Source organism: Heptranchias perlo, unplaced genomic scaffold, assembly GCF_035084215.1.
Source record: "Heptranchias perlo isolate sHepPer1 unplaced genomic scaffold, sHepPer1.hap1 HAP1_SCAFFOLD_64, whole genome shotgun sequence".
Taxonomy (NCBI): domain Eukaryota; kingdom Metazoa; phylum Chordata; class Chondrichthyes; order Hexanchiformes; family Hexanchidae; genus Heptranchias; species Heptranchias perlo.
The window spans coordinates 311,071-455,249 of record NW_027139666.1 but is presented as its reverse complement, the minus strand read 5'-3'; the positions used below and the strand labels follow the sequence as shown (position 1 = coordinate 455,249).

At 44.8% G+C, this 144,179-nt stretch overlaps 1 protein-coding gene and 2 long non-coding RNA genes across 3 annotated transcripts; all 3 read left to right on the top strand.

Annotated features, from left to right (window-relative positions):
* Window positions 1-33,419: 33,419 nt before the first annotated feature.
* LOC137317908 (zinc finger protein 850-like) lies at window positions 33,420-101,019 on the top strand. Its single transcript, XM_067980908.1, has 4 exons — window positions 33,420-33,505; window positions 36,516-37,965; window positions 98,831-98,837; window positions 100,091-101,019. The coding sequence occupies exons 2-4, from the start codon at window positions 36,875-36,877 to the stop codon at window positions 100,841-100,843; spliced, it is 1,851 nt and encodes a 616-aa protein (XP_067837009.1). The 5' UTR covers window positions 33,420-33,505; window positions 36,516-36,874; the 3' UTR covers window positions 100,844-101,019.
* Window positions 44,880-56,126, top strand: LOC137317910 (uncharacterized). Its single transcript, XR_010961776.1, has 3 exons — window positions 44,880-45,372; window positions 45,736-45,826; window positions 53,573-56,126. It is a non-coding gene; the product is annotated as an uncharacterized lncRNA (long non-coding RNA).
* On the top strand, window positions 66,213-80,067 carry LOC137317911 (uncharacterized). Its single transcript, XR_010961777.1, has 4 exons — window positions 66,213-66,396; window positions 67,091-67,177; window positions 71,733-71,818; window positions 77,269-80,067. It is a non-coding gene; the product is annotated as an uncharacterized lncRNA (long non-coding RNA).
* Window positions 101,020-144,179: the final 43,160 nt, after the last annotated feature.

Below are 144,179 nucleotides of genomic sequence, written 5' to 3'. Positions count from 1 at the left end.
TCAGGTACTGTGTTTGAGTTTGGGATTTATTTTGTATCTCTCAGTCTCTAGTGCTTTATGAGAGTGTGGGATGGTTTTGCTATCTGTCAGTCCTTGGTACTGTATGTCAGTGTGTGATACATTCTGTATCTGACATCTCTAGCACCATACTTGAGTGTTGGATTCACTCTGTGTCTGGCAAACTCTAGTACTGTATGTGAGTGTGGGATTCATTCTGTGTTTGTGTGTCTCTGTACTGTATCTGAGTGTGAGATTCATTCTGTATCTGTATATAATTATTCTCTCAGGTTACATTATGGTGTTCAATACTGTAGCTTTACTATCTTAATGTTTAAACAGTTTTTCCCAGTATTTAATTGGTAAACATGGATACACTTTAGGATTTGATGCTGGAGGTTTTAATCAGAAGATTTGTGTTTTTTGGACTAGTATCATATCAGTATCTCTGTGAGTACTATTGTGAATGATAATATTTCTTTCAAACTGATATGGTGACATTTTTGAATTGGTATATAATGTGTCGAACAGCCTGCAGTAAAGGAATTGATACTGTATCTTTAAATCTCATGCTATGAGTATATTATAAACTGGTATCTAATTTGTTTCTCAGGTTACACTCTCACAGCATTTCTCAATCTGATATTGTACATGATTTTTGGACTTGCAATTTGTATTCGAATGGTACACTATTCGAATGGATACTGCATGTATTAAACTCCCGTGTGGGTGTGAGGGTTCTGGGCTAGTATTCAATTGGAATCTCGGGGTATCTGGTTTTTAATTCATGGCGAATGCTGCACTTCTTGGAAATTGACAATCTGATAGTGTGATCTTGGACTGGGATTTTTGTATCTTCCTGTCAGCGGGACTGAGTTCGGGTGCAATGGAACAACGTCTGCCTCACCTGCTCTGTTTGACTGTTGGATTGAAAATGTGTCTCTGGAACTTGGGATCAGTGTGGAACTGACTACTTCTGCTGTCTGAGAATGTGGAACTGATGACCTGTCTGTGTCTCTGTGCTCTGAGAGTGATAATATACCTACTGTGTGAGAGAAGGAGTTGGCTGCACTGTTCCTTTGTCTCGGGGGGAGGAAACTTCACATTCATTCTGGATCATTCTCGGATTTGCCTGTAGAAAGAAAATTATCTCTTGTTACTCAATAACAGGTGAGGTGGAAAATACAAAAGTGATCAGTTTAATAGCTCTGTTAATAATTATTTTGTGCTTCGACAAATGAAAACCAGTGATACAGTGTCAGTGTCTGACTCGACTGCAGTACTGCAGCACTCAGCTTCAGCATACCAGGTGTGTTAGGCTGTTTTAGAACAATTTAGTGACATCCAGACAAAATGCAACCCCTGCACTGATCCATGAATGGGACTACCCTATGGGGCAGGGCCCTTTGTACAGGTCGGGTTTCTAATCCCCTCTCCCATGGGACTAACCGTTCAACAGAAAGCAAAGAGCCGCTGTTTGAAATGTGTCCTTCACACTTCTCACCTGGTGCTTTCAATAGATGCTGTTTGCATAACTCCCCACATCCTTACTGTCCGGCTCTGTTTCCACTCTTCACTGTCCAATAACAATAAACAGGGTGAGACTGGAACTAAACCAGGAACATTCACTACTGGTTTGGGGAGAGAAAGCAGCAATGATTTTAAATAGCACGTTCTTCCCATTCTCTCTCCCTTCCCCTGGACACACCCTGTACACACACAGCCCGAGAATGACCTCTCCCTTCCCCCGCTCACTCCATGTTCCGGGACCAGTTCCTGATCCACTCCGCCTCTTACAAACAGACCCCTGACTCCCCGGCCCTTACCCTGGACTCAATGCCGATCTCTGAGCCCATGTTCGGACACGGTCTCGAAGCGATGAGCTGCTGTAACGAGGCTGCTCTTTGCTCCCTTCCCCCGGGGGCCGTGATCTCTCCATTCCCGGCTGTTTCAAACCAACTTCTTCTCTCACTGAGGGAATGGCGCCCACAGGCCGATCTGGGGGAGGGGAGCGCGCATGCGCTCTTCTGCTCACCAACAATCTGCGTTGGGGGCGGGGCTGATTCACGCATGCGCAGATATCTGGTTTAATTCCCAATACAAAAATCGATGGAAACTTTCCCCAATTCGAATTTTTCAGAGTCTGAGCAAATCCGAGAAGGATCCAGAATGAATGTGAAGTTTCCTCCCCCCGAGACAAAGGAACAGTGCAGCCAACTCCTTCTCACACACAGTATGAATATTATCACTCTCAGAAAGGTCAGAGGGAATGGGGTCCACAGGCAGTGCAGGAACAGGCACCAGAATGGAAACAGATGGGATTCCACCAGTGCCTAACGCTGGAATCCAGACTGACTTTACAATCTCTCACTATTAAACTCGATGTTTCCATCCCTGCTGTTTCTCTCGGTATCTTTTGATGGTAAAAGGCCTTTTATAGATAAAATGGGCGGCTGTGAAATGAGCCAATGGGTTCTGTTCATTCTTGGCTCCCTGACTGATAAAGCAACGCGTGGCTCCGAAACTGGAGGGAGGATTTCTCAAACCAATCCTGGAGAAACAGCGGAGGAAAGTGGGAGTCCGTATGTTTGCTGCGACCGTGTGGGATTAACATCTGACAGCAACAGTCCCAGATTATTTCAATCGGAATGAAACTCTCGGTCACTGAGAGAAATACTGAATGGGCCTGAGCTGCAAGATTACAAAGGGTGAAACATGCAAGAGATGGTTAAATGTGTGACACTGTCCCTGAGAATGGAATTAATAATGTGTCTGTCTCTGAAATAATTTTAGTGAGAGATGAGACTGCATCTTCTGTCACTCCACCTTGGAATAGCAATTGGAATGGAATATTTTTTCCAATTTGTTACTGGGTGAAAACTGGACATTCCAGGTCAGTTTCTCTCTCTCTCTTTTGCACAGCATATGAATGTGGGATCCTGTTATTGAGTGTGAAACGGACATACTGATAGGAAGTGTGAGACTGATGCATTGTCTGTGTGTGTGTCTCTGTCTGTCTGTTTATCTGTCGGTCTGTCTTTCTCTCTCTCCAGCGCTGTAAATGAAAGCGAAATACTGTTACTGAGCTTAATATCGACACCCTGGTGGAAGGTAAAGACTGATTCAGTGTTTGTGAACAGACCTCCGGTGCTGTTGGTGAGACGGTCACTGTCCCTTCTATTATGTATGAGCCGGATTGACGGTGCATTTATCAGTCTCCAGTCCAATAAGGAAAGGTGGGGAGAAACAGCCTGGAACGGCCTGACACTGGACTGCCTGTTAGTGTTGAATTTATTCTGTAACTAGCCGTCTCTGGGTGTTGAGAATGGGACGGATAGGACACCAGTTACTATTGTCTGTCAGGCAGTTTAGGAGGAGAGAGAAACACAGAGAGACTGGAAGAGCCCAGAGCGGAAAATTTGTATTATCGTCTTAACCAAACATATTTCTGTGTACGAAAGTATAATATTTTAAAACCAGATGTGAATTATCACACCAACAGCTGTGATTGGCTCCTGCCCCTGAATCTGGGGACCAGACACTGTGAGGAGCGCCTGCCTCAGAGTGTTTAACAGTTACTGAGCTGGGAAACGACAACTAACCCCCGAGAATCTGCTGCACAGGCCGAGCGGGGAGGAAAGCCTGTCCCGGGAATTGTCAATCTGGCGACCAGTTTGACCTGTGAATGTGAAGATGTGAACATTGTGTCATGATGTGGAGATGCCGGTGATGGACTGGGGTTGACAATTGTAAACAATTTTACAACACCAAGTTATAGTCCAGCAATTTTATTTTAAATTCACAAGCTTTCGGAGGCTTTACCTGACGAAGGAGGAAGCCTCCGAAAGCTTGTGAATTAAAAATAAAATTGCTGGACTATAACTTGGTGTTGTAAAATTGTTTATAAACATTGTGTCAGAGAGAGTGTGTTAAAGGTGCGGGCGGGTTAGATTAATGTCACTGTGTTTGTGTGGCCGGTCACATCGCCGTATTTCCGGGTCGCTTTTCAGTAAAATTTTTAAAAATCCCTTTCAAAGGATCGCCCTTTCAAAGGATCGCCCACCTCCCCTGCCGAGCTCCGAAGTGAAAAATTAAGGTAAGGTTTGAGTTCAATTCAAGATTTCAGACGAAAAACGGAGATCGTGTCAGCGATCGGGTGAGAGAGCGCGATCAGTGCAGCAATGAAACGGGTTTAAATCGAAACTGGTGCTTTCAATTCCGGTGAAAGTTTTTCGACAGCAAACATTCCGGTGTTAGATATAGGAAGGGGCGAGTCTGGGAATAGCCCCTTCCCATATCCTTGAATATGAAGCCCGAGTCTGTAAGGGTTTGTGCGGAGCGCTGTGTTTCGGTTCAGTTATCGATAAACGGTTTGAAATTGGCGGGTGGAGAAAGCTGGAGGTGGAGTTGGAAGATCAGAGGCCGCTCTCTGCTCTGTCCGTTACTCTGACTCTCTCCTCCCCTCTCTGTTTAATATCTCACTCTGTCTCCTCCCCTCTCTGTTTAATGTCTCACTTTGTCTCCTCCCCTCCCTCTATCATCCTGTGAATGTTTCAGTCAGGTCGGGACAGGCTGCATAAAAAGGGAACCAGCATAAGTTCGCTGTTCATTCAGCAGCGATCTGAGTGAAGAATCATCATGTCTGGCAGAGGTAAAGGAGGCAAAGGACTGGGCAAAGGAGGAGCCAAGCGGCACCGGAAAGTGCTTCGTGATAACATCCAGGGGATCACCAAACCAGCCATCCGCCGCCTGGCTCGCCGTGGCGGTGTCAAGCGGATCTCGGGTCTGATCTACGAGGAAACCCGCGGGGTGCTGAAGGTTTTCCTGGAGAATGTGATCAGGGACGCGGTCACCTACACTGAACACGCCAAGCGCAAGACGGTCACTGCCATGGATGTGGTGTACGCTCTGAAACGGCAGGGCCGCACTCTCTATGGATTCGGCGGCTGAACAACTGGACCCTTTCTAACCGAACACAAAACAAAGGCTCTTCTAAGAGCCACCCACCGCCTCACAGAGAGAGCACTGACCTGGGAACGGGGAGAGGAAAGATTTAGGAGTGGGGAAGCAGTTTCCGATATTTAATTACGATGGGGAGATTCCCCAACATTCAGTCAAGGGAGATCAGCCATCCCGAGAGAAAGCGGAATTCCCGGTTTCACGGTATAAATGAACAGGTGGTGATACAGAGTCTTTCCGCAGACATTACATTCTCCGTTCAGAGTAAAATCCCGCCTCACAACCTCTCCCGCTGTGTCCTCTCTGCTCGGTGTTTCATTCAATTATCAGGTCGATGTGAAGTTTCTGTTTGAGGAGCGGTTCACCGGGCTGGAACGAGCGGGATTTTTGAAATTGATGCTGGAATTTGTCCCGTTCAGGAAAACAATGACCGGGGCTTAATTCCCGCCCGTTTACAGACAGATCAGAGAATGAACCGGAATGTGAAACAGCTTGAGATTTGAGCTGAGGAGTTGGAAATAATGGAGATTATACAGAGAGGGATTCTTAAATTGCTTGAGGGAAATGAGATTTTCTTGAAACTGTTATTTGATGACCTGAAATTGGCGGGCATTTTGAAATTCATGTTTAGTTTCAGCTCAGCCAATTGGGCACAATACCTCCCGCCGTTTCGGTCTGACAGAGCTCGGTTCAAATCTACCAATCACAGTCCCGGGGCGGTCCCTCCCTGACAGGGTGTGGGACTTCAGCCAATCATATGCCAGGGGCGGATCAAATTAGACCCTTTAAAAGGCGGCCCCAGTGCGCACTTTGTATTAAGAGTCTGTGTGTTTCGGGTTGTGTTGCGATCTGTTCAGAAAATGGCCAGGACCAAGCAGACAGCGCGCAAATCGACTGGCGGGAAAGCCCCTCGCAAACAGTTGGCGACCAAAGCGGCCAGGAAGAGCGCTCCAGCCACGGGCGGAGTGAAGAAGCCTCATCGCTACAGACCCGGCACTGTGGCTCTGAGGGAGATCCGCCGCTACCAGAAATCCACCGAGCTGCTGATCCGCAAACTGCCCTTCCAGCGCCTGGTGCGAGAGATCGCTCAGGATTTCAAGACAGACCTGCGCTTCCAGAGCTCCGCCGTCATGGCCCTGCAGGAGGCCAGCGAGGCTTACCTGGTGGGGCTGTTTGAGGACACCAACCTGTGCGCCATCCACGCCAAGCGAGTCACCATCATGCCCAAAGACATCCAGCTGGCCCGCCGCATCCGCGGGGAGCGCGCCTAAACCCGACCCGGCTTCAGCACCAAGTGCAACAAAGGCTCTTTTCAGAGCCACCAAATCGGCGATGGAAAGAGCTGTGATCTCCTGGGTTGAAATGGCAGGGTCGTGAGAAACTTGTTTGAATGGGAAATGCATAAAAGGGAGGGAGCAGATGTGGGACGGACAGGGACAGAATAATTCCCTCACTCACATCCAAAAAGAAATTGCACTCACATTCTTAATTCAGCAATCCCTGACACAATAATCAGCATATCAGTCAGCATCTGTTCAAATCTGGGCAAAATAACTCAGACTGAGCCAGTGTTGTCCGAGAATGAGACAGAAAATAATCATACGCGTCCCTGGTATTTCTGTATCCCACCCGCCCAATTGACAATTCTGACGATTTTGTTATTTTTTGTCTCATTCACCATCCAATCTGCAATGATCAATCTATGGGAGATTGGCGACATCTGCTGTCCGGAAGCGAGTACTGCAACAGACCGATCTGGATCATATGTATTGAACAAGTTATTGTTAGTTTCTGGGATCGGAATCAAGTCCCCATTAAATTGATTCCTGACTCGCTTCGACAGTGACCAGCCCTTTCACCGATACAGTGGGTGGCTTTGAAAAGAGCCTTTGGGTTATCAGATCAAATCGTGGCCGCTTCACTTGCTCTTGGCGCTCACATTGCTGGTTTTCTTCGGCAGCAGCACGGCCTGGATATTAGGCAGCACCCCACCCTGGGCGATGGTCACCCCTCCCAGCAGCTTGTTGAGCTCCTCGTCGTTGCGGATGGCCAGCTGCAGGTGTCTGGGGATGATGCGGGTCTTCTTGTTGTCGCGGGCGGCGTTGCCGGCCAGCTCGAGGATTTCAGCCGTCAGATACTCGAGCACAGCAGCCAGATGGACCGGGGCTCCGGCACCCACACGTTCAGCATAGTTCCCCTTCCGCAGGTGCCTGTGAACACGGCCCACAGGGAACTGCAGTCCGGCCCGGGATGAGCGAGACTTGGCCTTGGCCCGAGCTTTCCCGCCGGTTTTTCCTCTTCCAGACATTTCCACAATCTCACAAACACTTTCACAAAGAATGAAGAAATCCTCCCGCACTCGCCCTTCTTATACCTTCTGGAGGACTGCAGTGGGGGCACTTGTGATTGGTCCATGTGTTCTCACCCTAATTGAGCTGTTCGTTAAACCAATGAGAGGGGGTTGTTTTATTCACCACTCAATAGCCGGCAATGAGAAAAGGGCGGAAAATACCGACCAGAACCGTTTTTTTGAAATTTGAAAAGCCCGCCAATATATTTGTAACACAAGAAGCGGATTTAGTAAATAATGTCGCGTAAAAACAAATATTTAAACATCTCATCTTTTACTCTGTTATTCCATATTTCTCGTCACAACTTCCAGAATCTGTTGCAACCCGCTTCATTCTCCGTTCCCTTTCAATCGGGCGGGAATAAAGCCTCGTTTTGTCCCGAATAATTAACAAACAAACGTGAGAAGGAGAAAGAAATGACCGAACTCGAATCGACCGTCTTTTAACGGCTCTAAAGGGTCAGACGCGGGGGAAGGGGCGGAAAATGAACTGAAATGAGAGTTTCAGGGACACGTTTTTGTTTATTGGCTGTAAATTGAACATCGACACACAGATTATACCCGGCAGTTATTATGAGAATCTTCCCGATATCAAGAGAAATCACAAGAGGACAAGTTATAGAGAGACAGTTAGTGTCAAACTACCGACCGTAAAATGATTCCATGCAGAGGTGTGGGTACAGCGTCTTCAGAGAGACTGTGGGTGGCTCTTAAAATAGCCTTTGTGTTTATTTTTTTCAGTACATTGTGGAGTTTTACTTGGAGCTGGTGTATTTGGTCACCGCCTTTGTCCCTTCCGACACGGCGTGCTTGGCCAGTTCCCCGGGCAGCAGCAGGCGCACGGCGGTCTGGATCTCCCGAGAGCTGATGGTGCGGCGTTTATTATAATGGGCCAGGCGGGAAGCCTCACCCGCGATGCGCTCGAAAATATCATTCACAAAGGAGTTCATGATGCTCATGGCCTTGGAGGAGATGCCTGTGTCGGGGTGAACCTGCTTCATGACTTTGTAGACGTAGATGGAGTAACTCTCCTTCCTCGCCTTTCTCCGCTTCTTGCCGCCCTTGGCTGGTGCTTTACTCAAGGTTTTCTTGGCGCCCTTCTTGGGAGCTGCTTTCTTGTCCTCAGGCATTTTGAAAATCAATTTCAGACTCAGAAATGAACCAAATCGTCTCCGAGCTCAGATTAAATAGGCAGCCCCACAGCCCTATGCTAATGAGGGATGAGGGAAGGCAATGATTCTGATTGGGACTGGTATCACAATATTTTGCCTTTATCGATATGATTGGATAACTGAAGAAACCAATCAGATTTAATACTTGCCACCAATCACAAACACGCTCAGACTGCATATTGTCCGGTTTCAGCAATTTGTTCCGAACTGTTGCAGTTCTGCTTCCGGCCAGTAGATGTCCCCAATACCCGGGTCAATGAAGTTTGCAGATGAGAGAGGGACAGAAGATAAACGGGGAATGGAAATCATTTTATTGGACAAAGCAGTAGTTGTAATGCTGTATTAAATGTTTGTAATTAATTTCGGGGGTGCAGCTTATACTGAGGAAAAATACAAAAAATTAAAAAAGAGTTTAATAAGCTTGCTGAAATGCCGTGTCAATGGGCATTGAATTTCCATATTGAAAGGTGTGAGGTGGTGCGTTTTGCTCGGGGGAATAAGGAGGCCACATACTGCTTGGAAAATAACAGTCTAAATGGGGTGGAAGAGCAACGGGATTTAGGGGTACAGATTGACAAATCATTAAAAGTAGCAACACAGGTTGATAAGGCCATAGAAAGCAAACACAGCACATTCAAGAGGAATAATTGAAAAGTAGATAAGTTATGTTGTACTGTAATTTAAACTGTCAAACCTTCTGCCAAACGATTAAACCTTTCCTTTCTGAAATCCGTGCTGACTCTTCTTTATGATATTTTTGGTTTCTCGATGTTTTTCTATTGCATCATTGAGTAAAAGATTCCATGATCATTCCTACCACCGACCTTTAGTTAACTGGTCTTTAGTTGCCTGGATTTGATCTACCTCCTGTCTTAAAATATAAGAATCACATTAACTGTCATCCAGTCCTCTGGCACTATTTCTTTCTGTAATGATTTTTCCGATATATGTAACAGTGCCTCTGCTATCTCTTCCCTTGTTTCATTTAATATGTGCGGATGCAATCCATCTGGACCAGGAGTTCTACCACCCTTTCTAACTTAAATGCCTTGATATCTTTATTGACCTCTTTCTCTAATATCATATTCACCCTGTTAATTTCCCGGGTAAATGCTGAGGGAAAGTAATAATTCAATATTTGTGGCATTTCGCTGACGTTACCTGTGAGTTTATCTTGTGAATCCCTTAGTGGCCCTCAAGATATTCTGATTTTCCTTTTGTTATTTTTGTGTCTGTCGAATAATTTACTGTTACTTTTTATATTCCTTGATAATTTGATTTCGTGGTTCCTGTTTTCTTCCCTAATTGTTTTTGTGACTTCTTCCTAACCTCTTCCTATTCGCTTTTGCCATCCCCTTATTTAATATCTATGAATGAGAAATTCCACCAGCTTGTTGGGTCTGTTCAGGGGCTGATGTTTTGGAACGATTTATTGTCTGTGATTAAAGTACCAGAAACCCAAAGGGAGCAATTCAGTACGAAATTCCACAGAAACAATCTATTTCTCTCTCCTAGTGAAATAAGGCACTATAATGGTGAGTATAGCTGCCTTCCAAACAGTTAATTCCAACAGGTTTGAATCCCAGCACGCTGAATTCAGAAACACCAAGACTGGAACCGAATTTGATGATGTTCAGAGCGATAATGTTTCAAAACGCTTCTAATTTATATAAAAAATACTTTTAAAATTCATTTCTTCCGCCATAACGTTGAATTTATCTCTGTTCCTTTGTATTATTATTTCCCCTGATCTGTACGGTGCATACACGACACAATTGCCCGGATTCATTGAAATTAATTGATTTTCTGAAGTTTTTCCCTCTGCTGATTCCCGTTCCTTATTTAAATTATGTCGGATTAACCTTTCTGATCTATCGAAGGGTCATTGTCCTGAACCGTTAACCCGAGCTTCCCTTCTCCACAGATGCTGCCGGACCTGCTGGGTCTTTCCAGCATTTTCGGTTTTATTTTTTTCTATATTTTATCCCTTTCACTTTTGACGGTCGCCATTGAAACGTCCAGATTTGTGCTCAGTTTGTATTTGTGTTTCAGTTCGGTTTATTTGAATTAATATAATGGGGTAATTTTCGAATGAGCAAAACAAAAACTTTATTATGAATCAATTGTCTAACTTTTCACTGAAAAAATATGAAAAAATACGTGAGTAGAAGTTACAGGGAGAAACTATTGCCTCACATTGCACATTGTCCTGAATCTGGAACGACGACGATAATGTGAATTTGTTCCACTCTGTTACAGTTCTCACTTATGTCCAGTAGATCTCACACTGTATGAGTGTATGGGATTAATTCTATGTCTTTCAGTCAGCATGTGAGTGTGATATTCATTCTGTATCCGTCAGTCTCCAGTACAGTCTGTGAATGTGGGATTCATTCTGTATCTGTCAATCTCTGGCACTATCTGTGAGTGTGGGATTCATACTGTATCTGTCAGTCTCTGGTACTGTGTGTGAGTGTGGGATTCATTCTGTATCTGTCAGTCTCTGGTGCTGTGTGTGAGTGTGGGATTCATTCTGTATCTGTCAGTCTCTGGTACTGTATGTGAGTGTGAGATTCATTCTGTATCTGTCAGTCTCTGGTATTTTACCTCAGCGTGGGATTAATTCTGTTATTCAGTCTCTGGGCAAAGTGCAAGTTCTGTAGTCTTATTTTGTTCTGTATTCCTATTTCAGATTAAAGTATAGTGCTTGAAACTGTATCTTTAATTCATTAATATATGCAAATCTTTCGTCGAGCATTAATTTGTAATTATGGATACACTTTGGGATTTTGTTTCAATCTAACAGCGTGTGTGAGTTTTGTTGTAGGATTACATCTTAATCTCTGAAGATAATGTACATTTCAATCTTCTACTGTGAAATTATTGGACTCGTATTTATTGCGTAGCTCAGTCTGGGCTGATGGAATTGCTATTGTATCTTTCAGTCTGACACTGTATGAGATTTTTAGACTGGTATGTATTCTGTGGTTCTGTCTGTACTAATGGAATTGGCACTCTAACTTTCAGTCAGACACTGCGAGAGATTTTTGGACCGGTTTGTAACGTGTAGCTTAGTCGACACTAATAGGATTCATACTGTATCTTTCAGTTTGACACTGAATGTGACTTTTGGACTGCTATCTAATGTATACCTCAGTCTGCACTAATGGGTTTGATACTGTATCTTCCAGTCTGATACTGTGTGAGATTTGTGTACTGGTATGTAGTGTGTAGATCAGTCTGAACTAATCAAATCGATGCTATATATTGCAGTATGACACTGTACGTGATTTTTGGACAGGTATCTAATGTGAACCTCTGCCTGCAGGAAAGGAATTGATACTCTGCCTTTCAGGTAGACACAGTGTGATTTTTGGACAGATAACTAATGTGTACCTCAGTCTGCACTAATGGGATTGATATTGTATATTCCAGTACGATACTTAATCCGAATTCTGGACTGGTATATAATGTGTAGCTCAATCTGCACTAATGGAATTGATCCTGTATCTTTCAACCTGACACTGAGATTTTTGGACTGGTATGTGATGTGTTACTCAGTCTGCACGAATGCAATTGATATTGTATCTTTCAGTCTCTTACTGTCTGAGAATTTTGGACTGGTATCTAATGTGTACCTCAGTCTGCAGTAAAGGAATTGAAACTGTACATTTCATTCTGACACTATGAGTCAAATATGGGTAACATCTGAACTGGTATCTAATTTGTATCTCATTGTACAATATTGACATGAATACTGCATCTTTAAGCTCATAATGTGTGAGAGTTGTGGGCTGGTATTTAATTGAAATCTCGGGGAACACTATTGTGATTGATTCTGTACCTATGAATCAGGACCATGAGTCAGTTCTATCTGGGATTTAATTCCTTGCTAAGGCTGAAATAATATGAGATTGACACAGTGCCTTTCAATCTGATACTGGGTGTGATTTTGGACTGGGAATTATTTATCTGCCAGTCAGCGGTACTGAGTCATTGTGAAATGGAAATTCCGTCTGTCTCTCCTGCTCTGTTTGACTGTTGGATTGGGATCAGTATGGGACTGACTATTTCTGCTGTCTGAGATTGTGGGACTGGTGACCTGTCTGTGTCTCTGTGCTCTGTGAGTGTTAATGTACCTAATTGTGTGTGAGAAGCAGCTGACTGCACTGACTGCTCCATGTGCCTCGGGTGAAGTAAACATCACATTGATTCTGGGTCCTTCAAGAATTTGACTGCAGGAAGAAAAAGTATCTGTTGTAACAACAACAGGTGAAGTTGAAAATTCAAAAGTGAACAATTGAATCTCTCTGTTAATAATCATTGTAATAACCACAAATGAAAACCAGCGATACAAACAGTGTCAGTGTCTGACTCCACTGCAATACTGCAGCACTCAGCTTCTGCACACCAGGTGTGTTGGGCTGTTTTACAAGAATTTAGTGACATCCAGACACAACCCAACCCCTGCACTGATCCATGAATGGGTCTACCCGATGGGGTGGGGACTTTGCACATATCAGATTTCTAATCCCCTCTCCCATGGGACTAACCATTCAACCGAAACAAAACAGCCACTGTTTAAAATGTGTCCTTCAAACTTCTCACCTGATGCCTTCAATAGATGCTCTTTGTATAAATCCCCACATCCTTACTGTCCGGCTCTATTTACTGTTCAATAACAAACACTAAAGGTTAATGGTCAGGTTTACAAAGTCAGATTTATTACCTGCCACCAATCACAAACACGCTCACAGTGCACATTGTCCGTTTTCAGCAAATTGTTCCGAACTGTTGCAGTTCTGCTTCCGGCCAGTAGATGTCCCCAAACCCCGGGTCATTGAAGTTTGCAGATGAGAGAGGGACAGAAGATAAACTCATTCTTCACATTATATTGCACGAGTGGCATTTAGAGGAACTGGGAATGGAGACGAGCTGCAAGTACATTTTGTTAGACCAAACACTACGTGTAATGCTGTATTAAATTCGTGTAATCGATTTACGGGGTATTCTCTATATTGAGGATGACTGGAACAAAATAAACTTGCAGAACGGCCGTGCAAATGGCCATTGAATTTCAATATAGAAAAGTGTGAGGTGGTGCATTTCGCTAAGGGGAATAAGGAGGCCACATACTGCATGGAAAATAAGAGTCTAAATGGGGTAGAGGAGTAATGTAAATCATCCTGAGAAATCAGACAGAAACACTGCGCAATGTACAGTGAAATATAATGGGGCAAATTCACAACTATCGAATGAGTGAAACAAAAACTTGATTGTGATTTAATTGTCTTAATTTTTCACCGCCAAAAAGTGCAAAAATACGAGAGTAAAAGTTACAGACAGAAACTTCCCTCACATTGCACATTATCCTTTTTCTGTAACCATTACAGATAATGTGAATTTGTTCCCTCATTATAGTTGTCGCTTACCGCAGACGTCAGTCTGTGGTACTGTACATGAGACTGGGATTTATTCTGTTTCTGTATGTCTGGTACTCTGTACGAGAGTGGGGTTTATTCTGTATCTGTCAGTCTCTGGTACGGTGTGTGAGCATGGGGTATATTCTGCATCTGTCAGTCTCAGATACTATATATAAGTGATGCATTCATTCTGTAGCTGTCAGTCTCTGGCACTGTATGTGAGAGTGGGATACATTCTGTATCTGCCATTCTCTGCTACTTTATCTCAGTGTGGGATTCATTCTATAATTCAATCTCTGTGACAATGTGCAAGTCTGGATTCATTCTGTATTCTTATTTCAGTTCAGAGTATCGTATTTGAAACTATCTTTAGCACTTTAAAGTATTTACAGTTCTTCATCGATTATTTAATTTGTTAATGTGGATACATTTTCGATTTTCTTTACTCAAACGACGTGTGTGAGTTTTGGAGTAGTGTTACATCTTAATCTCTGAACTCTATTGTGAACGATAATATACCTTTCAATCTGTTCACAGTGAAATTATTGGATTGGCATGTAATGTGTAGCTCAGTCTTCAATAATGGAATTAATTCTGTATCTGAGCCTAACACTGTATGAGATTTTTGGACTGGTATGTAATATGTAGCTTATGCTGGAATTCATAATGTATCTATCAGTCTGATACTGTATCAAATTGATGGACTGGAATGCAATGTACAGCTCAGTCTGAACGAATGGAATTGATACTGAATCTTTCAATGTGATACTGTATGAGATTTTTGGACTGGTGAGTAACATACAGATCAGTCTGTGCTAATGGAATTGATATTGTATCTTTGAGTCTGATAAGGTATGAGATTCTTGGACTGCTATATAATGTGTGGCTCAGTCTGAACTAATAGAATCAATTCTGTATCTTTCAGTCTAATATATAATGAGATTGTTGGACTGATATATAATGTTGAGCTCAGGCGGTGCTAATAGAATTTAAATTATATCTTCCAGTCTGATTGTTTGTGATTTTTGGACTCATATGTAATGTATAGCTCAGTCTGTACCAATGGTATTGACAATGTTTATTTCAGTATAACACGAGTATTTACCAATATATCTAATATGTAGCTCAGTCTGCAGCAATAGAATTTAAACTGTATCTTTCAATCTGCCACTATGAGATCTTTGGACTGGTCTGTAAATTGTCACTCAGTCTTCAGTAATGTGACTGTGACATTCATTCTATATCTGTAGTCTCCAGTACAGTCTGTGAGTGTGGGATTCAATCTGCATCTGTCAGTCTCTGGTACTGTGTGTGAGTGTGGGATTCATTCTGTATCTGCAGGTCTCTGGTACTGTGTGTGAGTGTGGGATTCATCCTGTATCTGTCAGTCTCTGGTACTATATGTGAGTATGGAAATTCATTCTGTCTCTGCCATTCTCTGCTACATTATCTCAGTGTGGGATTCATTCTGTAATTCAGTCTCTGAGACAATGTACAAGTCTGGATTAATTCTGTATTCTTATTTCAGTTTACAGTATCGTGTTTGAAATTGTATCTTTAATACTTTAAATTATAGACATTTCGTCGTCGAGTGTTTAATTTGTAAATATGGATTACTTTCGGATTTTCTTTAATCAAACAATGTGTGAGAGTTTTAGAGTGGTATTACATCTTAACCTCTGAATTCTATTGTGAATGATAATGTACCTTTCAATCTGTTCACAGTGAAATTATTGGATTGGTATGTAATGTGTAGCTCAGTCTGCAATAATGGGATTAATTCTGTATCTCAATCTAATATTGTATGAGATTTTTGGACTGGTGTGTAATATGTAGCTCAGCCTGCAGTAAAGGAATTGATACTGTCTCTATCAGTCTGATACTGTATGAGCTTTGTGATGTGTAGCTCAGTCTTCATTAATCGAAGTGATACTGAATCTTTCAATCTGATACTTCATGAGATTTTTGGACTGGTGAGTAACATGTAGCTCAGTACGTGTGATGGAATTGATATTTTATCATTGAGTCTGATAAGGTATGGGATTCTTGCACTGCTATATAATGTGTGGCTCAGTATTCACTAATGGAATTGATACTGTATCTTTCAGTCTAATATTGTATGTGATTTTCAAACTGGTATGTAATGTACAGGTCAGGCATTGCTAATTGAATTGAAACTGTATCTTTCAGTCTGATCATTTATGATGTTTTTGGACTAGTATTTAATGTGTAGCTCAGTCTGTACCAATGGTATTGATGCTGTTTATTTCAGTATAATACTCTATGAGTATTTACTAATTTATCTAGTATGTAGCTCAGTCTGCACTAATGGAATTTATACTGTATCTTTCAATCTGACACGATGATATCTTTGAACTGGCATGTAAAATGTAACTCAGTCTGCAGTAGTGTGACTGTGAGATTCATTCTGTATCTGCCAGCCCCTGGTACTGTGTGTTCCATATCTGACAGTCTCTGATATTGAGTGTGTGTGCGATTCGTTCTGTTCCTGTCAGTCTCTCGTGCTGTATGTGAGTGAGACATTCATTCTGTATCTATCAATTTCTGACGCTGTATGTGAGTGATATAAATTCTGTATCTGTCAGTCGGTGCTACAGTGTGTGAGTGCAGGATTCATTCTTTATCTGTCAGTCTCTGGTACATTGTATGAGTTTGGGATTCATTCTATATGTCAGTCTCTGGCACTCTATCGGAGTGAGAGTTTCATTCTTTATCTGTATCTAATTTGTATCTTCGTTTACAGGATGGCGTTCAAATCTGTATCTTTAATACATTAATGGATGAATATTTTTTCCCAGTCCTTAATTATTAGATAATGATATATTTTAAAATGTAATAAGATAATGTGGGCATCTATTTTTGGACTTCTATTAAATCAATATCGATGGGAACAAAATTGTGAATTTGTGCATCTTCCAACTGATATGGTGATATTGTTGAACTTGTATATAATGGGGAGCTCAATCTGCATGAATAGAATACTGTATATTTCAGTCTGAATCTCTATCAGTTTTTTTGTAGTGGTTTCTAATGTATAGCTCAGTCTGCACTAATGGAATTGATACTGTATCTTTCAAACTGACACTATGAGATTTTTGGACTGGCACGTAATGTGTAAACTAAGCCAGCATTGATGGAATCGATACTGTATCTTTCAATCTGCGACTGTGATATTTTTGCTCTGGTATGTAATGTGCAACTCAGCCTGCACTAATGTAGGTGACTGTGAGATTCACTTTGTATCTGTCAGTGTCTGCTACTCTATTTCTCTGTGGGATTCATTCTGTATATACATTCTCTAATACTGTGTGTGGGTGTTGAATTATTTCCATATATGCAGTTTCTCATAATGTATGTTTGTGTGGCATTCAATCTGTATCTGTCAGTCTCGAGTACTGTGTGTGAGTGTGGGATTCATTCTGTATCTGTCAGTCTCTGCTACTGTGTGTGAGTGTGGGATTAATTCTGTATCTGTCAGTCTCTGGTACTGTGTGTGAATGTGGGATTCACTCTGTGTCTGACAACCTCTCGTACTGTATGTGAGTTTGGGATTCCTTCTGCATGTCAGTCTCTGCACTGTATCTGAGTGTGAGATTCATTCTGTGTCTATAATTAGTCTCTCAGATTACATTATGGTGTTCAATATTGTAGCTTTAATAACTTAATATTTAAATAGTTTTTCTCATTATTTAATATGGATACACTTTAGGATTTGATGCTGGAGATTTTAATCAGATAATGTGTGTGCTTTTGGACTACTATTAAATCTGTATCTCTGTGAGTAATATTGTGAATGATAATGTATCTTTCAAACTGATATGGTAACATTTTTGAATTGGTACATAATGTGTAGATCAGTCTGCACTAAATGAATTTATATTGCATCTTAAATTTGTATTTTGTAAGATTTTTGGACTTGTGTGTAATGTGTATCTCAGTCTGTGATACTGTATCCTTAAATCTCTTAATATGAGTATATTATAAACTGGTATCTAATGTGTTTCTCAGGTTATAGTGTCACAGCATTTCTCAATCTGATATTGTACATGAGTTTCGGACTTGCAATTTGTATTCGAATGATGCACTATTCGAATGAATACTGCAGATATTGAACTCACGTGTGTGTGAGAGTTCTGGGCGAGTATTAAATTTGAATCTCGGGGTATCTGGTATTTAATTCACGGCTAATATTGCCCTTTTGTGAAATTGACAATCTGAAAGCGAGACTTTGGACTGGGATTTTTGTATCTACCTGTCAGCGGGACTGAGTTCGGGAGAAATGGAACAGTGTCTGCCTCACCTGCTCTGCTTTACTGTTGGATTGAAAATGTGTCTCTAGAACTTGGGATCAGTGTGGGACTGACTACTTCTGCTGTCTGAGACTGTGGAACTGATGACCTGTCTGTGTCTCTGTGCTCTGAGAGTGATAATATACCTACTGTGTGTGAGAAGGCGCTGGCTGCACTGTTCCTTTGCCTCGGTTGGAGGAAACGTCACATTCACTCTGCCTCCTTCAAGGGTTTGCCTGTAGAAAGAAACGTATCTCTTGTAACTCAAGAACAGGTGAGGTAGAAAATACAAAAATGATCAGTTTAATAACTGTTAACCCATCATCACATCCAATGCCACATTTGGACAGGGAAATTACTGGCAAACAGGTACAGATTGGTCTGATTCCGATCCTACACTTTCACGTGAGGCATCTACACCCCCAGTGTCAATGTAACTCGGACATCTATACAGGGAGAGGCTCGGGCACGCGTGCAAAGTACAAGAGATGCAAGTTTTAATTTCCGATATAGTATCAGCTTGGCTCTGTTGGAAATATTTTCATCTCTAATGAACCAGACTCGGATCAAATAAAGTTTGTCTATTTTCCCTCTCCAGTTATTGTGACAGAGGCTGTTTCACTGCAACTCGCACTAATAGAACCAAAGTGTTTTCTCTCAGCTCTGGAATCAGAAGCAGTGTAAAACTTAGTGTCACATTCACTGCGGTACTCGTCACTGATACAGGAACAGACTGACAGGGACAGAATAAATCCCTCACTCAGCCAATAACAGACAAATTTCATTCACTGATTCAGCAATCGCTGACACAATAATCAACACATCCGTCACCTTCTGGCGGACAAATCTGGATATTGGAAGTCAGACCGAGTAAGTGTTCTGGGAGGATGAGACTGTAAATAACACTTACAATGGCCGGAACACAATAGAGTGCCTCTTGTTGCCGATGATCAAACTCACCTGTTATTTCTGTATTCCACCCTCCCAGTTTAATGAACTGATTATTTTGCATCTCATTTCCTGCACAATCCACAAATTTCAACCTATTGGAGGTTGGCGACATCTACTGTCCAGAAGCGAGTATTGAACAGATCATTTGTATTCAACAACATATCGTTAGTTTCTAACTAAGCGATTTATTATTAAATTAAGCTCTGACTCGCTTCAGCCCTTTCATAGATACAGTGGGTGGCTCTGAAAAGAGCCTTTGGGTTATCAGATTAAATCTTGACCGGTTTACTTGCTCTTGGTGCTCACACTGCTGGATTTCTTCGGCAGCAGCACGGCCTGGATATTAGGCAGCACCCCGCCCTGAGCGATGGTCACCCGTCCCAGCAGCTTGTTGAGCTCCTCGTCGTTGCGGATCGCCAGCTGGAGGTGTCTGGGGATGATGCGGGTCTTCTTGTTGTCGCGGGCCGCGTTGCCGGCCAGCTCGAGGATTTCAGCCGTCAGATACTCGAGCACAGCAGCCAGATAGACCGGGGCTCCGGCACCCACACGTTCAGCATAGTTCCCCTTTCGCAGGTGCCTGTGAACACGGCCCACAGGGAACTGCAGTCCGGCCCGGGATGAGCGAGTCTTGGCCTTGGCCCGAGCTTTACCGCCGGTTTTTCCTCTTCCAGACATTTCCACAATCTCACAAACACGTTCACAAAGAATGAAGAATGACGGCTGTATTAACCCCTCTTATAGACTGAAAGGTCATCTGATTGGTTTGCATTATTACACCTCATTTGCCTATTTCAATAACCAATCAGATAGCTGGAAATTAGAAGACGGCGGCATATAACGGCCTCAAGGGTCAGACCAGGAATTTTATGAATTTCAAAAAGCCCGCCAATTTCAGTGTAGTAAAGGACAGGATTTAGATCAATGTCGCCCTGAGCACAAAATTTTAAACCCATTCTTTTTATCTTATTTTATTCAGTGCTACCCGTCACCAATCGCTGGCGCTGTTTTAAAATCTGCCTTAAATTATGGCTCATTATATCATCGCTTTCAAACTGTACCGGACGGGACTAAAGCCCCATTCACAGCATTCCGTGAAGGGACACGTTTCAATTCAGTCTTTATGAAAGTGACACGTTATAGATTGGTCCTTTCTCACAGAGCCGGGAGTGCTTCCATGAAACGAGGAACCCGGACGGCGCTCTCATTCTGCCCCTATTCCGCTGTGTTACTGCAAGGGGTGGGGTTGCTTTTAATATGGGGATTTTCATCTCAGACAGTAAACATTTCTGAGATTGAATTCATAGAGATAATGGTATTGCTCCGGGGGTCATTCAGGGCGTGTTCGTGGGCGGAATAGTAACGCTTTAAGAACAAAGCGAATGGGAAGGAGCGGATCAGCCACTCGCGATCAGATTATGGGTCAGAAATTTCAACGGTGCAGTTACAGTATCAGTTTTGCATTGGAATAATATCGCGGTATTAAAAAGATACTAAGCAAATATATAGGAAATGCAGCTCTTTCAGAGAGGTTGTGGGTGGCTCTTAAAAGAGCAGTTGTTTTTCTTTCAGTTCATTGTGGAGTTTAACTTGGAACTGGTGTACTTGGTCACCGCCTTTGTCCTTTCCGACACGGCGTGTTTGGCCAGTTCCGCGTGCAGCAGCTGGCGCACGGCGGTCTGGATCTCCCGGGAGCTGATGGTGTGCCGTTTATTATAATGGACCAGGCGGGAAGCCTCACCCGCGATGCGCTCGAAAATATCGTTCACAAAGGAGTTCATGATGCTCATGGCCTTGGAGGAGATGCCGGTGTCGGGGTGAACCTGCTTCATCACTTTGTAAACGTAGATGGAATAACTCTCCTTCCTCGACTTTCTCCGCTTCTTGCCGCCCTTGGCCGCTGCTTTCCTCAAGGTTTTCTTGGCGCCCTTCTTGGAAGCTACTTTCTTGTTCTCAGGCATTTTCAAACTCAATCTCAGACACAGAAATGACCCAAATTTGCTCTGAGCTCGGATTAAATAGGCAGCCCCACAGCCTTATGCTAATGAAGGATGGGGGAAGGCAATGATTATGATTGGGTCACTGGGAGGAGTGTCACAATAATTATTCACTGTAACTCTCTGATTGGATACCTGAAGAAACCAATCAGATTTAGCACCTGCCACCAATCACAAACTCGCTCACGCTGCACATTGTCCGGTTTCAGCAATTTGTTCCGAACTGTTGCAGTTTTGCTTCCAGCCTGTAGATGTCCCCAAACCCCGGGACATTGAAGTTTGCAGATGAGAGAGGGACAGCAGATAAACTCATTCTTCACATTATATTGCAAGAGTGGGATTAAGAAAAACTGGGAATGGAGACGAGATGCAAATACATTTTGTTATACCACACATTCGTTTTAATGCTGTGTTAAATTCTTGTAATTGATTTTGGGATTATAGACAATACTTGCAGAACGGCCGTGTAAATGTGTATTGAATTTCAATATAGAAAGATGTGAGCTGGTGCAATTTGTTAGGGGAATAAGGAGGCCACATACTGCCTGGAAAATATGAGCTTCAATGGGGTAGAGGAACAATGTAAATCGTGTCCTGAGAAATCAGAGAGAAATACTGTGCAATGTCAGTGAAAAATAACGGGGTAAATTCACAACTATCGAATGATTGAAACAAAAACTTTATTTTGAATCAATTGCCTTCATTTTCCAATCACAAAACGTGCAAAATTACTAGAGTAGAAGTGACAGACAGAAACTTTCCTCACATTGCACATTGTCCTGTGTCTGTCACCACGACAGATGATGTGAATTTGTTCCGCTCTTTTACAGTTCTCACCTACGTCCAGTAGAGGTCAGTCTCTAGTACTGTGTATGAGAGCGGGGTTCAATGTGCATCTGTCAATCTCTGATCCTGTGTGTGTTTGGGATTCATTCTGCATCTGTCATTCTCTGGTACTGAGTGTGAGCATAGTGTTTATTCTGTATCTCTCAGTCTCTGGCACGACATATGAGTTTGGGATCATTCTGTATCTGCCAGTCTCTTTCACTGTACATGAGAGTGGGATTAATTCTGTTTCTGCCAGTCTCAGGTACTGTGTATAAGTGTGGAATTAACTCTGTTACTGTCAGTCTCTGGTGCTATCTGTGAGTGTGGGATTCATTCTGCATCTGCCATTATCTGCTACTTTATCTAAGTGTGGCATTCATTCTGTCATTCAGTCCCTGAGACAAAGTGCAAATCTGAATTAATTCTGTATTCTTATTTCAGTTCCCAGTATTTAACTTGAAACTGTATCTTTAATACTTTAAAGTATATGCAGTTTTTTGTCAAGTGTTTAATTTGTAAATATGGATATATTTTTCGATTTTCTTTGATCAAACCATGTGTGTGGGTTTTGGAGTAGCATTACATCTTAATCTCTGAACTCATATGTGAATGATAATGTACCTTTCAATCTGTTCATGGTGAAATTATTGGACTGGTATGTAATGTGTAGCTCAGATCTGCAATAATGTCTGTGAGTACTGTCTGTGAGTGTGGGATTCATTGTGTTCCTGTTAATTTCTGTTACTGTGTGTGAGTGAGCTTAATTTTGTATCTGTCAGTCTCTGGTGCTGTATGTGGGGTGGGATTCATTCTGTGTTTGTCAGTCTCTCGATCTGTATGTGAGTGTGGGATTCATTCTGTATCTGTCAGTCTCTGGTACAGTCTGTGAGTGTGGGATTCATTCAATATCTGTTAGTCCCTGGTATTGTGTGTGAATGAGGGTTTCATTCTGTTCCCCTCAGTGTCAGACGCTATATGTGAGGGAGTCATTCATTCTGCATCTATCAATTTCTAGTACTGTTTGTGAGTGATTTAACTGTTGTCTCTGTCAGTCTGTGCTACAGTGTGAGAGTGTAGGATTCATTCTGTATCTGTCAGTCACTGGTATATTGTGCGAGTGTGGGTTTCATTCTATTTGTCAGTCTCTGGTAATGTGGGAGTGTGTGATTCATTCTATGTCTGTCAGTCCCTTGTACTGTGTGTGAGTGCAGGATTCATTCGGTATCTGTCAGTCACTGTTACATTGTGTGAGTGCTGGTTTCAATCTGCATGTCAGTATCTGGCCCTCTATCTGAGTTTGAAATTCATTCTTTATCTGTATGTAATTTGCATCTCCGTTTACACTATGGTGTTCAAAACTATCTTTAACACCTCAATGTATCAATATTTTTCCCAGTGTTTAATTGGTAGATAATGATACATTTTAAAATGTAATGTTTTAGGTTATAATCAGAGAATGTGGGCACTTTTTGGACTTCTATTAAATCTGTATCGATGGGAAAACAATTGTGAATTAGTTTATCTTCCAAAATGATATGGTGACATTTTTGAACTTGTATATAATATATAGGTCAGTCTGCATGAATGGAATACTGCATATTTCAGTCTGAATCTTTATCAGTTTTTTGTAGTGGTTTATAATGTGGAGATCAGTCTGCACTAATGGAATTGATACTGTATCTTTCAATCTGACACTATGAGATTTTTGGACTGATAAGTACTGTGTAACTCAGACTGCATTAATGTGTGTGACTGTGAGATTCATTCTGTATCTGTCAGTCCCTATTACTGTCTGTGAGTGTGGGATTCATTCTGTATCTGTCAGTCCCTAGTACTGTCTGTGAATGTGTGATTCATTCTGTATCTGTCAGGCTCTGGTACTGTCTGTGAATGTGTGATTCATTCTGTATCTGTCAGTCTCTGGTACTGTGGGAGTGTGTGATTCATTCTATATCTGTCAGTCCCTTGTACTCTGTGTGACTGTAGGATTCATTCAGTATCTGTCAGTCACTGTTACAATGTGTGAGTGCTGCTTTCATTCTGTTTGTCAGTCTCTGGCCCTCTATCTGAGTTTGAGATTCATTCCTTATCTCTGTGTAATTTGTATCTCCATTTACAGTATGGTGTTCAAAACTGTATCTTTAATACCTCAATGTATGCATATATTTTCCCAGTGTTTAATTGGCTGATAATGAAATTCTGCAGAATATAGTCAGAGAATGTGGGCACTTTTCAGACTACTATTAAATCTGTATCGATGTGAACACAATTGTGCATTAGTTTATCTTCTAAACTGATATGGTGACATTTTTGAACTTGAACATGATGTGTAGCTCACTCTGCATGAATGGAAAACTGTATATTTCAGAGTGAATTTGCATCAGTTTTTTGTCGTGGTTTATAATGTGTAGATCTGTCTGCACTAATGGAAATGATATTGTGTCTTTCAATCTGATACTTCTTGGACTGGTAAGTAATGTGTTACTCAGCCTGCACTAATGTGTGATTCATTTTGTATCTCCCAGTCTCTGGAACAGTGTTTGAGTGTGAGATTCATTCTGTATCTTGTCAGTCGTGTGTGTGAGTTTGTGATTTATTCTATATATGCAGTCTCTGATACTGTGAGTGTGGGATTTATTCTGTGTCTTTCAGTCTCCAGTCTTGTATGTGGGTGTTGAATTCATTCTAAATATGCAGCCTCTCAGACTGCGTGTTGGTGTGGGATGCATTCACTATCTGTCAGTCTCTGGTACTGTGTGAATGTGGGTGTCATTATTTATCTGTCAGCCTCTAGTATTTTATGAGAGTGAGTAATTAACCAGATATCTATCAGTCCTTGGTACTGTATGCCAGTGTGGGATTCATTCAGTATCTGTCATCTCTGGTACCATATGTGAGTGTAGGATTCGCTCTGTGTCTGTCAGTCTCTAGCATTGTATGTGATTTTAGGTTTCCTTCTGCATCTTTCAGTCTCTGGTACTGTATCTGAGTGTGAGATTCATTCTGTATTTGTATGTAATTATTCTCTCAGATTGCATTATTGCGTTCAAAATGGTAGCTTTAATATCTTCATGTTTAGGTCATATCTCTCATTATTTAACTGGTAAATATGGGTACACTTTAGGATTTGACGCTGTAGGTTTTAATTAGATAATTTGTCTGCTTTTTGAACTACTATTAAATCTGTATCTCTGTAAGTACAAATGTGAATGATAATGTATATTTCAAATTGATATGGTGACACTTTTCAAATGGTATATAATGTGTAGCTCAGTCTGTACTAATAGAATTGATACTGTATCTTTAAATCTCAGACTATGAGTGTATTATAAACTGATATCTAATTTGTTTCTCAGGTTACACTGTCACAGCATTTCTCAATCTGATACTGTACATGAGTTTTGGACTGGTATGGAATTTGTATCACATGATACATGCAATATCCATTCGGATAGTGTATTAAACTCACATGTGTGTGTGAGTTCTGAGCCAGTATTCAATTGGAATCTCAGGGTACATTATTGGGATAGATTATGTACCTTCCAATCGGTTGCCATGTGTGATTTCGATCTGTGATTTAATTCGTACCTAATGTTGCCCTATTGTGAGATTGACACAGTCCCTTTCAATCTGATAGTGTGAACTTGGACTGGGATTTTTGTATCTGCCTGTCAGCGGGACTCAGCTCGGGGGAAATGGATCAGCGTCTGCCTCACCTGCTCTGTTTGAATGTTGGATTGAAAATGTGCCTGTGAAACTTGGGATCAGTGTGGGACTGACGACTTCTACTGTCTGAGACTGTGGAACTGATGACCTGTCTGTGTCTCTGTGCGCTGTGTGTGATAATATACTTACTGTGTGGGAGAAGGAGTTGGCTGCACTGTTCCTTGTGCCTCAAGTGGAGGAAACATAACACTGATTCTGGGTCCTTCAAGGATTTGCCTGTAGGAAGAAATTTATCTCTTGTAACTCAAGAACCAGTGAGGCAGAAAATACAAAAGTATTCGAATTAATATCCATATCAATGATTATTTTGAATATCCACAAATGAGAACCAGTGATACAAACAGTGTCAGTGTCTGACTCCACTGCAGTACTGCAGCACTCAGCTTCTGCACACCAGGTGTGTTGGGCAATTTTACAACGATTTAGTGACATCCAGACACAACACAACCCCTGCACTGATCCATGAATGGGACAACCCGATGGGGCAGGGACCTTTGTACAGGTCAGTTTTCTAATCCCCTCTCCCATGGGACTAACCGTTCAACTGAAAGCAAACAGCCGTTGTTTAAAATGTGTCCTTCACACTTCTCACCTGATCCCTGCAATAGATGCTCTTTGTATAACTCCCCACATCCTTACTGTCCGGCTCTGGTTCCACTCTTCACTGTCCAATAACAATAAACAGGGTGAGACTGGAACGAAACCAGGAACATTCACTACTGGTTTGGGGAGAGAAAGCAGCAATGATTCTAAATAGCAGGTTCTTCCCATTCTGTCTCCCTTACCCTGGACACATCCTGTACACACACAGCCCGAGAATGACCTCTCCCTTCCCCCGCGCACTCCATGTTCCGGGACCAGTTCCTGATCCACTCCGCCTCTTACAAACAGCCCCTTGACATCCCCTGCCCTTCCTCCGGACTCAATGCCGATCTCTGAGCCCATCTGCGGACACGGTCCCGAAGCGATGAGCTGCTGTAACGAGGCTGCTCTTTGCTCCCTTCCCCCGGGGGCCGTGATCTCTCCATTCCCGGCTGTTTTAAACCATCTTATTCCGCTCACTGAGGGAATGGCGCCCACAGGCCGAGCTGGGGGAGGGGAGCGCGCATGCGCTCTTCTGCTCACCAACAACCAGCCCTGGGGGCGAGGCTGAGCCGCGCATGCGCAGATATCTGGTTTAATTCCCAATACAAAAATCGATGGAAACTTTCCCCAATTGGAATTTTTCAGAGTCTGAGCAAAGGAAGTGGGTCTGGGGGAAAGGTCAGAGGGAATGGGGTCCACAGGCAGTGCAGGAACAGGCACCAGAATGGGAAAGAGATGGGATTCCACCAGTGCCTCACGCTGGAATCCAGACTGACTTTACAATCTCTAACTATGAAACTAGATGTTTCCATCCCTGCTGTTTCTCTCGGTATCTTTTGATGGTAAAGAGCCTTTCATAGATAAAGTGGGCGGGTGATAAATGGCTTTGATTAATTCTTGCACTCTTTACTGATAAAACTGAAGCGTGAGGAAGAAACTGGGGCTTGGGGAGGATTTCTCAAACCAATCCTGGAGAAAAAAGGAGGAAAGAGTGAGTCGATGTGTTTGTTGGGATCGTGTAGGATTAATAACTGACAGCACTGGTCCCAGATTAATTTAATCAGAATGCAACTCTCGATTACTGAGAGTAATACTGAACGTCCCTGAGCTGCAAAACAGAATAAAGTACAACAGGCAAGAGAGGGTTAAATGTGGCCCATTGTTTTTGTCACTCTCTGAACTGAGTGTGGGATTAATAGTGTGTCTGCCTCTGGTGCAATATCAGTGAGAGATGAGAATGCATCTTTTGTCTCTCCAATGGGATCTTTCTGGATAAAACGAAACTTTACAGGTTAGTCTGCAACTGATACTGTGGCACTTTGTCTCTCCGTGTTCTCTCTCACCGTGTCTGTCTCCCTGTCTCCCTCTCTCTGTCTCTCTCTGGTGCTGTATATGAATGTGGGATGCTGCTATTGAGCTTGATATGAACACACTGATAGGAAGTGTACGACTGTCAGTGTGTGTTTGTCTCTCTGTTGTGCTGGACATGAAGGTGGGATACTGTCTGACACAAAACAGAGAGAATGTGTTGTCCGGGCCGGGCCGCAGTGTAACCGGGGATGTGTTCGTCTTCAGTCCCAGTTCATGGTCATTTCTTTTTCACAGATTCAGGGTGAGAGTCTCTGTGAGACGGTACCACTAGCGGAGAAACATCGCGTCTCAACTCAAACCCCAACACATGAGATTCTCGAAATCAGCTAGAATAAAGTGTTTGTAAACTGCTGAACCCGTCCGGGAGGGGATGTTTGGGGAGATAGAATCGGGGGACTCTGGGACTGAAATGGAGAGAGGCGGGTTGACTTGTAATAGAAGGGACTGTATTTAGGCAGGAATATGACTGACTGTTAATTGTAACGGGGCTTATTTAAAAGCTCCGGGTTTCTGGAAATCCTTGAATATGAAGTCCGAGTCTGTAAGGGTTTGTCCAGAGCGCTGTGTTTCGGTTCTATTATCGATAAACGGTTTGAAATTGGCGGGTGGAGAAAGCTGGAGGTGGAGCTGGAAGATCAGAGGCCGCTCTCTGCTCTGTCTGTCACTCTTTCTCCTCCACTCCCGCCCTCTCTGTTTAATCCCTTACATGGAAGCAACGCGGGTAGTTGGACTCTAAACACGGTTGACAAGTCAACAAGACGATAGACGAGTAATGTTTCTGATCTCCTGGGCACCAGGTCATTCACTGTCATTTGTTTCTGTACAGAGTTACATTTCAGTGATTCCCCAGTGTGTTTGATGCCTTATTTAAATAATCCAACAAAATATAACAGAAACGGAGCGAAGCGCTGAATCCCACAGATGTAGAAAGGTTAGTCGAACAGTTCTGGTGATGCCTTACGAGCCCAGCATGGCAACTATTTGAAATAAATACAAGAAATCTGGTGATGTGTGGGCTGGGGTTCATAAGTCACCCTTTAAAGTACCGGACTGTGGTCGGTTCCCCGACTCCAGTCCCATTAATACCCCATCTCGTCTACACCGAGACAAAAGAAGCTCAAAGTAACACTGGTCGCATGATATCAGCGTCTCCTTCAGTCAGTAACCAGTCTTTTTACACATTCAGTGGGTGGATCTGAACATGAGCCTTTACATCGAGTTACATCGAAACCAAGGTACAGAAACAGGCCATTCGGCCGAATTAGTCTGTGACGGTGTTCATGCTCCACGTGAGCCTCCTCCTTTCTTACTTCATCTAACTCTATCACAACACCCTTCTATTCCTTTCTCCCTCATGTCCTTGTCTATCTTCCCCTTAAATGCCCCTATGTTATTTTCCTCAACGACTCCTTGGGTAGCGAGTTCCACATTCGTCCCAATCTTTGGGTAAAGCAGTTTCTCCTGAATTCCCTATTGGATTTATTAGCGACTATTTTATATTTATTACCTGAAGTTTTGGACTCCCCACAAGTGGAATCATTTTCCCTGCGTCTCCCCTTTCAAACCTGATCATTATCTTAAAGACTTCTATCAGGTCAACCCTCAGCCTTCTCTTTTCTAGTGAAATGAGCCCCAGCCTGTTCAACATTTCCTGATAAGAATATCCTCTCATTTCTGGTATCATCTTTTTGAATCTTTTTTGCACCTTCTCCGATCCCTCTACGTCCTTTCTATAACATGGAGACCAGAACTGTGCATGATACTCCAAGTGTGGTCTAACCAAGGTCCCATACAATTTAACATAACTTCTTTGTTTTCAAATCTATCCCTCTCGAAATGAATCTTAGTGTTTGATTTGTCTTTTATGACCTTATTGAGCTGCGTCGCTACTTCTTGTAATTTTTATATCTGTACCCCTAGATCCCTTTGCCACTCTATCCCGTTGTGACTCCTATTACCAAATCAGTGTGTGACCTCCTTATTCTTCATTCTGCAAGTTTATTAATGTCCTCTTGCAATTTGCTACATTCTTCATTTGTATCAAATACATCCCCCAATTAGGTGTCGTCCACAAATTTTGAAATTGTACTTCCGATTCCCGTATCCAAATTGTTGATGTAAATTGTGAAGAACAATGGTCCCAGCAACCGGAACACCACTTCCCACCTTTTGCCAATCTGAGTAGCGACCCTTCACCTCTATTCTCGGTTTTCTGCTTTGTAGCCAGCTGACTATCCATTCTACCACCTGTCCCCTGACTCCACGTCCTCTGAAATTAGTCATGAGTTTACAATGCGGTACCTTATCGAAGGCCTTCGGAAAATCCAAATATATTCAATCTACTGCTTTAAACTTTTATTCACTTTCTGTTCCTTCTTCAAAGATTTCAATAAGGTTGGTCCTGTCCTTTCTGTTATCAGATTAAATCTTGGCCGCTTTACTTGCTCTTGGAGCTGACAATGTTGGTTTTCTTCGGCAGCAGCACGGCCTGGATATCTGGCGATACCCTGAGCGATGGTCACCCGTCCCAGCAGCTTGTTGAGCTCCTCCTCGTTGCGGATAGCCAGCTGCAGGTGTCTGGGGATGATGCGGGTCTTCTTGTTGTCCCGGGCGATGTTGGCGGCCAGCTCGAGGATTTCAGCCGTCAGATACTCGATCACAGCAGCCAGATAGACCGGGGCTCCGGCACCCACATTCAGCGTATTTCTCCTTTCGCAGGAGCATGTGAACACGGCCCACAGGGAACTACAGTACCGGCCCGGGATGTGCGAGGCTTGACCTTGGCCCGAGCTTTAACGCCGGTTTTTCCTCTTCCAGACATTTCCACAATCTCACAAATACTTCATGCAGAATAAAGAAATCTCCCGCTCTCGCCCTTCTTATACCTTCTGGAGGAGTACAGTGGGGGCATTTGTAATGGGTCTCTCTCAGAGTGTTTACACTGCCCGCTCACCCTCACTGACATTCTATCTTTCAACTGCTGTAATATTGTCCTTCTGCAATATTGCTGCTCCCCCTCCTTTCTCTACTTCTCTGTCCTTTCTAAAGATCTTATAGACTTGAATATTGAGCAGCCAGTCGTGCCCAGCTGGTAGTCCGGTCTCCGTCATCATTTAATGTAATTATTTAACCTAACGAAATGGGTGATGCGGCCGAGAAAAGGTGAAAGATTACTGGCTGTTGTGAAATTTCAATTGATTGGGGGGTTTGCGACATCTGATGGGCGGAGACGTGAACTGCAACAGAGCGAGAAATGGTCAGTCAGGAACCGGTTCAAATGAAGAAAAAAATCCAACATCTTGCAGTGTCTGTTCTTGGTCTGTTGTTTATCAACTATTTTATGATGCTGGGTGGTCAGCGATGGTGGTATAGTGGTGAGCATAGCTGCCTTCCAAGCTGTTGACTCGGGTTTGATTCCCAGCTATCGTAATTAAGTGTTCTCATTAGTTTATTTCCTTCAGAAGCTCTTAAATTTGCAACTGAATTTGATGCAGTTCAGTTGGTTATTGTTTCCAAAACATAAACGGGAGTAATTATCGTAAAATGATTTCAGCCTTCATTTATTTCCCTACAGAAGGAATAGAGGAAAAACATGCTGGAAATAATGAGCTGTAAAGGATCGAATGAGAGTTAGGAAGGCAAGTGATATGGTAGCCTTTATTGTAACGGTTTTGGTATATAAGATTAAGGAAGTCTTGCTGCAATTGCAGTATGAGAAAATATTGTGTAAAATTGGCCTGTATTCTGTGGAGTTTAGAAGAATGAGAGGTGATCTCATTGAAATGTATAACATTCTTTGACGGCTTGACAGGGTAGATGCTGAGAGGCTGATTCCCCTGGCTGGAGAGTCAAGAACTGGAGCTCATATTCTCAAGATAAGGGGTCGGCCATTTAGGACCGACATGAGAAATAATTTCTTCACTCAAAGGGTTGTGGATCTTTGGAAGTCTCTACCCCAGAGGGCTGTGGATGCTCAGTTGTTGAGCATATTCAATGCTGAGATCGATAGATTTTTGGAATCGAGAGGAATCAAGGGATATGAGGATCGGGAGGGAAAGTGAAGTTGAGGTCGAAGATCAGCCCTGATCTGTTTGAATGGCAGAGAGGGCTCGTGGGGCCATATGGCCCACACCTGCTTCTATTTCATACGTTCTTATGTAGAGAGCCTTATATCCAAGTGTGCTGATGACACTAAGTTAGGTGGCACAATTAATATTGTAGATGGGAGCAGAAAGTTTCAAAGGGACATTGATAGATTCAGTGAGTGGGCAAAACTGTGGCAGATGAAGTTCAACGTGGGTAATTGTGAGGTCATCCACTTTGGACCATAAAAAAGATAGATCAGAGTATTTACTAAATGCGGAAAAGCTAGGAACTGTGGGGGAGGAGAGAGATTTGGGGACCAAATACAGAATTCACTAAAAATGCAAAAAAAAGTTAAAATGGTAATGGAATTTTGATTTTTATCTCAAGGGATCCGGAATAAAAAGGACTGGAAGTTATGTCACAGTTATACAGAGCTCTGGTTAGACCTCATTTAGTGCACGGTGTTCAGTTCTGGGCACCGCACCTCTGGCAGGATAAGAACAGATGAAATATGAGCAGCAGTAGGCCTTACGGCCTTACGAGCCTGCTCCGCCATTCAATAGATCATGGCTGATTTTGTACCTCCACACCACTTTACTGCCCGATCCCCATATCCCTTGATTTCCTTGTCCAAAAATCTATCAATCTCAATCTTGAATACATTAAACGACTGAACATCCACAGCCCTCTGGGGTGGAGAGAACAGCATCGATGAAGATAAAGGGAATGAAGTGAAATGTGCCATACAGTTACATCTCGCTGCTCTGTCTGACCATTTTGATCACTACTTCCCTGCAGAAGGATTTGAAAATTTGATGGAAAAGCGTTGGATGAAAGATCCTTTTGCTTTCGAAAATCCTGAATAAATAATCAAGCTAAACTTGATGCTTGAGCAAGAAAACGAGCGGATGCGACTCACCTGTGAGCACACTGAAAGCACGCCACAAGTCATTCAGTTTGTCATGTTTTTCGATCAGTGTTTTCAAAGAATGTCCTCTGTTAAGTAAGATTAGTGTTCTGTTGTTGCTGCCGTTCAAAACAACCTACATCTGCGAACTGGGATTTTCGACTCTGACAAGGTTAAAAACAAAAGAAAGAAACCGACTCAACAGCGCACCTGATATGCGTGGAGCGCTTTCATCTTGTGATCCAGATTGGAACGAGATCATGAACAACAGGCGGAACCATCCGCCACATTAAATAAGTGAAACTCAACCTGACCGTTTCTTATTGTACTTAAACTGTATTTAAATTGATTTTCAAGGAACGTGGATGTCTAATTTTAGTTATTACTTGAAGTGAAGTGAAGAGAAGAGCGAGCATGTATTGACCTTTATTGGGATTTGATGAAAACTCCAGTCAGAAGGTATTATTGTTTTGGGTCCCTGGGGGAAGTGTTTTTCTTCCACTGGGTCACGAGAAAAAAAGTTTGAAAAACACTGTTCCTCATTGTACGGTCAGTGTCTGTTCAGCAAACCGGCTCTGAATTCCTCAGTCTGCATTTCGAGAAACGGTTCTGTGCGGGACACGGGCAATAAAAACGGTGACCGACGCACTGCGACTAATGTCGGCCGGAGGCCCCACAATCCCCCGGGCCCCAGAAACCCCTCTATCTCTCCAAGATGCTGATTTTTTTCCGCTCAGACTGCGCATGCTCCCGAGGCCCGCCGTGTATTCTGGGAACGCATCGCTCATTTCCTTTGTTCCCGAGTCGGACTCGGTGGAAACGGGAGAAGAAACCGGGAAGTGGCGGGTAGGACGGGGGAGGCGCTGGATGATGGGTGTAATGGAGTCCCGGGACCCCCGCCCGCCCGATCCCCCGGGTCCCCCGGCTCTGATTCGTGGTCTGAGCCGCACTCGGTGTTGCTGAGACTCCGCTCAGTGCAAATGCAGGTTGTTGTTGATCTGCTCCCGTTGGCCTCAGCTTTGCCGGTCAGAATCAGCCAGGGACGGTGACTGTGCTGCTCCCCATGGTTGAAATGCCGGCAGCTCGCTGTACAGGCTCACAGGTGCAGAATTACCACTTGGCCGGGTACTGGAGGGCAATCAGTGGCTGGGGTCGAAACCCAACTTCACGCAGAACCTTCAGGAGAGAAAAGGAGGAAAAATAGATCCTGCCATGAATCTGGATTTCAAACAGCGAAGACGTGTCACGGAGGGAGAGTGTGTGGGACGGGGGAATTCACAGCTTAATAGGGGCAAGGAGGGAGAGTGTGTGGGACGGGGGATTTACATCCCAGTAGGGGCAAGGGGGGAGAGTGTGGGACAGGGGTTTTACAGCTTAATGATGGCAAGGAGGGAGAGTGTGTGGGACGGGGGATTTACAGCTTAATCGGGGCAAGGAGGGAGAGTGTGTGGGACGGGCCATTCACAGCTTAGGATGGGCAAGGGAGAAAAGAATGTTCCAGAGAAACTAGAACTGTGTGTTCTGAATTTCTATCCTGTATTTATGGTGATGAATTATGTAAATATGAGCACAGATGCGTAGAGGCTTGTATTCTCTTGAATATACAAGATTAAGGACTGATCTAATTGAGGTGTTTAAGATGATTAGAGGTTTTGATAGAGTAGATGGAGATAAACTATTTCCTCTGGTGGGAGAGTCCAGAACAAGGGGGAATCATCTTAAAATTAGAGCTCGGCCATTGAGGGGTGACGTCAGGATACAATTCTTCACACAAAGGGGAGTGGAAATCTGGATCTCTCTTCACTCCAAAAAGCTGTTGAGGCTGGGGGTCAATTGTAAATTTGAAAATTGAGTTTGATAGATTTTTGTTTGGCCAAAGTATTAAGGGCTATGATACTAAGTAGGGGAGATAGAGTTAAGATATAAATCAGCCATGATCTAATTGAATGGCGGAACCGGCTCGTGGGGCTGAATGGCCAACTCCTGTTCCTATGTTCCTAAATGCAGCCATCCGTAATAAGATTGTGGATGGCAAGGGCCTTGCTCACAAGTGAACGGACATCTGGAAGGAGATGCGGTGAGAGGAGGTGACTGGTCAGGGAGTGTCTGTAAATGAAGTCGAAATGGGGACGGTCAGGGAGCGTCTGTCAATGAAGGAGAAATGGTGATTGGTTAGGAAGTGTCTCGAAATGAAGTCGTAATGGGGACGTTCTGGGAGCGTCTGTCAATGAAGTAGAAATGGTGACTGGTCGTGGCGTGTCCGTAAATGAAGGATAAATGGTGACTGGTCATGGAGTGTCTGTCAATGAAGGAGAACTGGTGACAGGTCAGGGAGTGTCTATAAATGAAGGAAGAATGGGGACGGTCAGGGAGTGTCTGTAAATGAAGGAGAAATGATGACTAGTTAGGGAGTGTCTGTAAATGAAGGAAAAATGGTGACTGGACAGGGATTGTCTCTAAATGAAGGATAAATGGTGACGGGTGAGGAAGTGTCTGCATATGAAGGAGAAACAGTGAATTATCAGGGAGTGTCTATCAATGAAAGAGAAATGGGGTCAGGTCAGTGAATGTCTGTAAATGAAGAATAAATGGTGATCAGTCAGGGAGTGTCTGCAAATGAAGGAAAAATTGCCTGATTATGGAGTGTCTGTAAATGAAGGAAAAATAGTGTCTGGTTAGGGAGTGTCTATAAATGAAATCGAAATGGTGACAGGTCAGGGCGTGTCTATAAATGAAGGAGGAATGCTGACGGGTCAGGGAGTGTATATAAATGCAGGTGAAATGGCACCTGGTAAGGGAGTATCTATAAATGGGAGAGGACTTGGTGACAGGTCAGGGAGTGTCTATAAATGAAGGAGAAATGGTGACGGGATAGGGAGTATCTATAAATGTCGGAGAAATGGTGACAGTTCAGGCAGAGTCTGTAAATGATGGAGAAATGGTGACTTGTCAGGCAGCGTTTGTTAATGAAGGAGAAATAGTAACTGGTCAAGGAGTGTCTGTCAATGAAGGAGGAACGGTGATTGGTCCGGGAGTGTCTATGAATGCAGGAGAAATGTTGTCAGGTCAGGTATTGTCTACAAATGAAGAAGAAATAGTGATGGGCCAGGGAGCGTCTATTAATGAAGGAAAATGCTGACTGGTGAGAAAGTGTTTGTAAATGAAGGAGAAATGGCGAACGTTCAGGGAGCGTCTATAAATGAAGGAGAAATTGTGTTTGATCAGGGAGTGTCTGTAAATGAAAGTGAAATGCTGACTGGTCAGTGAGTGTCTGCAAATAAAGGAGAAATTGTGATAGGTCAGGGATAGTCTTTAAATGAAGGAGAAATGGTGACTGGTCAGGGTGATTCCGTCGCCAAATTTTGGAGATATTACATATGGACTGCGTACAGGCAGCTGTAGGGAGGGACATAGTGTCGAAATGAGGGGCAGACCATATATACACACAGCAAGAGTGAGCATCTTCAGGAGAGGAGATGGGAACCAGTGAGTGTAGAACTGAATCCAACCAGAGTCAGCACCTTCAGGGGAGGAGAGGAAGGGGGACCAGTGAGTTTAGAACTGAATCCAGCCAGAGTCAGCACCTTCAGGGGAAGAGAGGGTTGGGAGCAGTGAGTTTAGAACTGAAACCAGTCCGAGTCGGGATCTTCAAGACAGAAAAATTAAATAGAAGGAAAATTGTTGCAAGTGATGCGATGGGTTTGCGTTTCAGCAGACGGAGGAGGGTGAGTGTGCGGGACGGGCATTTACAGTCTGTGGGAATGAGCGGGTAGAATGTTCCATATAAACTACAATTGCCTGTTCTGAATTTCTATCCCGTCTTCACAGTGAGGACTTTTGTTATCTCCTTTTACAGGGCATTAGAAGGGGAGGATTTGCAGACGACAAACTCAAACCAAACATCACGTCAAGATCTGACAGTCACTCGGTTCACCAGCCCCTGAAGATTATCGGCCTTAAAATATAGGAGAAATGTTGATCTGTTCCATCTGTGGGAAAAGATTTCAAACATCACTGTGACTGGAATAGCAGCGAGACACACACACCCGAGTGAGAGTGTTCCAGTGCACTGACTGTGGAAAGAAATTTAACCAGTTACACAGCCTGAAAAAACATCGTACCATTCACAGTGGGGAGAAACAAGACAAATGTTCTCTGTGCAGACGAGACTTGAACTGATCGTCCAACCTGGAGAGACACGAGGACGCCCGCACCATGGAGAAACCGTGGAAATGTGGGGACTGTGGGAGGGGATTCAGTTACTCGTCCCGGCTGGAAACTCTTCGACACAGACACACTGGGGAGAGGCCGTTCACCTGCTCCGTGTGTGGGAAGGGATTCACTCAGTCATCCCACCTCATTGAACATCAACTTGTTCACACTGATAAGAGACTTTTTAAATGTTCTGCCTGTGAGAAGAGCTTTAAACGAAAAAGTGATCTGCTGACACACCAACGTACTCACACTGGGGAGAGGCCGTTCACCTGCTCCGTGTGTGGGAAGGGATTCATTCAGTCATCCAACCTGCTGACACACCAGCGAATTCACACTGGGGAGAGGCCGTTCACCTGCTCCGTGTGTGGGAGCGGATTCACTCAATCTTCCCACCTCATTGAACATCAACTTGTTCACACTGATAAGTGTCTTTTTAAATGTTCTGTCTGTGAGAAGAGATTTAAAATAAAAAGTGATCTGCTGACACACCAACGTACTCACACTGGGGAGAGGCCGTTCATCTGCTCCGTGTGTGGGAAGGGATTTACTCGGTCATCCAGCCTACTGACACACCAGCGAGTCCACACTGGGGAGATGCCGTTCACCTGCTCTGTGTGTGGGAAGCGATTCACTCGATCATCCCACCTCCTGAGACATCAGCAAGTTCACATCGGGGAGAGGCCATTCACCTGCTCCCTGTGCGGGAAGGGATTCGCTCAGTCATCCACCCTGCTGACACACCAGCGAGTTCACACTGGGGAGAGGCCGTTCACCTGCTCCGTGTGTGGGAAGAGCTTCACTCAGTCATCCACCCTGCTGACACACCAACGAGTTCACACTGGGGAGAGGCCATTCACCTGCTCTGTGTGTGGGAAGGAATTCACATGTTCATCCGGCCTCATTGAACACCAACTTGTTCACACTGATAAGAGACCCTTTAAATGTTCTAACTGTGAGAAGAGCTTTAAAAGAACATGGGATCTGATGAGACATGAACGTATTCACATTGAGGAAATTCCGATCACCTGTTCCGTGTGTGGGATGGGATTCACTCAGTCATCCCACCTGCTGAGTCACCAGCGAGTTCACATGTGACTGCAGGAGTTGGATTCTGCTGTTATTGCTGTATCCAGGACGAAACCACGTTCATTCTGACAGTTGGAGTTTGTTTCTGATGTTAATGACCCCCTTTAACTGGGCTGCAGTTTAGTATTCTGTACAAGTGTCAAATAAATCAGCTTTCTTTTAAACACAGTGTTTTTGACCTTCATATCTCGATGATAAAAGAAACAGTTGGAGGAATTATGACGACGTGAGTGGAATACATCTTCGCACTGAGCTCCTCTACCTTTTTAAAAGATGGATCTTCAAGATATCCAAGTCTGACAGGACATAAAATTGTATTATATCACAGGGTCAAGTTCAATCAGCCTGAGCAGGTTTCCACTCTCCTTCTGTGAAAAAGTGCTTCCTGATTTCAATCCTAGACGCCCTAGCTCTAAATTTAAGGTTGTGTCCTCTTGTTCTGGATTGCCCCACCAGAGAAAATAATTTCTGTTTCTACCACTTCGAATCCCTTTATCATTTTAAATCCCTGGATCAGATCACCCCTCAAACTTCTAAACTCAAAGGAATGCAAAACCAAGTTTATGCAACCGGTCCTCATAATTGAACACTTCAATGCCCAGTATCATTCTGGTGAATCTGCACTGCCCCCCCTCCAAGATCAATATATCCTTGGTGAGGATCAGTACACCAGATGGGCTCTGACCAAGGCTATGTAGAACTGAAGCATCACTTCCTTCCCTTTGTATTTCAACACTAGCATTTAGTGATTTGTGTACATGGACACCCAAATCCCTTTGCTCCTTCACCATTCGCAGTCTCTCACTTTAAGAAAATACTCCAATGTTTCCTTTTTGCATCCAAAGTGAATGATCTCACACTTCCCCACATTGAACTCCATCTGCCACAGTTTGTCCATTCACTTAAACTTTCCCTTTGTAACTTCCTGCTCCCATCTACACAACTTACTGTGCCTCATAACTTAGTGTCATCTGGAAACTTGGATCTACAACTCTCTATTCCTTCATCCAAGTTATTGATAAATATGGTGAAAAGCTGAGGCCCCAGTACAGATCCATGGGGACACCACTAGTCATATCCCGCCAATCAAAGAAAATTCCCTTTCTCCTTACTCTTTTCTCCGACCTCCCAACCAAGGTCACTTTCAATTTTGTGCCTTTTATTTATTCCATTAATCTCTTGTGCTGAACCTTTTCAAATGCATTCTGTAAGTCCATATAGAAAACCTTCATAGACAATCCCCTGTCCACCTTGTTAGTTTCCTCAACAAATCCAACGAAATTAGTCAGATATGACCTGCCGTTCACAAATCCAAGTTGACTCTAAAATGACAGGTCTGTATTGTCCTGGTTTCTCCCTCCTTCCTTTCTTAAATAAACGGAGTGACATTTTCAACATTCATATCCAAAGGCACAATTCCTGAGTCTGGAGAGCTTTGGGAAATTATGATGAATGCATCTGCAATTTCCCCACCTGTTTCCTTTAAAACTCTGGGGTGGAAACCGTCACATCCTGGAGATTTCATTCTTAGTTTGCAGTTATTTATTTATCTGACTGTGTATAACAGGACTGAGTGTCCCAGCACTGAGTGTGTGTATAACAGGACTGAATGTCCCAGCACTGATTGTGTCTACAACAGGACTGAATGTCCCAGCACTGACTGTGTCCATAACAGGACAGAGTGTCCCAGCACTGACTGTGTGTATAACAGGACTGAATGTCCCAGCACTGAATGTGTCTACAACAGGACTGAGTGTCCCAGCACTGACTGTGTGTTATACAGGACTGAGAGTCCGAGCACTGAGGTTGGCGAGACATGCGGTTGTCGGTGGAGATTAAATAGGTTGCAGGGGATTACAGAGATAGGGAGAGGCTGAGGGCCATGGAGGGATTTGAACACGAGGATTGTAGGGCTGGAAGAGGCTGCAGAGATAGGGAGGGGGTGAGGGCCATAGAGGGATTTGAACACGAGGATGAGAATTTTAAAATCGAGGCATTGCCACACCGGGAGCCAATGTAATAGAACACGAACAGAGCAAGACACACACAGAGGCCTCACAACAGAGCATGGACGGTCTGAAAGACCACCTCCCTCCAGGGGTCACGATACCTCCATCGCGGGTTCGTGGTCACACCATCCCGGGGTCGCGGTCCCTCCGTCCCTGTGGTAGCGGTCCCTCCGTCCCTGGGGTCGCGATACCTCCGTCCCTGGGGTCGCGGTCCCTCCATCCCGCGTTCACGGCCCCTCCCTCCCGGGGTCGCGTTCCCTCCGTCCGCGGGGTAACAGTCCCTCCATCCCTGGGATCGCAGTTCCTCCATCCCGGGGTCGACGCCCCGCTGTCCCAGGATCGCGGTCCCACCATCCCGGGGTCGCGGTCCCTCCATCCCCGGGTCTCAGTCCCACCGTTCCAGGGTCTCGGTCCCTCCATCCCGGGGTCTCAGTCCCACCGTTCCAGGGTCTCGGTCCCTCCATCCCGGGGTCTCGGTCCCACCATCCCGGGGTCTCGGTCCCTCCGTCCCGGGGTCTCAGTCCCACCGTTCCAGGGTCTCGGTCCCTCCATCCCGGGGTCTCGGTCCCTCCATCCCGGGGTCTCGGTCCCACCGTCCCGGGGTCTCGGTCCCTCCGTCCCGGGGGTTGCGACCCCATTAACGCCGATCGGGCCTGAAGTCGGAGGAGCTGTTGCCCGGGCCGGCCTCACGGCGCCATTCCAAGGCCCCGGGGCCCAGGCCACTTCCAGATGCGGACCCTCCCTCTGTCGGTCTCGACCCCGCCCACAGCAGCGGCCCTCCGACCGCCGACCCGAGGCCGCCATCATCATCCTCCCGGGACGCGCCTGTTGCTGAAGGAACGCGGCATAGGGACCGCGCGGCGCATGCGCGGCGTCCCTCGGGCCGGAGATGCATGCACGCATCATGATGTCAGCGCGCAAAGGTGAGAGACGGTGCCGCGTGACACGTGATAGGAGGAGTCAGCCCAGGACGCAGGCGGGCGGAGGTGAGGGCTGTCAATCAAAGGGCCCGGAGTCAGCACTCACTGCGCACAGGGTTTGGAGAATTTGTTCAAAAAATAAAAATAGAAATGTACAAAAAAGTGGATAAATTGCAAATTCAATAAGCTGAATTAAAAACAGAAATGTCCAAAGTCACATAAGGCTAATGGTCTGGATCCTCCTGCCTCTCTCAGTCTTCTCAACCTGGGGCACAGGATGAGCAGAATGCTTGAATCTATATTTTTTAATGCAGAGTGCGCTGGATGTATGGAATGGACCAGCAAGGGAGGCAGTGGGGCCTGATTGTATCAGCAAATTCCACAGAGTTGGGAAAGTACCTGATAGCGCTACCTTGGGATATGACAGCCTAGAAATTGGGATCTTTCATTCATTTTTTACACTTGTGCACTTATTTTTATTGATTGGTGTACCTGGACACCCAAACCCCTCTGCTCCTCCACAGTCCCTAGTTTCTCACCCTTAAGAAAACACTCCCTATTTCTCACCTGATGCCTGCAATAAATGATATTTGTATAACTTCCAACATCTTTACGATTCGGGTCTGTTTCCACTCTTCAGTGTCCAATAAGAAGAGAAATAGTGAGACTGGAACTTTATTTAATATTTCAAAATATACTTTATTTCATAAAATTCATGAATACACACAGTTCAATGTAAATATTACAATTACAATTCAAAACAAATACAATACACATCATACGATTCCATTATTACAAGTCAAAACACAGTAAATATCTTCTAACACATGCTGTACAATACAAGGTGGGATAGCCTTACACGGTTGCCTTTCCCCATAAAGCCTTTGTGTAGGCCGCACCTCGCTTCAGTGTGCACCTCAGCATGAAATACTGGACCTTGGAGTGTGCCAGTGGCCAACACTTGGCCGCGGACAGTTCCCTCGGCAGGAAGACCAGCAAGTTTCGGGGGAACAAAGGGCCTCCTTGACCGAATTGATGGTCTTCCAGCAGCTGTTGATATCTGTCTCGGTGTGCATCTTGGACAACTGCCCATAGAGGACAGCGACCTGTGTTACCGAGCTGTTGGGGATGAACTCCTCTTCGACACCACGGTATAGGGGTCCAGTCTCCGTGGAGGGGGGTTATCAGCTTTTACCCGAATACACGGATCCATTCGCCCACATTCATGTTAGTGTTTGGCAAACACTATCTGATGTCTTTCACACACCTGTCGAACCTTGGGGTCAGAGACGTAGGGGGTATTTTCACCTTCACATCTTGGGCGGTAAACTGACGGAGCAAGAATTAAAATCGGGTCGGTTCTGTAAGGGGCGGGTGATCCGCTCTACCAGTTCAGTCCCCAGCGATGGTGAAAATTTCCCTCCACGTGTTATGAACCGATGCAATTTGAGAAAATGGACCAGCTTGTGGGCTTCGAAGATTCATTCTTGGGCGTAGGTCAGGAAAGGTGTGGCCGATTTTAAGTATCCTCGCCTGGCGGAAATAGGGTGGTCGAGGCTTGTAAATGGTGTCAGGTCATTACCGCCCCTTTAACACTGGCGTTCCTGCCTCCACCATCGTGGGTCGTGTCCTGAGAAGAGCGGCCGGAGCAACACCCACCTGTTTCCGGTCAGGCCACGTGTAATATGTAAATCAGAGTATTATGACGTACACGGGAAACCATTTAATGCTGGTTAAAAATGGGTGGAGGAGCCGCCCTATCGATGGGCATTGAGTGGTCCAGAACTCTGAGAAGTTTATTTTTGACTCATATTTTGTGGGGCAAGGAGGAGCAGGAGAGCTTTCGCTTGGCCTGCTGCGGCCGTGTGAAATCTCCCGCCCCCTGATCGTCTCAGAAATGTATCAGCAGGTTTCCTTATAGATCTGTGTAACCAGGCCCAGCCTCATGTCCCATTAAACTCCCTGCAGTGAGTAAACATTGCTGCACAGCAGCTCAGAGAGGAAACGATCTCCGGAACTCCCCACTGGAGTTTGAAATTACATTAATATTTTACAAGTTAGTAACGGTCCGGGTGTTGGTCCATTATTATTCTGTTCTGGTCAAAACAAATGTCCCAATGAACAGGACGCTGTCTGACCCTGACAGCTCACCCTCAGTCCATCCCACAAGACAGTGTGTGTGATGGGAAATAATCATCAACCGAAATGGAGCATTTGATTTTATTCATTACAGGATTAAACATTTAATATTGAAATCATATTATTTCCCGACTAATAACAGCAAACCATTTCATGTTAGAATCACATCTTGTATTATTTCTCAAAAAGCATTTGTTGGATAAAATATAATTCCTGTCTGTTATTTCCAAATTTATTTGAAGTATTGGATTGATATCAGTTACTTCAGTGAACTCATTGGTGTCAATGGATAGTAAAATCAGGCGTAGTGAACAATGGGGGCCCGATCCGCTATCGCCGACTTACTCCACCGCCAAAGCGGAAAATCCACTCTCTTAATTAGCAGTTTACAAAATTCTTCTTCCAGCTGATTTGTAGAATCTCATGTGTTGGGGTTTGAATTGTGAAGCGGATTTTCTCCGCCAGTTTTACCGTCTCACAGAGACTCTCACCCTGAATCTGTGAAAAGGTTATGACCATGAACTGGGACTGGAGCCGAACACATCCCCAGTTACGGTGTGGCCTGGACACCCCATTCTCTCTGTTTTATATCAGACAGTATTCCACCTTCAAAATCAGCACTCGAGAGAGAAAGCAAGACACACACCGTCAGTCTTACACTTCCTATCAGTATGTTCATATCACGCTCAATAGCAGTATCCAACCTTCATATACAGCACCGGAGAGTGAGAGAGAAAGGGAGACAGATACTGTGACAGAGCGAGCGGAGAGGCACAGTGCAACAGTATCAGTTCCAGACTGACTTGTAAAGTTGCGTTTTATCCAGAAATTCCCGTTGTAGAGACAGAAGATGCAGTCTTGTCTCTCACTGATATACCAGAGACGGACACACTATTCATCCCACACTCAGGGACAGTGCAGAGAGTGACCAAAACAATGTGGGCCGAATTTAACCCTCTCTTGCCTGTTGTACTACATTCGGTTTTGCAGATCAGGGCCGTTCGCTATTACTCTCAGTGACCGAGAGTTTCAATCTGATTATATTAATATGGGACTGTTGCTGTCAGATATTATTCCTACACGCTCCCAGCAAATACACGGACTCCGACTTTCATCCCATTTTTCTCCAGGATTGGTTTGAGAAATCCTGCATCCAGTTTCGGAGTCACACGTTAATTAATGGTTAATGGGGCCAAGAATGAACAGAATCCTTTGGCTCATTTCAAAACGTCCCACTTTATCTATGAAAGACTATTTACCATCAAAAGATAACGAGAGAAACAGCAGGGATGGAAACATCTAGTTTAATAGTTAGACATGATGTGGAGATTCTGCAGGTAACACCTCTCTGTCTGAACACGGTGATTGCCTTGGCAACGGGCAGTTGCAGGGGCAGTCTGTAAACACCATGTATTATTGTTCAATATGTATAAATGCGTAGGCTTCAAGGAGATCTTGAAACATTTGCCTGAGGAAGGAGAAAATCTCCGAAAGCTTGTGAATTTAAAATAAAATTGCTGGACTATAACTTGGTGTTGTAAAATTGTTTACAATTAATAGTTAGAGATTGTAAAGTCAGTCTGGATTCCAGCGTTAGTCACTGGTGGAATCCCATCTGTTTTCCATTCTGGTGCCTGTTCCTGCACTGCCTGTGGACCCCATTCCCTCTGACCTTTCCCCCAGACCCACTTCCTTTGCTCAGACTCTGAAAAATTCCAATTGGGGAAAGTTTCCATCGATTTTTGTATTGTGAATTAAACCAGATATCTGCGCATGCGTGACTCAGCCCCGCCCCCCGCGCTGCTTGTTGGTGAGTGGAAGAGCGCATGCGCTCTCCCCTCCCCCTGCTCGGCCTGTGGGCGCCATTCCCTCAGTGAGCGGAAGAAGATGGTTTAAAACAGCCGAGAATGGAGAGATCACGGCCCCCGGGGGAAGGGAGCAAAGGGCAGCCTCGTTACAGCAGCTCATCGCTTCGGGACCGTGTCCGCAGATGGACTCAGAGATCGGCATTGAGTCCGGGGGAAGGTCAGGGGGAGTCCGGGGGCTGTTTGTAAGAGGCGGAGTGGATCAGGAACTGGTCCCGGAACATGGAGTGAGCGGGGGAAAGGGAGAGGTCATTCTCGGGCTGTGTGTGTACCGGGTGTGTCCAGGGGAAGGGAGAGAGAATGGGGAGAAACTGCTATTTAAAATCATTGCTGCTTTCTCTCCCCAAACCAGTAGTGAATGTTCCTGGTTTAGTTCCAGTCTCACCCTGTTTATTGTTATTGGAGAGTGAATTGTGGAAACAGAGACGGACAGTAATGATGTGTGGACTTATACAAAGAGCAACTATTGAAGGCACCAGGTGAGAAGTGTGAAGGACACAATTTAAACAACTGCTGTTATATTTCTGTTGAACGGTTATTCTCCTGGGAGAGGGAATTAGAAACCTGACCTGTACAAAGTCCCCGCCCCATCGGGTAGTCCCATTCATGGATCAGTGCGGGTGTTGGGTTGAGTCTGGATGTCACTAAATTGTTGTAAAACAGCCCAACACACCTGGTGTGCAGAAGCTGAGTGCTGCAGTACTGCAGTGGAGTCAGACACTGACACTCTTTGTATCGCTGATTTATATAATTATCATTAACAGAGCTATTAAACTTATCACTTTTGTATTTTCTACCTCACTGGTTCTGGAGTTACAACAGTTACTTTTTTCTTCTGACAGAAAAATACTTGAAGGGCCAAGAATAAATGTGATGCTTCCTCCATCCTAGGCACAAGGAACAGTGCAGCCAGCTCCTCCTCACACACAGTAGGTACGTTATCATTCACAGAGACGCAGACAGGTCATCAGTTCCACAGTCTCAGACAGCAGAAGCAGTCAGTCCCAAACTGATCCCAATATCCGGAGGCACATTTTCAATCCAACACGGAAACAGAGCAGGTGAGGCAGACGCTGCTTCCATTTCCCCCTAACTCAGTACCACTGACAGGTAGATACAAAAATCCCAGTCCAAAGTCATGCTTTAAGATTGTCAATCCCACAGTAGGTTAACGGTAGCTACGAATTAAATACCAGATAGTAATCACACATGGTGCCCGATTGAAAGGTACGGAATGAATTGCAATAATGTAACCCGAGATTCAAATTGAATACTTGACAAGAACTTCACACACATGTGAGTTTAATACATGTCGTATCCATTCGAATAGTGTAGCATGAGATACAAATTGCATACAGGTCCAAAACTCTCATACAGTGTCAGATTGAGAAATGCTGTGACAGCGTAACATGAGAAACAAATTAGATATCAGTTTATAATACACTCATGGTATGAGATTTAAAGATACAGTATCAATTCTATTAGTGCAGACTGAGATACACATTACACAGCAGTCCAAAAATGTCATCATATCAGTTTGAAAGATACATTATCATTCAAATTTGTGTTCAGAGATACAGATTTAATCATAGTCCAAAAAGCACACAAATTATCTGATTAAAAACCTCCAGCATCTTATCCGAAAGTGCATCCATATTTACAAATTAAATAATGAGAAAAACTATTTAAACATTAAGATATTAAAGCTAAATTATTGAACGCTATAATGTAAACAGAGAGAATAATTTTACAGACACAGAATGAATCCCACACTCGCATACCGTACCAGAGACTGAGACACGCAGAAGGAATCTCAAACTCACATACAATACCAGAGACTGACAGATACAAAAAGTGAATCCCACACTCACACACAGCACCAGAGACTGACAGGTAAAGTATGAATCCCACACTCACACAAGCTACCTGAGACTGAGATACAGAAAGAATCCCAAACTAACCTACAGTATGAGAAACTGCATATGTGGAAATAATACACACACACACAGTACTAGAGAAGGTATATACAGACCGAAACCCACACACAGTACCAGAGAAGGTATATACAGAGTGAATCCCACACACAGTACCAGAGAAGGTATATACAGAGTGAATCCCACACACAGTACTAGAGAAGGTATATACAGAGTGAATCCCACACACAGTTCTCGAGAAGGTATAAACAGAGTGAATCCCACACACAGCACTAGAGAAGGTATATACAGAATGAATCCCACACACAGCACTAGAGAAGGTATATACAGAATGAATCCCACACACAGCACAAGAGAAGGTATATACAGAATGAATCCCACACACAGTACTGGAGAAGGTATATACAGAATGAATCCCACACACAGTACCAGAGAAGGTATATACAGAGTGAATCCCACACACAGTACCAGAGAAGGTATATACAGAGTGAATCCCACACATAGTACCAGAGAAGGTACATACAGAGTGAATCCTGCACACAGTACCAGAGAAGGTATATACAGTATAAATTCCACACACAGTACCAGAGAAGGTATATACAGACTGAATGCCACACACAGTACCAGAGAAGGTATATACAGAGTGAATCTCACACACAGTACGAGAGAAGGTATATACAGAGTGAATCCCACACACATTACTAGAGAAGGTATATACAGAATGAATCCCACACACAGTACTAGAGAAGGTATATACAGAGTGAATCCCACACACAATACTAGAGAAGGTATATACAGAGTGAATCCCACACACAGTACCAGAGAAGGTATATACAGAGTGAGCCCCACACACAGTACCAGAGAAGGTATATACAGAGTGAATCACACACACAGTACTAGAGAAGGTATATACAGAGTGAATCACACACACAGTACTAGAGAAGGTATACACAGAGTGAATCCCACACACAGTACCAGAGAAGGTATATACAGAATGAATCCCACACACAGCACAAGAGAAGGTATATACAGAATGAATCCCACACACAGTACTGGAGAAGGTATATACAGAGTGAATCCCACACACAGTACTGGAGAAGGTATATACAGAGTGAATCCCACACACAGTTCTAGTGAAGGTATATACAGAGTGAATCCCACACACAGTAATAGAGAAGGTATATACAGAGTGAATGCCACACACAGTAATAGAGAAGGCATGTACAGAATGAATGCCACACACAGTACCAGAGAAGGTATATACAGAGTGAATCCCACACACAGTACCAGAGAAGGTATATACAGAGTGAATCCCACACACAGTACTAGAGAAGGTATATACAGAGTGAATCCCACACACAGTTCTCGAGAAGGTATAAACAGAGTGAATCCCACACACAGCACTAGAGAAGGTATATACAGAATGAATCCCACACACAGCACTAGAGAAGGTATATACAGAATGAATCCCACACACAGCACAAGAGAAGGTATATACAGAATGAATCCCACACACAGTACTGGAGAAGGTATATACAGAATGAATCCCACACACAGTACCAGAGAAGGTATATACAGAGTGAATCCCACACACAGTACCAGAGAAGGTATATACAGAGTGAATCCTGCACACAGTACCAGAGAAGGTATATACAGTATAAATTCCACACACAGTACCAGAGAAGGTATATACAGACTGAATGCCACACACAGTACCAGAGAAGGTATATACAGAGTGAATCTCACACACAGTACGAGAGAAGGTATATACAGAGTGAATCCCACACACATTACTAGAGAAGGTATATACAGAATGAATCCCACACACAGTACTAGAGAAGGTATATACAGAGTGAATCCCACACACAGTACCAGAGAAGGTATATACAGAGTGAGCCCCACACACAGTACCAGAGAAGGTATATACAGAGTGAATCACACACACAGTACTAGAGAAGGTATATACAGAGTGAATCACACACACAGTACTAGAGAAGGTATACACAGAGTGAATCCCACACACAGTACCAGAGAAGGTATATACAGAATGAATCCCACACACAGCACAAGAGAAGGTATATACAGAATGAATCCCACACACAGTACTGGAGAAGGTATATACAGAGTGAATCCCACACACAGTACTGGAGAAGGTATATACAGAGTGAATCCCACACACAGTTCTAGTGAAGGTATATACAGAGTGAATCCCACACACAGTAATAGAGAAGGTATGTACAGAGTGAATGCCACACACAGTAATAGAGAAGGCATGTACAGAATGAATGCCACACACAGTACCAGAGAAGGTATATACAGAGTGAATCCCACACACAGTACCAGAGAAGGTATATACAGAGTGAATCCCACACACAGTACCAGAGAAGGTAGAAACAGAGTGAATCCCACACATAGTACCAGAGAAGGTATATACAGAGTGAATCCTGCACACAGTACCAGAGAAGGTATATACAGTATAAATTACACACACAGTACCAGAGAAGGTATATACAGAGTGAATGCCACACACAGTACCAGAGAAGGGATATACAGAGTGAATCCCACACACAGTACAAGAGAAGGTATATACAGAGTGAATCCCACACACAGTACTAGAGAAGGTATATACAGAGTGAATCCCACACACATTACTAGAGAAGATATATACAGAATGAATCCCACACACAGTACTAGAGAAGGTATATACAGAGTGAATCCCACACACAGTACCAGAGAAGGTATATACAGAATGAATCCCACACACAGTACTAGAGAGGTATATACAGAATGAATCCCACACACAGTACTCGAGAAGGTATATACAGAGTGAATCACACACACAGTTCTAGTGAAGGTATATACAGAGTGAATCCCACACACAGTAATAGAGAAGGTATATACAGAGTGAATCCCACACACAGTACTGGAGAAGGTATATACAGAGTGAATCCCGCACTCACATAGAGTACCAGAGTGTGACAGATACAGAATCTATCGCACAATCACACACAGTACCAGAGACTGAGAGATCCCAAATGAATCTCACAGTCACCTACATTAGTGCAGGCTGATTTACACTTAACATACCAGACCAAATATCTCATAATGTCAGATTGAAAGATACATTATCAATTCCATTGGTGCAGACTGATCTACACATTACATATCACTACAAAAAAACTGACACAGATTCAGACTGAAATATACAGTATTCCATTCACACAGACTGAGCTACACATTATATACAAGTTCAAAAATGTCACCATATCAGTTTGGAAGACACACCAAATCACAATTGTGTTTCCATCGATACAGATTTAATAGAATTCCAAAAAGTGCCCACATTCTCTGATTATAACCTGCAACATTACATTTTGAAGTGTATCAGTATCTACCAATAAAAGACTGGGGAACATATTCATACATTAATGTATTAAAGTACAGTTTTGAATGCTGTACAATAAACGGAGATACAATTTACTTAAATATAATGAATGAATCTCACACTCAGATACAGTGCCAGAGACTGACATGTACAATGAATCCCATGCTCACACAATGTACCAGTGACTGGCAGATCCAGATTGAATGCCGCACTCACACACTGTGGCACAGACTGACAGATACAGAATTTATATCACTCACATATGGTTTCAGAAATTAAGAGGTATGGAATGAATATCTCACTCACTTACAGCACCAGATGCAAACAGAAACAGAATGAATCACTCATACACGCGCGCACACACACACACACACACACACACACACACACACACACAACCAGAGACTGATAGGAACACAATTAATCCCACACTCACATACAGTACCAGTGATTGAGAGATACAGAATGAATCCCACACTCGCACACAGTACAAGAGACTGACAGATACAGAATGAATCCCACACCCACACACAGTACCAGAGATTGACAGATACAGACTGAATCCCACACTCACACACAGAACCAGAGAATGACAGATACAGGATGAATCCCACACTCACACACAATACCAGGGACTGAGAGATAAAGAATTAATCACACACTCACACACAGTACCACCGATTGACAGATACAGAATTAATCTCACAGTCATGTTACTGCAGACTGAGTTACACATCAGATACCAGTCCAAAAACCTCATAGTGTCTGATTGAAAGATGCAGTATCAATTCCATTAGTGCAGACTGAGCTACATTTTATATACATTGCAAAATACTCATACAGTATTATACTGAAACATACAGTATCAATACCATTGGTACAGACTGAGCTACACGTTACACACAAGTCCAAAAACCTCATAAATGATCAGACTGGAAGATGTAGTTTCAATTCTATTATCACAGACTGAGACACAGATGACATGGCAGTCCAACAATCTCATAAATGATGACTGGAAGATACAGTATCAATTCTATTAGCACAGACTGAACTACACATTAAATATCAGTCCGAAAATCTCATACAATATTAGGCTGTAAGATACAGTATCAATTTCATTAGTGCAGACTGAACCACACATGATATAGCAGTCCAAGAATCTCAAAGAGTATCAGACTCAAAGATACAATATCAATTCCATTTGCACAGACTGAGGTACATGTGACACACCAGTCCAAAAATCTCATAGAATATCACATTGAAAGATTCAGTATCACTTCCATTAGTGCAGACTGAGCTACATCTCACATTCCAGGCCAAAAATCTCATACAGTATCAGACTGATAGAGACAGTATCCACTCCTTTAGTGCAGGATGAGCTACATTTAATACCAGTTCAAAAATCTCATACAGTGTTCGACCCAGATACAGAATTAATTCCGTCAGTGCAGAATGAGCTGCACACTACATACCAGTCCAATAATTTCACTGTGAACAGATTGAAAGGTACATTATCATTCACAATAGAGTTCAGAGATTAAGATGTGATCCCACTCCAAAACTCACACACGTTGTTTGATTGAAGGAAATTAATATTTACAGATTAAATACACGATGAAGAACTATATCATTTAAAGTGTTAAAGATACAGTTTCAAATACAATGCTGTAAACTGAAAGAAGAATACAGAATGAATCCAGACTTGCACATTGTCTCAGAGACTGAATTACAGAATGAATCCCAAACTGAGATAAAGCAGCAGAGAATGGCAGATACAGAATGTATCCCACACTCAGATACAACACCAGAGATTGACAGATACAGAATGTATCCCACACTCAGATACAACACCAGAGATTGACAGTTGCAGAGTTAATTCCACACTCACACATAGTACCAGAGACTGACTGATACAGAATGAACCCATCACTTATATGCAGTACCTGAAACTGACAGATGCAGAATATACCCCATGCTCACACTCAAAAACAGAGTCTGACAGATACAGAATGAATCCCAACGTACCAGAGACTGACAGATACAGAATGAACCCATCACTTATATATAGTACCTGAAACTGACAGATGCAGAATATACCCCATGCTCACACTCAATAACAGAGTCTGACAGATACAGAATAAACCCCACAAGACACAGTACCAGAGACTGACTTCTACTGGACGTAAGCGAGAACTGTAAAAGAGCGGAACCAATTCACATTTCCTGTCGTGGTTACAGAAACAGGACAATGTGCAATGTGAGGAAAGTTTCTGTCTGTAACTTTTATTCTCGTATTTTTGCACATTTTGATAGTGAAAAATGAAGTCAATTGATTCATAATAATTTTTTTGTTTTACTCATTCGATAGTTGTGAATTTGCCCCATTATTTTTCACTTACATTGCGCAGTATTTCTCTCCAATTTCTCAGGATGATTTACATTGCTCCTCTGTCCCGTTTAGACTCTTAATTTCCAAGGAGTATGTGGCCTCCTTAATCCCCCTGGCAAAATGCACCACCTCACACCTTTCTATATTGAAATTCAATGGCCATTTACACGGCCGTTCTGCAAGCTGATTTTCTCGTAGTCTTCCTCGATATAGACAATATACCCGAAATTAATTACAAGAATTTAAAACAGCGTTGCAAGTAGTGTTTGGTCCAACAGCTCGTCTCCATTCCCAGTTTTTCTAAATCCCACCCGTGCAATATAATGTGAAGAATGAGTTGATCTTCTGTCCCTCTCTCATCTGCAAACTTCAATGATCCGGGATTTGGGGACATCTACTGGCCGGAAGCAGAACTGCAACAGTTCGGAACAAATTGCTGAAACCGGACAATGTGCAGTATGAGCGTGTTTGTGATTGGTGCCAGGTATTAAATCTGATTTTTTTTCTACCTGCCCTGTTTGTGATTGAACAGTAAACAGAGCCGGACAGTAAGGATGTGGGGAGTTATACAAAGAGCATCTATTGCAGGCATCATGTGAGAAATATGAAGGACACATTTTAAACAGCAGCTCTGTGGTTTTGGTTGAACTGTTAGCCCCATCGGAGAGGGGTTTAGAAGCCTGACCTGTGCAAAGGTCCCCGCCCCATCGGGTCGTCCCATTCATGGATCAGTGAAGGTGTTGGATTGTGTCTGGATGTCACTAAATTGTTGTAAAACAGCCCAACACACCTGGTGTACAGAAGCTGAGTGCTGCAGTACTGCAGTGGAGTCAGACACTGACACTGTTTGTATCACTGGTTTTCATTTGTGGATATTACAATGATTATTAACAGAGAGATTCAATTGATCACTTTTGTATTTTCTACCTCACCTGTTCTTGAGTTACAAGACTTAATTTCTCTTTCTACAGGCAAATACTTGAAGGACCCAGAATCAGTGTGATGTTTCCTCCGCAAGGAACAGTGCAGCCAGCTCCTTCTCACACACAGTATGTACATTATCACTCACAGAGCACAGAGACACAGACAAGTCATCAGTTCCACAGTCTCACACAGCAGAAATAGTCAATCCCACACTGATCCCAATCCAACAGTCAAACAGAGCAGGAGATACAGATGGAATTTCCATTTCTAAACAACTCAGTACCGCTGACCGGCAGATAAATAATTCCCAGTCCAAAATCACACCCAGTATCAGATTGAAAGGCACTGTGTTAATCTCACATTAGTTCAGCCTTAGCTACAAATTAAATACCAGTTAGAACTGACACATGAGACCGATTGATAGATACAGAATGAATCACAATAGTTTACCCCGAGATTCAAATTAAATACCAGCCCACAACTCACACACATTATGAGTTTAAAGATGCAGTATTCATGCCAATAGTGTACACTGAGATACAAATTAGATACCAGTTCAGATGTTACCCATATTTGACTCACATATATGTCCACAAACTCCATAGTGTCAGAATGAAATGTACAGTGTCAATTCCTTTACTGCAGACTGAGGTACACATGAGATACCAGTCCAAAATTCTCATACAGTATCAGATTGAAAGATACAATAACAATTCCATTAATACAGATTGAGCTGCTCATTATATACCAGTGCAAAATTCACATGCAGTATCGTACTGAAATATAGAGTTTCAATTCCTTTACTGCAGACTGAGGTACACAGTAGATGCCAGTCCAAAAATCACATTCAGTGTCAGACTGAAAGACACAGTTTCGATTTGACTCGTATAGACTGACCCACACGTTACATGCCAGTATACAAATCTCACACAGTATCAGACTGAAAGATACAGTATCAATCCCATTAGTGCAGACTGAGCGACACATCATATACTGGTCTAAAAATCTCAGTGACAGGTTGAAAGATACAGTATTAATTCCAACAGTGCAGATTGAGCGACACATTATATATGGTCCAAAATTCGAATACAGTATCGTAATGAAAGATACAGTATCAATTTCATTACTGCAGACTGAGGTACACATTTGTTACCAGTCTAAAATTCTCATACAGTATCAGATTGAAAGATGCATTATCAATTCCATTAGTGCAGACTGAGCTACACATTACATACAGTCCAAAAATCACATTCAGGGTCATGCTGAAAGATACAGTATCAATCCCAGTATTGCAGACTGAGCCACACCTTACAAACCAATCTAAATATATTACACGGTATTAGACTGAAAGGCACAGTACGAATTCCATTAGTACAGACCCAGCTACATATTGTATCCAGTCCAAAATTCGTATATACATATTATCATATTGAAACATACAGTCTGAATCCTATTAGTGTAGACGAAGCTACCCATAGCAAACGATTCCAATAATTACTTCAAACTCATGCTGAAAGGTATGGCATCAATTCCATTATTGCGGACTGAGTTATTCCTGACATACCAGTCCAAATATAGCACAAAGTGTCAGCCTGAAAGATAAAGTATCAATTCCATTAGTGCAGACTGAGCTACACAATAAATACCAGATCAATAATTTCACGGTAAAATATTGAAATATACATTATCATTTACAATAGTCTTTCAAGAGATTAAGATGTAATCCTACACCAAACCTCACACATTGTTTGATTGAAACAAAATACAGAAGTGTATCCATATTTAAAAAATAATGCTAGACAAAGGACCGTGCAAACATTAATGAATTAAAGATACAGTTTCAAGTAACATGCTGTATCCTGAAATAAGAATACAGAACGAATCCAGACTTGCACTTTGTCCCAGAGACTGAGTTACAGAATGAATCCCACACTGAGATAAAATTCCAGAGACTTCCAGTCACAGAATGAATCCCACACTCACAGGTGGTTCCAGAGACTGACAGATACAGAATGAATCCCACACTCACACACAGTACCAGAGACTGACAGATACAGAATGAATCCCACACTCACAGACAGCACCAGAGACTGACAGATACAGAATGAATCCCACACTCAGACACAGTACCAGAGACTGACAAATTCAGAATTGATCCCACACTCACACAAAGTACCAGAGACTGACAGGTTCAGAATGAATCCCACACTCACACAAAGTACCAGAGACTGACAGATACAGAATGAATCCCACACTCACACAAAGTACCAGAGACTGACAAATTCAGAATGAATCCCACACTCACATACAGTACCAGAGAATGACAGATAGAGAATTAATCTCACACTCACAGACAGTACTGGAGGCTGACAGATACAGAATGAATATACAGTCTGACATCGACTGGCCGTAAGCGAGAACTCTAACAGAGTGGAACAAATTCACATTGTCTGTCATTACAGAAACAGGACAAAGTGCAATGTGAGGAAATAGTTTCTCTCTGTAACTTCTACTCTGTTCTTTTTTAATATTTTGACAGTGAAAAATTAAGACAACTGACTCATAATAAAGTTTTTGTTTTGTTGATTCAAAAGTTGTGAATTTGCCACATTATATTTCACTGTACATTGCGCAATATTTCTGTCTGATTTCTCAGGACATGAATTAGATTAATTCAAATAAATCGAACTAAAACACAAATAAAAACTGAGCACAAAGCTGGAAGTTTTAATGGCGACCGTCAAAAGTGAAAGGGATAAAATAGAGAGAAAAAAATACCAAAAATGCTGGAAAGACTCAGCAGGTCCGGCAGCATATGTGGAGAAGGGAAGCTCGGGTTCACGGTTCAGGACTATGACCCTTCAATAGATCAGAAAGGTTAATCCGAAATAATTTAAATAAGGGACGGGAATCAGCAGAGAGAAAAAACTTCAGAAAATCTATTAATTTCACTGAATCCGGGCAATTGTTTCCCGTGTCCACTGTACAGATCAGTGTAAATAATAATACAAAGGGAAAGAGTTAAATTCAAAGTTATGGGGGAAAGAAATGACCTTTCAAAGTATTTTTAAAATATAAATAAGACCCGTTTGTGTTTTCGAAACACTATCCCTCTGAACATCATCAAATTCGGTTCCAGTCTTGGTGATTCTGAATTCAGCGTGCTGGGATTCAAACCTGTTGGAATGAACTGTTTGGAAGGCAGCTCTGCTCACCATTATAGCGCCTTATTTGACTAGGAGGGAAAAATCGAGTGTTTCTGTGGAGTTTGGGTTTGGGGTTTCTGGTACTTTAATCATAGACAATAAATAGTTTCCAAACATCAGCCCCTGAACAGACACAAAAAGCTGGTGGAATTTCTCATTCATAGATATTAAATAAGAGGATGGCAAAAGCGAATAGGAAGAGGTAAGGAAGAAGTCACAAAAACAATTAGGGAAGCTAACAGCAACTACGAAATCAAATTATCAAGGAATATAAAAAGAAATAGTAAATTATTCCACAGACACAAAAATAACAAAAGGAAAACCAGAATAGTTTGAGTGCCACTAAGGGATGCACAAGATAAACTCACAGGTAATGTCAGCGAAATGGCAGAAATATTGAATTGTTACTTTGCCTCAGTATTTACCAGGGAGATTAACAGGGTAAATATGATATAGAGGAAGAGGACAATAAAGATATCAAGACATTTAAGTTAGAAAGGGTGGTTAAACTGGTCCAGATGGATTGCATCCGCACATATTAAGTGAAGCAAGGGAAGAGATAGCAGAGGCACTGTTACATATATAGAAAAAAAATCATCACAAAAACGAATAGTGCCAAAGGGCAGGATGATAGTTAATGTGATTCATATATTTTGAAACAGGAGATAGAACAAGTCCAGGGAACTATAGGCCAGTTAACAAATGGTCGGTGGTAGGAATGATCATGGAATCTTTTACTCAATGAAGCAATCGAAAAACATCTAGAAACCGAAAATATAATAAAGAATAGTCAGCACGGATTTCAGAAAGGGAAGTTTTAACAGTTTGACAGAAGGTTTGAAAGTTTAAATTACAGTTCAACATAACTTATCTGCTTTTCAATTCTATTCCTCTAGAAATAAACCCCAGTGCTGTGTTTGCTTTCTGTGGCCTCATCAACCTGTGTTGCTACTTTTAATGATTTGTCAATCTGTACCCCGAAATCCCTTCGCTCTTCTACCACATTTAGACTCTTATTTTCCAAGCAGTATGAGGCCTTCTTATTCCCCCGAGCAAAATGCACCATCTCACACCTTTCTATATTGAAATTCAATGGCCATTTACACCGCCTTTCATCAAGCTTATTAAAGTCTTCTTGTATTTTGTTGGATTCTTCGTCAGTATAGACTATACACCCTAAATTAATTACAAGAATTTAATACAGCATGCAACCAACATTTGGTCCAACCAAATGTTTCCAATTCCCAGTTTTTCTAAATCCCACTCGTGCAACATAATGTGAAGAATGAGTTTATCTTCTGTCCCTCTCTCACCTGCAAACTTCAATGACCCGGGGTTTGGGGACATCTACTGGCCGGAAGCAGAACTGCAACAGTTCGGAACAAATTGCTGAAACCGGACAATGTGCAGTGTGAGCGTGTTTGTGATTGGTGGCAGGTTCTAAATCTGATTGGTTTCTTCAGATATCCAATCAGAGAGTGAATGGAAAAGGTGACGTTGTATCACTCCGAATGACCCAATCACAATCAATGCCTTCCTCCATCCCTCATTACCATAGGGTTGTGGGGCTGCCGATTTAATCCGAGTTCGGAGCGGATTTGGGTCATTCCTGGGTCTGAAATTGAGTTTGAAAATGCCTGAGGACAAGAAAGCAGCTCCCAAGAAGGGCGCCAAGAAAACCTTGAGTAAAGCACCAGCCAAGGGCGGCAAGAAGCGGAGAAAGTCGAGGAAGGAGAGTTACTCCATCTACGTCTACAAAGTGATGAAGCAGGTTCACCCCGACACCGGCATCTCCTCCAAGGCCATGGGCATCATGAACTCCTTTGTGAACGATATTTTCGAGCGCATCGCGGGTGAGGCTTCCCGCCTGGCCCATTACAACAAGCGGGCGACCATCAGCTCCCGGGAGATCCAGACCGCCGTGCGCCTGCTGCTGCCCGGGGAACTGGCCAAGCACGCCGTATCGGAAGGGACGAAGGCGGTGACCAAGTACACCAGCTCCAAGTAAAACTCCACAATGCACTGAAAAAAATGAACACAAAGGCTCTTTTAAGAGCCACCCACAGTCTCTCTGAAGACGCTGTAACGACCCCTCTGTGTAGAATCATTTTACTGTAGAATGTTTGATACTAACTGTTTTTCTATAACACTTGTGCTTTTCTAATTTCTCTTGAACTCTAGTAGATTCTCATCATCACTGCCGATTATAATCTGTGTGTTGCTTTTTTATTTAGTCCCAATAACCAAAAACGTGTCACTGATCCTCTAGTTCTCGTTCATATTCCGACCCTTCCCCCGCTACTGCCCATTAAGAGCCGTTTTAAGGGGGTGGATTAGACTTCAGTCATTTCTTTCTCCTTTTCACGTTTGTTTGTTCATTATTCGGGAATATCACTATCAGAACCGCAATCCTTTGTAAAGCAACAGCCTTGAAAGAGACTTCACACCGAGTACAGAACAGTCTAAAGGATCTGTTACTGTTCGACTCCTGACACCAGGAGTCCCGGCTCCGGTTTCGATCGCGATGCAGCTCCTGCGAACAGGGATCAATGCACAATCTGTCGTTTGTTCCTTTCACAAAGATTGAGCTGGAATCTGTCTCGTTACAAAATGGGTCTTTATTCCCGCCCGATTGAACATGAACGGTTAATGAAGCCGGATTTTAACCGGAATGTATAAGGTTCTGGAAGTTGTGACGGGAAATGTGGAACAACAGAGTAAAAGGAGAGAGATATTTAAATTTTTGTCTTTCGCGACATTATTTACTAAATCCGATTCTTGTGTTACAGATATATTGGCGGGCTTTTCAAATTTCAAAAAAACGGTTCAGTTCGGTATTTTCCGTCCTTTTCTCATTCGGCTATTGATTGGTGAATAAAACAGCTCTCTGAATGGGCTGTTCGTTGAACCAATGAGATTGAGAACAGATGGACCAATCACAAGTGCCCCCACTGCACTCCTCCAGAAGGTATAAGAAGGGCGAGTGCGGGAGGATTTCTTCATTCATTGTGAAAGTGTTTGTGAGATTGTGGAAATGTCTGGAAGAGGAAAAACCGGCGGTAAAGCTCGGGCCAAGGCCAAGTCTCGCTCATCCCGGGCCGGACTGCAGTTCCCTGTGGGCCGTGTTCACAGGCTCCTGCGAAAGGGGAACTATGCTGAACGTGTGGGTGCCGGAGCCCCGGTCTATCTGGCTGCTGTGCTCGAGTATCTGACGGCTGAAATCCTCGAGCTGGCCGGCAACGCGGCCCGCGACAATAAGAAGACCCGCATCATCCCCAGACACCTGCAGCTGGCCATCCGCAACGACGAGGAGCTCAACAAGCTGCTGGGACGGGTGACCATCGCTCAGGGCGGGGTGCTGCCTAATATCCAGGCCGTGCTGCTGCCGAAGAAAACCAGCAGTGTGAGCACCAAGAGCAAGTAAAGCGGCCAAGATTTAACCTGATAACCCAAAGGCTCTTTTCAGAGCCACCCACGGTATCAATGAAAGGGCTGGTCACTGTCTGTGGGCTCAGGAATTAACTTCAAAAGAACTTGATTCCGATTCGAGAAACTAACAATAACTTGTTATGCACAAATCATCCATATCGGTCTGTTGCAGTAATCGCTTCCGGACCGCAGATGTCGCCAACCTCCAATCGATTATAATTTGCAGTTTGTCTGGTGAATGAGACAAAATACCAGAACCGTTAGAATTGCCAACTGGGCGGGTGGGATACAGAAATACCAGGGACGCTTAATATTATTCACCGTCCCATCCTCGGACAACACTGGCTCAGTCTGTGTTATTTTACCCAGATTTGTACAACGGATGCTGACTGATGTGCTGTTATTGTATCAGCGATTACTGAATTAAGAATGTGAGTGAAATTTGTGTTTGGATGTGAGTGAGGTATTTATTCTGTCCCTGTCCGTCTGATATCTGCTCCCTCCCCTTTATACGTTTCCCATTTAAGCAAATTTCTCACGACCCTGCCATTTCAACCCAGGAGATCACAGCTCTTTCCATCGCCGATTTGGTGGCTCTGAAAAGAGCCTTTGTTGCACTTGGTGCTGAAGCCGGGTCGGGTTTAGGCGCGCTCCCCGCGGATGCGGCGGGCCAGCTGGATGTCTTTGGGCATGATGGTGACTCGCTTGGCGTGGATGGCGCACAGGTTGGTGTCCTCAAACAGCCCCACCAGATAAGCCTCGCTGGACTCCTGCAGGGCCATGACGGCCGAGCTCTGGAAGCGCAGGTCTGTCTTGAAATCCTGAGCGATCTCTCGCACCAGGCGCTGGAAGGGCAGTTTGCGGATCAGCAGCTCGGTGGATTTCTGGTAGCGGCGGATCTCCCTCAGAGCCACAGTGCCGGGTCTGTAGCGATGAGGCTTCTTAACTCCGCCCGTGGCTGGAGCGCTCTTCCTGGCCGCTTTGGTCGCCAACTGTTTGCGAGGAGCTTTCCCGCCGGTCGATTTGCGCGCTGTCTGCTTGGTCCTGGCCATTTTCTGAACAGATCTCAACACAACCTGAGACACAGAGACTGTGAATACGGAGTGCGCTCTGGGGCCGCCTTTTAAAGCGTCTAAGGGTATCCGCCCCTGGCCTGTGATTGGCTGAGGTTTCACCCCCAGACAAGGAGGGACTGCCCCGGGACTGTGATTGGCAGGTTTGATCCGAGATCTGTCAGTCAGACCAAAACGGCGGGAGGTATTGGGTCACAATTGGCTGAGCTGAAATTAATCTTCAATTTCAAAAAGCCCGCCAATTTCAGAGCATCAAATAACAGTTTCAAGAAAATTTCATTTCCCTCCAGCAATTTAAGAATCTCTCTCTTTATAATCTCCGTTATTTCCTTCTCCTCAGCTCAAATCTCAGGCTGTTTCACATTCCGGTTCATTCTCTGATCTGTCTGTAAACGGGCGGGAATAAATCCCCGGTCATTGCTTTCCGTAACGGGAATTGCTTTCCAGCTTCAATTTCAAAAATCCCGCCAGTTCCGGCCCGGTGAAGCGCTCCTCAAACAGAAACTTCACATCGAACTGATAATTGAATGAGGGCAGGAAATAAACACCGAGCAGAGAGGACACAGCGGGAGAGGGAGTGAGGAGGGATTTTACTCTGAGCGGAGAAGGTAATGTCTGGGGAAAGACTCTGTATCACCGCCTGTACATTAATACCGTGAAACCGGGAATTCCGCTCCTTCTCTCGGGACGGCCGAGAACCCGGGCCGTTGTTTCTGATCTCCCTGTACCGAGTTTTGGGGAATCTCCCCATACTAATTAAATATCGGAAACTGATTCCCCATCCTGAGATCTTTCCTCTCCCCGTTCCCAGGTCAGTGCTCTCTCTGTGAGGCGGTGGGTGGCTCTTAGAAGAGCCTTTGTTTTGTGTCCGGTTAGAAAGGGTCGAGTTGTTCAGCCGCCGAATCCATAGAGAGTGCGGCCCTGCCGTTTCAGAGCGTACACCACATCCATGGCAGTGACCGTCTTGCGCTTGGCGTGTTCAGTGTAGGTGACCGCGTCCCTGATCACATTCTCCAGGAAAACCTTCAGCACCCCGCGGGTTTCCTCGTAGATCAGACCCGAGATCCGCTTGACACCGCCACGGCGAGCCAGGCGGCGGATGGCTGGTTTGGTGATCCCCTGGATGTTATCACGAAGCACTTTCCGGTGCCGCTTGGCTCCGCCTTTCCCCAGTCCTTTGCCTCCTTTACCTCTGCCAGACATGATTATTCTTCACTCAAATCGCCGCTGAATGAACAGCAAACTGATGTTGGTTCCGTTTTTGTGCAGCCTGCCCTGACCTGACTGAAACAGACACAGGGTGAGAGAGGGAGGGGAGGAGACAGAGATAAATATTAAACAGGGAGGGGAGGAGACAGAGTGTGATATTAAACAGGGAGGGGAGGAGACAATCAGAGAGACGGACAGAGCGGAGAGCGGACTCTGATCTTCCAGCTCCACCTCCAGCTTTCTCCACCCGCCAATTTCAAACCGTTTATCGATAATAAAACCGAAACACAGCGCTCCGCACAAACCCTTACAGACTCGGGCTTCATAAAATCCCGGAGCTTTTCAATAAGCCCCGTTACAATCAATAGTCAGTAATATTCCTGCCTAAATACAGTCCCTTCGATAACAAGTCAACCCGCCTCCTTCCATTTCAGTCCCAGACCCGATTCTATCTCCCCTCACATTCCCTCCCAGACGGGTTCAGCAGTTTATAAACACTTTATTCCAGCTGATTTGAAGAATCTCATGTGTTGGGGTTTGAATTGTGATAGCTGCCGATCTCCGCCAGTTTTACCCTGTCACGGACTGTCGCCCTGAATCTGTGAGAAAAAATGAACTGGGACTGGAGCCGAACACACGCCAGTTCCAGTGAGGCCCGGCCCGGACATCCCATTCTCTCTATTTTATTACAGACATTGGGGGTCGGGCGGTGATAGCGAATGTCAGCGAGTCACCAGGACCCTGGGTTTATTTGAAATGATTTCTATCTGAAATCTGAGCCCTGCCCCGGGACAGGAATCATCTGATTCCGGGATCAGCTCTTTTCTGAGAGACGTGGGTGGCTCTGAGAAGAGCCGTTGGGTTCAGATGGTCACAAGTTGCACTTGTTTTTTTACTTCTTTTTGCCCGCTGCTTTCTTAGGCTTTGCTGACTTCGGCTTGGGCTTGGCCCTCGGTTTTTCCACCTTCTTCGCCTTCGCCTTCACTGGCTTGGGGGTCTTGGGCTTCTTAGCCGCCGCTTTCTTCTTAATTGGTGATTTCGCCGCCTTTTTCGTGGTCGATTTCTTGACCGCTGGTTTCTTGGCCGTTAATTTCTTGAGGGCTGTTTTTTTGGCCGCTGGTTTCTTTCCGGGAGATTTCTTGGTCACTTGTTTGTTCACCTTCTTTCCCACTTTTGCCTGGGTTTCCTTCTTAGCGACTCTGAAGGAGCCCGAGGCGCCCGTGCCCTTGATCTGCACCAGGGAGCCTTTTCCCACATTTCTCTTGATACTTAATTTGATCTGGGACCGGTGCTTCTCCACATCCAGGCCTTTGGCAGCCAGAACCTTCTTTATCGCGGCCAGGGATATCCCCTTGCGATCCTTGCAATCCGCCACAATCTTGAGGATCTGTTCGCCCAACGGGGGACCGGTGGTCTTGGGTCGGGGAACCGCCTTCTTCTTCTTCGGAGCCTTGGGTGGAGCGGCGGCGGCAGGAGGAGCCGTTTCGGCGGCTGCAGTGTCTGTCATGTCCGGGACTCTGTCGAAAATCTCTCTGACAGTCAGAGCTGGGTCAGAAATGAAACGAGAGGCGGCGGCACAGAGCAACTTAAAGGCACAGCGCGGACCGGGCGGAGACACCCTGCTGTCAGCTCCCGGACCCTCCAGCCTCTCTGTGTTTCTCTCTCCTCTTAAACTCCCCGATTCCAATTCAAATCGGGCACTCCAGAGTCCCAGACTAGCCCCTTCCTATATCTCACACCGGTATGTTTGCTGTCGAAAAACTTTCACCCGAATTAAAAGCACCAGTTTCGATTTAAACCCGTTTCATTGCTGCACTGATCGCGCTCTCTCACCCGATCGCTGACATGATCTCCGTTTTTCACCTGAAATCTTGAATTGATCTGAAACTTTACCTTAAATTTCCACTTCGGAGCTCGGCAGGGGAGGAGGGCGATCCTTTGACAGGGATTTTTTAAAATTTTACTCAAAAGGGACTCGGAAATCTGGCGATGAGTCCGGCCAAACAAACACAGTGACATTAATCTAACCCATCCGCTCCTTTAACACACTCTCTCTGACACAATGTTCACATCTTCACATTCACAGGACAAACTGTTCGCCAGATTGACAATTCCCGGGACAGGCTTTCCTCCCCGCTCGGCCTGTGCTGCAGATTCTCGGGGGTTAGTTGTCGTTTCCCAGCTCAGTAACTGTTAAACACTCCGAGCCCGGCGCTCCTCAGTGTCTGGTCCCCAGATTCAGGGGCAGGAGCCAATCACAGCTGTGGATGTGATTATCCATATCTGGTTTTACATGATTATATTATTCACACTCAGCAATATGTTTGGTTGAGACGATAATACAAATTCTCCTCTCTGGGCTCCTCCAGTCTCTCTGTCTTTCTCTCCCTCCTCCTAAACTGACTGACAGACAACAGTAACTGGTGTTCTATCCGTCCCATTCTCAACACCCAGAGACGGCCAGTTGCTGAATAAATTCAACATTCATAGGCAGTCCAGTGTCAGGCCGTTACAGGCTGTTTCTCCCCACCTTTCCTTATTGGACTGGAGACTGATAAATGCACCGTCAGACCGGCTCATACATAATAGAAGGGACAGTGACCGTCTCACCAACAGCACCGGAGGTCTGTTCACAGACACAGAATTAGTCTTTACCTTCCAACAGGGTGTTCATATTACGCTCAATAACACTATCCCGCTTTCATGTACAGCGCTGGAGGGAGAGAAATACAGACGGACAGATAAAGAGACAGACAGAGACAGGCACACAGACAAAGTATCATTCTCACACTTCCTCTCAGTGTGTCCGTTTCACACTCAGCAAACAGTATCGCACCTTCGTGTACAGCGCTAGAGAGATACAGACAGGCAGAGTATCAGCCATACGCTTCCCATCAGTCTCTCTGTATCACGCTCAGCAGCAGTATTCCACCTTCATATGTTGTACATAAGAGAGAGAGAAACTGACCTGCAATGTCCCGTTTTCACCCAGTAACAAATTGGAAAATTCTCCATTCCAATTGCCATTCCAAGCTGGAGTGACGGAAGATGCAGTCTCATCTCTCACTGTTATTATTTCAGAGACAGACACATTATTAATCCCACTCTCAGGGACAGTGTCACGCATTTAACCCTCTCTTGCATGTTGTACCCTCTGCAATTTTGCAGCTCAGGGACCTTCTGTATTTCTCTCAGTGACCGAGAGTTTCACTCCGATTGAAATAAACTGGGACTGTAGCCGTCAGATATTAATCCTACACGATCCCAGCAAATACACCGACTCCCACTTTCCTCCCATGTTTCTCCAGGATTGGTTCGAGGAATCCGGACTCCAGATACGGAGTCACAAGTTTCTTTGTCAGTAAAGGGACCAAGAATGAACAGAACCAATTAGCTCATTTCACAGCCGCCCACTTTATCTCTGAAAGACTCTTTTCCATCAAAAGATACCGAGAGAAACAGCAGGGATGGAAACATCTAGTTTAATAGTTCGAGATTGTAAAGTCAGTCTGGATTCCAGCGTTAGTCACTGGTGGAATCCCATCTGTTTCCCATTCTGGTGCCTGTTCCTGCACTGCCTGTGGACCCCATTCCCTCTGACCTTTCCCCCAGACCCACTTCCTTTGCTCAGACTCTGAAAAATTCCAATTGGGGAAAGTTTCCATCGATTTTTGTATTGAGAATTAAACCAGATATCTGCGCATGCGCGACTCAGCCCCGCCCCCAGGGCTGCTTGTTGGTGAGCGGAAGAGCGCATGCGCTCTCCCCTCCCCCAGCTCGGCCTGTGGGCGCCATTCCCTCAGTGAGCGGAAGAAGATGGTTTAAAACAGCCGGGAATGGAGAGATCACGGTCCCCGGGGGAAGGGAGCAAAGAGCAGCCTCGTTACAGCAGCTCATCGCTTCGGGACCGTGTCCGCAGATGGGCTCAGAGATCGGCATTGAGTCCGGAGGAAGGTCAGGGGGAGTCCGGGGGCTGTTTGTAAGAGGCGGAGTGGATCAGGAACTGATCCCTGAACATGGAGTGAGCGGGGGAAGGGAGAGGTCATTCTCGGGCTGTGTGTGTCCAGGGTGTGTCCAGGGTAAGGGAGAGAGAATGGGAAGAACCTGCTATTTAAAATCAATGCTGCTTTCTCTCCCCAAACCAGTAGTGAATGTTCCTGGTTTAGTTCCAGTCTCACCCTGTTTATTGTTATTGGACAGTGAAGAGTGGAAACAGAGCCGGACAGTAAGGATGTGGGGAGTTATACAAAGAGCATCTATTGCAGGCATCAGGTGAGAAGTGTGAAGGACACATTTTAAACAGCGGCTGTTTGATTTCGGTTGAACGGTAAGTCCCATGGGAGAGGGGATTAGAAACCTGACGTGTGCAAAGGTCCCTGCCCCATCGGGTCGTCCCATTCATGGATCAGTGCAGGGGTTGGGTTGTGTCTGGATGTCACTAAATCGTTGTAAAATTGCCCAAAACACCTGGTGTGCAGAAGCTGAGTGCTGCAGTACTGCAGTGGAGTCAGACACTGACACTGTTTGTATCACTGGTTCTCATTTGTGGATATTCAAAATAATCATTGATATGGATATTAATTCGAACACTTTTGTATTTTCTCCCTCACTGGTTCTTGAGTTACAAGAGGTAATTTTCTTCCTGCAGGCAAATCCTTGATGGATCCAGAATCAGTGTTATGTTTCCTCCACTTGAGGCACAAGGAACAGTGCAGCCAACTCCTTCTCCCACACAGTAAGTACATTATCACACACAGCGCACAGAGACACAGACAGGTCATCAGTTCCACAGTCTCAGACAGCAGAAGTCGTCATTCCCACACTGATCCCAAGATCGAGAGACACATTTTCAATCCAACAGTCAAACAGAGCAGGTGAGGCAGACACTGTTCCATTTCCCCCGAGCTGAGTCCCGCTGACAGGTAGATACAAAAATCCCAGTCCAAGATCACACTATCAGATGGAAAGGCACTGTATCAATCTCACAATAGGGCAACATTAGCTACGAATTAAATACCAGATCGAAATCACACATGGTACCCGATTTAAAGGTGCAGAATGAATCCCAATAATGTACCCTGAGATTCCAATTGATTACTCGCCCAGAACTCTCACACACATGTGAGTTGATACACTATGCGAATGGATATTGCATGTATCATGTGATACAAATTGCATACGAGTACAAAACTCATGTACAGTATCAGATTAAAAATGCTGTGAGAGTGTAATCTGAGAAACAAATTAGATATCAGTTTATAATGGACTCATATTGTGAGATGTAAAGATACAGTATCAATTCTATTAGTACAGACTGAGCTATACATTATACGCCATTTGAAAAGTGTCACCATATCAATTTGAAAGATACATTATCTTTCACAATAGTACTCACAGAGATACAGATTTAATAGTAGTTCAAAAAGCACACAAATTATCTGATTAAAACCTACAGTGTCAAATCCTAAAGTGTATCCACATTTACCAATTAAATAATGAGAAATATGATCGAAACATGAAGATATTAAAGGTAACATTTTTATGCCATAATGCAATCTGAGAGAATAATTACATACAGATACAGAATGAATCTCACACTCAGATATAGTACCAGAGACTGACAGATGCAGAAGGAATCCCAAACTCACATACAATAATAGAGACTGACAGACACAGAGCGAATCCTACACTCACATATGGTACCAAAGATGACAGATATCGAATGAATCCCACACTGGCATACAGTACCAAGGGCTGATAGATATCTAGTTAATTACTCACTCTCATAAAGTACTAGAGACTGACAGAAAGATAATGACTCCCACATTCACACAGTACCAGAGCCTGAGAGATACAGAATGAATCACATACTCACACACAGTACCAGAGACTGACAGATAGAGAATGCATCCCACACCAACATGCAGTCTGAGAGGCTGCATATACAGAAAGAATTCAACACCCACATACAAGACTGGAGACTGAAAGACACAGAATAAATCCCACACTCACAGTATCAGAGACTGCATATATAGATTAAATCGCAAACTCACACACACTACTGACAAGATACAGAATGAATCCCACACTGACAAACTGTTCCAGATACTGAGAGATACAAAATGAATCACACATTAGTGCAGGCTGAGTAACATTATTTACCATTCCAAGAAGTATCAGATTGAAAGATACAGTATCAATTCCATTAGTGCAGACTGATCTACACATTATATACCACTACAAAAACTGATGCAGATTCAGACTGAAATATACAGTATTCCATTCATGCAGACTGAGCTACACATCATATACAAGTTCAAAAATGTCACCATATCAGTTTGGAAGATAAACTAATTCACAATTGTGTTCCCATCGATACAGATTTAATAGTAGTCCAAAAAGTGCCCACATTCTCTGACTATATTCTAAAGCATTTCATTATCAACCAATTAAACACTGGGAAAAATATGCATTCATTGAGGTATTAAAGATAAAGTTTTGAACACCATACTGTAAACGGAGATACAAATTACATACAGATAAGGAATGAATCTCACACTCAGATAGAGGGCCAGAGAGTGAGAACACAGAATGAAACCAGCACTCACACAATGTAACAGTGACTGACAGATACCGAATGAATCCGACACTCACACACAGTACAAGGGACTGACAGATATAGAATGAATCACACACACCCACAGTACCAGAGCCTGACAGATACAGAATGAATCCCACACGCACAGACAGTACTAGGGACTGACAGATACAGAATGAATCCCACACTCACAGACAGTACGAGGGACTGACAGATATAGAATGAATCACACACTCACAGACAGTGCTAGGGACTGACAGATACAGAATGAATCTCACAGTCACACACATTAATGCAGTCTGAGTTACACATTACACATCAGTCCAAAAATCTCATAGTGTCAGATTGAAAGATACAGTATCAATTCCATTAGTGCAGACTGATCTACATATTATAAAGCACTACAAAAAACTGATAAAGATTCAGACTGAAATATACAGTATACCTTTCAAGCAGACTGAGCTACACATCATATACAAGTTCAAAAATGTCACCATATCATTTTGGAAGATAAACTAATTCACAATTTTTTTCCCATCGATACAGATTTAATAGAAGTCCAAAAAGTGCCCACATTCTCTGATTATAACCGAAAACATTATATTTTAAAATGTATCATTATCTACCAATTAAACACTGGGAAAAATTATTGATACATTGAGGTATTAATGAGAGAGTTTTGAACACCATACTGTAAACAGAGACACAAATTACATACAGATAAAGAATGAATCTCACACTCAGATAGAGGGCCAGAGACTGACATGCAAATTGAAAACAGCACTCAAACAATGTAACAGTGACTGACAGATACAGAATGAATCCTACACTCACACACATTACAAGGGACTGACAGATACAGAATGAATCCTGCACTCACACACATTACAAGGGACTGACAGATACAGAATGAATCCCACACTCACACACATTACAAGGGACTGACAGACTTAGAATGAATCACACACTCCCACGGTACCAGAGACTGACAGATACAGAATGAATCCTAAACTCACACACTGTAGCACAGACTGACAGAGACAAAATTTATATCACTCACAAACAGTACCAGGAATTGATAGATGCAGAATGATTGTCTCCCTCACATATAGCACCTGACACTGACGAAAACAGAATGAAACGCACATTCACACAAAATACCAGGGACTAACAGATATTGAATGAATCCCATACTCACACACAGTACCAGATACTGACAGATACAGAGTTAATTCCACACTTATACACAGTACCTGAGACTGGCAGATACAGAATTAATCCCACTCTCATATACAGTGCCACAGACTTGCAGATACAGAATGATCCCAAACTCATATGTAGTGCCCGAGACTGAGAGATACAGAATTAACACCATGCTCACACTCAGTACCAGAGACTGGCAGATACAGAATGAATCCCACACTCACACAGTATCAGATATTGACAGATGCAGAGTAAACCCCGCTCTCACACACAGTACTGGAGACTGACTTCTGCTGGACGTAAGCGAGAACTGTAAAAGAACGGAACAAATTCACATTTTATGTCGTGGTTGCAGAAATCGGACAATGTGCAACGTGAGGAAAGGTTCTGTCTGTAACGTCTACTCCCGTATTTTTGCTCGTTTTGTTATTGAAAAATGATGACAATTGTTTTATAATAAAGTTTTTGTTTCACTCATTCGATAGTTGTGAATTTGCCCCATTATATTTCACTGTACATTGCACAGTATTTCTCTCTGATTTCTCAGGACACGATTTGCATTGCTCCTTTACCCCATTTAGACACTTATTTTCCAAGCAGTATGTGGCCTCCTTATTTCTCCTGGCAAAATGCACCACCTCACACCTTTCTATATTGAAATTCAATGGCCATTTACACGGCCGTTCTGCAAGCTTATTTTGTCGTAGTCTTCCTCAGTATTGACTACACCCCCTAAATTAATTACAATCATTTAATACAGCATTACAACCAATGTTTTATCGAAAAAATGTTCTCCATTCCCAGTTTTTCTAAATCCCACCCGTACAATATAATGTGAAGAATGAGTTTATCTTCTGTCCCTCTCTCATCTGTAAACTTCATTGACCCGGGGTTTGGGGACATCTACTGGCCGGAAGCAGAACTGCAACAGTTCGGAACAAATTGCTGAAACCGGACAATGTGCAGTGTGAGCGTGTTTGTGATTGGTGGCAGGTATTAAATCTGATTTTTTTAAACCTGACCATTAACCTTTAGTGTTTGTTATTGAAGAGTAAACAGAGCCGGACAGTAAGGATGTGGGGAGTTATACAAAGAGTATCTATTGCAGGCATCAGGTGAGAAGTTTGAAGGACACATTTTAAACAGTGGCTGTTTTGTTTCGGTTGAACGGTTAGTCCCATGGAACAGGGGATTAGAAATCTGATATGTGCAAAGCTCCCCGCCCCATCGGGTAGTCCCATTCATGGATCAGTCCAGGGTTTGGGTTTTGTCTGAATGCCACTAAGCTGTTGTAAAACAGCCCAACACACCTGGTGTGCAGAAGCTGAGTGCTGCAGTACTGCAGTGGAGTCAGACACTGACACTGTTTGTATCGCTGATTTTCATTTGTGGATATTCAATATTATTATTAACAGATATTAATCTGATCACTTCTGCATTTTCTACCTCACCTGTTCTTGATTTACAAGAGATACGTTTCTTTCTACAGGCAAATACTTGAAGGAGCCAGAATGACTGTGAAATTTCCTCCACCCGAGGCAAAGGAACAGTGCAGCCAGCTCCTTCTCACACACAGTAGGTATATTCTCACTCTCAGAGCACAGAGACACAGACAGGTCATCAGTTCTACAGTCCCACACAGCAGAAGTAGTCAGTCCCACACTGATCCCAAGTTCCAGAGTCACATTTTCAATCCAACAGTCAAACAGAGCAGGTGAGGCAGACACTGTTCCATTTCTCCCGAACTCAGTCCCGCTGACAGGTAGATACAAAAATCCCAGCCCAAAATCACACTATCAGATTGTCAATTTCACAAAAGGGCAACATTAGCCATGAAATAAATCCCAGATGTCCCGAGATTCAAATTGAATACGAGCCCAGAACTCTCTAACACACGTGAGTTTAATACATGCAGTATCCATTCGAATAGTGTATCATTCAAATACAAAATGAAGGCCGAAACTCATGTACAATATCAGATTGAGAATTGCTGTGACAGTGTAACCTGAGAAACAAATTAGATACCAGTTTATAATATACTCACAGTATGAGATTTAAAGATACAGTATCAATTCTATTAGCACAGACTGAGATACACATTATTTACCAATTCAGAAATGTCACCATATCAATTTGAAAGATAAATTATCATTCACAATATTACTCACAGATTTACAGATTTAATAGTAGTCCAAAAAGCACACAAATTATCTGATTAAAGCCTCCAGCTTCAAATCCGAAAGTGTATCCATATTTACCAATTAAATAATGAGAAAAGCTATTCAAACATTAACATATTAAAGCTACAGTATTGAACATCATAATGTAATGTGAGAGAATAATTCTGGACAGAAACAGATTGAATCTCACACTCCGATACAGTACAGAGACAGACATGCAGAAGGAATCCCAAACTCGCATACAGTACTAGAGGTTGCCAGACACAGAGTGAATCCCATACTCAAGTATGGTACCAGAGATGACAGAAACAGAATGAATCCCACTCAGGCATACAGTACCAAGGACAGACAGATACCGAGTTCATCCCAAATTCTAATAAAGCACTAGAGACTGAGAGTTAAAGTATGAATCGCAAACTCACACACAGCAGCAGAGACTGACAGACACAGAATGAATCCCACACTCACACACAGTACCAGAGAATGACAGATACAGAATGAATCCCACACTCACTCACAGCACCTGAGACTGACAGATACAGAATGAATCCCACACTCACTCATAGCACCCGAGACTGACAGATACAAAATGAATCCCACACTCACACACAGTACCAGAGACTGAGAGATACAAGGTGAATCTCACAGTCACCTACATTAGTGCAGGCTGAGTTATAAATTACGTTCCAGTCCAAAAATCTCAGTGTCAGATTGAAAGATACAGTATCAATTCCATTAGTGCAGACTGAGCTGCACATTAGAAACCACGACAACAAAACTGATACAGATTCAGACTGAAATATACAGCATTCCATTCATGCAGACTGAGCTACACATTATATAAAAGTTCAAAAATGTCACCATATCAATTGGAAGATGCACAAATTCACAATTGTGTTCCCAATGTAGATTTAATAGAAGTCCAAAAATAGATGCCCACATTATCTTATTACATTTTTAAAAATGTCATTATCTACCAATTAAAACTGGGGAAAATTATTCATACATTTAAGTATTAAAGATACAGATGTGAACGCCATCCTGTAAATGAAGATATAAATTAGATACAGATAAAGAATGAATCTCTCACTCCGATAGAGTGCCAGAGACTGATATGTAGAATGAATCCCAAACTCATACAATGTACCAGCGACTGACAGATTCAAAATGAATCCCACACTCACACACTGTAGCACAGACTGACAGATACAGAATTTATATCACTCACATACAGTTCAGAAATTGATAGATACAGAATGAATGTCTCACTCACATACAGCACCAGAGACTGACAGGAACAGAACGAATCGCTCACACATACAAAATCAGAGACAGAGCGATATGGAATGAATCCCAAACTCACACACAGTACCAGAGACTGATAGATCCAGAATGAATACCACATTCACATAGAGTATCAGGAACTGACAATCAAAGAATGAATCTCACAGTCACACTACTGCAGATTGAATTACATTTTACATACCAGTTCAAAGATATCATGGTGTCAGATTGAAAGCGACGGTATGAATTCCATTAGTGCAGACTGAGCTACATAGTAGAAATATTAGTAAATACTCATAGAGTATTATACTGAAATAAACAGTATCAATACCATTGGTTCAGACTGAGCTACACATTATATACCAGTCCAAAAACCTCATAAATGATCAGACTGGAAGATACAGTATCAATTCTATTAGCACTGCCTGACCTGTACATTACATACCAGACTGAAAATCCCATAAAATCTTCGACTGAAATAAACAGTATCAATTCCATGAGTGCAGACTGAGCCACACATTATATAGCAGTCCAAGAATCTCATACGCTATCAGACTCAAAGATACAATAACAATTCCATTAGCACAGATGATGAGTCCAAAAATCTCATAGAATATCAGATTGAAAGATTCAGTATCACTTCCATTTGTGCAGAATGAGCTACACATCACATTCCAGTCCAAAAATCTCATACAGTATCAGACTGATAGATACAGTATCAATTCCTTTAGTGCAGGCTGAGCTACATATTACATACCAGTCCAAAAATCTCATACAATATTAGATTGAGATGCAGAATTAATCCCATTATTGCTGACTGAGCTATACATTACATACCAATCCAATGATTTCACCACGAACAGATTGAAAGGTACATTATCATTCACAATCGAGTTCAGAGATTAAGATGTAATCACACTCCAAAGCTCACACACGTTGTTTGATTAAAGAAAATTGAAAAGTGTATCCATATTTACAAATTAAACACTGGCCGAAGAACTGTATATAATTTAAAGTATTAAAGATACAGTTTCAAATACGATACTGTAAACTGAAATAAGAATACAGAATGAATCCAGACTTGCACATTGAGATAATGTAGCAGAGAATGACAGATACAGAATAAATCCCACACTCACACACAGCACCAGAGACTGACAGATACAGAATTAATCCCACACTCACACACAGTACCAGAGACCGACAGATACAGAATGAATCTCCACACTCACAGACTGTACTGGAGACGACAGATATAGAATGAATGTCACAGTCACATTACTGCAGACTGAGTTACACTTTACAGACCAGTCCAAAGATCTCATAGTGGCAGATTGAAAGATACAGTCTAAATTCTATTGGTGCAGACTGAGCTACATATTGGATATAGTGGTAAATACTCGTGTTTGCTGAAATAAACATTATCAATGCCATTGGTACAGACTGAGCTACACATTACGTGCTAGTCCAAAAATCACAAATGATCAGATTGGAAGATACAATTTAAATTCTATTCGCACTGCCTGAGCTGAACATTATATATCAGTCCAACAATCTCATACAATATTAGACTGAAAGATACAGAATCGATTCAATTAGTGAAAACTGAGCCACACATTATATAGCAATCCAAGAATCTCATACCGTATCAGACTCAAAGATACAATATCAATTCCATTAGCACAGACTGAGCTACACGTTACTCACCAGTCCAAAAATCTCATACTGAATCTTTCAATGTGACACTGTATCAATTTCATTCGTGCAGCCTGAGCTATACATTGCATTCCAGTCCAAAAATTTCATACAGTATAAGAATGATCGATACAGTATCAATTCCTTTAGTGCGGGATGAGCTACATATTACATACCAGTCCAAAAATCACATAAAGTGTTAGACTCAGATGCAGAATTAATCCCATTATTGCAGACTGAACTACACATTGCACACCAGTCCAGTAATTTCAACGTGAACAGATTGAAAGGTATATTATCATTCACAATAGAGTTCAGAGATGAAGATGTAACACGACTCCAAAACTCTCACACGTTGTTTGATTAAAGAAAATCAAAAAGTGTATCTGTGTAAACAAATTAAATGCTCGATGAAGACATGTATATACTTTAAAGTTTCAATACAATAGTGGAAACTGAAATAAGAGTATAGAATGCACATTGTCACAGAGATTGAATTGCAGAATGTATCCCACACTGAGATAAAGTAGCAGAGAATGGCAGATACAGAATGTATCCCACACACAGACAGTACCAGCGACTGATGGATGCAGAATATACCCCATGCTCACACTCAGTTACAGAGACTGACAGATACAGAATAAACCCCAGTCTCATATCCAGTACCAGAGACTGACCTCGACTGACGGGAAGCGACAACTATAATAAGGCAACAAATTCACATTCTCTGTCGTGGTTCCAGAAACAGGACAATGTGCAATGTGAGGGATGTTTCTGTCTGTAACTTTTACTGTCGTATTTTTGCACTTTTTGACGGTGAAAAATGAAGACAATTGATTCATAATAAAGTTTTTGTTTCACTCGTTCCATAGTTGTGAATTTGCCCCATTATATATCACTGTACATTGCACAGTATTTCTCTCTGATTTCTCAGGACACGATTTACATTGCTCCCCTACCCCATTTAGACTCTTATTTTCCATGCAGTATGTGGCCTCCTTATTCCCCCAGCGAAATGCACCACCTCACACCTTTCTATATTGAAATTCAATGGCCATTTACAAGGCCGTTCTGCATGTTTATTTTGTCCCAGTCTTGATCTGTATTGACTATATCTCCGAAACAAATTACAAGAATTTAACGCAGTATCACAACTAGTGTTTGCTCTAACAAAATGTACTTACAGCTCGTCTCCATCCCCAGTTTTTCTAAATGCCACTCGTGCAATATAATGTGAAGAATGAGTTTATCTTCTGTCCCTCTCTCATCTGTAAACTTCATTGACCCGGGGTTTGGGGACATCTACTGGCCGGAAGCAGAACTGCAACAGTTCAGAACAAATTGCTGAAACCGGACAATGTGCAGTGTGAGCGTGTTTGTGATTGGTGGCAGGTATTAAATCTGATTTTTTTAAACCTGCCCATTAACCTTTAGTGTTTGTTATAGAACAGTAAACAGAGCCGGACAGTAAGGATATGGGGAGTTATACAAAAAGCATCTATTGCAGGCATCAGGTGAGAAGTTTGAAGGACACATTTTAAACAGCGGCTGTTTAGTTTTGGTTGAACGGTTAGTCCCATGGGAGAGGGGATTAGAAATCTGATATGTGCAAAGGTCTCCGCCCCATCGGGTAGTCCCATTCATGGAAAAGTGCAGGGGTTGGGCTGTGTCTGGATGTCACTAAATTGTTGTGCAGAAGCTGAGTGCTGCAGTGCTGCAGTGGAGTCAGACACTGACACTGTTTGTATCACTGGTTTTCATTTGTGGATATTACAATGATTATTAACAGAGAGATTCAATTGATCACTTTTGTATTTTCTACCTCACCTGTTCTTGAGTTACAAGAGATAATTTTTCTTCCTACAGGCAAATCCTTGAAGGGCCCAGAATTAGTGTGATGTTTCCTCCACCCGGGGCACAAGGAACAGTGCAGCCAGCTCCTTCTCACACACAATTTGTATAGAGTCATAGATTTATACAGCACGGATAGGGGCCCTTCGGCCCATCGTGTCCGCGCCGGCCATCAGCCCTGTCTACTCTAATCCCATATTACAGCATTTGGTCCGTAGCCTTGTATGCTATGGCATTTCAAGTGCTCATCCAAATGCTTCTTGAATGTTGTGAGGGTTCCTGCCTCCACAACCCTTTCAGGCAGTGAGTTCAAGACTCCAACCACCCTCTGGGTGAAAAAGTTCTTTCTCAATTCCCCTCTAAACCTCCCGCCTTTTACCTTGAATCTATGTCCACTTGTTATAGAACCCTCAACGAAGGGAAAAAGCTCCTTAGTATCCATCCTATCTGTGCCCCTCATAATTTTGTACACCTCAATCATGTCCCCCCTCAGCCTCCTCTGCTCCAAGGAAAACAAACCCAATCTTCCCAGTCTCTCTTCATAGCTGAAGCGCTCCAGCCCTGGTAACATCCTGGTGAATCTCCTCTGCACCCTCTCCAAAGCGATCACATCCTTCCTGTAGTGCGGCGACCAGAACTGCACACAGTACTCCAGCTGTGGCCTAACCAATGTTTTATACAGCTCCATCATAACCTCCTTGCTCTTATATTCTATGCCTCGGCTAATAAAGGCAAGTATCCCATATGCCTTCTTTACCAACTTTTCTACCTGTTCCGCCACCTTCAGGGATCTGTGAACTTGCACACCAAGATCCCTCTGACCCTTTGTCTTGCCTAGGGTCCTCCCATTCATTGTGTATTCCCTTGCCTTGTTAGTCCCTCCAAAATGCATCACCTCGCACTTTTCCGGGTTAAATTCCATTTGCCACTGTTCCGCCCATCTGACCAACCCATCTATATCGTCCTGCAGACTGAGGCTATCCTCCTCGCTATTTACCACCCTACCAATCTTTCTTAATATACTCTGTGAGTATATTATCACTCACAGAGCACAGAGACACAGACAGGTCATCAATCCCACAGTCTCACACAGCAGAAATAGTCAATCCCAAACTGATCCCAATCCAACAGTCAAACAGAGCAGGGGAGACTGACGGAATTTCTATTTCACAATGACTCAATACCGCTGACTGGCAGATAAATCATTCCCAGTCCAAAATCACACCCAGTATCAGATTGAAAGGCACTGTGTTAATCTCACATTAGATCAGAATTAGCTACAAATTAAATACCAGATAGAACTGACACATGGTACTGATTGATATGTACAGAATGAATCACAATAGTGTACCCCGAGATTCAAATTAAATACCAGCCCACAACTCACACCACATTATGAGTTTAAAGATGCAGTATTCATGCCAATATTATACACTGAGATACAAATTAGATACCAGTTCAGATGTTATCCATATTTGACTCACATATATGTCCAAAAACCTCATAGTGTCAGAATGAAATGTACAGTTTCAATCCTATTGTTGCAGATTGAGCTACACATTATATACCAGTCCAAAATTTGCATAAAGTATCATACTGGAAGATACAGTATCAATCCCATTAGACTGAGGTACACATTAGTTACCTGTCCAAAAATCATATTTATCAAACTGAAAGGCAGAGTATCAATTCCCTTACTGCAAACGGAGGTTCACATTAGATACCTGTCCAGAAATCACGTACAGTACCATACTGAAAGAAATAGTATTGATTTAATTAGTACAGACTGACCTACACGTTACATACCAGTACAAAAATCTCACACAGTTTCAGACTGGAAGATACAGTATCAATCCCAAAAGTCACATTCAGTGTCAAAATGAAAGATACAGTATTAATTCCTTTAGTGCAGACTGAACTACACCTTACAAACCTGTCTAAATATATTACACAGTATCAGACTGAAAGGTACAGTATGAATTCAATTAGTACAGACTGAACCACACATTACATACCAGTCCAAAAATCTCATACAGTGTCAGACTGAAAGATACAATAATTATTCTATTAGCACAGACTGAGCTACAAAATAAATACCAGTCCAATAATTTCACAGTAAAAGATTGAAATACACATTATCTTCACGGAGATTAAGATGTAATCATTCAACAAAACTCGCACACATTGTTTGATTAAAACAAAATCCAAAAGTGTATCAATATTTACAAATTAATGCAGCACGAAAGATTTGCATACATTAATGAATTAAACATACAGTTTCAAGTACCATACTCTAACCTGAAATAAGAATACAGAACGAATCCAGACTTGCACTTTGCCCAGAGACTGAGTTACAGAATGAATCCCACACTGAAATAGAATACCAGAGACTGACAGTCACAGAATGAATCCCACACTCACAGATAGCACCAGAGATTGAGAGATACAAAACGAATCACACACTCACACACAGTACCAGAGACTGACAGATACAGAATGAATCCCACACTCACAGACTGTATTGGAGACTGACGGATACAGAATGAATATCACACTCACATACAGTACCAGAGAATGACAGACATAGAATTAATGCCACACTCACATGCAGTCTGACATCTACTGGCCATAAGTGAGAACTGTAACTGAGTGGAACAAATTCACATTATCTGTCGTTGTTCCAGATTCAGGACAATGTGCAATGTGAGGAAATAGTTTCTCTCTGTAACTTCTACTCCCGTACTTTTTCTAATTTTGTCAGTTAAAAATTAGACAATTGATTTCGAATAAAGTTTTTGTTTTCCTCATTCGAAAGTTGCCCCATTATATTTCACTCTACATTGCGCAATATTTCTGTCTGAATTCTCAGGAGACGATTTATATTAATTCAAATAAACCGAACTGAAACACAAATAAAAACTGAGTGCAAATCTGCAAGTTTCAACGGCGACCGTCAAAAGTGAAAGGGATAAAATATAGAAAAAAATCAAACCGAAAATGCTGGAAAGGCTCAGCAGGTCCGGCAGCATCTGTGGAGAAGGGAAGCTCGGGTTAACGGTTCAGGACTACGACCCTTCTATAGATCAGAAAGGTTAATCCGACATAATTTAAATAAGGAACGGGAATCAGCAGAGGGAAAAACTTCAGAAAATCAATTAATTTCACTGAATCCGAGCAATTGTGTCCCGTATCCACTGTACAGATCAGGGCAAATAATAATACAAAGGAACAGAGTTAAATTCAACGATATGGGGGAAATAAATGAATTTTAAAAATATTTTAAAATATAAATTAGACTCGTTTGTGTTTTGAAAACACTATCCCTCTGAACATCATCAAATTCGGTTCCAGTCTTGGTGTTTCTGAATTCAGCGTGCTGGGATTCAAACCTGTTGGAATTAATTGTTTGGAAGGGAGCGATACTCACCATCATAGCACCTTAGTTCACTGGGAGGGAGAAATAGAGCGTTTCTGTGGAGTTTCGGACTGAATTGCTCCCTTTGGGTTACTGGCACTTTAATCAAAGACAATAAACAGTTCCCAAACATCAGCCCCTGAACAGACACAACAAGCTGGTCGAATTTCTCATTCATAGATATTAAATAAGAGGATGGCAAAAGCGAATAGGAAGAGGTTAGGAAGAAGTCACAAAATACAATTAGGGAAGCAAACAGGAATCACAAAATCAAATTATCAAGGAATATAAAAAGAAATCGTAAATTATTGTACAGAGCCAGAAATAACAGAAGGAAAATCAGAATATCTTGAGGGCCACTAAGGGATTCACAAGATAAACTCACAGGTAACGTCAGCGAAATGGCAGAAATATTGAATTATTACTTTCCCTCAGTATTTACCCGGGAGATTAACAGGGTGAATATGATATAGAGGAAGAGGTCAATAAAGATATCAAGGCATTTAAGTTAGAAAGGATGGTTAAACTCCTGATCCTGATGGATTGCATCTGCACTTATTAAATGAAGCAAAGGAAGAGATAGCAGAGGCATTGTTACATATATAGAAAAAATCATTACAGAAAGGAATAGTGCCAGAGGACTGGATGACAGTTGATGTGATTCTTATATTTTGAAACAGGAAATAGAACAAGTCCAGGGAACTGTGGACCAGTTAACTAAAGGTCGGTGGTAGGAATGATCATGGAATCTTTTACTCAATGAAGCAACAGAAAAACATTCAGAAACCGAAAATATAATAAAGAATAGTCAGCACGGATTTCAGAAAGGGAAGATTTAATAGTTTGACAGAAGGTTTGACAGTTAAAATTACAGTTCAACATAACTTATCTGCTTTTCAAATATATTCCTCTAGAAATAAACCTCTGTGTTTGCATTTCATGGCCTTATCAACCTGTGTTGCTACTTTTAAAGATTTGTCAATCTGTACCCCTAAATCCCATTGCTCTTCTACCCCATTTAGACTCTTATTTTCAAAGCAGTGTTTGGCCTCCTTATTCCCCCGAGCAAAATGCACCACCTCACACCTTTCTATATGGAAATTCAATGGCCATTTACACCGACTTTCAGCAAGCTTATTAAAGTCTTCTTGTATTTTGTCGTAGTCTTCCTCAGTATAGGCTATACCCCCAACATTAATTACAAGCATTTAATACAGCATTACAACTCATGTTTTGTCGAACAACCTGTTTTCCATTCCCAGTTTTTCGAAATCCCACCCGTGCAATATAATGTGAAGAATGAGTTTATCTTCTGTCCCTCTCTCATCTGCAAACTTCAATGACCCGGGATTTGGGGACATCTACTGGCCGGAAGCAGAACTGCAACAGTTCGGAACAAATTGATGAAACCGGACAATGTGCAGTGTGAGCGTGTTTGTGATTGGTGGCAGGTATTAAATCTGATTGGATATTTGAAGAAACCAATCAGAGAGTTACAGTTAATTATTGTGACCTCACTACGAATGACCCAATCACAATCATTGCCTTCCCCCATCCCTCATTACCATAGGGCTGTGGGGCTGCCTATTTAATCCGAGCTCGGAGCGGATTTGGGTCATTTCTGGGTCTGAAATTGAGTTTGAAAATGCCTGAGGACAAGAAAGCAGCTCCCAAGAAGGGCGCCAAGAAAACCTTGAGTAAAGCACCAGCCAAGGGCGGCAAGAAGCGGAGAAAGTCGAGGAAGGAGAGTTACTCCATCTACGTCTACAAAGTGATGAAGCAGGTTCACCCCGACACCGGCATCTCCTCCAAGGCCATGAGCATCATGAACTCCTTTGTGAACATGATGTGGAGATGCCGGTGATGAACTGGGGTTGACAATTGTAAACAATTTTACAACACCAAGTTATAGTCCAGCAATTTTATTTTAAATTCACAAGCTTTCGGAGATTTTCTCCTTCCTCAGTATGGAAACATTTTCCTTTGTGAACGATATTTTCGAGCGCATCGCGGGTGAGGCTTCCCGCCTGGCCCATTATAATAAACGGCGCACCATCAGCTCCCGGGAGATCCAGACCGCCGTGCGCCTGCTGCTGCCCGGGGAACTGGCCAAGCACGCCGTGTCGGAAGGGACAAAGGCGGTGACCAAGTACACCAGCTCCAAGTAAAACTCCTCAATATACTGAAAAGAAAATAAACACAAAGGCTCTTTTCAGAGCCACCCACAGTCTCTCTGAAAAACTGTACCAACACCTCTATGGAATCATTTTACTGTCGATAGTTTGATACTCACTGTCTCTCTAACTTGTGCTTTTGTAATTTCACTTGAAATCTGGTAGATTCTCATAATCACTGCCCGGTATAATCTCTGTCGTTGTTTTATTTAGTTTCAATAACAAAAAACGTGTCCCTGATCCTCTCGTTCCCGGTCATATTCCGCCCCTTCCCCCGCATCTGCCCCTTCAGAGCCATTTTAAGGTCATTTCTTTCTCCTTTTCACGTTTTTTTGTTCATTATACTGGAATATCACTTTCAGAACCGCAATCCTCTTTAAAGCAACAACCCTGAAAGGGACTTCACACCGACTACAGAATAGTCTAAAGGCTCTGTCACTGTTCGACTTCTTACACCAGGAGTCTCGGCTCCGGTTTCGATCGCGCTGCAGCTCCAGTGAACAGGGATCAATCCACAATCTGTGGTTTGTTACTTTTACAAAGATTGAGCTGGGATCTGTCCCGTTACAAAATGGGACTTTATTCCCGCCGGATTGAAAGCGAACGGTGAATGAAGCGACTTCTAACCGGAATGTAAAAGATTCTGGAAGTTGTGACTGGAAATGTGGAATAACAGAGTAAAAGGAGAGAGATTTTTAAATCTTTGTCTTAAGGCGACATTAATTACTTAATCCGCTTCTTGTGTTACAAATATATTGGCGGGCTTTTCAAATTTCAATAAAACGCTTCAGTTCGGTATTTTCCGCCTTTTTCTCATTGCCGGCTATTGATTGGTGAATAACACAGCTCTCTCATTTGGCTGTTCGTTGAACCAATGAGATTGAGAACAGATGAACCAATCACAAGTGCCCCCACTGCACTCCTCCAGAAGGTATAAGAAGGGCGAGTGCGGGAAGATTTCTTCATTCTTTGTGAAAGTGTTTGTGAGATTGTGGAAATGTCTGGAAGAGGAAAAACCGGCGGTAAAGCTCGGGCCAAGGCCAAGTCTCGCTCATCCCGGGCCGGACTGCAGTTCCCTGTGGGCCGTGTTCACAGGCTACTGCGAAAGGGGAACTACGCTGAACGTGTGGGTGCCGGAGCCCCGGTCTATCTGGCTGCTGTGCTCGAGTATCTGACGGCTGAAATCCTCGAGCTGGCCGGCAACGCGGCCCGGGACAACAAGAAGACCCGTATCATTCCCAGACACCTGCAGCTGGCCATCCGCAACGACGAGGAGCTCAACAAGCTTCTGGGACGGGTGACCATCGCTCAGGGCGGGGTGCTGCCTAATATCCAGGCCGTGCTGCTGCCGAAGAAAACCAGCACTGTGAGCTCCAAGAGCAAGTAAAGCAGTTAAGATTTAATCTGATAAACCCAAAGGCTCTTTTCAGAGCCACCCACTGTATCTATGAAAGGGCTGGTTGCTGTCTGAAGAGACTGACCTATTGATTACAGTTATCCCCGGTCTACGTTAATATATTACATCGCTACAGCGGTTAAACTTATGGGAGGCAATGTAAGTTACCGAGCACATGGGTGATAGGTGAACGGGTCTTGGTAGGAGTTAGGATAGGGGAACGGAGTTTTGGAGGAGTTGAAGTTTGCAGACGGCGTAAGATAGGAGGCTGACCAGGAGAGCATTGGAAGAGCCAAGTCTGGAGGTAACAAGGGCGTGGATGAGGGTTTCAGCACCAGATCAGCTGAGGCAGGGGTGTAGACGCGCGATGTTTCGGAGGTGGAAGTTGGCGGTCTTGGTGGTGGAGCGGAAATGGGGTCAGATGCTTATCTCAGGGTAAATTGGACGCTGAGGTTGCGAAGTTTTATGATTCCGCTTCACACAGTGGCCAAGGACAAGTCTCTGTCCATCTCAGTCCTTGAATCCAGTCCCCACACAGGAACTGTCTCTGTCCATCCCGGTGCCTGAATCTATCCAGTCCCCACACAGGACCAGTCTCCATCCATCCAGGTCCCTGAATCTATCCAGTCCCCACACAGGACCAGTCACCATCCATCCCGGTGCCTGAATCTATCCAGTCCCCACACAGGACCAGTCTCCATCCATCCAGGTCCCTGAATCTATCCAGTCCCCACACAGGACCAGTCTCCATCCATCCCGGTGCCTGAATCTATCCAGTCCCCACACAGGACCAGTCTCCATCCATCCCAGTACCTGAATCTATCCAGTCCCCACACAGGACCAGTCTCCATCCATCCCAGTACCTGAATCTATCCAGTCCCCACACAGGACCAGTCTCCATCCATCCCGGTGCCTGAATCTATCCAGTCCCCACACAGGATCATTCTCCATCCATCCCAGTGCCTGATTCTATCCAGTCCCATACTGACCCAAGCACGGAAAGGTATAGAGTGCCTTCCACACCGATTTATGTTTATTGAACTATTGGGCGCCTCCTGTCAGCTACAAATCTGAAAACTAAAACTCCCTCTTCCAACGGTCCCGGAGCGGCACTGATTGATTCTGTTATGATAGTGATTGTATTGGAACTGTAGTGTGCCTCAATTATTGAATTTAAATTTCCGCCTTTTTTTTCGAGCAATCCTTGAATATCAAGCCGGAGTCTGTAATGATTGTGTCCGAATTTATGTTCCGCATTTGATACTGGTGAAAATTTTAAAAAGGACCGTAACTAATTCCTGGAGGCGGAGCTTGAAGTTGCACGTCCGCTTGTCCGTCATTCTGAGCCAGTCTCCTCCTCTCCCGCACTTCATGCTCTGTCTGTCATTCAAACACTCTTCCCCGCCCTCTCCGATAATGTGCCTTTCTCAACCAGGTCGGGGCGGGCTTTATAAATACAGAAGAAAGGCGAGGGTTTTTCATTCAGCAGCGATCTGAGTGAAGAATCATCATGTCTGGCAGAGGTAAAGGAGGCAAAGGACTGGGCAAAGGCGGAGCCAAGCGGCACCGTAAAGTGCTTCGTGATAACATCCAGGGGATCACCAAACCAGCCATCCGCCGCCTGGCTCGCCGTGGCGGTGTCAAGCGGATCTCGGGTCTGATCTACGAGGAAACCCGCGGGGTGCTGAAGGTTTTCCTGGAGAATGTGATCAGGGACGCGGTCACCTACACTGAACACGCGAAGCGCAAGACGGTCACTGCCATGGATGTGGTGTACGCTCTGAAACGGCAGGGCCGCACTCTCTATGGATTCGGCGGCTGAACGACTCGACCATTTCCAACCGGACACAAAACAAAGGCTCTTCTAAGAGCCACCCACCGCCTCACAGAGAGAGCATTGACTTGGGAACTGGTGCGGGATATATGGGGCTTGGGAATAGTTTTTTTATTATGAGGAGTTTTCTGGAACACACAGTAACGTAACGTGGGATCGGCGGCGTGCTGCACCGGTTACTGAGAGGAACATTTCCCTCATTGAGTGCACTGAATTGTCCAGGGAACGTTACAAGTGAGTTTACCCGGAGCTGAATTCCCCACTCAGTAAAATGTTCCTTCATTCGCTCTGTTTTGGTTCTATTTATCAGTCAGATGTTGTGATGTGGGACCGGGGGTTTCCATGGGAGAACAGGTTGAGCTGAGCCGCTGTGATAAGGGCCCAGCTTGTGATATGGATTTTCCCTCTGACGGTTGTTTCTGACACTGATACTGAGAGGGTTTGTGAAATTGAACCGTTTGAGCTCAGTCATTGGGGACCTGGAATTACCACAGGCCCAACTGGCAAACCCCGCTCAAAACCGAGACTACTTCTCATTGGTTGCTTTGCTTGAAAACTAATTTTCTGAACCAATCGGAGAGACGACAATAAGAAAACGGAGCAAATTATTGGCCACAATTGACCGATTTTTTAAAATTTGAAAAAGTCCGCCAATTTCAGTGTATGAAATAAGTGAATTACTCGGACATGTCGTTTTTACACAAAGACTTAAAATCTCTTTGTAATAATGTTATTCCGTATTACACGTCCCAAATTCCGAGCGCTGTTTCAAAAATATATTGTCTCTAACTTGCGGAATAAAACCCCAAATTTCACTTCTACCTGTAAAAGTAACAAATCACAGGTTATCGATTGATTCCGTTGCAGGGACTGAACAGGAACCGTGTGTCCTGAAAACGGAATCATGGACGAAGCCTGAAAATGAGCCTGTTCTTTTCTCCAATCGTTCTTTCTGGATTGTTGCACTGCGGGGAACCTGCTGCTAATATGCGGGATATTAAGATCAGTAATTAATTATTTCAGAGATTGGCTCCACAGTGAGAAAGAGGAAGGAACTGAATTGTGATTCTTCGCCCTGAAAGTGGTGGTTAACGGGAAAACCGTAGGGTGGTGTAAATCTGAATGAGAGCGAGAGCAAAGCAAAAGGGAATTGAATGGACCCCGGACCCGTGTTCACTTTATTGGGCAGTAAATTCTACAGAGACAAACATTAAAATGGGGCAGTTTCACTGACTTTCTTTCAATTTCTACATCAGATTCAAAGGTTGATGACCCAGTAAAGCAGCAATTCTAAATCTCAGTCTCTGGTCCCGCATGTGAGTGTGGGAGTCATTCTGTATCTGTCAATCTCTGGTACTGTGTGTGGGTGTGGGATTCATTCTGTATCTGTCAGTCTCTGGTACTGTATGTGAGTGTGAGATTCAATCTGTATCTGTCAGTCACTGGCACTGTGTGTCAGTGTGGGATTCATTCTGTATCTGTCAGTCTCTGGTACTGTGTGTGAGTGTGGGATTCATTCTGTATCTGTCAGTCTCTGGTACTGTATGTGAGTGTGAGATTCAATCTGTATCTGTCAGTCTCTGGTACTGTGTGTGAGTGTGGGATTCATTCTGTATCTGTCAGTCTCTGGTACTGTGTGTGAATTTGTGATTCATTCTGTTTCTGTCAGTCTCTGGTACTGCATGTGAGTGTGAGGTTCATTCTGTATCTGTCAGTCGCTGCTACTGTGTGTGAGTGTGTGATTCATTCTGTATCTCTCAGCCTCTGGTACTGTGTGTGAGTGTGGGATTCATTCTGTAACTGTCAGTCACTGGTACTGTATGTGAGTGTGAGATTCAATCTGTATCTCTCAGCCTCTGGTACTGTGTGTGAGTGTGGGATTCATTCTGTATCTGTCATTCTCTGGTACTGTGTGTGAGTGTGGGATTCATTCTTTATCTGTCAGTCTCTGGCACTGTATGTGAGTGTGGGATTCATTCTGTATCTTTCAGTCTGTGGTACTGTGCGTGTGTGAGATTTATTCAGTATTTGTCTGTCACGGGTACTGTGTGCGAGTGTCAGGTTTATTCTGTTTCTGCCTTTCTCTGGTGCTGTATATGACTGTGGGATTTATTCTGTATCTGATTGCTTCTGGTACCGTGTGTGAGTGTGGGATTCATTCTGTATCTAACTGTCTCTGGTACTGTGTGTGAGTGTGGGATTCATTCTGTGCCTGTCAGTCTCTAGTACTTTTCGTGTGTGTGGGGTTTATTCTGTATCTGTCTGTCTCTGATACTGTACATGAGTGTGGGGTGTATTCTGTATCTGTCAGTCTCTGGTGCTGTCTGTGAGTGTGGTGTTCATTCTTTATTTATCTGTGTCTCGAACTGTACATGAGTGTGGGGTACATTCTGTATCTATCAGTCTCTGGTACGGTGTGTGAGTGTGGGATTCATTCTGTATCTGTCAGTCTCTGGTACTGTGTGTGATTGTGGGATTCATTGTGTATCTGTCAGTCTCTGGTGCTCTCTGAGAGTGTGGAATTCATTCTGTATCTGCCATTCTCTGCTATTTTATCTCAGTGTGGGATTCATTCTGCAATTCAGTCTCTGCGACAATGTGCAAATCTGAATTCATTCCGTATTCTTATTTCAGTTTGCATTATTATATTTGAAACTATATCTTTAATACTTTAAAGTATATGCAGTTTTTTATCGAGTGTTTAATTTGTAAATATTGGTACACTTTTGGATTTTCTTTAATCAAACAATGTGCGTGACTTTGGGAGTGGTGTTACATCTCAATCCCTGAGTTCTGTTTTGAATGACAATATACCTTTCAAACTGAACATGGTGAAATTATTTAACTGGTATATAATGTGTAGCTCAGTCTATAATAATGGAATTTATTCTGTATCTCAGTCTGATACTGTATGAGATTGTTTGACTGGAATGTAATATGTAGCTCAGCCTGACTAATAGAATTGATAATGTATCTATCCGTCTGATACTGTTTGACATTTTTAGACTGGTGTGTAACATCTTGCTCAGTTCATGCAAATGGAATTGATGTTGTATCTTTGAGTTTGATATGGTATGACATTGTTGGACTTCTAAATAATGTTTGGCTCAGTCTGCACTAATGGAATTTTTACATTATCTTTCAATGTGACACTATAAGATTTTTGTACTGGCATGTTATGTGTAACTCAGTCTGAAGTAATTTGACTGTGAGATTCGATCTGTATTTGTCTCTCTGTGGTACTGTGTGTGAGTGTGGGATTCATTCGATAAATGTCAGTCCCTGGTACTATATGTGAATGAGATTCATTCTGTTCCTTTCAGTCTCTGGCACCTTGTGTGCAATTGGGATTTATTCCATATCTGTCAGTCTCTGGTGCTGTATGAGAGTGAGACATTCAATCCGTTTCCATCACTCTCTGATACTGTATATGCGTGATATAAATGCTGTATCTGTCAGTCTGTGCTACAGTATGTGAGTGTGGGATTCGTTCTGTATCTGTCAGTCTCTGGTACATTGTGTGAGTGAGGGATTCATTCAAGGTGTCAGTCTCTGGCACTGGATCTGAGTTTGAGATTCATTCTTTATCTGTATCTAATTAGTATCTCAGTTTAGAGCATGGCGTTCAAAACTATATCTTTAATACCTAAATGTATAAATAATTTTTCCCAGTGTTTAAGTGGTAGATAATCATATGCTTTAAAATGTGATGCGGTAGGTTATAATCAGAGAATGAGTGCATATTTTGGGCTCCTATTAAATCTGCATCGATGTGAACACAATTGATATGGTGACATTTTTCACCTTGCATATAATGTGTAGCTGAGTCTGCATGAATAGAATACTGTATATTTCAGTCTGAATCTGTAACAGTTTTTTGTATTGGTTTATAATATGTCGATCAGTCTGCACTAATGGAATTGTCACTGTATCTTTCAGGGTGTCACTGTACGAGACTTTAGCACTTCTATGTAATGTGTTGCTCTGGGTCTAATCGAATTGAAATTGTAACTTTCAGTTTCATAAATTGGGTGAGTTCTGAACTGGAATCTGATTTTGTTTCTCAGGTTATACTATCTTTCAGCATCACTCACTCTGATACTGTATGTGAGTTTTGGACTTGTATGTAATTTGTATCTCAGGTTACAGAATTGGGATGGATACTGCATCTTTTAATGTCATAATGTGTGTGAGTTCTACTCGTTATTTGAGATGAATCTTGGGTTACATTATTGGGGCTGATGCTGTATCTTTCAATCAGGCACCGTATGTCAGTTCTATCTGTTATTTAATTTCTAGCTTAGGCCACACTATTGGAAAATTGACACATTGTTTTTCAATCTGATGGTGGGTGTGATATTGGACTGGGATTTATGGATCTACCTGGCAGTTGTACTGAGTTTGGGTGAAATAGAAACAAAGTCTGCCTCTCCTCCTCTGACTGTTGAATTGAAAGTGTGTCTGTGGTACTTGGGATCAGTGTGGGACTGACTACTTCTACTGTCTGAGACTGAGGAACTGATGACCTGTCTGTGTTTCTGTGCTCTGTGTTTGATAATGTACCTACTGTGTGTGAGAAGCTGGCTGCACTCTTCCTTGTGCCTCGGGTGGAGGAAACATCACATTCATTCTGGGTCCTTCAAAGATTTGCCTGTAGAAAGAAAAAGTATTTCTTGTAATTCAAGAAAATACAAAAGCCATCAATTTAATCTCTGTTAATAATCATTATGAAAACCAACCATACGAACAGTGTCAGTGTTTGATTCCACTGCAGTACTGCAAGACGAAGCTTCTGCAAACCAGGTGTTTTATAACAATTTAATGACATCCAGAAACAACCCAACGCCTCCACTGATCCATGAATGGGACAACCCGATGGGGCGGGGACCTTTGTACGGGTCAGGTTTCGAAACCCGTCTTCCATGGGACGAACAGTTCAACCGAAACCAAACAACCGCTGTTAAAATTGTATCCTTCACACTTCTCACCTGATCCCTGCAATAGATGCTCTTTGTATAACTCCCCACATCCTGACTGTCCGGCTCTGTTTCCACTCTTCACTGTCCAATAACAACAAACAGGGTGAGACTGGAACTAAACCAGGAACATTCACTACTGGTTTGGGGAGAGAAAGCAGCAATGATTTTAAATATCAGGTTCTTCCCATTCTGTCTCCCTTACCCTGGACACACCCTGTACACACACAGCCCGAGAATGACCTCTCCCTTCCCCCGCTCACTCCATGTTCCGGGACCAGTTCCTGATCCACTCCGCCTCATACAAACAGCCCCCGGACTCCCCCTGAACTTCCCCCGGACTCAATGCCGATCTCTGAGCCCATCTGCGGACACGGTCCCGAAGCGATGAGCTGCTGTAACGAGGCTGCTCTTTGCTCCCTTCCCCCGGGGGCCGTGATCACTCCATTCCCGGCTGTTTTAAACCATCTTCTTCCGCTCACTGAGGGAATGGCGCCCACAGGCCGAGCTGGGGGAGGGGAGCGCGCATGCGCTCTTCTGCTCACCAGCACCCAGCGCTGGGGGCGGGGCTGAGTCACGCATGCGCAGATATCTGGTTTAATTCCCAATACAAAAATCGATGGAAACTTTCCCCAATTGGAATTTTTCAGAGTCTGAGCAAAGGAAGTGGGTCTGGGGGAAAGGTCAGAGGGAATGGGGTCCACAGGCAGTGCAGGAACAGGCACCAGAATGGGAAACAGATGGGATTCCACCAGTGCCTAACGCTGGAATCCAGACTGACTTTACAATCTCTCACGATTAAACCAGATTTTTCCATCCCTGCTGTTTCTCTCGGTATCTTTTGATGGTAAACTGTCTTTCAGAGATAAAGTGGGCGGCTCTGAAATGAACGAATGGGTTCTGTTCATTCTTGGACTCTTTACTGATAAAACTGACGCTTGAGGAAGAAACTAGAGTGAGGATTTCTCAAACCATTCCTGCAGAAACATGGGAGGAAAGAGTGAGTCGGTGCATTTGCTGGGACCGTGTAGGATTAATATCTGACAGCAACAGTCCCAGATTAATTTAATCATAGTGAAACTCTCGATTACTGATTGGAATACCGAACGACCTTAAGCTGCAAAACCGAATATAGTACAACAGGCAAAAGAGGATTAAATGTGACCCATTGTTTTTGTCACTCTCTGCACTGTCATTGAGGGTGGGATTAATAATGTGTCTGCCTCTGGTATAATATCAGTGAGAGATGAGATTGCATCGTCTGTCTCTCCAATGGGATCTTTCTGGAAAAAAACGGAACTTTGCAGGTCAGTCTGCAATTGATACTTTGGCACTGTGTCTCTCCGCTCTCTCTCTCTCACCGTGTCTGTCGCCCTCTCTCTCCCTCTCGCTCTCTCTGGTGCTGTAAATGAAGGTTGGATACTGCTAATGAGCGTGATATGAACACACTGATAGGAAGTGTAAGTCTCACAGTCTCTCTCTCTCTCTCTCTAGTACGGACATGAAGGTGGGATACTGTCTGATAGAAAAGAGAGAGAATGAGATGTCCGGGCCAGACCTCACTGTAACTGAGGAAGTGTTCGGCTCCAGTCCCAGTGCATGGTCAAAATCTTTTCACAGATTCAGGGTGAGAGTCTCTGTGAGGCGGTAACACTGGCGGAGAAATTCCGCGTCATAACTCAAACCGGAACACATTAGGCTCTCCAAATGGATGCAAGGTGTTTGTAAACTGCTGAACCCGTCTGGGTGGGGATGTGGGGAGTTTGAACAGGGAAACAGACTGAAATGGAGGAGCCGAGTTGATTGTTATTGAATGGAATGTATTCAGGCAGGAATATGACTGACTTTTCATTGTAACGTGGCTTATTTGAAAGCTCCGGGTGTTTTGGAATCCTTGAACATGAAGACCGAGTTTGTAAGGGTTTGTGCGGAGCGCTGTGTTTCGGTTAGATTATCGTTAGAAATCGTTTGTCGGCGAGAACTGGAGGTGGAGCTCGAAGATCAGAATCCGCCATCTGCTCTGTCTGTTACTCTGGCCCCGCCCGCTTTCCCTGTTTAATCCCCCATATGGAATCAAAGCGGGTAGGTGGACTCGAAACACGGTTTACTTGTTAACAGGACGAAAGGCGAGTAATGTGTCTGATCTCCTGGGCACCAGACAATTCACTGTTATTTGTTTCTGTACATATTTACATCTCAGTGATTCCCCAGTGAGTTTGATGCGTGATGTAAATAATCCAACAAAATAGAAGAGAAACGGAGCGAAGCGCTGAATTCCACAAATGTGGAAAGGTTAGTCGAGCAGTTCTGGTGATGCTTTAAGAGCCCAACATGGCAAGTAGTTTAAATAAATACAAGAAATCTGGTGATGTGTGAACTGGGTCTACAGGTTACCGTTTAAAGTACCGGACTGTGGTCGGTGCCCCGATTCCAGTCCCATTAATACCTCACCTCGCCTACAACGAGAATAAAGCAGCTCAAAGCCACACCAGGAGCATATCAGCGTCTCCGTTCAGCCAGTAACCACCACTTTCACAGATACAGTGGGTGGCTCTGAAAAGAGCATTTACATCGAGTTACTTCGGAACGACGGCGCATTCGGCCCAACTGGTCGATGCCGGTGTTTATTCTCCACACGAGGCTCCTCCCTCCCTAATTCATCTAACTCTATCAGAATACCCTTCGATTCCTTCCTTCCTCATGTGTTAATAGAGCTAAACCTTCAATGCACCTGTGCTATTTGTCTGAACTACTCCTTGTGGTAGCATTTTCCACATTCTAACCACTCTTTGGGTAAAGCAGTTTCTCCTGAATTCCTTATTGGATTTATTAGCGACTATTTTATGTTTATTACCTCTAGTTTTGTACTCAATCCAAGTTGAAACATTTTCTCGATGTCTACCCTATGAAACCCCATCGGAAGACTTCTTTCAGGTCACCCCTCAGCCTTCTCTTTTCTGGAGAAAACGCCCCCAGTCTGTTCAGCTTTTCCGAATATGAATATCCTCTCATTTCTCGTATCGTGAGAATTTTTTTGCACCTTCGATGTCCTTTATATAACATGGAGACCAGAACTGTGCACAGTACTCCAAGTGTGGTCTAACCAAGGTCCCATACAATTTTAACATAACTTCATTGCTTTTCAATTCTATCCCTCTCGAAATGAATCCTAGTGTTTGATTTGCCTTTTTATGACCATATTAACTTGCGTCGCTACTTTCAGTAATTTGTATATATGTACCACTAAATCCATTTGCTCCTCTATCCCGCTCACCCTCACTGACATTCTATCGTTGAACTGCTGTACTATTGTCCTTTAGTAATGTTGCTACTGCTCCTCCTTTCCTTATTTCCCTTATTATCCAAGCCGTATGTGACCTCCTTATTCTTCATTCTGCAACTTTGTAAATGTTCTCTTGCATTTTGATGCATTCTTCCTTTGTATTAACTATATCCCCCAATTTGTTGTCGTCCACTAATTTTGAAATTGTACTTCCGATTCTCGTGTCCCGAATTGTTAATGTAAATTGTGAACAACAGTGGTCCCAACACCGATCGCTGTGGAACTCCACTTCCCACCTGTTTGCCAATCTGAGTAACTACCCTTAACCTCTATTCTCTGTTTTCTTTTTTGTTCCCAGCTTGCAAACCATTCTTCCACCTGTCCCCTGACTCCGCGTGCACTGAACTTAGCCATGAGTCTCCAACGCGGTACCTATCAAAGGCCTTCGGAAAATCCAAATATACTGCATCTACGACATGAACCTTGCTCTCCATGGGTCTTTCAGAGTGTTTACACTGCCCGCTCACCCTCACTGACATTCTATCTTTGAACTGCTGTAATATTGTCCTTTAGTAATATTGCTACTCCTCCTCCTTTCCCTATTTCCCTGTCCTTTCTAAATATCTTATAGACTTGAATATTAAGCTGCCATTCGTGCCCAACTGGTAATCAGGTCTCTGTAATGATTTAATGTCATTATTTAATTTTACTCAATGGCTGATGTGAGCTGCGGGAAAATGTATTTCCAGCTGGTCAAGTATTGCAGGTATCGACTGTCTCTTCAGTCCGATGTCAGGTGAAGAATCAATGGCTGTTGTGTAATTTTCGTCGACTGGGGGTTGGCGACATCTACTGGGCGGAAACGGGAACTGCAACAGAGCGAGAAAGGATCCGTCAGAAACCAGTTGAAATGAAGAACAAAATTCAACAGCCTGCAGTGTCTGTTCAGGGTCTGAGGTTTCGGAGCAATTTGCTTGTCTTTGATTGCCAGCGATGGTGCTATAGTAGTGAACATAGCTGCCTTCCAAGCAATTGACTCGGGTTCGATTCCCAGCCATCGCATTTCAGTGTTTTTATTAATTTATATCCCTCATTAAGATTGCCAGCGAATTTGTTGGCGTTCAGCTGGATATTGTTTCAAAAACATAAACTGTTAGAATTATAGCAAAATGTTTTCAACGTTAATTTATTTTCCCTATAGAAGGAATAGAGGACAAACATACTGGAAATAGTGAGCTCCCAAGGGTCTTCTGAGAGTGAGAAGGGCAAATGATATGTTAGCTTTTATTGCAAGGGTGTTGCAATATAAGAGTAATGAGGACTGGCTGCAATTGTACAATGAGGAGATATTGTGTAAAATTGGCCTGTATTCGCTGGAGTTTAGAAGAATGAGAGATGATCGCATTGAAAAGTATACAATTTTTCGACGGCTTGAAAGGGTAGATACGGAGAGGCTGATTCCCTGGCTGGAGAGTCAAGAACTTGAGGTCAGAGAATCAAGATAAGGGGTTGGCCATTTAGCATCGACATGAGGAAAAATTTCATCACTCAAAGGGTTGTGAATCTTTGGAATTCTCCACCCCAGAGGGCTGTCGATGCTCAGTCGTTGAATGTTTTCAAAGCTGAGATCGATAGATTTTTGGACGCTAATGGAATCAAGGGATATGTGGATCAGGCGGGAAAGTGGAGTTGAGGTCGAAGATCAGCCATCATCTGATTGAATGGCGGAGCAGGCTCGCGGAGCCGTACGGCTTACTCCTCCTCCTATTTCTTATGTTCTTTTGTAGAGAGCCTTATATACAAGTCTGCTGATGAAACTAAGTTAGGTGGCACCGTAAACATTATAGATGGGAGCAGGAAGTTGCAAAGGGACATTGACAGATTAAGTGAGTGGGCAAAACTGTGGCCGATGGAGTTCAACGTGGGGAAGTGTGAGGTCATCCACTTTGGACCATGAAAAGATAGATCAGGGTATTTTCTAAATGGGAAGAAACTAGGAACTGTGGGTGAGCAGAGGGATTTATGAGACCAAGTACAGAATTCACGAAAAGGTGCAAAAATAAGTTAAAATGGGAATGGTATTTTGATGTTTATCTCAAGGGACATGAAATAAAAAGGAATGGAAGTTACGTCACAGTTATACAGAGCTCTGGTTAGACCTCATTCAGTTTTGGGTACTGCATCTCTGGTAGGATATGAACATATGAAATATGAGCAGGTGTAGACCATACGGCCCCTCGAGCCTGCTCCGCCATTCAATAGATAATGGCTGATCTTGAAGCTCATCTCCACTTTACCGGTCTATCCCCATATCCCTTGATTTCATGGTCCAAAAATCTATCAAACTCAATATTGAATACACTAAACGACTGAACATCCACAGCTCTCTGGGATGGAGAGAACAGCATCAATAAAGCGAATGAAATGAAATATGTCATACAGTTACATCTCGCTGCTCTGTCTGACCATTTTGATCGCTACTTCCCTGGAGAGGGATTTGAAAATTTGATGGAAAAGCGTTGGATGAAAGATCCTTTTGGTTTCTAAAATCCTGAATCAATAAAGAAGCTAAACTTGATGCCTGAGCAAGAAAACGAGCTGGTGCGACTTACCTGTGATACGCACTGAAAACACGCCACAAGTCATTCAGTTTGTCATCTTTTTCGATCAGTGCTTTCAAAGAATATGCTCTGTTAAGTAAGATTAGTGTTATGTTGTTGCTGCCGTTCACAACAACCTACATGTGCGAACTGGAATTTTCGACTTTAACAAGAATAAAAACAAAAGCAAGAAACCTGATATGCGTGCAGCGCTTTCATCTTGTGATCCAGATTGGAACGCGATCATGAACAACAGGCAGACCCATCCGTCACATTAAGTAAGTGCAACTCAACCTGACCGTTTTCTTATTTTATTTATACTGTACTTAAAATGTTTTTCAAGGAACGTCGAAGTCTAATTTTAGTTATTACTTGAAGTGAAATGCAGAGTGAGCATGGACTGACCTTTATTGGGATTTGATGAAAGCTCCAGTCAGAGGATATTATTGTTTTGGGTCCCTGGGGGAAGTGTTTTTCTTCCACTGGATAAGGAGAAAAATAGTTTGAGAAACACTGTTCTACATTGTACCGTGAGTGTCTGTTCAGCAAAACGGCTCTGAATTCATCAGTCTCTATTTCTCGATACGGTTCTGTGCGCAACTTGGGCAATAAAACACTGATCGACACCCGGCGAGCAATGGCGGCCGGAGGCCCCACAATCCCCCGCGCCCCAGAAACCCCTCTATCTCTCCAACGCGGTGATTTCCTGGTCAGGCTGCGCATGCTCCCCAGGCCCGCATTGTATTTTGGGAGCGCATCGCTCCTGTGGTTTGTCTCGAGTCGGACTCGGTGGAAACTGGAGAAGAAACCGGGAAGCGGCGGGACGGACGGGGGATGCCGCCTGTCGGGCCCCGAGCCCCACTCGGTGTTGCTGAGACTCCGCTCAGTGTAAATGCAGGTTGTTGTTGAGCTGCTCCCGTTGGCCTCCGCGTTACCGGACAGAATCAGCCAGGGACGGTGGCTGTGCTGCTCCCCATGGTAGAAATGCTGACAGCTCGGTATATCGGCTCACAAGTACAGAATTACCACTTGGCCGGGTACTGGAGGGCAAACAGTGAATGGGCCCGAACCCCACCATCACGCAGCACCTTCAGGAGAGAAAGGGAGAAAAATAGAGGCTGCGATGAATCTGGATTTCAAACAGCGAGGACGTGTCAAGGATGGAGTGTGTGGGACGGGGGATATACAGCTTAATATTGCAAGGAGGGAGAGTGTGTTGGACGGGGAATTTACAGCTTCATAGGGGCAAGGCGGGAGAGTGTGTGTGACGGGGGACTTACAGCTTTGGAGGTGCAAGAGCGGAAAGAATGCTCCAGAGAAACCAGAACTGTCTGTTGTGAATTTCTAACCTGTACTTACAGTGATGATTTTTGTAAATTATGAGGACAGATTGCATAGACTAAGCTTGTATTGTCTTGAATATACAAGATTAAGGTGTGATCTAATTTAGGTGTTGGAGAAGATTAAAGGATTTTATAGGGTAGATAGTGAGAAACTATTTCCTCTGGTGGGGGAGTCTAGAACAAGGGGGAATCACCTTCAAATTAGAGATAGGCCTTTCAGGGGTGAAGTCAGGAAGAATTTTTTCACACAAAGGGTAGTTGAAATCTGGAACTCTCTTCCCCCTGAAAACTGTTGAGGCTGGGGGTCAATTGATAATTTCAAAACTGAGATTGATATATTTTTGTTTGACAAGGATATTAAGGGTTATGGTATCAAGGCGGGTGGATGGAGTTAAGATACAGATCAGCCATAACCTAATTGAAGGACGGAACAGGCTCGTGGAGCTGAATGGCTGACTCTTGTTCCTATGTTGCTCAATGCAGCCATCAGTAATAAGGTTGTGGATGGCAAGGGCCTTGTTCACTACTGAAAGGACATCTGGAGGGAGATGTGGAGAGAGGAGGTGACTGATCAGGGAGTGTCTGCAAATGAAGGAGAAATGGTGACGAGTTAGGGAGTGTCTCTAAATGAAGGATAAATGATGATTGATCAGTGAGTGTCTGTAAATGAAGCAGAAAGGATGACTGGTCAGGGAATATCTGTAAATGAAGGAGAAATGGTTACGGGTCAGGGAGAGTCTATAATTGAAGTAGAAATGGTGATTGGTCAGGGAGTGATGGTGACTGGTCAGGGAGCCAAAATCACCAAAAGTGGGAGATAGCACAGATGGACAACTTACAGCCAGCTATAGGGAGCGACATAGTGTCGAAAAGAGGATGAGAGCATAAACACCAAGCCATAGTCAGCACCTTCAGTGGAGGAGAGGGTGGGGAACCATTGAGTGGCTGGGTTCAGTTCTACTCTCACTGGTTCGCGTCCCCTCTCCTCCCCTGAAGGTGCTGACTCCGGCTAGGTTCAGTTCGACAGAGTCAGGACCATCAGGGGAGAAGAGGGAGGAGAACCAGTGAGTGTACCACTGTACCCAGTCAGAGTCAGGACCTTCAGGGGAGGAGAGGGAGGGGAACAAGTGAGTGTAGAACTGAACTCAGTCAAAGTCAGGACCTTCAGGGGAGGAGAGGGAGGGGAACCAGTGAGTGTATAACTGAACCCAGTCAGAGTTAGGGCCTTCAGGGGGAGTGAAAACATAAATAGAAGGAAACATGTTGGAGATGGTGCGATGGGTTTCGATTTCAGCAGAGGGAGGAGGGTGAGTGTGAAGGGCGGGGATTTACAGTCTGGGGGAATGAGCGGGAAGAATGTTCCATAGAAACTGGAATTGCCTTTTCTGAATTTCTATCCTCTATTCCCTGTATTCACAGTGAGGACTTTTGTCATCTCCTTTTACAGAGTATTAGAAGGGGAGGATTTGCAGACGGGAAACTCAAACCAAACATCACATCAAGATCTGACAGTCACTCAAATCACCAGCACCTGAAGATCATCTGCCTTTGAATATAGAAGGAGGAATGTTTGTCTGTTCTGTCTCTGGGAAGAGATTTCAAACATCAGTGCAACTGAAAAAGCACCGAGACACACACACCCGAGTGAGAGTGTTCCAGTGTACTGACTGTGGAAAGAGCTTTAACCAGTCACATAGCCTGAAAAAAACACCGCACCATTCACAGCGGGGAGAAACCGTACACGTGTTGTGTGTGTGGACGAGGCTTCAACTGATCGTCCAACCTGGAGAGACACGAGGACACCCGCACCATGGAGAAACCGTGGAAATGTGGGGACTGTGGGAAAGGATTCAGATTCCCATCCCTTCTGGAAACTCATCGACGCAGTCACACCGGGGAGAGGCCGTTCACCTGCTCCGTGTGTGGGAAGAGATTCACTCAGTCATCCAGTCTTCTGACACATCAGCTTGTTCACACCGATAAGAGACATTTCAAATGTTCTGACTGTGAGAAGAGCTTTAAAAGTAAAACGGAACGACTGGCACACCAACGGACTCACACTGGGGAGAGGCCGTTCAGCTGCCCTGAGTGTGGGAATAGATTCACCCAGTCATCCCATCTGCTTACACACCAACGAGTTCACACTGGGGAGAGGCCGTTCACCTGCTCCGTGTGTGGGAAGGAATTCACTCGTTCATCCAAACTCATTGAACATCAACTTGTTCACACTGATAAGAGACTTTTCAAATGTTCTGACTGTGAGAAGAGCTTTAAAAGAAAAAGTGATCTACTGAAACACCAACGGACTCACACTGGGGAGAGGCCGTTCACTTGCTCGCTGTGTGGGAAAGGATTCACTCAGTTATCCAGCCTCATTGAACATCAACTTGTTCACACTGATAAGAGATCCCTGAAATGTTCGGTCTGTGAGAAGAGCTTTAAAACAAAGTGGAATCTGCTCAGACACGAACGTATTCACACTGGGGAGAGGCCATTCACCTGCTCTGTGTGTGGGAATGGATTCAATCAATCATCCCACCTGCTGAAACACCAGCTGGTTCACATGTGACTGCAGGGGTTGGATTCTGCTGCTATCGCTGCTGTGAATCACATCCAGGACTGAACCATGTTCATTCTGACACTTGGGGTTTGTTTCTGATGTTAATAACCCCTTTAACTGGGCTGGAGTTTAGTATTCTTTACAAGAGTCAAATAAATCAGCGTTCCTTTAAAGACAGTGTGTCTAGTGCTTGATATCTTGATGATAATACAAGCTGATTGAAGATTATTATGAGGTGAGTAGAATACACCTTATAACTGGGTTCCTATACATTTTAAAAGATGGATATACAAGACGTCCAAGTCTGACAGGACAGAGTGTCCCAGCACTGACTGTGTGTATGATAGGACAGACTGTCCCAGCACTGACGGTGTGTATGACAGGACAGACTGTCACAGCACTGACTGTGTGTATAACAGGACTGAGTGTCCGAACACTGACTGTGTGTATGACAGGACTGAGTGTCCCAGCACTGACTGTGTGTATGACAGGACAGAGTGTCCGAACACTGACTGTGTGTATGACAGGACTGAGTGTCCCAACACTGACTGTGTGTATGACAGGACTGAGTGTCCCAACACTGACTGTGTGTATGACAGGACAGAGTGTCCCAGCAATGATCGTCCGTAGAGTGTACATGGGCTGTGGGCGGAGATAAATGTGTGGGGTAGAATCCATGATAGGGTGGAGTGAGATGGGGTTGTCAGAGGAGATTACATCGGTTGGAGGAGGTTACAGAGATAGGGAGGGGGCGAGGACCATGGAGGGATTTAAACACGAGGATGAGGATCTTAAAATCGAGACGTTGCCGACCGCGGGCCAGTGTAGTAACACACGAACAGAAACTTACGGTTCACTGCCCGGCAAACAGGTGGGGAAGATATTGATGTCCGCGGAGGAACAGTCAGGGTCACAACAGCAGTCGAGGGGTTGAAAATGAGGAGGGGTTTTGATGGAGTCGATGGGGAGAAACTGTTGCCACTGGCTGGAGGGTCCGTAACCAGAGGGCACAGATTGAAGGGAATTGGGAAAAGAGGCAGAGGGAGATGAGGAGAATGTTTTTCGGCAGTGAGTTGTTCTGAGCTGGAATTCACTGCCTGAAAGGGCGGTGGGAGCAGATTCAATAATAACTTTCAAAAGGAAATCGGGTAAATCCTTGAAGGGGGGAAATTTGCGGGACTGTGGGGAAAGAGCAGGGGAGTGGGACTAATCGGATCGCTCTTTCACAGAGCCGGCACGGGCGCGATGGGCCGAGCGGCCTCTTTCGCAGAGCCGACACAGGCGCGATGGACCGAGCGGCCTCTTTCACGGAGCCGGCACAGGCGCGATGAGCCGATCGGCCTCTTTCTCAGAGCCGGCACAGGAGCCATCAGCCCGACCCCCGCCAAGCCCGCTCTCCCATCTCAGGCCACTCACGGGTGCGGGCCCTCCCTTTGTCGGGCGAGGACCCGCATCATCATCCTCCTGGCCCCGGCACAAGGACCGCGTCTTGACGTCAACGCGCTAAGGTGAGTGACGCTGACGCGTGTCACTTGATGGGAGGAGTCAGTCCGGGGTCCGGGAGGGGGGTGGTGAGAGCTGTCAATCAAAGGGCCCGGAGTCAGCACTCACTGCGCAAAGGGTTTGAAGAATTTGTTTAAAAATGCAAAATCTGCAATAATTAAATTAAAATATAAAGGTACAAGAAAGGGAAGAAATTTCAAATCCAACAATCTGAATTAAAAACAGAAACATCCAAATTCATATCAGGCTGATGGCCTGGGTCCTCCTGGGTCCTCCTGCCACTATTCGTCTTCTCTCCCTCGGGCATGGGATGATTTAATGTAACCTTTTTAATGCAGAGTGTGCTGGATGCATGGAATGGATCAGCAAGGGAGGCAGTGGGGCCTGATTGTATCAACAAATTCCAGAGAGTTGGCGAAGTACCTGATAGCGGTACCTTGGGTTATGACAGCCTAGAAATTGGGACCATTATTTTTTTTTACATGTGCAATAACTTTTAGTGATTGGTGCACCTGGACACCCAAACCCCTTTGCTCCTCTACGGTCACTAGTTTCTCACCATTAAGGCATTAATCCTATTTCTCACCTGGTGCCTGAAGTAGATGCTCTTTGTTTATCTCCCCATATTTTTACTGTCCGGCTGTATCTCCACCATTCACTGTCCAATAACAACAGACACGATGAGACTGGAACTTTTAAAAATATACTTTATTTCATAACATTTATGGATACAGACAGTTCAATGCAAATATCACAGTTACAATTCAAAATAATACAATACAGCTCGTACACACTACGATTCAATTATTACAATTCAACACACGGTACATAGCTTCTAATACATGCTGTACAATACAAAGTGAAATGTCCTTATACGGTGGCCTTGCCCCATACAGCCTTTGAGAAGGCTGCTCCTCGCTTCAGTGTGTCCCAAAACACGGACTCCTGGACCATGGTGTGTGCCAGTCAGCAACAATCGGTCGTGGGCAGGTCCTTCAGCTGGAAGACCAGCAGATATCGGGTGGACCAAAGGGCCTCCTTCACTGAGTTGATGGTCTTCCAGCAGCAGTTGTTTTCTGTCGCGGTGTGCGTCCCGGGGAACTGCCCTTACAGCACAGTGGAAATGGGGTGATGGAGGTGTTAGGTTACTCACGTAAATCGGAGTAGCATGACGTACGCGGGACACTATTCAATGTTGGTTACAAATGGGTGGAGGAGCCGCCCTTTCGATGGGAACTGAGTGGTGCAGAACACTGAGAAGTTTTATTTTAACTGATATTTTGTGGGTCAAGGAGCAGCAGGAGAGCTTTCCCTTGACTTGCTGCGATCGCGCGAAATCCCCTGTCCCCTGATAATCTCGGAAACGTATCAGGCGGTTTCCGTACAGATCTGTGCAACCAGGTCCAGCCTCATGTCCCATTAAACTCCATGCAGTGAGTAAACATTGCTGCATAGCAGCTCAGAGAGGAATCGATCTCCGGAACTCCCCACTGGAGTTTGAAATTACATTAATATTTTACCAGTTAGTAACGGTCCGGGTGTTGGTCCATTATTATTCTGTTCTGGTCAAAACAAATGTCCCAATGAACAGGACGCTGTCTGACCCTGACAGCTCACCCTCAGTCCATTCCACCTGGCATTGTGTGATGGGAAATAATCATCAACCGAAAAGGAGGATTTGAGTTTATTCATTTCAGGATTTAACATTGAATATTGAAATCATATTATTTCCAGACTAATAACAGCAAACCATTTCATGTTAGAATCTCATCTTGTATCATTTCACAACACTGCATATGTCGCGTAAAATATAATTCCTGTCATGTATATCCAAATTTATTTGAACTATTTGATTGATATCAGTTACTTTAATGAACTAATTGATGTCAATAGATAGTAAAATCAGGGGCGGCGAAAAACGGGCTCCCGATCCGCTACCGCCCATCTTACGCCACCGCCAAATGTAAAAAATCTACTCCAACTGACACTTTATTTAATTTTGAATGAAAAGTCTTGAGACGTTTCTATGATTTAACTAATCTAACAATTAGATTCAGTGGGTATTTCACCCCGTTCTTCAGCTCCTCTCTGAATTTAGTCTGGGTCACAGCATAAATACACGTGTTGGTGCAGGAACTGAGGAGTTGAAGCATGAATGCGGCTGACTCAATGTCACTGGTCATATATTTCTGGACGTTTGTGAAACGCACAGAGATAACATAAAAAACTTCTGCGCTCCATAACAATATAAAACTGCCTGATATACTGAAGAGTAAAATTATGGATTTCCTTCGATTCTCCATCTCTGGATCCTTGTGATTCTCTCCATTGCTGCGGCCCCGGAGTCCCCGGCGGAGTCTACTGGCCGCTAAAATGTTCCTGGCGGTGAGAACATTGAACAGCAAAATCAGAATGAATGGGAGACAAGACGTTAACACAAGATGAAACAAGTCAAACGCTGCCCATGCAGTTGAAGTGAAAAAGGTCGGTTTCAAGACACAACCCCGGGGTACATTGTCCATTATATATTCCGGGTCAAATGCAAAGTACCAGGGAATGTTTAGCAAACAGCTCAGCGCACTCACCACCCCGATAACAGCAGCCGCCGTTTTCTCGGTGCAATATTTTGTTTTCAGCTTCTGACAACAAATGGCCACAAATCGATCAAAGGTGAAAACCACTGTGAACCATACAGAGGCCGTTGTGGCTGCTAAACTCAGGCTGGCAATGAGACGGCACACGGGGGTAATGGTCAAGAATGAAACTGGGAAATGAATAACAACAATGCGCCACATTAGGACATCAGTGATAACGACCAGGAGATCGGCCGCTGCCATTCCCACCAGGTAACGAGTGATACATTTGGAGAGTCCGCACTTTCCTCGGGACAGGATCGCAATCGCCACCAAGTTAACTGTAAGAGAGAGAAACGGAAGCAGAGAAATTACTGATCAGACCTGGAGCCAAAGCAGCAGTTTGACAGGATCTGGGGTGAAATTTCCAGCTTTGTTGCTGCATCAAACGTTGGAAACTGATTCACTGACCTGGGCAGCGCTTTCGGGCAGAGAAATGTTTTTAAATACAATGATCAATAATGAATTGGGAAATTGATAAGGAAATTGAATAAAGTGAGCACGGGATCCACTGGAAGGGCCGATTGAGGGCGCAGTGGCGGTGGGGAAGGGAGAAGGTGTTTTACGGAGGAATGCAACGTATTGAAGACGTAGTTGGGCTCCAGACGAAGGGGGGAGAGAGCGCGGGCCGGGAAGGTGAGGGGACAGGGGTAAGTGCTGCTGGTTTGTTGCTCTGGGGTCAGAGAGCTGACAGGGGGTGGCACAAAACGGGAAAGCCCGATATCCGCGGCGGTGTGTTTCCGGCTTCTGTTCGGATTGGAAAAGACAGCTGGAGGCTGAGCCAGTGAGTGAGATTGGGAGGAAGACAAGGAAAAATACATGTAGGAGCTGGAGGGGAGTGAGTAGCAGATGATTTGGGAAAGCGGTTAAACTGAATCAACGGATGAGGAGACAGAGGATTCAATGCAGTGGGAGGAGAGGCTGTGATTCACAGGGAGAGACTGGAGGAGGGTGTTCGAGGGAATTAATGAATTCAACCTTTAATTTTTATGTTTATCTAAACAAAAATCTCGGTTTTTTTATATAACGCGGTCAATAAATTTACTTTGCACATTCAATTATAATTAAATTAAAAGGCATTAATTAAATTAGCCTCGTTCTTTATTGAATTAAGTTGACACACAAGTTTTAGAATACAGTATCCTAATAATCCAATAGGATCAACAAATGGCTGATTTTATTCTTTAATTACATTTCAATTATGTTCATGTATTCAGTCATTAAACAAGTAAGTGGAACATTCACATAAACAGACTGAGGACCTGATAGGGTTAAAAACATCCGGCACGAGTACAATAAAATTCACACATCTATCGACGACATCCTAATAACACCTTCAAGTCTCATTTCCTCTGCATAATTGTACTGCAAATTTCAGCAGTTCATTCCGATATATAATTCACAACGCTGCCGCTCTCTCTCTCTCTCTCTCTCTCTTTATCTGTCTCTCTCTTTTGTTCCTTCTCCCCCTCCCTCTCGTTTTCCTTCTCTGTCGCGTTGTCTATCGCTCCTCTCTATCTCTCTGCACTCTCTCGACTCTCTTTCTCAATGCCCCTTTTCCCATCCGAGTAAATCCGAACATCCTGCGCCTGCTTTCTCTCCACCAGTCCCGTGTTCCAACGATCATATTCTTCGTGTCCGTTTGTTAAATGGTGAATCCTCTGTGAACAGTTTAATGTTTCTACAGATCATTCAAGTCTCCACCTGTTCACCCACACTGTTCACTTCATCGACAATGCATGTTCCAGAAACACATCGCAAGAATTGAAATTCCTTCTCCTGTAATCATAAAGTACAGCGTTAGATGGCGGCATTGTTCAATGAACAAAACGCCAACATCACCGCTGCTGTTGATAATCTACAGATAAATAGAAGGGCTCCTGATTCCAACAGATGAAGTGCAAACTGATACAACATAACCTCAAAACATTACATATTAAAGTGAATTCATCCACAATGGAACAGAGAATGAGATGTGAAAGAATCAGCAGCAAAATCAATTCAGTCGCCAGACATCTGGAGCTGCGTGAGATACACACATAATGAAATAGTAATTCATAACATTGACAACCAATAAATACATTGAAATCCCAGTTAAACTGAACCATGTTATTGAAGAGGGAGGACATTGCGCTGCCTCCTTGTAACACTGAGACCGTGAGCTGTCTCATTAACAATCACTGAAAACACATTTATGAAAAAATATTCCATGGCAGGTTAGTTCCACAACATGAAGCAATTAACAGCTCCTGATTGTCTGATACCAGCTCTTAGCCCAGACACTTGATTCCAATACATTCAGTGCAGGGAATAATCCAGTAACAATGCCAGGGTTGGATATGAAACGTTCATTAGAGATATAATGCAAAACCAAAAGAGCAGCGACTTTAAATATTCCAACATCCAACTGATGGAACAGAAAAGGCGGCTGTGTAAAACATGGTGGGAGGAAAATTATTAACCAAGTAAAGCAGCACATTTAACAGCGATTTACAATATTCACAGATGAGATAACGGCTTACCCGGGACTCCAATGCCTGCAAGAACAGGATAATAAATGCGTTCCATCTGGGACATGACTGGATATCCCATTTCTGTGAGAAGCAGTGACTTCTGTTGATCTGAAAACCGCAGTTCCGGCAGGCACTCTGAGCTGATACATTGCAACAAGTTCTGATTTATACAGGGGATAAATTTCCACTGACACGGTTATACCCCTGATCATTGCTGTTAGTTACAGTCGGCTGAACAAACACATTACATCTGCAGCTTTGTCTTCATTGTAAATAATGACATGGATATATCACAAACATCTCAAAGTTCAGAACCTTGTCTTAATGAGACCTCTCTCAGGAATAAAGTTAAAAGCTGTGCTCAGAAAGGACTGGTCCAACAACAAATGAGTGGCTTAATTTACAGTTTTCATATCATTGTATTGACCAAGTTCACTCCTGACGATTCATTTTCATCCTGTGGTTTAAATCCCTGCATGGCCTTCCCCTCCCCATCTCCGCCCACTCCTCCACACCTACAGGAAACCCACCCATGACCTCCTCATTCATCGATCCTGGGCCTCTGGTGGTGGGACCACTCTCTCTCGGTTCCACTCACCAATCTGATCAGAGCCAGGAGAAGCTTCTCTTCCCACCCTATCACCGTTATCTCTGATGTCTCTAAAGGTTCAATCCTTGGCACCCTCCTCTTCCTCATCTACATGCTGCCCTTTGGTGACATTGTCCGCAGACATGGATCAGCTTTCAGATGTACACTGACAAAACCACCGCCTTTCTTCACCCATCCAATGTCTTTGAGTTGTCAGAGCGATATTCGGCTTTAGATGAGCCACAATTTCATCCAGTTAAAAATTGGGAAGTCATGATCTTTGACCCCACGAACTTCACATACTTGCCACAGCATCCATCCGCACCCCTCTCTTTCCGATTGGTGAGTCCCTCACCAATCATCCAGGTCCTACTGACCTTCATTGACTTCCAGTCTCCTAAGCCTGTAGTTCATTTTTATTCTTTCTTGCACTTAAATCCACCCGGGCCTCACGCCTCGCTATCTCTTTCTCCTCCTCCTGCAGTCCCTGCCAAATGCTCTGCTCCTCCACCTCTGGCCGCTTGTGCCTCCTCAGCCCATTTGCCCCACTTTGACTGCCGAGCCTTCAGCCACAGCCACGCTCCAGAATTCCCTCCCGATGCCCCTCCATCTCACTCTCCCTCTTTCAGGCGCCAGCCGTGGCTCAGTGGTAGCAGTCTCGCTTCTGACGTTGGAAAGTTGTGAATTCAAGTCCCACCTCAGAGACTTGAACACATAATCCAGGCTCACACTGCAGTCCAGTACTGAGGGCGAACTGTATTGTCGGAGGTGCCAACTTTCAGAACACACGTTAAACCGAGGGCCCATCTGCCCTCTCGGGTAAAAGATCCCACGGCAATATTCGAAAAATAGCAGAGGAGTTCTCCCTGGTTTCTTGGGCTTTATTTAACCCTCGACCAACATTACTGTAAACCGATTTTCTGGTCATTTATCTCAGTGCAGTTTGTGGGAACTTGCAGTGTGCAAATTAGCGGGCCACATTTTCTTACATTACCACAGTCACTGCACTTCAAAATGTACTTCATTTATTGCAAAGCGCTTTGGAGCGTCCTGAGATCTTGAACGGCGCGATATAAAAGTAAGTGCTTTGCTTCTTTTAGATCTTCCATGAAAGCCATCTCTTGCTTTATGATTTTGACATCCCTCATAATATCTCCTTCTTTGGTCTGGGGTCCATTTTTGTCTGATTATACATCAGTAAATGTTCTTCAGATATTTATCGATGTTAAATCCGCTATATAAATCCAAGTAGTTATATTTTACCATCCTCCACTCTCTTCATCCCACCTTTGATGGCCATTCCTTCAGGCATCTAAATTCTACTCTCGAAAACCACCTTATCCCCTCCGTCTCTCCATTTGCGTCTCCTGCTTTTACACCCTCCTTAAACTCACTCGTTAACCAAGGTTTTCGCCAGTCCTCCTGATATCTTCTTATGCCCTTCGTGCCCGCTTTTACCCACTCCTCGGTGAAGCCTCATTGTACAAACAACATTAAACCCATAGGGAGCACAATGTAGATTCTCTCGAATGAGGCCAGGAAAGGTACACTGTATGAGGAAAGATGTAAAATTCCGGGAATTTTTCTATGGAAATGGATATGAGGAGATTTACATTTCAAACCATGAAGTTGTTTGATAGAGTAATAGAGAATTATTGTATCCTCTGGTTGTGAGGATCAGTGATAAAGTAATAGAGAATTACGGTATCCTCTGGTTTTGAGGATCAATGATAGAGTAATAGAGAATTACTGTATCCTCTGGTTGTGAGGATCAGTGACAGAGTAATAGAGAATTACTGTATCCTCTGGTTGTGAGGATCAGTGACAGAGTAATAGAGAATGACTGCATCCACTGCTTGTGAGGATCAGTGACAGAGTAATAGAGTATTACTGTATCCTCTGGTTGTGATGATCAGTGACAGAGTAATAGAGAATTACTGTATCCTCTGGTTGTGAGGATCAGTGACAGAGTAATAGAGAATTACTGTATCCTCTGGTTGTGAGGATCAGTGATAGAGTAATAGAGAATTACTGTATCATCTGTTTGTGAGGATCAGTGATAGAGTAATAGAGAATTACTGTATCATCTGTTTGTGAGGATCAATGATAAGGGGTCATCAATTTTAGCTCATCATGAAAGAGTTTACCTGTAAATTCTTCACGGAGAGATTTTTTGGAGAATGGAATGTTTTACCACAGGGAATGGAAAAACCAGGAAAGAGGCAATTGCAACATTTACCATTGTATCATTTAAGAGAAAATTGAATGCATAGAATCATAGAATCATAGAAGTTACAACATGGAAACAGGCCCTTCAGCCCAACATGTCCATGTCGCCCAGTTTATACCAATAAGCTAGTCCCAATTGCCTGCACTTGGCCCATATCCCTCTATACCCATCTTACCCATGTAACTGTCCAAATGCTTTTTAAAAGACAAAATTGTACCCGCCTCTACTACTGCCTCTGTCAGCTCGTTCCAGACACTCACCACCCTTTGAGTGAAAAAATTGCCCCTCTGGACCCTTTTGTATCTCTCCCCTCTCGCCTTAAATCTATGTCCCCTCGTTATAGACTCCCCTACCTTTGGGAAAAGATTTTGACTATCTACCTTATCTATGCCCCTCATTATTTTATAGACTTCTATAAGATCACTCCTAAACCTCCCACTCTCCAGGGAAAAATTCTCAGTCTATCCAACCTCTCCCTGTAAGTCAAACCATCAATACCCGGTAGCATTCTAGTAAATCTTTTCTGCACTCTTTCCAGTTTAATAATATCCTTTCTATAATAGGGTGACCAGAACTGTACACAGTATTCCAAGTGTGGCCTTACTAATGTCTTGCACAACTTCAACAAGACATCCCAACTCCTGTATTCAATGTTCTGACCAATGAAACCAAGCATGCTGAATGCCTTCATCACCACCCTATCCACCTGTGACTCCACTTTCAAGGAGCTATGAACCTGTACTCTGAGATCTCTTTGTTCTATAACTCTCCCCAATGCCCGACCATTAACGGAGTGGGTCCTGGCCCGATTCGATCTACCAAAATGCATCACCTCACATTTATCTAAATTAAACTCCATCTGCCATTCATCGGCCCACTGGCCCAATTTATCAAGATCCCGTTGCATGGGATCATGTTTCAAATTGATGAAGAGACAGGGCATTTGGAGGAAAGTTTACCATGACATACGTTTTGAAATACTTAAACCATGAACTGGCACTGACACGATGGGTCAAATGTCATCCCCCTCTTCTGTAAACGACTTTACTTCATGTTTCTCCTAGATTGAGATTTGTGATGTGCTTGGATGATCCTGCTTGAATGTGTTGCCCAATATCTAACAAAATGATTGTGTAACTTACGGCTGTAACAATAATTCCCTATATAATCTGAACTGGATATTCATGTTTCTGCACTGCCCAATATCTAACACTATGATAATGTAACCCAGGGATGTAGTAATAGTTCCCCGTATAATCTGAACTGGATATTCGCTTCTGCGTTGTCACATCTCTAATAATACGACAGTGAAAACAATGGATGTAATGATAGTTCCCCGTTATTTTCTGAACTGGATATTCATGTGCCTGCAACCCCCAATATCTATCAATATGATAGTGTAGCCCATTTATGGAACAAAAGTTGCCCTAATAATCTGAACGTGATCTTCCTGTTGCTGTACTTCCCCATGTCTAACAATACGAAAGAGTAACTCGGGAGTGTAACAATAATTCGCCCTGTGATATGAGTTGGATATTCCTGTTTCTGCACTGCCCAATATCTAACAATATGATAGTGTAACCCAGGGGTGTAACAATAGTTCCCCCTTATAATTTGAACGGGATATTCGTGTTTCTGCATTGCTCAATATCAATGCTACAATGTCACCCAGGGATGTAACAACAATTTCTCCTTATAATCTGATGTGGAGATGCCGGTGATGGACTGGGGTTGACAAATGAAAACAATCTCACAACACCAAGTTATAGTCTAACAATTATAGTCCAACGCCTGACGAAGGAGGAAGCCTCCGAAAGCTTGTGATTTTCAAATAAAATTGTTGGAATATAACTTGGTGTTGTAAGATTGTTTACATCCTTATCATCTGAACACGATAATCGTGTTTCTGCACCGTCCAATTTCTAACATTACGACAGTGTAACGCAAGGATGCATCATCTGATTCCGTTTTGAATTTAACTGGACATTTGTGTTTCTGAACTGCCACGTAACTAATAACACCACAGTATTACCCAGGGATGTGACAATAATTCCCCATATAATCTGAACTGGATATTCGTGTTCTGCACTGCCCAATATCTAATTATACGATCGTGTAACCCATGAATCTAACAGTAGTCACCCATGGGATTAAAGGGACAGTGACAGCGTGTTTTTAAAAAAAACTTCCCATTTACATTCTACATCGGTTTCATCACCACCCATAGTTTTAACCAATTAACCTGTTCCAAATCTTTTGTTATTTTAGTGAAGTTTCCCATAATGAAAGCTGTAATGAGTTGTGAATTTTCAGTACCTTTGGTTCTATCATCCAATTGGAACCATTTAATATTGAGGTCACTGTTTCTCAGGTTTCCCCCACATGAAGGCCTGACATGAGCTCAGGCTCAGTATTAAACACTCGAATATTTCTTTTGTATTCGTTAGTGGGATGTGGGCGTCGCTGGCAAGGCCAGCATTTATTGCCCATCCCTAATTGACCTTGAGAAGGTGGTGGTGAGCCGCCTTCTTGAATCGCCGCAGTCCGTGTGGTGAAGGTTCTCCCACAGTGATATTAGTTAGGGAATTCTAGGATTTTGACACAGCAACGATGAAGGAACGGCGATATATTTCCAAGTCGGGATGGTATGTGACTTGGAGGGGAACGTGCAGGTGGTGTTGTTCTCATGTGCCTGCTGCCCTTGTCCTTCTCGGTGGTAGAGGTCGCTGCCCAACTGCCCTGGTAGGATTTGAACTCATGATTCACGAATTATTAGTCCAGGCCTCTGGATTACCAGTTCAGTAACATAACCACTATGCTAACGTACACACGTATGTCCGTGTAGGAACTGTCTGGATCAATATGTGAGCTTTCCGAACCTGTGTAGTGGCTGTCTGCGTCTGGGTAGGAGCTGCCTGGATTTGAGTAATCTGAGTATTTGCTGTCTGTGTCCAGGTAGGAGCTGTCTGGGTCTTTGTAGGTGCACCCTGGACCTGTGTTGGTCTCGTTAGGAGCTCTCTGTGTCTGTGTGGGAGATCCATAGTTCTGTGCAGGAACTGTCTGGGTCTGTGTAGGAGCTGTCTGTGTCTGCGTAGGAGCTCAATCTGTGTGTGTGTAGGACATGTCTGGGTTTGTGTCGGAGTTCCCACGGTCTGTGTAAGGGCTGTTCGGACCTGGATAGGAGTTGTCTGCCTGGGTTGGTTCTATCTGCGTCTGTGCAGGAACTCTTTTCATCCGTATGTGTCTGGGTAGGTGCTTTCTGCGTCTTTATAGGTGCCCCGTAGACCTGTGTAGGATCTGTGTTGGTCTCGTTCGGAGCTTCCTAGGTCTTTGTGGGAGCTCCATAGTTCTGTGCAAGAACTGTCTGGGACTGTGTGGGTGTTCCTTCGATCTGTGCAGGGGCAGTCTGGGTCGCTGTTGGTGCTGAATGGGTCTGTGTGGGAGTTCACTGGGTCTGGCGAGGAGCAGCCTGCGTCTGTTTAGCCGCTCAATGGTCTATGTACGAGCTGTCCTGGTCTGTGTCGGAGCTTTCTGGGTCTAATTAGGATCTGCCTGGTTCTGTGCAAGATCTGCCAGCGTTCGTGTAGCAGCTCTCTGGTTGATGTGAGGAGTTGTCTGGGTTTGTGTAGGAGTTGTCTGGGTTCGTGTAGGTGCTGTCTGGTTCTGTGCAGGAGAGGTAATGGTCTACGTAGGAGCTGTCTGGTTCTTTTCAGGAGATGTCTGGGTCTTGGCTGGAGCTGCCTGGGTCTGTGTTGGTCTCTCTATGTAGGAGCTGTCCGTTTCTTTGTAGGAGCTGTCTCGGTCTGCATTGGAACTGTCTGGGAATGTGTGGGAGCTCGATAGTTCTGTGCAGATGCATTTTTTGTGCACGTTCATGGGATGTGGGCGTCGCTGGCGAGGCCAGCATTTATTGCCCATCCCGAATTGCCCTTGAGAAGGTGGTGGTGAGCCGCCTTCTTGAACCGCTGCAGTCGGTGTGGTGAAGTATCTCCCACAGTGCTGTTAGGAAGGGAGTTTCAGGGCTCTGACCCAGAGGCGATGAAGGAGCGGCGATATATTTCCAAGTCAGGATGGTGTGTGACTTGGAGGGGAAAGTGCAGGTGGTGTTGTTCTCACGTGCCTGCTGCTCTTGTCTTTCCAAGTGGTAGAGGTCGCGGATTTGGGAGGTGCTGTCGAAGAAGCCTTGGCGAGTTGCTGCAGTGCATCCTGTGGATGGTACACACTGCGGCCACCGTGTGCCGGTGGTGAAGGGAGTGAATGTTTAGGGTGGTAGATGCGGTGACAATCAAGCGGGCTGCTTTGTCCTGGATGGTGTCGAGCTTCTTGAGTGTTGGAGCTGCACTCATCCAGGCAAATGGAGAGTATTCCATCACACTCCTGACTTGTGCCTTGTAGATGGTGGAAAGGCTTAGGGGAGTCAGGAGGTGAAACACTCGCCGCAGCCTCTGACCTGCTCTTGTAGCCACAGTATTTATATGGCTGGTCCAGTTAAGTTTCTGGTAAATGGTGACCTCCAGGATGTTGATGGTGGGGGATTCGGAGATGGTAATGGCGTTGAATGTCAAGGGGAGGTGGTTAGACTCTCTCTTGTTGGAGATGGTCATTGCCTGGCACTTGTCTGGCGCGAATGTTACTTGCCACTTATCAGCCCAAGCCTGGATGTTGTCCAGGTCTTGCTGCATCCGGGCACGGACTGCTTCATTATCTGAGGGGTTGTGAATGGAAGTGAACACTGTGCAATCATCAGTGAACATCCCCATTTCTGACCTTACGATGGAGAGAAGGCCGTTGATGAACTAGCTGACGATGGTTGGGCCTAGGACACTGCCCTGAGGAACTCCTGCAGAAATGTCCTGGGGCTGAGATGATTGGCCTCCAACAACCACTACCACCTTCCTTTATGCTAGGTATGACTCCAGGCACTGGGGTGTTTCCTCCCTCATTCACATTTAATTCAATTTTACGAGGGCTCCTTGGTGCCACACTCGGTCAAATGCTGCCTTAATGTCAAGGCCAGTCACTCTCACCTCACCTCTGGAATTCTGCTCTTTTGTCCATGTTTGGACCAAGGCTGCAATGAGGTCTGGAGCCGAGTGGTCCTGGCGGAACCCAAACTGAGCATCGGTGAGCAGGTTATTGGTGAGTAAGTGCCGCTTGATAGCACTGTCGATGACACCTTCCCTCACTTTGCTGATGATTGAGATCTGACTGATTGGGTGGTAATTGGTCGGATTGGATTTGCCCTGCTTTTTGTGTACATGACATATCTGGGCAATGTTCCACATTGTCGGGTAGATGCCAGTGTTTTAACTGTGCTGGAGCAGTTTGGCTAGAGGCACGGCTAGTTCTGGAGCACAAACCTTCAGCACTCCAGCCGGGATGTTGTCGGGGCCCATAGCCTTTGTTGTATCCAGTGCACTCAGCCGTTTCTTGATATCACGTGGAGTGAATCGAATTGGCTGAAGACTGGCTTCTGTGATGGTGGGGATAACGGAGGAGGCAGAAATGGATCATCCACTTGGCACTTCTGGCCGAAGATGGTTGCAAATGCTTCAGCCTTGTCTTTTGCACTCACGCACTGGATTCTGCCATCATTGAGGTTGGGGATGTTCACAGAGCCTCCTCCTCCCTTTAGTTGTTTAATTGTCCACCATCGTTCACGACTGAATGTGGCAGAACTGCAGAGTTTTGTTCTGATCCGTTGGTTGTGGAATCGCTTAGCTCTGTCTGTAGCAAGTTGCTTCCGCTGTTTCACATGCATGTGGTCCTGAGTTGTAGCTTCACCAGTTTGCACTTCATTTTTAGGTACGCCAGGTGCTGCCCCTTGCATGATCTTCTACACTCCTCATTAAACCAGGGTTGATCCCCGGCTTTTTGGTAATGGTAGTGAGGAACGCGTTACCTGCCCTGAGTCGTGCTTTTTGCATCGGCTGGAGTTGGGGTCTCGGCCCCTCGGTCCCGGGTCGCGGTCGTTACATCCAAGGGTCGCGGTCTCTGCGTCCCGGGTCGCGGTCCCTCCGTCCAGGCGTCGAAGTTTCTCTGTCTCGTCTCGCGGTCCCTCCATCCCGGGGTCGCGGGCTCTCCTTCCCGGGCGTCGCGGTCCTTCGTCCTGGGGTTGCAGCCCCATTCATGCCGCTCGGGCCTGGAGTCGGAGGAGCTGCAGCTCGGGCAGCTCTCACCGCGCCATTCCAAGGCCCTAGGCCCAGGCCACTCTTGAGTGCGGGCCCTCCCTCTGTCACCCTCTCGCCCGCCCATAGGAGCGTCCTCCCGGCGCCGGCGTGTTGCTGAGGGAAGACGGCACAGCGATTGTGCGGCACATGCGCGGCGTCCCGCAAATCCAATCCGAACAATTACCACCCAATCAGTCAGATCTCAATCATCAGCAAAGTGAGGGAAGGTGTCAGTGTGCTGAGAGTTCGGTACGTGTGGGAGTTTGGTAAAGTGGGGGAAGGAGGTGCTGCTTTGCCTTGCTTTTCCTGCAGAGCGGTAGTGGACCTGAGAGCGGTGAGCGGTGGGAGAGAGCGAGACCAGAGCGGGGATAAAAACAGCGCGGAGAGAGCGAGAGTCCAGTCGGTGAGCGGCGGTAAAGAGCGAGACCAGAGCGGAGATATAAACAGCGCGGAGAGAGCGAGAGTCCAGTCGGTGAGCGGAGGTAAAGAGCGAGACCAGAGCGCAGATATAAACAGCGCGGAGAGAGCGAGAGTCCAGTCGGTGAGCGGCGGGAGAGAGCGAGACCAGAGCGGGGATATAAACAGCGCGGAGAGAGCGAGACCAGAGCGGGGATATAAACAGCGCGGAGAGAGCGAGACCAGAGCGGAGATATAAACAGCGCGGAGAGAGCGAGACCAGAGCGGGGATATAAACAGCGCGGAGAGAGTGAGACCAGAGCGGGGATATAAACAGCGCGGAGAGAGCGAGACCAGAGCGGGGATATAAACAGCGCGGAGAGAGCGAGACCAGAGCGGGGATATAAACAGTGCGGAGAGAGCGAGACCAGAGCGGGGATATAAACAGCGCGGAGAGAGCGAGACCAGAGCGGGGATATAAACAGCGCGGAGAGAGCGAGACCAGAGCGGGGATATAAACAGCGCGGAGAGAGCGAGACCAGAGCGGGGATATAAACAGCGCGGAGAGAGTGAGACCAGAGCGGGGATATAAACAGCGCGGAGAGAGCGAGACCAGAGCGGGGATATAAACAGCGCGGAGAGAGCGAGACCAGAGCGGGGATATAAACAGTGCGGAGAGAGCGAGACCAGAGCGGGGATATAAACAGCGCGGAGAGAGCGAGACCAGAGCGGAGATATAAACAGCGCGGAGAGAGCGAGACCAGAGCGGGGATATAAACAGCGCGGAGAGAGCGAGACCAGAGCGGGGATATAAACAGCGCGGAGAGAGCGAGACCAGAGCGGAGATATAAACAGCGCGGAGAGAGCGAGACCAGAGCGGAGATAGAAACAGCGCGGAGAGAGTGAGACCAGAGCGGGGATATAAACAGCGCGGAGAGAGCGAGACCAGAGCGGGGATATAAACAGCGCGGAGAGAGCGAGACCAGAGCGGGGATATAAACAGCGCGGAGAGAGTGAGACCAGAGCGGGGATATAAACAGCGCGGAGAGAGCGAGACCAGAGCGGAGATATAAACAGCGCGGAGAGAGCGAGACCAGAGCGGGGATATAAACAGCGCGGAGAGAGTGAGACCAGAGCGGGGATATAAACAGCGCGGAGAGAGTGAGACCAGAGCGGAGATATAAACAGCGCGGAGAGAGCGAGACCAGAGCGGGGATATAAACAGCGCGGAGAGAGGGAGACCAGAGTGGGGATATAAACAGCGCGGAGAGAGCGAGACCAGAGCGGGGATATAAACAGCGCGGAGAGAGTGAGACCAGAGCGGGGATATAAACAGCGCGGAGAGAGTGAGACCAGAGCGGAGATAGAAACAGCGCGGAGAGAGCGAGACCAGAGCGGGGATATAAACAGCGCGGAGAGAGTGAGACCAGAGCGGGGATATAAACAGCGCGGAGAGAGCGAGACCAGAGCGGGGATATAAACAGCGCGGAGAGAGCGAGACCAGAGCGGGGATATAAACAGCGCGGAGAGAGCGAGACCAGAGCGGGGATATAAACAGCGCGGAGAGAGCGAGACCAGAGCGGGGATATAAACAGCGCGGAGAGAGCGAGACCAGAGCGGGGATATAAACAGCGCGGAGAGAGCGAGACCAGAGCGGGGATATAAACAGCGCGGAGAGAGTGAGACCAGAGCGGGGATATAAACAGCGCGGAGAGAGCGAGACCAGAGCGGGGATATAAACAGCGCGGAGAGAGTGAGACCAGAGCGGAGATATAAACAGCGCGGAGAGAGCGAGACCAGAGCGGAGATATAAACAGCGCGGAGAGAGCGAGACCAGAGCGGGGTTATAAACAGCGCGGAGAGAGCGAGACCAGAGCGGGGATATAAACAGCGCGGAGAGAGCGAGACCAGAGCGGGGATATAAACAGCGCGGAGAGAGTGAGACCAGAGCGGGGATATAAACAGCGCGGAGAGAGTGAGACCAGAGCGGAGATAGAAACAGCGCGGAGAGAGCGAGACCAGAGCGGAGATATAAACAGCGCGGAGAGAGCGAGACCAGAGCGGGGATATAAACAGCGCGGAGAGAGCGAGACCAGAGCGGGGATATAAACAGTGCGGAGAGAGCGAGACCAGAGCGGGGATATAAACAGCGCGGAGAGAGTGAGACCAGAGCGGGGATATAAACAGCGCGGAGAGAGTGAGACCAGAGCGGGGATATAAACAGCGCGGAGAGAGTGAGACCAGAGCGGGGATATAAACAGCGCGGAGAGAGCGAGACCAGAGCGGAGATATAAACAGTGCGGAGAGAGTGAGACCAGAGCGGGGATATAAACAGCGCGGAGAGAGTGAGACCAGAGCGGGGATATAAACAGCGCGGAGAGAGTGAGACCAGAGCGGGGATATAAACAGCGCGGAGAGAGTGAGACCAGAGCGGGGATATAAACAGCGCGGAGAGAGCGAGACCAGAGCGGGGATATAAACAGCGCGGAGAGAGCGAGACCAGAGCGGGGATATAAACAGCGCGGAGAGAGCGAGACCAGAGCGGGGATATAAACAGCGCGGAGAGTGTGAGACCAGAGCGGGGATATAAATAGCGCGGAGAGAGCGAGACCAGAGCGGAGATATAAACAGCGCGGAGAGAGCGAGACCAGAGCGGGGATATAAACAGCGCGGAGAGAGGGAGACCAGAGTGGGGATATAAACAGTGCGGAGAGAGCGAGACCAGAGCGGGGATATAAACAGTGCGGAGAGAGCGAGACCAGAGCGGGGATATAAACAGTGCGGAGAGAGCGAGACCAGAGCGGGTATATGAACAGTGCGGAGAGAGCGAGACCAGAGCGGGGATATAAACAGCGCGGAGAGAGTGAGACCAGAGCGGAGATATAAACAGCGCGGAGAGAGCGAGACCAGAGCGGGGATATAAACAGTGCGGAGAGAGCGAGACCAGAGCGGGGATATAAACAGTGCGGAGAGAGCGAGACCAGAGCGGGGATATAAACAGCGCGGGGAGAGTGAGACCAGAGCGGGGATATAAACAGCGCGGAGAGAGTGAGACCAGAGCGGAGATATAAACAGCGCGGAGAGAGCGAGACCAGAGCGGAGATATAAACAGCGCGGAGAGAGCGAGACCAGAGCGGGGTTATAAACAGCGCGGAGAGAGCGAGACCAGAGCGGGGATATAAACAGCGCGGAGAGAGCGAGACCAGAGCGGGGATATAAACAGCGCGGAGAGAGTGAGACCAGAGCGGGGATATAAACAGCGCGGAGAGAGTGAGACCAGAGCGGAGATAGAAACAGCGCGGAGAGAGCGAGACCAGAGCGGAGATATAAACAGCGCGGAGAGAGCGAGACCAGAGCGGGGATATAAACAGCGCGGAGAGAGCGAGACCAGAGCGGGGATATAAACAGCGCGGAGAGAGCGAGACCAGAGCGGGGATATAAACAGCGCGGAGAGAGTGAGACCAGAGCGGGGATATAAACAGCGCGGAGAGAGTGAGACCAGAGCGGGGATATAAACAGCGCGGAGAGAGTGAGACCAGAGCGGGGATATAAACAGCGCGGAGAGAGCGAGACCAGAGCGGAGATATAAACAGTGCGGAGAGAGTGAGACCAGAGCGGGGATATAAACAGCGCGGAGAGAGTGAGACCAGAGCGGGGATATAAACAGCGCGGAGAGAGTGAGACCAGAGCGGGGATATAAACAGCGCGGAGAGAGCGAGACCAGAGCGGGGATATAAACAGCGCGGAGAGAGCGAGACCAGAGCGGGGATATAAACAGCGCGGAGAGAGCGAGACCAGAGCGGGGATATAAACAGCGCGGAGAGAGCGAGACCAGAGCGGGGATATAAACAGCGCGGAGAGTGTGAGACCAGAGCGGGGATATAAACAGCGCGGAGAGAGCGAGACCAGAGCGGAGATATAAACAGCGCGGAGAGAGCGAGACCAGAGCGGGGATATAAACAGCGCGGAGAGAGGGAGACCAGAGTGGGGATATAAACAGTGCGGAGAGAGCGAGACCAGAGCGGGGATATAAACAGTGCGGAGAGAGCGAGACCAGAGCGGGGATATAAACAGTGCGGAGAGAGCGAGACCAGAGCGGGTATATGAACAGTGCGGAGAGAGCGAGACCAGAGCGGGGATATAAACAGCGCGGAGAGAGTGAGACCAGAGCGGAGATATAAACAGCGCGGAGAGAGCGAGACCAGAGCGGGGATATAAACAGTGCGGAGAGAGCGAGACCAGAGCGGGGATATAAACAGTGCGGAGAGAGCGAGACCAGAGCGGGGATATAAACAGCGCGGGGAGAGTGAGACCAGAGCGGGGATATAAACAGTGCGGAGAGAGCGAGACCAGAGCGGGGATATAAACAGCGCGGAGAGAGCGAGACCAGAGCGGGGATATAAACAGCGCGGAGAGAGCGAGACCAGAGCGGGGATATAAACAGCGCGGAGAGAGCGAGACCAGAGCGGGGATATAAACAGCGCGGAGAGAGCGAGACCAGAGCGGGGATATAAACAGTGCGGAGAGAGCGAGACCAGAGCGGGGATATAAACAGCGCGGGGAGAGTGAGACCAGAGCGGGGATATAAACAGTGCGGAGAGAGCGAGACCAGAGCGGGGATATAAACAGCGCGGAGAGAGCGAGACCAGAGCGGGGATATAAACAGCGCGGAGAGAGCGAGACCAGAGCGGGGATATAAACAGCGCGGAGAGAGCGAGACCAGAGCGGGGATATAAACAGTGCGGAGAGAGCGAGACCAGAGCGGGGATATAAACAGCGCGGGGAGAGTGAGACCAGAGCGGGGATATAAACAGTGCGGAGAGAGCGAGACCAGAGCGGGGATATAAACAGCGCGGAGAGAGCGAGACCAGAGCGGGGATATAAACAGCGCGGAGAGAGCGAGACCAGAGCGGGGATATAAACAGCGCGGCGAGAGCGAGACCAGAGCGGGGATATAAACAGCGCGGAGAGAGCGAGACCAGAGCGGGGATATAAACAGCGCGGAGAGAGCGAGACCAGAGCGGGGATATAAACAGCGCGGAGAGAGCGAGACCAGAGCGGGGATATAAACAGCGCGGAGAGAGCGAGACCAGAGCGGGGATATAAACAGCGCGGAGAGAGTGAGACCAGAGCGGGGATATAAACAGCGCGGAGAGAGTGAGACCAGAGCGGAGATAGAAACAGCGCGGAGAGAGCGAGACCAGAGCGGGGATATAAACAGCGCGGAGAGAGCGAGACCAGAGCGGGGATATAAACAGCGCGGAGAGAGTGAGACCAGAGCGGGGATATAAACAGCGCGGAGAGAGCGAGACCAGAGCGGGGATATAAACAGCGCGGAGAGAGCGAGACCAGAGCGGGGATATAAACAGCGCGGAGAGAGCGAGACCAGAGCGGGGATATAAACAGCGCGGAGAGAGTGAGACCAGAGCGGGGATATAAACAGCGCGGAGAGAGCGAGACCAGAGCGGGGATATAAACAGCGCGGAGAGAGCGAGACCAGAGCGGGGATATAAACAGCGCGGAGAGAGTGAGACCAGAGCGGGGATATAAACAGCGCGGAGAGAGCGAGACCAGAGCGGGGATATAAACAGCGCGGAGAGAGTGAGACCAGAGCGGGGATATAAACAGCGCGGAGAGAGCGAGACCAGAGCGGGGATATAAACAGCGCGGAGAGAGCGAGACCAGAGCGGGGATATAAACAGCGCGGAGAGAGTGAGACCAGAGCGGAGATATAAACAGCGCGGAGAGAGCGAGACCAGAGCGGGGATATAAACAGCGCGGAGAGAGTGAGACCAGAGCGGAGATATAAACAGCGCGGAGAGAGTGAGACCAGAGCGGGGATATAAACAGCGCGGAGAGAGCGAGACCAGAGCGGGGATATAAACAGCGCGGAGAGAGTGAGACCAGAGCGGGGATATAAACAGCGCGGAGAGAGCGAGACCAGAGCGGAGATATAAACAGCGCGGAGAGAGCGAGACCAGAGCGGGGATATAAACAGCGTGGAGAGAGTGAGACCAGAGCGGGGATATAAACAGCGCGGAGAGAGCGAGACCAGAGCGGAGATATAAACAGCGCGGAGAGAGCGAGACCAGAGCGGGGATATAAACAGTGCGGAGAGAGTGAGACCAGAGCGGAGATATAAACAGCGCGGAGAGAGCGAGACCAGAGCGGGGATATAAACAGCGCGGAGAGAGTGAGACCAGAGCGGAGATATAAACAGCGTGGAGAGAGTGAGACCAGAGCGGGGATATAAACAGCGCGGAGAGAGCGAGACCAGAGCGGAGATATAAACAGCGCGGAGAGAGCGAGACCAGAGCGGGGATATAAACAGCGCGGAGAGAGCGAGACCAGAGCGGGGATATAAACAGCGCGGAGAGAGCGAGACCAGAGCGGGGATATAAACAGCGCGGAGAGAGTGAGACCAGAGCGGGGATATAAACAGCGCGGAGAGAGCGAGACCAGAGCGGGGATATAAACAGCGCGGAGAGAGCGAGACCAGAGCGGGGATATAAACAGTGCGGAGAGAGTGAGACCAGAGCGGGGATATAAACAGCGCGGAGAGAGCGAGACCAGAGCGGGGATATAAACAGCGCGGAGAGAGTGAGACCAGAGCGGGGATATAAACAGCGCGGAGAGAGCGAGACCAGAGCGGGGATATAAACAGCGCGGAGAGAGCGAGACCAGAGCGGGGATATAAACAGCGCGGAGAGAGCGAGACCAGAGCGGAGATATAAACAGCGCGGAGAGAGCGAGACCAGAGCGGGGATATAAACAGCGCGGAGAGAGCGAGACCAGAGCGGAGATATAAACAGCGCGGAGAGAGCGAGACCAGAGCGGGGATATAAACAGCGCGGAGAGAGCGAGACCAGAGCGGAGATATAAACAGTGCGGAGAGAGTGAGACCAGAGCGGGGATATAAACAGCGCGGAGAGAGCGAGACCAGAGCGGAGATATAAACAGCGCGGAGAGAGCGAGACCAGAGCGGGGATATAAACAGCGCGGAGAGAGCGAGACCAGAGCGGGGATATAAACAGCGCGGAGAGAGTGAGACCAGAGCGGAGATATAAACAGCGCGGAGAGAGCGAGACCAGAGCGGAGATAGAAACAGCGCGGAGAGAGCGAGACCAGAGCGGAGATATAAACAGCGCGGAGAGAGCGAGACCAGAGCGGGGATATAAACAGCGCGGAGAGAGTGAGACCAGAGCGGGGATATAAACAGCGCGGAGATAGTGAGACCAGAGCGGGGATATAAACAGCGCGGAGAGAGTGAGACCAGAGCGGAGATATAAACAGCGCGGAGAGAGCGAGACCAGAGCGGAGATAGAAACAGCGCGGAGAGAGCGAGACCAGAGCGGAGATATAAACAGCGCGGAGAGAGCGAGACCAGAGCGGGGATATAAACAGCGCGGAGAGAGCGAGACCAGAGCGGGGATATAAACAGCGCGGAGAGAGCGAGACCAGAGCGGGGATATAAACAGCGCGGAGAGAGCGAGACCAGAGCGGGGATATAAACAGCGCGGAGAGAGCGAGACCAGAGCGGGGATATAAACAGCGCGGAGAGAGCGAGACCAGAGCGGGGATATAAACAGCGCGGAGAGAGTGAGACCAGAGCGGGGATATAAACAGCGCGGAGAGAGCGAGACCAGAGCGGGGATATAAACAGCGCGGAGAGAGTGAGACCAGAGCGGGGATATAAACAGCGCGGAGAGAGCGAGACCAGAGCGGGGATATAAACAGCGCGGAGAGAGCGAGACCAGAGCGGGGATATAAACAGCGCGGAGAGAGCGAGACCAGAGCGGGGATATAAACAGCGCGGAGAGAGCGAGACCAGAGCGGGGATATAAACAGCGCGGAGAGAGTGAGACCAGAGCGGGGATATAAACAGCGCGGAGAGAGTGAGACCAGAGCGGGGATATAAACAGCGCGGAGAGAGCGAGACCAGAGCGGGGATATAAACAGCGCGGAGAGAGCGAGACCAGAGCGGGGATATAAACAGCGCGGAGAGAGTGAGACCAGAGCGGAGATATAAACAGCGCGGAGAGAGTGAGACCAGAGCGGGGATATAAACAGCGCGGAGAGAGTGAGACCAGAGCGGGGATACAAACAGCGCGGAGAGAGCGAGACCAGAGCTTACTCTGAGAGCGAGACTCTGAGACCAGCGGCAGTTCGGGGTGACGTCACCAGTCAGAAAGTGACGCGGCACAGGGGAGGCAGCTGATTGGTGAGTAGGTTCAGGTGAGTATTTCTACCATTTTACTGTAAGTAAAGTAATAAGAAAGGGAAGATCTGCAGGTTTTATAGCAGGTAGTGTTTTTTTTTAGTAATTTAAAAGGGGTAACTGAGCTAAGGCAAGTCATGGCAGCAGAACTCGCACCCGTGATATGCTCCTCCTGCAAGATGTGGGAAGTCATGGACACGACCAGTGTCCCTGCCGACCATGTGTGCGGGAAGTGTGTCCACCTGCAGCTACTGACCGATCGTATCTCGGAGCTGGAGCTGCGGGTGGACTCACTGTGGAGCATCCGCGATGCAGAGAAACTCGTGGATAGCACGTTTAGCGAGTTGGTCACACTGCAGGGAAAGGGTATACAGGCAGTAAGTGAATGGGTGACCACCAGGAAGAGTAAGAGATGCAGGCAGGTAGTGCAGGGATCCCCTGTGGCCATCCCCCTCTCAAACTGATATGCCACTTTGGTTGCTGTTGGGGGGGATGACTTATCAGGGGAAGGCAGCAGCAGCCAACTTCCTGGCACCACGGGTAGCTCTGCTGCACAGGCTGGGAGGAAAAAGAGTGGCAGAGCTATAGTGATAGGGGACTCAATTGTAAGGGGAATAGACAGGCGTTTCTGCGGCCGCAACCGAGACTCCAGGATGGTGTGTTGCCTCCCTGGTGCAAGGATCAAGGATGTCTCGGAGCGGCTACAGAACATTTTGGAGGGGGAGGGCGAACAGCCAGCTGTCGTGGTGCACATAGGCACCAACGATATAGGTAAAAAAGGGGATGAGGTCCTAAAAGCAGAATATAGGGAGTTAGGAGGTAAATTAAAAAATAGGACCTCAAAGGTAGTAATCTCAGGATTGCTGCCAGTGCCACGTGCTGGTCAGAGTAGAAATAGGAGGATATTTCAAATGAATACGTGGCTAGAGGAATGGTGCAAGGGGGAGGGATTCAAATTCCTGGGACACTGGAAACGGTTCTGGGGGAGGTGGGACCAGTACAAACCGGATGGTCTGCACCTGGGAAGGGCCGGGACCGCTGTCCTAGGAGGAGTGTTTGCTAGTGCTGTTGGGGAGGGTTTAAACTAAAGTGGCAGGGGGTTGGGAACCTGAGCAGGGAGAGAGAGGAAAGCGTAACAGGAAGGGACAGAAGGTATGGAGTAATAGGTAAAGTGTTCAAAAAGGAAAAAGCAGGAACTAAGCGTCACAAAACAGATTTGAAAGTTCTTTATCTGAATGCACGTAGCATTCGTAATAAAATGGACGAGTTAACGGCACAAATAACTACGTATGGGTATGATCTTGTGGCCATTACAGAAACATGGCTGCAGGGTGACAACGACTGGGAATTAAATATGCCAGGGTATTTAACAATCAGGAAGGACAGGCAGGAAGGAAGGGGAGGTGGGGTGGCTATGTTAATAAAGGAAGGAATCACTGTAATACAGAGAAATGATATTGGGACAAAGCATCAAGATAATGAAACAGTTTGGGTGGAGATAAGGAATAATAAGGGAAAAAAAACATTAGTGGGCGTAGTATATAGGCCTCCTAATAGTTGCAACTCTGCTGGAAGAAGTATTAATCAGGAGATAGTCGGGGCATGTAATAAGGGAACAGCCATAATTATGGGGGATTTTAATTATCATATTAACTGGACAAATCAAATTGGGCAGAGCAGCCTTGAGGACGAGTTCATTGAGTGCATCAGGGATGGATTTCTTGAGCAGTATGTAACTGATCCTACAAGGGGGCAGGCAACCTTGGACCTGGTCCTGTGTAATGAGTCAGGATTAATTAATAATGTCCTAGTTAAGGATCCCCTTGGAACGAGCGACCACAACATGGTTGAATTCCATATCCAATTAGAGGGTGAGAAGGTTGATTCTCAAACAAGCGTACTGAGCTTGAATAAAGGAGACTATGATGGTATGAGAGCGGAATTGATTAAAGTGGACTGGGAAAATAGATTAAAGGGTAAGACGGTACATGAGCAGTGGTGTTCATTTAGGGAGTTATTTTACAACTTTCAAAATAAATATATTCCACTGAGGAAAAAAGGGTGTAAAAGAAATGACAGCCACCCGTGGCTAAGTAAAGAAATCAAGGATAGTATCCGACTAAAAACAAGGACATATAAGGTAGCCAAACTTAGTGGGAGGATAGAAGATTGGGAATTCTTCAAAAGACAGCAAAAAGTAACTAAAGGATTGATTAAGAAAGGGAAGTTAGATTATGAAAAGAAATTAGCAAAAAATATAAAAACAGATAGCAAGAGTTTCTATAGTTATATAAAAAGAAAAAGGGTGGCTAAGGCAAACATAGGTCCCTTAGAGGATGAGACCGGGAAATTAATGGTGGGAAACATGGAGATGGCAAAAATGCTGAACAAATATTTTGTTTCAGTCTTTACAGTAGAGGACACTAAGAATATCCCAACACTGGACAAACATGGGACTCTCGGGGGGGAGGAGCTAAATACGATTAAAATCACTCAAGAGATGGTACTCAGTAAAATAATGGGACTCAAGGCGGATAAATCCCCTGGACCTGATGGCTTCCATCCTAGGGTCTTGAGGGAAGTGGCAGTAGGGATTGTGGATGCTTTGGTGATAGTTTTCCAAAATTCCCTGGACTCAGGAGAGGTCCCGGCAGATTGGAAAACTGCTAATGTAACACCGTTATTTAAAAAGGGTAGTAGGCAGAAGGCTGGAAATTATAGGCCAGTTAGCTTAACATCTGTGGTGGGTAAAATTTTGGAGTCTATTATTAAGGAGACAGTAACGGAACATTTAGATAAGCATAATTTAATAGGACAAAGTCAGCATGGCTTTATGAAGGGGAAGTCATGTCTGACAAATTTGCTTGAGTTCTTCGAGGATATAACGTATAGGGTGGATAAAGGGGAACCAGTGGACATAGTGTATTTAGACTTCCAGAAGGCATTCGACAAGGTGCCACATAAAAGATTATTACTTCAGATAAAAAATCACGGGATTGGGGGTAATATTCTGGCATGGGTGGAGGATTGGTTATCAAACAGGAAGCAGAGAGTTGGGATAAATGGTTCATTTTCGGACTGGCAACCAGTAACCAGTGGTGTTCCACAGGGGTCGGTGCTGGGTCCCCAACTCTTTACAATCTATATTAACCATTTGGAGGAGGGGACCGAGTGCAACATATCAAAATTTGCAGATGATACAAAGATGGGAGGGAAAGTAGAGAGTGAGGAGGACATAAAAAACCTGCAAGGGGATATAGACAGGCTGGGTGAGTGGGCGGAGATTTAGCAGATGCAATATAATATTGGAAAATGTGAGGTTATGCACTTTGGCAGGAAAAATCAGAGAGCAAGTTATTTTCTTAATGGCGAGAGACTGGAAAGTACTGCAGTACAAAGGGATCTGGGGGTCCTAGTGCAAGAAAATAAAAAAGTTGGTATGCAGGTGCAGCAGGTGATCAAGAAAGCCAACGGAATGTTGGCTTTTATTGCTAGGGGGATAGAATATAAAAACAAGGAGGTATTGCTGCAGTTATATAAGGTATTGGTGAGACCGCACCTGGAATACTGCATACAGTTTTGGTCTCCATACTTAAGAAAAGACATACTTGCTCTCGAGGCAGTACAAAGAAGGTTCACTCGGTTAATCCCGGGGATGAGGGGGCGGACATATGAGGAGAGGTTGAGTAGATTGGGACTCTACTCATTGGAGTTCAGAAGAATGAGAGGCGATCTTATTGAAACATATAAGATTGTGAAGGGTCTTGATCGGGTGGATGCAGTAAGGATGTTCCCAAAGATGGGTGAAACTAGAACTAGGGGGCATAATCTTAGAATAAGGGGCTGCTCTTTCAAAACTGAGATGAGGAGAAACTTCTTCACTCAGAGGGTGGTAGGTCTGTGGAATTTGCTGCCCCAGGAAGCTGTGGAAGCTACATCATTAGATAAATTTAAAACAGAAATAGACAGTTTCCTAGAAGTAAAGGGAATTAGGGGTTATGGGGAGCGGGCAGGAAATTGGACATGAAGCTGAGTTCGGATCGGTCAATGCCCTGTGGGTGGCGGAGAGGGCCCAGGGGCTATGTGGCCGGGTCCTGCTCCGACTTCTTGTGTTCTTTAGATTTGTGGTTGGGATCAGATCAGCCATGATCTTATTGAATGGCGGAGCAGGCTCGAGGGGCCGATTGGCCTACTCCTGCTCCAATTTCTTATGTTCTTGTGTTCTGATGTCCCTCGGGCCAGGGATGCACGTACGCGTCATGACTTCAACGCGCAAAAGGGAACGACGCTGCCGCGTGTCACTTGATGGGAGGAGTCAGCCCAAGAGGGTGGGGTGGGGGGTGGGATGTGAGAGCTGTCAATCAAAGGGCCCTGAGTCAGCACTCACTGCGCTCAGGGTTTGGAGAATTTGTTCAAAAATTCAAAATCTGCAAGAATGAAATAAAAGTAGAAATTTACAGAAAAAGGAAAAAACAGTAAATACAATAATCTGAATTAAAACTAGAAATGTCCAAACTCACATATGGCTGATGGTCTGGGTCCTCCTGCCACTGTAGTCTTCTCTACCTGGGGCACAGGATGAGCTGAGTGCTTGAATGTAACTATTTTAATGCAGAGGGCGCTGGATGTATGGAATGGACCAGCGAGGGAGGTAGTGGGGCCTGATTGTATCAGCAAATTCCAGAGAGTCGGCGAAGTACCTGATCGTGGTAACTTGGGATATGGCAGACCAGAAATTGGGATCAATAAAATTATTTTTGGACATGTGCATTAGCTTTTCGTGGTCAGTGTACCCAGACACCAAATCCCTTTGCTCATCTACAGTCCCTACTTTCTCACCATTTCGAAAATACTGCTATTTCTCACCTTGTGCCTGCAATAGATGCTCTTTGTTCCACCCACATCTTTACTGTCCGGCTCTGTGTCCACTCTTCACTGTCCAATAATAATAAACACGGTGAGACTGGATTTTTTTTTATATTTCAAAATATAGTTTATTTCATAAAATTTATGCATTCACACAGTTCAATGTACATTTCACAGTTACAGATCAAATTAAAACAATACAGATCGTACACACTACGACTCCATTATTACAATTCAAAACAGAGTAAATATCTTCTAATACCTGCTGGACAATACAAGGTGAAATGGCCTTACACGGTGGCCTTTCCCCATAGATCCTTTCCGTAGACCGCACCTCCCTTCTGTGTGCCCGTCAGCACGTGCTCCTGGACCTTGGAGTGTGCCAGTTGGCAACACTCAGTCATGGACAGCTCCTTCAGCTGGAAGACCAGCAGGTATCGGGTGGACCAAAGGGCTTCCTTCACCCAGTTGATGGTCTTCCAGCAGCAGTTGATAACCATCTCGGTGTGCATCCCGGGGAACTGCATGTGGAGCACAGCGTTCTGTGTTGCCGAGCTGTTGGGAGTGAAACACTCTTTGCCTCCACGGTATAGGGGTCCTGTAATATTGAAGGTAGGTTATCACCTTTTCACTGAATACACGGATGCATTCGCACACATCCATGTAATTGTTTGGCAAACACTGTCTGATGTCTTTCACACACATGTAGAATCTTGGGGTCAGAGACAGAGGGATAATTTCACCTTCACTGCTTCCGCGGTACACGGACGGAGCAGAAATTAAAATCGGCCCGGTTCTATAAGGGGCGGGTGATCCGCTCTACCAGTTCAGCCCTCAGCGATGGTGAAAATTTCCCTCCAAGTGTTGTGAACAGATGCATTTTGAGACAATGGACCAGCTTGTGGGCTTCGATGATTGATACTAGGGCGTAGCTCATGAAAGGTGTGGCCGATTTTAAGTATCCCCTCCTGTCGGACATGGGGTGGTTGAGGCGATTAAATGGTGTCAGGTCACTTACCGCTCCTTTAACGCTGACGTTCCTGCCTCCGCAATGGTGTGGGGTGTCCTGAGAAGATTAGCGGAGCAACACCTATCTGTTTCCGGTCAGGCCACGTGTAATATGTAAATCAGAGCATAATGACGTAAGTGGAACACAATTTAATGTTGGGCACAAATGGATGGAGAAGCCGCAGTTTCGATGGGCATCGAATGATCCAGAACACTGAGAAGTTTCCTTTTCAACTTATATTTTGTGGGCAAGGAGGGGCAGAAGAGCTTTCCCTTGGCCTGCTGCGGCCGTGAGAAATCTCCCGGCCCCTGATCGTCTCAGAAATGTATCAGGGGGTTTCCTCATAGATCTGTGTAACCAGGCCCAGCCTCATGTCCCATTAAACACCCAGCAGTGAGTAAACATTGCTGCACAGCAGCTCAGAGATGAAACAAGCTCCAGAACTCCCCACTGGAGATGGAAATTACATTAATATTTTACCAGTTAGTAACGGTCCGGGTGTTGGTCAATCACTATTCTGTTCTGGTCAAAACAAATGTCCCAATGAACAGGACGCTGTTTGACCCTGACAGCTCACCCTCAGTCCAACCCACCGCGCAGTGCTCGTTTTCTTTATTCGTTTATGGGATGTAGGCGTCGCTGGCAACGTCAGCCTTTATTGCCCATCATCAATTGCCCTTGAGAAGGTGGTGGTGATCCGCCTTCTTGAATCGCTGCAGTCCGTGTGGTGAAGGTTCTCCCACAGTGCTGTTAGGAAGGGAGTTCCAGGATTTTGACCCAGCGACGATGAAGGAACGGCGATATATTTCCAAGTCGGGATGGTGTGAGACTTGGAGGGGAACGTGCAGGTGGTGTTGTTCTCATGTGCCGGCTGCCCTTGTCCTTCTAGGTGGGAGAGATCGCGGGTTTGGGAGGTGCTGTCGAAGAATCCTTGGCGAGTTGCTGCAGTGCATCCTGTGGACGGTACACACTGCAGCCACTGTGCACCAGTGGTGAAGGGAGTGAATGTTTAGGATGCGGAATGGGGTGCCAATCAAGCGGGAGGCTTTGTCCTGGATGGTGTTCAGGTTCTTGGGTGCACTCATCTAGGCAAGTGGAGAGCATGCAAAAACTTCAGCCTTGCCTCTTGCATTCACGTCCTGGTCTCTGCCATCATTGAGGATGGGTTTTTTTACAAAGCCTTCCACTCCCGTTAGTTGTTTAATTGTCCACCGCCATTTTGTGTGATGGGAAATAATCATCAATCGAAAAGGAGGATTTGAGTTTATTCATTTCAGAATTAAACATTTAATATTGAAATCATATTATTTCCAGACTAATAGCAGCAAACAATTTCATGTTAGAATCACATCTTGTATCATTTCACAACGCCGCATTTATTGTCTAAAATATAATTCCTGTCTGGAATTTCGAAATTTATTTAAATTATTGGATTGATATCAGTTACTTTAGTGAACTCATTGATGTCAATGGATGGTAAAATCAGTCGCGGTGAATAACGGGCGACGGATCCGCTGCCGCCCGTCTCACACCACCACCAAACCTGAAAATCTACTCTCATTGACATTTTATTTAATTTAGGATGAAAACTCTTCAGTTGTTTCTATAATTTAATTAATGTAACAATTAGATTCATTGGGTATTTCACCGCGTTCTTCAGCTCCTCTCTGAATTTAGTCTGGGTCACAGCATAAATACACGTGTTGGTGCAGGAACTGAGAAGTTGAAGCATGAATCCGGCCGACTCGATGTCACTGACCGTATTGAACTGGACATTTGTAATACGCAGAGATATAAAATAAAAAACGAATGTGCTCCATAACAATATAAAACTGCCTGATATACTGAAGAGTAAAATGATGGATTTCCTTCGGTTCTCCATCTCTGGATCCCTGTGATTCTCTCCATTGCTGCGGCCCCGGAGTCCCCTGCGGACTCTACTGGCCGCTAAAATGTTCCTGGCGGTGAGAACATTGAACAGCAAAATCAGAATGAATGGGAGACAAGGTATGAACACAAGATTAAACGAGTCAAACGCTGCCCATGCGGGTGAAGTGATGAAGGTCGGTTTCAAGACACAACCCCGGGGTACATTGTCCATTATATATTCCGGGTCAAATACAAAGTACCAGGGAATGTTTAGTAAACAGCTCAGCGCACTCACCACCCCGATAACAGCAGCCGCCGTTTTCTCGGTGCAATATTTTGTTTTCAGCTTCTGACAACCAATGGCCACAAATCGATCAAAGGTGAAAATCACCGTGAACCAGACAGAGGCCGATGTGGCTGCTAATCTCAGGATGTCAATGAGACGGCACACGGGGGTAATGGTCAAGAATGAAACTGGGAAATAAATAACAACAATGCGCCACATTATGACATCGGTGATAACGACCAGGAGATCGGCCGCCGCCATTCCCACCAGGTAGCGACTGATACATTTGGAGAGTCCGCACTTTCCTCGGGACAGGATCACAATCGCCACCAAGTTAACTGTAAGAGAGAGAAACGGAAGCAGAGAAATTACTGATCAGACCTGGGCAAAGGAGCAGTTTGACAGGATGTGAGGTGAATTTATCAGCTTTATTGCCGCATCAAACATGGAAGCTGATTCACTGACCTGGGCAGCCCTTTCGAGCAGAGAAGTGTTTTAGAACACAGTTATCTATAATGAATTGAGAAATTGATACAGAGAGTTTGTACTGTATCCAATGGAAGGGCCGAGTGAGGGCGCATTGCCGGTGGGGAAGGGAGAAGTGTTTTACTGAGCTGGAAGCCAACGGGTTAAATCCACATTTGGGCACCAGATGGACGGGAAAGTGAGCGAGGTCCGGGAAGGTGAGGAGACAGACGGAGGTGAGCCTGGTTTGTTGATCGAAGTTAAGAGAGCCGACAGGGACTGACATAAGACGGGAAAGACCGAGATCCGCGGCGGTGAGTTTGAGGTTTCGGATCTGTTTGGAAGAGGCAGCTGGAGGCTGAGCCAGTGAATGAGATTGGGTGCGAGACAAACAAAAGGACATGCAGGAGTTGGATGGGAGTGAGGAACGAATGGTTTTGGAAAGCGGATAAAATGAAGCAATCAATAAGTGAAAAGTGGATTCAATGCAGTGGGAGGAGAGGCTGGGATTCAAAGGGAGAGACGACAGCAAAGTGTGAGATGAAATCTAATCTATAGGTCCCAGTAACATAACGCAATGAATGAATTCAACCTTTAATTTCTGTGGTTATTAGTGTCAGGGAACAGTTCGTTGGTTACATAATGTATTTATTAAATTAACTTTGCACATTCAATTAAAATTAGATTAAAATGCATTTATTAAATTAACCTAATTTTTTATTGAATTAAGCTGACACATAGCTTCTAGAAAACATTATCCTAATAATTCAATGCGATCAAGAAATCACTGATTTTATTCGGTAAATACATTTCAGTTTTGTTTATTTATTCAGTCAGTAAACAAGTAAAAGGAACATTGATCTAAACAGACTCAGGACCTGATAGCGATAAACACACCCGGCGCGAGTACAATAAAACTCTCACAATCTGACAACATCCTAATAACACGTTGAAGTCACATTTCCTCTTCATAATTGTATTAGAAGTTCCGGCATTTCATTGCGATGAATTATTCACACCGCTGCCGCTCTCCTTCTCCCCTTCTCTCGTTCTATGTCTCAGTCCCGTTCTCTATCGCTCCTCTCTATTTCTCCGCACTCTCTCTACTCTCTTGCTCGATGCCACTTTTCACATCCGAGTAAATCCTAACATCCTGCGCCTGCTTTCTCTTCACCAGCCCCGTGTTCCAATGATTCTATTCTCAATGTCAGTCTGTTAAATGGTGAAGCCTCTGTGAACAGTTTAATGTTTCTACAGATCATCCAAGTCTCCACCTGTTCACCCACACTGTTCACTTCATCTACAATGCATGGAATAAACAGAGTCGAATGCCTCTTCCAGACACACCTCACAATAATTGAAATTCCTTCTCCTGTAATTACAACAGTCAGCGTTAGGTGGCGGCATTGTTCAATTAACAAAACGCCAACATCACCGCTGCTGCTGATAATCCACAGATCAATTGAAGGGCTCATGATTCCAATAGATAAATGCAAACTGATACAACATAACATCAAAGCATTGCATTTTACAGTGAATTCATCCACTGTGAAGCAGAGAATGAGATGTGGAAGAATCAGCAGCAAACTCAATTCAGTAACCTGACCTCTGGAGCTGCGTCAGATACAGAGGTAATTAATTAATCTTTCATAACAGTGATAACCAATGAATACATTGAAATCCAAGTTAAAATGAACTAATTTATTGTGGAGGGAGGAAATTGCGCTGCCTCCTTGTAAAACTGAGGCCGTGAGCTGTCTCATTATCAATCACTGAAAACACATATATGAACAATATTCCAGGACAGGTTCGTTCCACAACATGAAAGTGTTAACAGCTCCTGATGGTCTGATACCGACTCTTAGCCCAGACACCTGATTCCAATACATTCAGTACAGAGAATAACTTAATAACATTGCCAGGGTCGGATAAACAAAGTTCACTACAGATATAACGCAGCTGCTACAAGACCAAACTATCAGAGCTTAAGGACATACCATGTTTCAACAATACATTCAGTACAGGGAATAATCCAGGAAAAATGCCAGGGTAGGATTAATAAAATGCATTACAGATATAGGCAACTCTTACAAGGCTGAAAAAGCAGAGACTTTAAATATTCCATCGTTCAACTGATAGAACTTAACAGGCAACTGAGTAAAGCATGGTGGGAGAAAAATAATTTGCCAAGTACAGCAGCAGAGTTCACACCAATTATAATATTCGCAGATGAGATAATTGCTTACCCGGAACTCCAATGGCTGCAAGGACAGGATAGTAAATGCGTTCTATCTGAATTATTACTGAATATCCCATTTCTGTGAGAAGCAGTGACTTCTGGTGATCTGAAAACCGCAGCTCCGACAGGCATTCTGAACTGATACATTTCAACGAGCCTGATTTATACAGGGGATAAATCTCCACTGACACGGTTATACCCCTGATCATTGCTCTTAGTTACAGTCACCTGAACAAACACATTACATCAGCAGCTTTGACTCCGATGTAAACAATGAAGTGGATATATCACAAACATCTCAAAGTCCAGGACATTATCTGAATGAAACCTCTCAGGAATAAAGTTGAAAACTGTGCTGAGAAAGGACTGGTCTAACAACAATGAGCGGCTTCATTTACAGTTTTCATATAATTGTATTCACCATGTTCACTCCTGCCGATTCATTCATAAATGTTACCGATTTCAACGCGTGTACACTGAATGCAGGGACACAAACAGACCCGTTTCACTCTGTTCCTGTAGTTTCCCAGTTAAAGTAAGAATTTTGAGCCTCTGACACGGGGACAGTTGAAGGCCACGTTGAGGATTTCAGCCAAGAAATGTCTGTGGGTGACACTGAATGAGCTTCATTGCAATTCCTCGCTCCGTTATTTTATTGCAGATGTTACGCGTTTATTTTACATCGGTTGACGGCACCAATAAAATTGCTCCCGTGTAACCCTGAAATGAGCTCATGCCCCGATTTGACCTCCAACACAAAGGCCCCGTGCTTCCCTCACTCGCCTCCATTCCTTCCTCAGCCCATTGCCATTAAAACCCTCATCAATGCATCTGTCCCCTCCAGACTCCATTCTCCAATACACTCCTGGCCGGCCATCCAACCTCCACCTTCCAACCAGCACCAGGTCCTGCTCGGCCTCACCATCCCTCATTGGCTCCCAGTTCTCTTTCGCCTAACATTTAAAATTTTCATCCTGGAGTTTAATCCCTCCATGGCCCACCCCTCCCCATCTGCGCCCTCTTCATCATACCTACAGGAAACCAACCGTGACCTCCTCATTCATCGATCATTGGCCTTTTTTGGTAGGACTATGCTCGCTTGTTTCCCCTCACCAATCTGATCATAGCCAGGAGAAGCTTCTCTTCCCACCCTATCACCTTTATACCTGATGTCTCTAAAGGTTCAATCCTTGGCTCCCTCCTCTTCCTCATCTACATGCTGCCCATGGCGTGGACCAGCTTTCAGATGTACGCTGACAAAACCATAGCCTCTCTTGATCCTTCGAATGCATTTGTGTTGTCAGGCCGACCTTCTGTTTTAGATGAGCCACAATTTGCTCCAGTTAAAAATCGGGAAGTCATGACCTTTGACTCCACAATCTCCACATCCTGGCCACTGATTCTATCCCCACCCCTCTCTTTTTGATTCATGAGTCCCAAGTCCTTTTTGAACTCCATTGGCTTCCAGTCTCCTCAGCATGTAGTTTATTTTATTGTTTTTTACACTGAAATCCACCAGGACCTCACCCCTCGCTATTTCTGAAACCGTCTTCAGCCCGGTACCCCTGCCTAACAGTGCACTTATCCGCCTCTGGCCGTTTGTGCATCCACTGCCCATTTGCCCTTCTTTTGACAGCCGTGCCTTGAGCCATATGCACACTCCAGAGTGCCCTCCCTATGCCAGTCCATCTCCCTGTTCTTTTTCAAATGTGGCTCAGTGGTAGCAGTTTCACTTTTGGGTCAGAAGGTTGTGAGTTCAAGTCCTACTCCATGAGACTCAAACACATGATCCAGGCTGACACTGTAGTGTGGTACGGAGGGAGCACTGTAGTGTCGGTGGTGCTGACTTTGATAGGACACGTTACATCTACATCTCCTGTAGATGTAAAAGATCCCAGGACAATATTCGAAAAAGAGCTGGGGAGTTCTCCCTGGTATCCTGGACAATATTTATCTCTCAACCAACATGACTAAAACCGTTGATCTGGTCATTTATCTTATGGGTTTATGTGAATTGGCTGTGGGCAAATTGGCTCGCACGTTTCCTACGTTACCATAGTGACTACACTTCAAAATGTACTTCAAGGACTGGAAAGCAGTTTGGGACGTCCTGAGGTCTTGAAAGGCGCTATATAAAGGCAAGTTTGTTTCTTCTGTCAGAACTTCTATGAAAGCCATCTCTTGCTTCATGCTTTTGTCATCTCTCCTAATATCTCCTTCTTCAGCCGGGGATCCATTTTTTCTCTGATTATACCTCGATAAATCGGCATAGGCGAATTATCTATGTTAAATGCGCTTTATAAATACAAGTAGTTATTACTATATTTTATCATCCTCCACTCTCTTCATCCCAACATTGGTGGCCATTCCTTCAGACATCTAAATTCGACTCTCGAAATCCAACCTGATCCCCTCCGTCTCTCCATTTCCTTCTCCTCCTTTTACACCCTCCATGGACCCACTCGTTACCCAAGGTTTTCGCCAGTCCCCCTGATATCTTCTTATTCCTTTCGTGCTCTTTTATCCTCACTCCTCCGTGAAGCCCCTTGGTAAAGTTTACTACATTAAAGGCGGTCTGTGAACGCGAGTTGTTGTTGACTTTCATTGGAATGTATTCATTAGTTGTCCACTGTATGAGCAAAAGTAATTCCTGGGCTAATATTCTTGTACCAGAAAGAGATTTATATAATAGACGGAATTGTTGAGATAAAGTAACATGAGCATCTACTCGCGGACATTGTTTTGTTTGAACAACGTAACTTGGTTAATCTACAGACATCGAAATAGAGGGCATTCTGGAACGTGGATATGGCTGAAGGCATTGTTGTGAAAAGTGGGTCAAATGGACTGCGGAAGCAGCCTTTAGGGAGTCCACTATCTAGGATGAGACCAGCTACAGTGAATAGGGTGAATGTTTATTTGTTATTTGCCTTCTTTCTCTTTGGTTATAACCCGTTTTACTGCTCACGGGGGCTGATGAAAAGGATGTAACTTTATCATTTATTCTCCTTCGTTAAAGCCAGTAGTTCCAGAGCATAATGTGCAGTTTGGGCGCCTCATTATAGAAACAACTTTAAACCCACAGAGGACGAACTAGATTCTCTCGAATGAGGCCAGAGAAGGGAAACTGTACGAGGAAAGATTTGAAATATTGGGATTATTTCCAGGATATGGAGAAGAGGAGACTTAAATTGTAAAATATGAAGGTATTTATAGAGTAATAGAGAATTACTGCATCCGCTGGTTGTGAGGATCAGTGATAGAATGATAGAGAATTATTGTATTCTCTGGCGATGAGGATCAGTGAAATATTGATAGAGAATTATTATATCCTCAATTGTGAGGATCAGTGATAGACTAATAGAGAAATACTGTGTCCTCTGGTTGTGAGGATCAGTGATAGAGTAATAGAGAATTACTGTATCCTCTGGTTGTGAGGATCAGTGATAGAGTAATAGGGAATTACTGTATCCTCTGGTTGTGAGCATCAGTGATAGAGTAATAGAGAATTATTGTATCCTCTGGCTGTGAGCATCATTGATAGAGTAATAGAGAATTACTGTATCCTCTGGTTGTGAGGATCAGATATAGAGTAATGGAGAATTACTGTATCCTCTGGCGATGAGGATCATTGACAAGGGGTCACCAATACCAACTCATCATGAAATCGTTTAAGTGTAAATTATTTTTGTAACATAGAATGCTTTACAACAGGGAATGGCAAAACCAGAATAGAGAGAATTGTAACTTTTACCATTGCATCACTTTAGCGAAAATTGAACACATATTTGAAATCGAGGAAGATAAAGGGCATTTGGAAGAAAGTTTGCCATGACATACGTATTGAATTGCTTTAACCGTGAACTGGCATTGACATGATGGGCCAAATGGACTCCCCCTGTTCTGTAAACCACTGTGCTGTATGTTTCTCCTAGATTGAGATTTTTAATGTGCATGAATGATTCCGGAGGCCGATGTGCTGCTCCTTATCTAACGATACGGGACTGTAACCCATCGCTGTAAATAAAGTTTCTATTCATTATCGTAATTAAATATTCATATGACTGTACTGCCCAATATCTAACAAAACTAGAGTGTAATCCAGGAATGTAATAATCGTTTCCCTCTCATAATCTGAACTGGATATTCGTGCTTCTGCACTGTCCAATATCTATGAATAATGCCCTTTCGGATGGAAACCTGCCGTCCTTACCCGGTCTGGTCAACATGTGACTCCAGACCCACAGCAATTTGGTTGATTCTTAATTGCACTCTGAAATTGTCTAGCAAGCCACTCAGTTGTAAAATCTCGCTCAAAAAAAGTCATAATAATAATAAAACCAGAAGGACCACCCGGCATCGGACCACTAGGCACCAGACACGACAAAGGCATACCATGCCCAGTCGACCCTGCAAAGTCCACCTCACGAACATCTGGGGACTTGTGCCAAAATTGAGAGAGCTGCCCCACAGGCTAGTCAAGCAACAGCCTGACATAGCCATACTCACAGAATCATACCTTTCAGCCAACGTCCCAGTCTCTTCCATCACCATCCCTTGGTATGTCGTGTCCCACCGGGAGGACAGACCAATCAGAGGTGGCGGTACAGTGATATACAGTCAGGAGGGAGTGGCCCTGGGAGTCGTCAACATTGTCTCTGGACCCCATGAAATCTGATAGCATCAGGTCAAACATGGACAGGGAAACCTCCTGCTCATTACCACCGACCGTCCTCCCTCAGCTGATGAATCAGTCCTCCTCCTCGTTGAGCACCACTGGGCTTGCAGTGGTGGGGAGCGAAACAACACGAGGGGAAAAACCTAGTTGACCTCGTCTCAACAATCGACCTGTCGCAGATGCATCTGTCCATGAAAGTATTGGTAGGAATGACCACCGCACGCTCCTCGTGGAGACGAAGTCCCGTCTTCGCACTGAGGGCACCATCCAACGTGTTGTATGTCGCTATCACCGTGCTAAATGGGATAGATTCAGAACAGATCTCGCAGATCAAAACTGGGCATTCACGAGGCGCCATCAGCAGCAGCAGAATTGTATTCCAGCACAATCTGTAACCTCATGGCCCGGCATATTCCTCACTCTACCATTACGAACAAGCCAGGGGATCAACCCTGGTTCAATGAGGAGTGTAGAAGAGCAGGCCAGGAGCAGCACCAGGCGTACCAAAAATAAGGCCACAACCTGGTGAAGCTACAACTCAAGACCACATGAATGCTAAACAGCGGAAGCAAAATGCGACAGGCAGAGCAACAAGATTCCACAACCAAAGGATCAGATCAAAGCTCTGCAGGCCAGCCACATCCAGTTCTGAATGGTGGTAGGCAATTAAACAACTAACGGGAGGCGGAAGCTTTGTAAACATCCCCATTCTCAATGATGGCAGAGTCCAGGACGTGAGTGCAAAAGACAAGGCTGAAGCGTTTGCAACCATCTTCAGCCAGAAGTGCCGAATAGATGATCCATCTCGGCCTCCTGCCGATATCACCCGCATCACAGAAGCCAGTCTTCAACCTATTCGATTCACTCCAAGTGATGTCAAGAAACCGCTGAGTACACTGGATACAGCAAGGGCGATGGGCCCCAACAACAGCCCGGCTGTAGTGCTGAAGTCTTGTGCTTCAGATCTATCCGCGCCTCTAGCCAAGCTGTTCCAGTACAGCTACAACACTGGCATCTATCCGACAATGTGGAAAATTGCGCAGTCATGTCCTGTCCACAAAAAGCAGGACAAATCCAATCTGGCCAATTACCGCCCCATCAGTCTATCCTCTATCATCAGCAAAGTCATGGAAGGTGTCGTCGACAGTGCTATCAAGCGGCAGTTACTCACCAATAACCTGCTCACCAATGCTAAGTTTCTTTTCCACCAGGCCACTCGGCTCCAGACCTCATTACAGTCTTGGTCCAAACATGTACAAAAGCGTTGAATTCCAGAGGTGAGGTGAGAGTGACTGCCCTTGACATCAAGCAGCATTTGACCTAGTGTGGCACCAAGGAGCCCTTGTAAAACTGAAGTCAATGGGAATCAGGGGAAAAACTCTCCAGTGGCTGGAGTCATACCGAGCAGATGGTAGTGGTTGTAGGAGGCCAATCACCTCAGCCCCAGGACATTGCTGCAGGAGTTGCTCAGGACAGTGTCCTCGGCCTAACCATCCTCAGCTGTTTCATCAATGACCTTCCCTCCATAAGGTCAGAAATGGGGATGTTCACTGATGATTGCCCAGTGTTCATTTGCATTCGCAACCCCTCAGATAATGATGCAGTCTGTGCCCCATGCATCAAGACCTGGACAACATCCATGCTTGGGCTGATAAATAGCAAGTAACATTCGCGCCAGACAAGTGCCATGCAATGACTATATCCAACAAGAGAGAGTCCAACCACCTCCCTTTGACATTCAACGGCATTACTGTCGCCGAATTCCCCACCATCAACATCCTGGGGGTCACCCTTGACAGGAACTTAACTGCACCAGCCACATAAATACTCTGGCTATAAGAGCAGGTCAGAGGCTTGGTATTCTGTGGCGAGTGACTCACCTCCTGACTCCCCAAAACCTTTCCACCATCTACAAAGCACAAGTCAGGAGTCTGATGGAATACTCTCCACTTGCCTAGATGAGTGCAGCTCCAGCAAGACTCAAGAAGCTCGACAGCATCCAGGACAAAGCAACCCGCTTGATTGGCACCCCATCCACCACCCTAAACACTCACTCCCTTCACCACCGGCGCACTGTGACTGCAGTGTGTACCATCCACAGGATGCACTGCAGCAACTCGCCAAGGCTTCTTCGGCATCATCTCCCAAACCCGTGGCCTCTGCACCAAGAAGAACAAGAGCAGCAGGCACGTGGGAACAACACCACCTGCACGTCCCTCTCCAAGTCACACACCATCCCGACTTGGAAATATATCGCCGTTCCTTCATCGTCGCTGGGACAAATCCTGGAACTCCCTTCCTAACAGCACTGTGGGAGAACCTTCACCACACGGACTGCAGCGGTTCAAGAAGGCGGCTCACCACCACCTTCTCAAGGGCAATTAGGGATGGGCAATAAATGCTGGTCTCACCAGCGACGCCCACATCGAGTGAACAAATAAAAAAAATAGCACAGTCTAACCAAATGCTGTAAAAACAGTTCCACTCTAAAATCTGAACTTGATATTCATGTTTCTGCATTGCCCAATATCTAACAATATGACAGAGTGAACCAGGGACGGAGCAATAGTTCCCCCACAATCTGAACTGGATGTTCGTGTTTCTGCACTTTGTAACATCTACCAATACTACTGTCCAACCCAGGGATGCACCAATAGTTCCCCTTTATAATCTGTCCTGGATATTCATGTTTCTGTACTCAGCAAGTTCTAACAATTCGAAAGTGGAACACATTAATGTAACAATAGTTCAGCCTCATAATTAACTGGATACTTTTGCTTCTGCACTGCCCCACATCTAACATTACGACACCGTAACCCAAGGATATAAAAATAGTACCTCTTTATGACATAAATATGACATTTTAACCCCGGGATGCATCAATAGTTCCCCTTATAAACTGAACTGGACAGTCTTGCTTCTTCATTGTCCAATAACTGGCAACGCGATAATGTAACCCAGGGATTTAACAGTAGTTCCACCTTATAGAACTAGATATTCGTGTTTCTGCACTATCCAATATCCAACAATGCGATAGTGTAACGCAGGGATGTAACAGGAACTGGATAGTCGTGTTTCTGTACATGTGTCACATGCCTCAAACACCTTTCAATATTCGGACACCGGAAACTCTTGTTAAGATGACGCAGTACCAAATCGATAAACTGCTTCATTTTACACCAAGCAAACTGACAAACCAATTGGTATTATTGGCGACACAAATTCAATCATTTCGACTTAACGGTACCTATTAAAGTAAAATAAAGTATATGCAACACTTCCCCACATCAGCGGGTCGTTTTGGTTGAGCGAAACAAAATGTCTTCTGCCTGTTTGAGTGCTGCGGAGTGAGCAAATTGAGAGTTTGGTAAGTGTGGGAGTTTAAGGGTTAATCTCTTTTAAAATCTTGCTGTTAACTTTTAAGTAAGATTAACTGTTTAAGTTCAATTTTAAACTTTATTTTTTTAAGTTTCTGTTTGGCTAAGCAGAGACAAACAATCAAGCTCTCCGACTGGAGAACTGCTGTGGTTAGTTCATTGGTTCGCTGATACAGTAGCAGAGCAGGGCTCACTCCTCTGAGTCAGAAATAGTCGAAATAGGGGGGCCTGTGAGTGCAACCGGCACTGAGTGGAGCGGGCACGGAGTGAGGAACTTGAGAGTTTGGTGAGTGCGGGAGTTTCG

Coding starts and splice junctions, on each gene's coding strand:
- LOC137317908 (XM_067980908.1), top strand. CDS start 36,875: ATGGAGAAACCGTGGAAATGTGGGGACTGTGGGAGGGGATTCAGTTAC.